General features: G+C 34.5%; 3 protein-coding genes and 1 long non-coding RNA gene across 5 annotated transcripts; 2 read left to right on the forward strand and 2 right to left on the reverse strand.

Annotated features, from left to right (window-relative positions):
• Nucleotides 1-2740: 2740 nt before the first annotated feature.
• Nucleotides 2741-112563, reverse strand: LOC132724245 (tudor domain-containing protein 6-like). The gene is made up of 34 exons (XM_060709078.1): nt 112409-112563; nt 110029-110147; nt 109389-109492; nt 108139-108242; nt 100330-100418; nt 97167-97225; nt 74409-74553; nt 73661-73741; nt 69722-69889; nt 64953-65001; nt 63754-63889; nt 59179-59250; nt 51792-51931; nt 48888-48992; nt 46113-46274; nt 44983-45136; nt 44010-44094; nt 40654-40725; nt 39877-40030; nt 39191-39303; nt 38936-39038; nt 34283-34458; nt 33265-33327; nt 29858-30027; nt 29400-29499; nt 28653-28971; nt 27613-27793; nt 23804-23954; nt 20923-21132; nt 19804-19946; nt 19245-19390; nt 17913-18082; nt 17278-17400; nt 2741-2896 (listed from the first exon to the last, which is right to left on the reverse strand). The coding sequence occupies exons 1-34, from the start codon at nt 112458-112460 to the stop codon at nt 2741-2743; spliced, it is 4374 nt and encodes a 1457-aa protein (XP_060565061.1). The 5' UTR covers nt 112461-112563.
• A 1064-nt stretch (nt 112564-113627) lies between these two features.
• Nucleotides 113628-116089, reverse strand: LOC132724240 (uncharacterized). 2 transcript variants are annotated; one of them, XR_009624880.1, is made up of 4 exons: nt 116011-116089; nt 114880-114981; nt 113882-114612; nt 113628-113800 (listed from the first exon to the last, which is right to left on the reverse strand). It is a non-coding gene; the product is annotated as an uncharacterized LOC132724240 (long non-coding RNA). The 2 variants fall into 2 exon arrangements; XR_009624879.1 differs by lacking the exon at nt 116011-116089 and having other exon boundaries at nt 114880-115960.
• Nucleotides 116090-116838: 749 nt separating this feature from the next.
• On the forward strand, nt 116839-131825 carry LOC132724241 (D-beta-hydroxybutyrate dehydrogenase, mitochondrial-like). Its single transcript, XM_060709071.1, has 6 exons — nt 116839-117112; nt 118591-118791; nt 129662-129814; nt 130202-130395; nt 130735-130968; nt 131344-131825. The coding sequence occupies exons 1-6, from the start codon at nt 116899-116901 to the stop codon at nt 131452-131454; spliced, it is 1107 nt and encodes a 368-aa protein (XP_060565054.1). The 5' UTR covers nt 116839-116898; the 3' UTR covers nt 131455-131825.
• Nucleotides 120254-121844, forward strand: LOC132724242 (gastrula zinc finger protein XlCGF8.2DB-like). The gene is made up of 2 exons (XM_060709073.1): nt 120254-120660; nt 121082-121844. Exons 1-2 carry the CDS (start codon nt 120509-120511, stop codon nt 121371-121373), a joined length of 444 nt encoding a protein of 147 aa, XP_060565056.1. The 5' UTR covers nt 120254-120508; the 3' UTR covers nt 121374-121844.
• Nucleotides 131826-144179: the final 12354 nt, after the last annotated feature.

Here is a 144179-nt window from a genome sequence, read left to right on the forward strand (position 1 = left end):
GAACGTGGAAGAATTTTTTATTTATTAATACTCCAAGGCTAGGAAATATACGCCAGAATCAAAAATGAGTATTTTCATTCAGTTCATTAGTTACCTTTCAACGAACTTAAGTTTTGCCTTGTCTGCACAAGCAGGTCTGGCGTCAGACTCTCTGTTCCATTTCCTCATACCAAACAATGAAGCCGCCTTTAATCCTCTCTCTATATTGAATAGCATTCTTGAAGAGCCTTGTTGTTACCATTCTCATTTGAGGCATAGTGCCTCAGTTCTGCCATCACTGGTCCTAAAATATAATTATCAATATCCAATAAGTAAAGACAGAAAATGAAACACAGTATATGTATACAACTCCAAAATTTTAAAATAAGAAAGAAATAAAGAAATACAACACGTCAACATCAGTGCAGGTTAAGTAATTTAATAATCTTCCAGTTTCAGTTCTTAACGAACCTTCATCAGCATAAATATTTGACAAAATTTTCAAACTTAGGTGTACAAAAACTCTAAAATTTAAATGTAAACAAGCAAATTCGTTGAATTTATATCCCCCGCCGAGTACTGGTTATTATTAACACAACAACTGAAGACATAAGGCTTTATTTATATATTAATCATGGCATAAACTGTAATATTCTTTGAACTTGAAGCCTTGTACCTTCAAACAAGAAGAAGTTTTCACTATATACATATAAAGAAAATCTATGACCCCCTGGAGTGGGGCCAATTTTGACCCAGGGCTAAATTTGGGGAACAATTTTGGTAGAGGACCTATAGGTTATATCATATACCAAATATCAAAGCTCTAGGCCTTGTACTTTAGACAAGATTTTTTAATTTTGCATTTTGAAACTCCTTTGTGACCTACTTATGCAACAAGACCGGAACCATTTGATCACTTTGGCAGGGGACCACCCTAGGATCATTCCTGTAAAGTTTGGTTGCTGTGCAGGGGCATCATTGTTTCTGAGAAGATGTTGTTTAAAGAAAATTGCTGACTAACGTGCACGACGACGGAAGGGGGGGATCACATAGCTCACCTAGTATGTTAAAAACATCTTAATCTCCAGACTTCATTGGCCATTTTCAAGGCATCAAGAGAAGGGATCTCACAATTTTCAAAATTTTTAAATGTTATTGAAAAAAATCATTTTAATTTCTTCTTTAATAAAAAAACTAGAAATGATGTCCCATAGGAACACGGGTGCCCCCCCGCGCCACTGATTTTGTCAATCTTATGACTCTAGGTCAAAATATTTTTTTGAAAAACTAAAAATCTTTTTACTAAGTAAAAGGGCAAGAACTTTACAAATACTGAATAATATTCCCCAAGCAAACCCCAAGTTGAAAATTGCAAATCTATACTTACTGTAATTCAAGGGCAAAAAACTCTAAAAAAACGGAAAAAAATCCACATGCAAAAGTCCCAGGTTCATAGCTTCACAGTGGGTGAATCATTATTCCTGTAATTTAGTGATATGATCATTATTCCTGTAAAGTTGGTCGATTCTAACTCAAGCACTCAAGGATCAAATAACAACATAATGAAACAGTTTTTTACTAAGTCAAGGGAAATAAACTCTACAAATACTGGATAAATCCGCAAGCGAACACCCCAGGAACAAACTAAATATGCTGAGCAACTTTCCCAATAAGGTTAAATGACTCTATGTCAAATCCTTTTGAGTTTACATGTGACCACTTGTTGAAATTGCAAACATTTTCTAAGTCAAGGGCAATAACTCTAAAAATACTAAAATAAATACCAGACGAAAAATACCCAGGTGCGCAACCTACACATGCTGATCAATATTCCTGTAAAGTATCATGACTTTAGGTCAAAATACTTTTTGCCAGTTACATGCGACACAAGTTGAAAATTGCAAAATTTTACTTAGTCAAGGGCACTAATAACTCTAAAAAAATAGTAAAAAATATCCGGACAAAATACCCAGGTGCACAAACTACACATACTGATCAACATTTCCTGTAAAGTTTCATTGACTTTAGGTCAAATACTTTTTGAGTTACATGCGACACAAGTTGAAAATTACAAAATTTTACTCCAGTCAAGGGCAATAAAACTCTAAAAAATACTAAAAATATCCAGACGAAAATACCCAGGTGCACAACTTCACATGCTGATCAACATTCCCATAAAGTTTCGTTGAATTCCAGCCATTAGTTGCAGAGGGAACATACTCCGGAAATTCAGACAATATTCAGACTTTCCCCCCCCCCCCCACGCGCCCCCCCCCAACGTTTTAGTCAAGGGCACAGGCAATAACTCTAAACATACTAAAAATATCCAGTGCGACGAAAATACCCAGGTGCACAACTTCACATGCTGATCAACATTCCCATAAAGTTTCGTTGAATTCCAGCCATTAGTTGCAGAGACTACTCCGGAAAACGAAAATTCGGTCACGTTTTTACTAAGTCAAGGGCAATAACTCTAAAAATACTAAAAATATCCAGACGAAAATACCCAGGTGCACAACTTCACATGCTGATCAACATTCCCATAAAGTTTCGTTGAATTCCAGCCATTAGTTGCAGAGAACTACTCCGGAAACGAAATTCGGACGGACGGATGGACGGACGGAAGGACGGACAACGCCAAAACTATATCCCCCTCCTGATTCCATCGGCGGGGGATAATTAAAGTGTCATAAAGAGTTTGAATAAAAGTAGATTTGTAAATAGTGCCTAATAGCTATATTTATTAAGAACTGAAAAATGTTTATTGGGTACTGTGACTGTGGGTACTTGGGTACTGTGACACTTCTTTCCTATCAATTCTAAAATCTTTGACTAAACTGAGAAACAAAGCAAGATACCTTTTAAAGCCACTGAAGAACAAGCACGTTGCTCCAGGCTGCTCCTCATTGCTTTGTGTCTGCAAAAGAAAAAGTCTTATTTAATGCTGTTTCTGTTATGAACTGTCATTCTCCTAACAGCTTGTTACTCTAGACTGTCTAGTTATGGTTATATATCTACTGCACCATGAAAGCTGAATTACAACAATGAAAGGAATGAAGCTTACTAATAAAAACAATTACTGTTGATCTGCTTCACACTGTGACAACACAAGGAAAATGTTTATAGCATGAAAGTTGTAGTAATAGCGTACCTGGGGTTAATTCTATAGTTTGATTTGATGGTAATATTGTACATATTAATGATATTGTTACTTACTGATTAATTTCTATAATTATTTTCTCAAACTTAAAATTTCTAACATACTGTATTTATGAAATGAAGAAGCTCTTCCTACATTCTTTACATTCCTACATTCTTTTATGTATAATGCAGGCTTTCTTTTTTTAGTCAAGTTACAAAACAAAACAAATTTAAAACTATAATTTTATTACAATACCACTTACATAGTTTTACTGTTAAAAACTTATTAATTAGTTTCTTGAAAAAATAATAATAATTGCTTATATGTAAAAGTTGCTTACCTGAAACCTTTGACTTGGAATGATTCTGCTGTTTATCTTCTTGTGTAATGTTATAATTTAGCACATTCACACTTCAGTTAAAACTTCTATTTCTATTTGCCACACTAATAAGGGACTTTGTAAGTGTATTCCTTTGGGAAATCAAAATATGCACCCTTACATTTTAATCAAAAATTAGATATCTCCAGAATTGCTACAAAACCAATTCATTTCCTTTGTGTTTGCAAGCTTAAACTGACCTCAATTCCTTTGAGATTCCAAACTTATACAACGTCAACTGGAAAGTCTCCATTATAATTTTAAAACTGTGAGGGATTATTCAAAAACCATAGCACCCATCATTTTTAATTTTTACATTCTACATTGAATTGAATTATAAACTATGTCTAATACCTAAATAGGATTTGAGTAGAAATAAGGTTTTTGAAAGATAATTTAGCATGCTATTTTAAACACAGATTCTACATATTAACATGTATAATGTGCCTCGTCCCAAAATAATCAAATGGAACAGTCTCGGTCAGCTTGAGTGAAACTATTAACCCCCATGCAGAGATTACTAGATAAGAGGGCAGTAGTTTTATCAGATCTGTGTTGTATGCCTTGTTATTAAATCTTAGAGGATGCAGTATTTACTAGCCAGCTGATTATAAGAAATTATCAAGAACATTATTAGCTATTTACTTTTCACACATTATTTTTACAATAGGATTTAAAGCCTCCGAAAGGCATACTATATTGTGTATGTATAATATAAGCAAGCACAGTGCTTCATTATCTTGAGGCTGCTATTTTTCTATCCCTACCCCTAACAAAAACAAATCAAACAGTTCCAGTCATCAACACTACCCCAAACGGCCCAACATCAAATCTGCCAAAAAAAGTATCCTTTATGTATATTTATTGAATAGCATTATGAAATATTATTGTTAACAAGTTTGATTCATGTTTGTTTCTTCTTTTAAAAATACATAACTCTCCTCCTGCAAAGTTATGGAGTTTTTTGCCCTTTGAAAGTTTTAATCTGCCAAATATAGTACAAAAAATGTTTGATACAATAATTTAAAGTTCACATAATTATAACTAAATCTCATTGATGAGAAGTACCAAGGCCTAGGAAAACCCATACTCGTCTTTATTGCATGATTTGGGGTTTATTGCCATTTTGTACCTCTCCATTTTTGTTTTGATCATTAAGCTTAAAAAGTATTGGGAGATATTAATTTGAAACTTCACAGATATAAGATCTTTGTTGAGTATGTGCTGTGTTTAAGAACCATAACCTCTTTTGCATACTTTTGGAGTTATTGCCCTTTGCATTTTTCACTTTAATTGCATTTTTCACTTTAATTATTGTAAGCATTACATGAAAAGTGTTAGTACTCACCAGATATCAGTTTAAAGTAATATTAAAGAGACCATCTTAATTACAAGAAAAGACCAAAGTCAAACTTTATTCAAGATTGACATTAAATATCATACCAGATTTTAACAACAAACTTTATGTAGAAAAATGCATTTTCTGGGCATTGAAGAACATTTCAACTATTTAATGTACAGATTGCAACTAAAAAAAGTTAAGTACACCTTTACAGCCATAATTTTATTTTACAAGCATAGAATGGAACATAGGCATTTTTGACTTTAAGTCAAATTTTACATCACTAAAGAAAAGAACTGAAAATAAGAAAGAAAAAAATGGAAATTAAAGTAACCCCATACTTTTCTAATTTTTCTTGCTCTTGATTAATTATGTGTGTTTTACGCCTGGAAAAGTGATTTTTCGTTCCAAATTTCAGTGTCTTTTCCTGCTACTTTACAGCTGGAACTATCATACCATTATGGGCAGTGACTTTGTATCAGAATGTGTTCATAGCATTCTAGTATTGCATATAAAAGATTTTTAAGAAATACGAGTTTCTGATAAATTTTCAAACTGTTAAACTTTAATTTATTTCTATTTTTTGACAAAAAAGTTCACTTGATGCTTTGATAAAACTAGAATCAATTTATTTCAGTTTTTTGGGCTTTAACTTAAATAAAATCTTATAACCCCTGCAATGCACAATCATTTCTCAAGTTTTTTCCACCAATTTTTATGCCACCCAGAAAATAGTTAAGAGTTTCCCTTTTCCGACTAAAAGTTATTCACAAAATTTTCTAAGTTTTTTTCCCACTAATGTTTGCCCACCCAGAAAATAGTTAGAGTTTTTCACTTTTCCACTAAAAGCCACTCATCTTTTCCACCTTCAAAATAAAACTAAGTTTCATTTTTCACCAATTTCCCACCTTTTTGCCACCTTGAAAAAAGTCTTGTTCAAATTTCACTCAATGCCACCTAAATGCCAAAAGGATACGTGGCGTTTGGTGGTACAGTAATTTTGCCACTACAGTGGGAAAATGGAGTGAATTTTGTCATTTTCCAGTTATTTCACCTTTTTTACACATAATGCCCACCCTTTTCAGTGGAAATAGCTGGCAAGTAGTGGAAATCTAGGGACGGGATATGCATATAGGGAAATCAATGACCCCCTGGAACGGGGACCACCCCCCACAACCCCCCCCCCCCCCCCCCCCCCCCCCCCCCCCCCCCCCCCCCCCCCCTATTTTGACCCCAAGGCTTTATTTGAACAAACTTGGTAAGACACTCATTAGAAATGTTTCATGCTAAATATCTTAGCTCTAGCTCTTTTTTGGGTTCTTTAAAAAGAAGATTTTTTTAAGTTTTTACTATATGCATATAGGGAAAATCTATGACCCCTGGGACGGGGCCAGTTTTGACCCCCAGGGCTTTTATTTTGAACAAACTTGGTAGACATCACTAGAAGATTTTCATGCCAAATATCTAAGCTCTAGCTCTTACGGGGTTTTTTAAAAGAAGATTTTTTAAGTTTTTACTATATGCATATAGGGAAAATAATGACCCCCCCGGGGCGGGGCCAATTTTGACCCAGGCTTTTATTTGAACAAACTTGGTAGACACTCACTAGAAGATAGTTTTCATGTCAAATATCTTAGCTCTAGCTCTTTGGGTTCTTTAAAAGAAGATTTTTTTTAAGTTTTTACTATATGCATATAGGGAAAATCTTATGACCCCCTGGGCAGGGCCAATTTTGACCTCAGGGCTTTTATTTGAACAAACTTGGTAGACACTCATTAGAAGATGTTTCATGCTAATATATTAGCTCTAGCTCTTTGGGTTCTTTAAAAGAAGATTTTTTAAGTTTTTACTATAGATGCATATAGGGAAAATCAATGACCCCCCTGGGGCGGGACCAAAATTTTGACCCAGGGCTTTTATTTGAACAAACTTGGGTAGACATTCACTAGAAGATTTTTCATTGCCAAATATCTAAGCTCTAGCTTTTACAGTTCTTTAAAAGAAGATTTTTTAAGTTTTTACTATATGCATAATTATAGGGAAAATCAATGACCCCCCTGGGGCGGGGCCAATTTTGACCCCAGGGCTTTTATTTAACAAACTTGGTAGACACTCACTAGAAGATGTTTTCATGCCAAATATATTAGCTCTAGCTCTTTGGGTTCTTTAAAAGAAGATTTTTAAGTTTTTTACTATATGCATATAGGGAAAATCAATGACCCCTGGGGCGGGGCCAATTTTGACCCTAGGGCTTTTTATTTGAACAAACTTGGTAGACACTCATTAGAAGATGTTTCATGCCAAAATATCTAAAGCTCTAGCTCTTACGGTTCTTTAAAAGAAGATATTTAAAGATTTTTCTTTCGGTTGCCATGGTAACCAGAGTTCTGCATGAAATGGAATTCTTTGAACAATCTTGATAGAGCTTCATACAAAGAGTATTCCTGCCAAGTTTCATTAACATTGGCCTTGCGGTATCATAGAAGATGTCCTTAGAATATTTAAAATGTGGACGGACGACAGACGACGGACGCCATTTGGTTGGCCATCCTAAAAGCTCACCTGCACTTTGTGCAAGGTGAGCTAAAAATCATCCATGAAAGACAATGTCGTTGGAAAGACAACGCCATCTATTAATCATATTATGAATACGGAAGTTCAAGTGTGACTTGATTTTTGAATGTGTCACATCGATATAATGTCAAAAATCATTTTTATTAAGTTATTTAAACAAGAGGGCCATGATGGCCCTGAGGTCGCTCACCTGTATATAGACCCCCACCACCCCCGACGTTGCAGGGCCAATTTAACCCAAGGGCTTTTATTTGCACAAACTTGGTAGACACCCATAAGAAGATGTTTCATGCTAAACATCTAAGCTCTAGCTCATTGGGCTTTTTAAAAGAGATTTTTTTTTAAGTTTTTACTATAAACACATATAGTTAAAAACAATGACACCCCTGGGGCCGGGCCAGTTTTGACCCCAGGGCTTTTAATTTGAACAAACTTTGTAGACACTTACTAGAAGATGTTTCATGCTTAATATCTAAACTCTAGCTATTTGGGTTTTTTCAAAGAAGATTTTAAGTTTTTGCTATACCATATAAAGAAAATCAATGACCCCCGGGGTGGGGGCCAATTTTGACCCCAGGTCTTTTATTTGAACAACTTTGTAGACACTCACTAAAAGATGTTTCATGCTTAATATCTTAACTCTAGCTATTTGGGTTTTTTCAAAGAAGATTTTCTAAGTTTTTGCTATACACATATAAGGAAAATCAAAGACCCCCGGGGCGGTGCCAATTTTGACCCCAGGGCTTTTATTTGAACAAACTTGGTAGACACCTATTAGAACATGTTTGATGCTAAATATCTTAGCCATAGCTCTTTGAGTTCTTTAAAAGAAGATTTTTTAAATTTTTACTATATGCATATAGGGAAAATCAAAGACCCCCCGGGGCGGGGCCAATTTTGACCCCAGGGGTTTTATTTGAACAAACTTGGTAGACACTTATTAGAACATGTTTCATGCTAAATATCTTAGCTCTAACTCTTTTGGTTCTTTAAAAGAAGATTTTTTAAGTTTTTTACTATATGCATATAGGGAAAATCAATGACCCCCTGGGGCGGGGCCAATTTTGACCCCAGGGCTTTTATTTGAACAAACTTGGTAGACACCTATTAGAACATGTTTGATGCTCAATATCTTAGCCATAGCTCTTCGAGTTCTTTAAAAGAAGATTTTTTAAGTTTTTACTATATGCATATAGGGAAAATCAATGACCCCCCGGGGCGGGGCCAATTTTGACCCAGGGCTTTTATTTGAACAAACTTGGTAGACACTCACTAGAAGATGTTTCATGCCAAATATCTAAGCTCTAGCTCTTATGGTTTTTTAAAAGAAGATATTTAAAGTTTTTTCTTTCGGTTGCCATGGCAACCAGAGTTCTGCATGGAATTAAATTCTTTGAACAATTTTTAAAGGTGACCACCAAAGGAACATTCCTGTGAAGTTTGGATGAAATTGGCTTAGTGGTTTATGAGGAGATGTCATTTAAAGTAAAAGTTTACGGACGGACGCCGCCGGACGGACGGACGCCGGACGAAAAGCGATCACAAAAGCTCATCCTGTCACTTTGTGACAGGTGAGCTAAAAATCCATCCAGGAATGACATAATTATTGACTTGACATGACCATCAGTGCACAATTTATGCAAAATATGCAAAGGTATGGACCACACTCAAAGTAAGGAATATGGAAGCACTGTACAAATAATAATTCCTCTCAATTTTTTGTAGGGGAGGGCATTAAATGCTGCTTTTATTTTAAGTATTGAAATTGACTGGTTTCTTTTGTGCAGAATGTATTAATGCATCTATACTTATATTAAATATATGTATTTAAATTGTGTTTTAAGTTTAATTGATATGATAAAGACTTAAATACCTTTCGCTATCCACTATTGCAATTTTCTATGACTGTGATTTTATTCAGTATGTTATTTGCACAACATTCATTAATAAATGCTCCTTTCATCAATGACAATAACCATTTTTCTTTTTCTTTCATGTTAGATATTATAGTAGTCAAAGTTTAATGATACCAATCAACCAAATTAAAGTTTATATTAAAATGTAATGAGATCGTATATCCATTTTACAACTTTTGCTGGAAGAACATTATCAAAAAATCTTTTCAAAAAAGTATTTATCCATACAATATTTTTGTTTTCAAAACATAAAAAATGCCATCATATAACATATATTATAGAACAATAAAAGCAAGTTGATGAACATTATATTTAATGGTTTAGGTGTTATTTTTCCCTATAGAGTTTTAAAACTCTAAGATATATGATAAGGTAACTACTTTTAATGACTTGTCAAGCTATAATCAACTGATAAAAGACAGACAACTATGAAATTATTTTATTCTAACGATATATCTAAAGGCAACAAATCTCAAAAATGTGTTTCGGTACCATTCATTTTTTGTGATAATTTTAAATTGCGATGACTTGATGTTTCTTTCTTCTTTAATGTAATACAATCTTTTATATTTCTTATCACAAAATTCAATTACATGATAAATACACTAAAATTGAAAAGTAAAGGCAAGTTTTAGAAGCTTAATAATTTGAACTTTTTTCTTCTTTTTCCTTCTCTTTCTTTCTCGGTTATTTTACCCCACCCACTTTTGAAGCTGTACTCATCTGTGATAAATGATCAGGTAATAAATTGTTAAGCTTAACTTATCAAGAAATGTTCAAATGATAAATAAAATACAACAAGATATGTTTGTAAAACATGTATGCCCCCTATCAGCAGCCAATTAGTCATGTGATAAGGTTATAATGCATGACTTCTGACCCAGTGATCAAACAATTAATAAGGGTTATAAAGTATCTACTGGTCATGACTTTGACCCCTTGACCCAAAACTCAATAGGGGTCATCTGCTGGTCACAACCAATCATCATACAAAGTTTGAAGTTCCTAGCCTAGGCGTTTTTAGTAAATTGATCAGAAACCGTTTTTTACCTACAAGGTCAATGTGACCTTGACCTTTGACCCCTTGACCCCAAAATCAATAGGGGTCATCTGCTGGTCATGACCAATCACCATGCCTAGGTTGAAGTTCCTAGGCCTAAGGGTTCTCTTATTATTGATCGGAAAACCGTTTTAACATACAAGGTCAATGTGACCTTGACCTTTGACCCCAAAATCAATAGGGGTCATCTGCTGGTCATGACCAATCACCATGCCAAGTTTGAAGTTCCTAGGACGAACGTTCTTTAGTTATTGATCAGAAACCGTTTTTACTTACAAGGTCATTGTGACCTTGACCTTTGACCCCTTAATCCCAAAATCAATATGAGTAATCTGCTGGTCATGACAAATCACCATACCAAGTTTGAAGTTCCTAGGCCTAAGTGTTTCTTGAGTTATTGATCAGAAACCGTTTTTACTTACAAGGTCAATGTGACCTTGACCTTTGACCCCTTCACCTAAAACTCAATAGGGTCATCTGCTGGTCATGACCATTCATCACACAAAGGTTGAAGTTCCTAGGCCTAAGCGTTTTTAGTAAATTGATCGGAAACCGTTTTTACCTACAAGGTCAATGTGACCTTGACCTTTGACCCCTTGACCCCAAAATCAATAGGGGTCATCTGCTGGTCATGACCAATCACCATGCCTAGGTTGAAGTTCCTAGGCCTAAGGGTTCTATTATTATTGAATAGAAACCGTTTTATCATACAAGGTCAATGTGACCTTGACCTTTGACCCCAAAATCAATAGGGGTCATCTGCTGGTCATGACCAATCACCATGCCAAGTTTGAAGTTCCTAGGACGAACGTTCTTTAGTTATTGATCAGAAACCGTTTTTACTTACAAGGTCATTGTGACCTTGACCTTTGACCCCTTAATCCCAAAATTAATATGAGTAATCTGCTGGTCATGACAAATCACCATACCAAGTTTGAAGTTCCTAGGCCTAAGTGTTCTTGAGTTATTGATCAGAAACCGTTTTTACTTACAAGGTCAATGTGACCTTGACCTTTGACCCCTTCACCTAAAACTCAATAGGGGTCATCTGCTGGTCATGACCATTCATCACACAAAGGTTGAAGTTCCTAGGCCTAAGCGTTTTTAGTAAATTGATCGGAAACCGTTTTTACCTACAAGGTCAATGTGACCTTGACTTTTGACCCCTTGACCCCAAAATCAATAGGTCATCTGCTGGTCATGACCAATCACCATACCAAGTTTGAAGTTCCTAGGCCTTAAGGTTCTTTAGTTATTGATCAGAAACCGTTTTTACCTACAAGGTCAATGTGACCTTGACCTTTGACCCCTTGACCCCAAAATCAATAGGGGTCATCTACTGAACATGACCAATCACCATACTAAGTTTGAAGTTCCTAGGCCTTAAGGTTCTTTAGTTATTGATCGGAAACTGTTTTTGCTTAAAAGGTCAATGTGACCTTGACCTTTGACCCCAAAATCAATAGGGGTCATCTTCTGGTCATGACCAATCACCATACCAAGTTTGAAGTTCCTAGGCCTTAAGGTTCTTTAGTTATTGATCGAAAACCGTTTTTGCTTTCAAGGTCAATGTGACCTTGAACTTTGACCCCTTGACCCCAAAATCAATAGGGGTCATCTACTGGTCATGACCAATCACCATACCAAGTTTGAAGTTCCTAGGCCTTAAGGTTCTTTAGTTATTGATCGGAAACCGTTTTTGCTTTCAAGGTCAATGTGACCTTGAACTTTGACCCCTTGACCCCAAAATCTATAGGGGTCATCTACTGGTCATGACCAATCACCATACCAAGTTTGAAGTTCCTAGGCCTTAAGGTTCTTTAGTTATTGATCGGAAACCGTTTTTGCTTTCAAGGTCAACGTGACCTTGAACTTTGACCCCTTGACCCCAAAATCAATAGGGGTCATCTACTGGTCATGACCAATCACCATACCAAGTTTGAAGTTCCTAGGCCTTAAGGTTCTTTAGTTATTGATCGGAAACCGTTTTTGCTTTCAAGGTCAATGTGACCTTGACCTTTGACCCCTTGACCCCAAAATCAATAGGGGTCATCTACTGGTCATGACCAATCACCATACCAAGTTTGAAGTTCCTAGGCCTTAAGGTTCTTTAGTTATTGATCGGAAACCGTTTTTGCTTACAAGGTCAATGTGACCTTGACCTTTGACCCCTTGACCCCAAAATCAATAGGGGTCATCTACTGGTCATGACCAATCACCATACCAAGTTTGAAGTTCCTAGGCCTTAAGGTTCTTTAGTTATTGATCGGAAACCGTTTTTGCTTTCAAGGTCAATGTGACCTTGACCTTTGACCCCTTGACCCCAAAATCAATAGGGGTCATCTACTGGTCATGACCAATCACCATACCAAGTTTGAAGTTCCTAGGCCTAAGGGTTCTTTAGTTATCACTCGGAAACCATTTGGTCTACGGACCGACGGACCGACAGACCGACGGACCGACAAGTGCAAAGCAATATACCCCCTTTTCTTCGAAATGGGGGCATAATTAAAACACAATTTACTATACATTAAACTGAAATTATAATGTAAAGGCATGTTTTGGGAACATTGTAATTTTAATTTTTTTCACTAATTTTACCCCACCCACTTTTGAAGATCTACTCTTACGGCATAAATGCCCAGAAAATGATTTTTTTATGCTAAACTTGTTTAACTATGTTAAATTGATAAAGTACACACACTTTAAATGCATTTTTGTTTATATTGTGTAAATACGGAAAAACGAAAGTCATCATATTGTCAAACAAGAGGGCCATGATGGCCCTGAGGTCGCTCACCTGTATATAGCCCCCCCCCCCCCCCACACACACACACACACCTATAAGAAGATGTTTCATGCTAAACATCTAAGCTCTAGCTCATTGGGTTTTTTAAAAGAAGATTTTTCAAATTTTTTACTATACACATATAGTTAAAAACAATGACACCCCTGGGTTGGGGCCAGTTTTGACCCCAGGGCTTTTATTTGAACAAACTTTGTTGACACTTACTAGAAGATGTGTCATGCTTAATATCTAAACTCTAGCTATTTGGGTTTATTCAAAGAAGATTTTAAGTTTTTGCTATACACGTATAAGGAAAATCAATGACCCCAAGGGCGGGGCCAATTTTGACCCCAGGGCTTTTATTTGAACAAACTTTGTAGACACTCACTAGAAGATGTTTCATGCTTAATATCTAAACTCTAGCTATTTGGGTTTTTTCAAAGAAGATTTTTTAAGTTTTTGCTATACACATATAAGGAAAATCAATGACCCCCGGGGCGGGGCCAATTTTGACCCCAGGGCTTTTATTTGAACAAACTTGGTAGACACCTATTAGAACATGTTTGATGCTAAATATCTTAGCTCTAGCTCTTTGAGTTCTTTAAAAAAAGATTTTTTAAGTTTTTACTATGTGCATATATAGGGAAAATCAATGACCCCCTGGGGCAGGGCCAATTTTGACCCCCAAGGCTTTTATTTGAACAAACTTGGTAGACACCCATAAGAAGATGTTTCATGCTAATTATCTAAGCTCTAGCTCATTGGGCTTTTTAAAAGAAGATTTTTTTTAAGTTTTTACTATTCACATATAGTTAAAAACAATGACACCCCTGGGGCAGGGCCAGTTTTGACCCCAGGGCTTTTATTTGAACAAACTTGGTAGACACTTACTAGAAGATGTGTCATGCTTAATATCTAAACTCTAGGTATTTGGGTTATTTCAAAGAAGATTTTTAAGTTTTTGCTATACACATATAAGGAAAATCAATGACCCCCTGGGGTGGGGCCAATTTTGACCCCAGGTCTTTTATTTGAACAAACTTTGTAGACACTCAATAGAAGATGCTTCATGCTTAATATCTTAACTCTAGCTATTTGGGTTTTTTCAAAGAAGATTTTTTAAGTTTTTGCTATACACATATAAGGAAAATCAATGACCCCCGGGGCTGGGCCAATTTTGACCCCAGGGCTTTTATTTGAACAAACTTGGTAGACACTCACTAGAACATGTTTCATGCCAAATATCTAAGCTCTAGCTCTTAGGGTTTTTTAAAGAAGATATTTAAAGTTTTTTCTTTCTGTTGCCATGGCAACCAGAGTTCTGCATGGAATTAAATTCTTTGAACAATTTTTAAAGGTGACCACCAAAGGAACATTCCTGTGAAGTTTGGATGAAATTGGCCTAGTGGTTTATGAGGAGATGTCATTTAAAGTAAAAGTTTACGGACGCCGGACGAAAAGCGATCACAAAAGCTCACCCTGTCACTTTGTGACAGGTGAGCTAAAAATGCTATTTTTTACCACTTTTTTGGTAAATTGATAGTGATAATTTAAAAGTTTGCCATATAATTGTCATTTTTGCTTGATTGAACCATAAATTAGCCATATTTTATCTGATATTGTGCAATTGAAACTACTTTGTACAAAATCCGTATGTAAAAAATCAAGAAACAAAAATTATATGGTACAGTCAACTATCGTTATCTCGACATCGCTTTTCTCGATATTTCGTTATCTCGATGAAATTTTGAAAGTCCCGATTTTCTTCCTTCTTTATCTATATTGGAAATATTTGTTTATCTCGATATTTCTATTTCGATATTTTCAGTATCTCGATGTAAAATTTCAGCCCCAACAGTTATTTTCACACTATTATCCTTTGTTTATCTCGACTTCGTCTGTTCCCTTCAGACGTGTGAAAAACACAATCTAGACGATAATTGCTCAATTAATAGCGCGTGTCATAATGACGATTATGTTTGTAACAAGTTTAGCTGTTTTTATAAAAGTTAATCTATTTAGCATGTTGATTGACTTATGTCCACAATGAGTGGATTTTACATTCTTTTTAAATATTCGAACACTGTATCAATTCATTATGACTTTAAATGTAAATGAAAAAGTGAAAGTATAGAAACGCTATCGTTGCAATATTGTTTCACAACATCACCACCAAATCAATCAGCGGTGGAACAATCTCGAGAAAGACCCGATAAATAACCCGGGAGGATATCCGGATTAACCATATCCGATATCCGATTCACTATATTGGTGTATTACTGAGTAAACCTCACTATGTGTTTTTATCACAGACACCCGTATTTCCGCTGGTAAACATCCGCTTATGTTACTTTGTTAAATATTGACTAGGCCTATGAAAACAAGACATGGGGATATTATAGTTTATTTGACATAAGGTATGCACATGTCTTTTGTAAAAATCAGTTTCGCCTTGTTCTAACCCTAATATGTTTATCTCGACATTTCGTTATCTCGATATTTTTTGGACGGTCCCAATGACTTCGAGATAACGAGAGTCGACTGTATTTTGTAATTTATGGCGGCCATATTGGCGGCCATCTTGGATTTTTGTACTTTTGCCCGGGCTGCGTAACTTAAGAAATGGGTTTTTAGAAACTACAAACAATATGCTTCATAATGGCAATGTTTCTTTTGGTGATACGGTAAATTGCAATAAAACCCCGCCATCTCTTGGACTACATGTGGTGTATGTGGTGTTATTGCTCATCTCTAACAGTCAACACCCATTCATTTTTAAAATTATTCTAATATGTGATGCAAGCATTCCAAGATTCATGTTGATACCTTTTGAAATGTATGAACAAGAAACATGGCAATGCCACGAAACCAGGTTTTCAATTATCTCCATTGTAGATAAATATGTTGTATTTGAAATACAAATACAAGCAATAAACAATGTAAAACATGAATAATGTAGGAGGAATTGCCACAGAAGAAGTGTTCACTATATATTCTGTATAAGGAAAAAATATATTCTGTATAAGGAAAACAAACAAAGGGCCATAATTAGGTCAAAACTTATCCAATCACAAACCCTCTACAATATGCGCCAGTGCACTTGATGACAAAGCTTCTGTGAAAGTTTGAACAATATCTGTTGAGAAATGTAGGACTAGTTCAGCACAGAAGAATTTGTTCACTATATATTGATAATTCTGTATAAGGAAAAAACAAAGGGCCATAATTAGGTCAAATATTATCCAATCACAAAACCCCGACAATATGTGCCAGGACACTTGATAACAAAGCTTCTGAGAAAGTTTGGTCAAAATCTGTTGAGAAATGTAGGAGGAGTTGCGCACAGAAGAAATTGTTCACTATATATTCTATATAAGGAAAAAAACAAAGGGCCATAATTAGGTCAAATATTATCCAATCGCATAACCCGGACAATATGTGCCAGGGCACTTGATGACAAAGCTTCTGTGAAAGTTTGGTCAAAATCCGTTGAGAAATGTAGGAGGAGTTGCGCTCAGAAGAAATTGTTCACTATATACATGAATTCTATATAAGGAAAAAAAAACAAAGGGCCATAATAAGGTCAAATATTATCCAATCGCAAAACCCCGACAATATGTGCCAGAGCACTTGATGACAAAGCTTCTGTGAAAGTTTGGTCAAAATCCGTTGAGAAATGTAGGAGGAGTTGCGCTCAGAAGTTGTTCACTATATATTCTATATAAGAAAAAACAACAAAGGGCCATAATTAGGTCAAATATTATCCAATGGCAAAACCCCGACAAATATGCGCCAGGGCACTTGATGACAAAGCTTCTGTGAAAGTTTGGTCAAAGTCTGTTGAGAAATGTAGGAGGAGTTGCGCACAGAAGAAATTGTTTACGCCCGCCCGCCAACATACCTCAATCTAATAACCAGTTTTTTTCCTTCGGAAAACCTGGTTAATACTGGGATACGTTTAAACCTTTTACACAACAAAGATGACACAGTGATCATAATAGCTTGACTTTTTTTCTTTGAAACAGATGAGCTTACGAAGCTTCTAAAATAATAATAAGACTTCTAGCTAATGCTGAACAAAAAACAAGTTTACTTACAGGTCTGACATCATGAAGTGTGCACAGGAAGGTTTGTTGTGGAATGTCTGTAAACTCCTGAACATCTGCACGCAAATTATCATACCCTACCCACTCAATGTTTCCATAGTCTATGAAGTGAATCTGAAAACAGATATATATGTATATTTAATTTTCTGTTTTAAGTCATCTGAAACATATACATGTACAATTCACTGATTTAATTTTTTTGCTTGAATGATTAATCTAAACTTGATTATTTTTGTAAATATAACTAGAAATTTGACTGACACCATTACTAAGCTTGTTCGGCATGTCTATTAAATTTTGTTGAGTTTAACTCTGCACCAACACTGTAATTGTCATTTTGTGGACTTTCAAGTTTAACTTTTGGAGGGAAACATCACGTGCCACTCCGTGGCGCATTATATCAGACAGGAGCAGGCACCCGAGTAGAACCACTGATGTTCTGTAAGCTGGCTGGATAGCTTCCTTACATGAATGAATTCAAACATTTAATGACCTTAACCACTCAGCCATGGACACCCTACCAGAATGTTTTGGCATGTCCAATTTAACAAGAGAGAAAAAGTGAGGGTGCAGCTATTTTTTGTACAACTATAGATACGTCAAAACTACTTTTAGCATCTATTTACCTTAGCTCTAGTGGGTTCAGTCTCTAGTACAGTGGCTCGGTGCCATTGTCCATCTTTCTCATAGAATGCAGCGCACGCTTGACCCTTCTCGTACGTCTGCTCTGGACCTGACGGCTCACTGTTAGCAAACTTCCGGTGTAAAATGTCACACATATTTTGAAATATATCATCTGGAATATGAATGAGAATATCTTTATACAATATTTCCAAGCTATATACAAACAGGCACACACACTACTCACGTAACTAAAAGTTTTATCACAGTGATATACAGGATAACATCTGTAGACCAACACCCTTTGGTGACAAAATAATTTGGTTGTTGAAGCTAACAGGTGTTGCTCTACAAAGGTAAAATATAGTGGAAATCTTTGCTTTATAGAGGTTATAATGTTATCATTTATACCAAATAGAGCCAGTTCAAAGGGAGATAACAAGAATGGTATCATGTTATATAGATTGTATACATCTTACATGTTATATACATGATTCTTGACAAAAATTAAACCCATATCATAGACAAAATCCTGTAGTAGTATTAATTAATAAATAGATCAAAATTACAACACTGTGAATATAAAATATGGACATTCTGGAATATACAAATCTTTATCTAAATGTACCCATTTCATCAAAGTATTCTACAATGTCAGTTTCAAGCTATTTGACTATATGCAGCTACATAAAAACAATGTTACTATTTTAGATTTATGATAAACTATACATTTTTTCTAACAAAAGCTGTCAATACAGCAAGCTCGTCCACTGGTAAGAACCTGGATAATGTTGAATTTTTTTTAGTTCAAAAACGGGCAAAAATACTGTCACAACCCATGTTAGTGTTATGGACCTTGAATTGTGACCTTCTGTAATGCTCTCAAGTAAGTGTGTGAAGTTTCAACTCATTCCCTTCTGTAGTTTTGAAACCATCGACTTACACACAAAAACTTAACCAAAGTGTTATGGTGACATTGATTACAATAGCTATCCTTATTCTTCTAAACGTCGAGCTAAAAACAAAACTCTTGTGGTCAAAGATTCTACCCATGTGGTATCTAAATAAAATTTCATCCACAAGGTTAATCTTGAAAGATAATAATGAATCCTCAATGCTTACCAGTGTCAGGATGATGTAGAATCCATCCTTAACCCTAAACATGCTGAGTATTTTAAATGTCAGCCAACAGTATAGAGCCTGGTCAGACTGCATGGATGTGCAGACTGGCCTGGCTCTATACTGGTGGCAAAGTCTTAACGCCTTCGGTTCCAGCACTTTAAAAGTTAACATAAATTTTTTTTATTTATTCTTACAAAATCCAACATTTAGCTTACCTCCTTCCATGGTGTAACAGTGTATTACACCTTCATAGTCAACATATACTGGCATCACTTTATCTCCCGTTTTAACTTCAGCCTCTGCCTTTTTATAGTAACATACTGGAAACACTGTCTGTTTCTCATTCACTTCACCATGTTTCCTGTGTAAACAGAACATATCATGAGAACAGTAATTTTCTTCACCAAATATGCCCTACGTTAGTTCAGTTCACCTATTAGATTTTCAGACATTTTGTACGTTTATTATTAAGTTAGATTTTCACATAAAATTGTATGTTAATTGTGTGGAAATTGACAAGGGCTGTTCATTATTTAATATAAACTTCATTTTACCCTATATTAAATCACATCACAAAAAATAAAAACTACCAAAAAATAAATTTTCAATGTTAACGATGTCACCTGTAAGCCCCAGGGCTTTTTTTCACAGGTTGGGGAAGCAGCCCTGTCCTTAATTTTGAGGAAAAATTACACAATACATTTGCAAGAGGGGAAGAAACCAATTATGTTGGATTTGTCGTGACACGGCTCATATAAACTATAATATACTTACTTTGGCACTGGTATAGCAAGGCCTTTCTCTTTAATCCTGTCAATTAAAGAATGATACGTCTTTCTGCCTGGTTCAAGAGCCGTCTCATCAATATACTCCTCAATCACGAGATCACACTGTAACTTCCCATCCATCGGATTTCCCTGTTTTTATATAAACAATCACAAATACCATGTCACAGTTTAATAACTTTACAATATTCTACTCAAACCAATGCTATAATGTCACTTTCCTCTCGTGATTCAATCCTCTACATACATATCATGTCACAGTATTATAAGTTTTCTTTCATGATACAAAGTTCTGCTCAAACAACATGTTGCAGTGTAACACAATATTCTACTCAATATCATGTCACAGTATGATTTTCCTTTCCTGATACAATATTCTACACAATATTATGTCACACCCAATATCATGTTACTGTATAACTTTCCTTTTGTGAAACAATATTCTACTCAAATATCATGGTACTGTATTACTTTCCTTTCATGATTTTCCAATTTTTATACAAGGGGTTTGAATCTTTGTTTAGGGATCAGTAAGCAATGCTGCATGCCAAAATAACTCTTTCATTTTCTGAGGACATTTAAACGGGTTTACCCCGTAAGGTACCCCCGAGTTTGGGTAATATCTGATCTCAAAATTATCTTGTGCAATGGCTAGAAATCTAATACAGTATTTAAGATGTTTGACATTCATGATGCTGTTTTTGAAAAGTATATTTTTTAAATATTTATTTTAGTCTAGAGTGACATGTTATCAACACAACATTTTTGCTATCTCTACATTAACTTTAATTTCATGTGAAACAGACAAATTTACTATCGTAATATTGCATTTTTCAAACATGTTAAAGTTCAATGTACACATGACAGTACATTTTCAAATTTTCTGAAACTCCATTGAAAGTTTCAGTATAATATATATTTTATTTGCCTTGACTTATTTATATACCTTTTACTAAATACTATCTATGGATCATTCTTAAGTGGTTATATTAAAATCTACCATATGGCTTGATGTTGTTTAACAAAATTGTAGAAAACGATAGACCGAAACATCATACAATCACAAAAACTCATTTCTAAACACTAAAATATTTTATAAATAACTTACTCTTTGATTGAGGAAAATTTTCTTGTTTACAATGTTTGATTCCATAAACTCACACGCAGTTTTTGACCATTCCTTCATGCCGCCTGCAGGAATCACCCCGGCCAGTTGACATGGGAACATGAAAGCCCGACTCTTCCTGTACTGTTTCATCACTGGACGAAGATTACTGATAGCAATTACCTCAAAAAATCCATAATCCAACATGTGAACCTACAAATATAAAACATGTGAACCTACAAATATAAAACAAGTGAACCTACAAATATAAAACATGTGAACCTACAAATATAAAACATGTGAACCTACAAATATAAAACATGTGAACCTACAAATATAAAACATGTAATCCTTCTGATATACTGCAACATGTGAACCTACAAATATAAAACATGTGAACTACAAATATAAAACAACATGTGAATCTACCAATATGATACATGTGAATCTACCAATATAAAACAACATGTGAACCTACCAATATAATACAACATGTGAATCTACCAATATAATACAACATGTGAATCTACAAATATAATACAACATGTGAATCTACCAATATAAAACAACATGTGAATCTACAAATATAAAACAACATGTGAATCTACCAATATAAAACAACATGTGAATATACCAATATAATACAACATGTGAACCTACCAATATAATACAACATGTGAACCTACAAATAAAATACATGTGAACCTACCAATATAATACAACATGTGAACCTACCAATCTAATACAGCATGTGAACCTACTACTATAATACATGTGAACCTACCGATATAATAAAATATGTGAACCTACCAATATAATACAACATGTAGACCTACCGATCTAAAACAACATGTGAACCTACCAATCTAATACAACATGTGAACCTACCAATATAATATAACATTTGAACCTACCAATATAATACAACATGTGAATCTACCAATATAATACAACATGTGAATCTACCAATATAATACAACATGTGAATCTACCAATATAATACAACAGGTGAATCTACCAACATAATACAACATGTGAATCTACCAATATAATACAACATGTGAACCTACCAATATAATACAACATGTGAACCTACCAATATAACACAGTATGTAAATCTACCAATATAATACAACATGTGAACCTACCAATATAATACAACATGTGAATATACCAATATAATACAACATGTGAATCTACCAATATAAAACATGTGAATCTACCAATATAATACAACATGTGAACCTACCAATATAATACAACATTTGAACCTACCAATCTAATACAACATGTGAATATACCAATATAATACAACATGTGAACCTACCAATCTAATACAACATGTGAACCTACCAATATAATACAACATGTGAACCTACCAATATAATACATGTGAACCTACCAATATAATACAACATGTGAACCTACCATATCATACAACATGTGAACCTACCATATCATACAACAAGTGAACCTACCAATAAAATATGTGAACCTACCAATATAATACAACATGTGAACCTACCATATCATACAACATGTGAACCTACCATATCATACAACAAGTGAACCTACCAATAAAATAAAATATGTGAACCTACCAATATAATACAACATGTGAACCTACCAATATAATACAACATGTGAACCTAGCAATATAAAACATGCAAACATTCTGATATACTGCAACATGTGAAACTTTAGAATAAATCTGGCAAATAAAAATGTAGAAGAAATATAACAAATAAAACTATAGAATAAATATAGCAAATTATATTATAGAATAAATATAGCAAATTAAACTATAGAATAAATACTACAATTTAAACTATAGAATAAGTATATGTGCGCTAAACTTGTTTTGCAACGCGGAAAATATGATAGTTCCAAAGACTCTTTGTTGGAACTGCATTGGTTACCAATTAAAGCTAGGATCAATTTTAAAATACTATGTACAATGTATAACTGTTTTATGGGCAATGCTCCGGTTTATCTAACAGAACTGTTACACAAGCCTGTCACAAAAAGACCAAATCTCAGATCTGTTGATAATATGGATTATTGTTTTGCTGTCCCCTTTAACAAAAGGAAAACATTTAACGACAGAAGTTTTAGTACCGTTGGTCCAACTCTCTGGAATAAATTGCCTCTGTATATAAGACAGTCTTCGACTTTGGACATGTTCAAGAAAAATGTCAAAACCTACTATTTTAGAGACTTTTACGCATTGTTTTAAGATTGTGATTGGGCTGTAAACTGATAAGAGATGTGGAAATGTGTTTGAAATTTTACTGAAATAACCATTAATTTTTATTTTCTTTTAAATTATTTTTTATTGTTATTTTTATAACTATTCTTTCTTTTTTTAAAGTTTTTAATACTTTATATTTTACACGGCTGATATCTTTAACATATTTTTTTGTAGTTCATTTGCCATGCATATGCAGGGTTGTCATTAACATTTTTTGCAGAAGGTTTGTTTTGAACTTGAGGCGGTCATTTCTGTCTTTATCATGCATAACAAAGAGTGTTTTCTTAGTTTTGAGGCGGCCCATAATGCATTTGAGACAGGCATTTTGGCCTCCTGCCGCCTCTTAATGACAACCCTGCATATGTGTTGTTTTTTTATCTATATGTACATACTTTTATTATCCTTTTGTACAACGCCATTGAATATGTATATAGAAATAGGCGTTTAATTAAATAGAACAGTTTCAGTTTTACAAATTAACCTATAGAATAAATATAGCAAATAAAGATATATGATAAATATAGCAAATCAAAATATAGAAACATAAAAATATATACCTGAATTCTGTGATTTCATGAAATGTTTAACAAAACCTGAACTGTTTAACAATTATGTGAAATGTTCAACAATTACCTCAACAAGAGTTTTCTGTATAACCTTGGTTATTTTTGCTCGATACCATCTACATGTTGTTGGGGAGTAGGCCACACAATAATTACCAGCTGACCAATTAGCCACAGTCACCACACTGTTACTGTATGTATCATTCAAATCTGACATCAATCTGAAAGTTATTTTAAATCAATACATGGTATCAAATCAATACTTGGTAACAAATCAATACTTGGTAACACATCAATACATAGAGGATATTTGTTTAGTTCAGTGTAAGATCGGAATATATTTCACCGAGTGAGCACCAAAAGGAATATTTCACGAGTGGCGCAGCCACGAGTGAAATATGAACTTTTGGTGTTCACAAGGTGAAATATATTTCGATCTTACACTAAACTAAACAAATTTTCTTTTTATTATATGCAAAGAAACGTTTTAAAAAGACATTTAACCTAATACTGAATGAAAAGCGCGCCAAATAATAATACAACGTGACGTCATTTACGACGTCACGTCATTAAGTTGGTACCCAGTACTGTGCACGCTGGTATTACACTGAAACAACGTAAGGGGCTTAAATTCAAAACAGTGAAATTATCAAAGTGGTAATTTCACTGTTTCAAACAGTGAAATTACCAGTTTTATATCACTGATATATTTCTATAAACCACCGAAAAGCATGTAATAAATGGTATCAAATCAATACTTGGTAACAAATTTGTACTTGGTAACAAACTGATACATGACATCAAGTCAATACTTGGAAAAATAAATAATTACTATCAGATTGATTCTTGGTAAGAAATAAATACGGGGTAACAAGCAAATTCGTTGAATTTATATCCCCCGCCGAGTACTGGTTTTTATTAACACAACAACTGAAAACATGAGGCTTTATATATATATTTATCATGGCATAAACAGTAATATTCTTTGAACTTGATAAATATTCAGGGCAATAACAGAGCCATAACTTTGTGTTAAATAGTAATATCTGGAAATGCCAATGAGATGTATGCATACAACATAACTAATCAAGGGCCATAAATCTGAGTTATAAGTATCTGACCGGAACAAGGCAACTATATGCACATCTCCTCTTAGTATCCCATAAAGTTTCATTGAATTCAAGCCAGTAGTTGCAGAGAAGTAGCGCGGTAAAGATTTTTGCTCTATATGCATACTGCATAACTAATCAAGGGCCATAACTCTGAGTTTAAGTGTCTGACCGGAACAAGGCGATGATATGCACATCTCCTCTTGGTATTGAAGGTTCCCATAAAGTTTCGTTGAATTCCAGCCAGTAGTTGCAGAGAAGTAGCGCGGAAACAATTTTTTCTCTATATGCATATTGTATAACTAATCAAGGGCCATAACTCTGTCTGACCGGAACAAGGCAACGATATGCGCATCTCCTCTTGGTATTGAAGATTCCCATAAAGTTTCATTGAATTCCAGCCAGTAGTTGCAGAGAAGTAGTGCAGAAACGATTTTTACTCTATATGCATACTACATAACTAATCAAGGGCCATAACTCTTGAGTCAAAGGGTCTGACCGGAACAAGCTGACAATATGCCCATCTCCTCTTGATATTGATGATTCCCATAAAGTTTCGTTGAATTCCAGCCAGTAGTTGCAGAGAACTACTCCGAAAACGAAATTTTACTCTATATGCATACTACATAACTAATAAAGGGCCATAACTCTGAGTTAACAGGTCTGACCGGACAAGCTGACGATATGTGCATCTCCTCTTGATATTGATGATTCCCATAAAGTTTCGTTGAATTCCAGCCAGTAGTTGCAGAGAACTACTCTGGAAACGAAATTCGGACGGATGGATGGACGGACGGACTGACAATAACAAATAAACCGATCACAGCAGTAAATGATATCAGTAGTAAGGGATATCAGCTGTAAAGGGTATCAGCAGTAAGGGATATCAGCTGTAAAGGGTATCAGCTCTAAGGGATGTCAGTTGTAAAGGGTATCAGCAGTAAGGGATGTCAGTTGTAAAGGGTATCAGCAGTAAGGGATGTCAGCTGTAAAGGGTATCAACAGTAAGGGATGTCAGCTATAAAGGGTATCAGCAGTAAGGGATGTCAGCTGTAAAGGGTATCAGCAGTAACGGATGTCAGCTGTAAAGGGTATCAGCAGTAAGGGATATCAGCTGTAAAGGGTATCAGCAGTAAAGGATGTCAGCTGTAAAGGGTATCAACAGTAAGGGATGTCAGCTGTAAAGGGTATCAGCTCTAAGGGATGTCAGCTGTAAAGGGTATCAGCAGTAAGGGATGTCAGCTGTAAAGGGTATCAGCAGTAAGGAATGTCAGATGTAAAGGGTATCAACAGTAAGGGATGTCAGATGTAAAGGGTATCAGCAGTAAGGGATGCCAGCATTAAAGTGTATCAGCAGTAAGGGATGTCAGCTGTAAAGGGTATCAGCAGTAAGGGATGTCAGATGTAAAGGGTATCAGCAGTAAGGGATGTCAGATGTAAAGGGTATCAGCTCTAAGGGATATCAGCTGTTAATGGTTTCAGGAGTAAGGGATGTCAGCTGTAAAGGGTATCAGCAGTAAGGGATGTCAGCTGTAAAGGGTATCAACAGTTAGGGATGTCAGATGTAAAGGGTATCAGCAGTTAGGGATGTCAGCAGTAAAGTGTATCAGCAGTAAGGGATGTCAGCTGTAAAGGGTATCAGCAGTAAGGGATGTCAGCTGTAAAGGGTATCAGCAGTAAGGGATGTCAGATGTAAAGGGTATCAGCAGTAAAGGATGTCAGCTGTAAAGGGTATCAGCAGTAAGGGATGTCAGCTGTAAAGGGTATCAGCTCAAAGGGATATCAGCTGTTAATGGTTTCAGGAGTAAGGGATGTCAGCTGTAAAGGGTATCAGCAGTAAGGGATGTCAGCTGTAAAGGGTATCAGCAGTAAGGGATGTCAGCTGTAAAGGGTATCAGCAGTAAGGGATGGATGTCAGCTGTTAATGGTTTCAGGAGTAAGGGATGTCAGCTGTAAAGGGTATCAGCAGTACGTAGTTGTCAACTGTAAAGGGTATCAGCAGTAAGGAATGTCAGCAGTAAGGAATATCAGCAGTAAGGGATATTTGCAGTAAGGGATATCAGCAGTAAAGGATATCAACAGTAAAGGATATCAGCAGTAAGGAATATCAACAGTGAGGGCTTTCAATATTATAATACTCTTGATATCAGCAGTAAGGGATGTCAGCTGTAAAGGGTATCAGCAGTAAGGGATGTCAGCAGTAAGAGATGTCAGCAGTAAGGGATGTTAGCTGTAAAGGGTATCAGCAGTAAGGGATGTCAGCTGTAAAGGGAATCAGCAGTAAGGGATGTCAACTGTAAAAGGTATCAGCAGTAAGGGATGTCAACTGTAAAAGGTATCAGTAGTAAGGGATATTTGCAGTAAGGGATAGCTGCAGTAAAGGATATCAACAGTAAGGAATATCAGCAGAAAGGGGTATCAGCAGTAAGGAATATTAGCAGTAAGGGATATCATCAGTAAGGGATATCAGCAGTAAGGGATATCAACAGTAAGGAATATCAGCAGTCAGGGATATCAGTAGTAAGGGATATCAACAGTAAGGAATATCAGCAGTCAGGGATATCAGCAGTAAGAGATATCAACAGTAAAGGATATCAGCAGTAAGGAATATCAGCAGTGAGGGAATTCAATATTATAATACTCTTGATATTGATACATTACATTAAATGGCATTTCAAATTTGAAGATTAGCAATTCCATTAATATACAAATTCTGCTGGGTAGGAGACAACAAATTAGAAACTTGTGACAAAAATTAATTTTTCCTTACTGATCCAGCTCATCCTTGGATTTTACAAGTTGAAGGTAGAACTCTGAAGGGGATACAAAATGGCACACTGTCACCTCAAGCTCTATCTTCTTTGCCTTTACTTTCTCGTTACTTCTTTTTCCACCAGTTTCTTTCTCTGCAACACTCTTGCTCTTCATACTAGGAGATACCTTTGGTTCAACTTCAATGAAAATGAGGATACATGTAAAATATCACTACAGACAAAATAAAATAATGTGTCTCTTTCAGTTTACGAAACAGAAATCTTAAAGGGACTCCACTGAGGTTTTCTGACATAACTAATAGTTTCTGATCATTCAATCACTCAGTTTTTCAAGAATTATTATTTTCATTGTGTAAAATTAACACAACATAACTCTTTCACTCAAACAAGGCCAAAAATCATTTAACTCTGAGTATGTCTTTATCTTTTGCAGATTTTTCCATTTTAAATCCATCACTTAATCTATAATACAAGAATATCAAATTTTATTTTTTTTGGATTTTTTTTTTACCTCAGTGCAGCTCCTTTAAATCTAACATCGTTGGAATAGGAAAATGTACATGTATGCCTCTAACATGTTTCTCTTGATTTGTTCAAACTTATTTCCACATACAAAAGTGTTGATGGACAAAAAACCAGCATATACATGTATACATGTAATTTCAGACTTTTTGTAGGATTTAAACAGTATTCCAGTCATATATCATAAGAAATCTTCTTACATAATGGCTTAACTAGAAGAAAAATAATTGTTTTTAATCAAACCTTAGTGACCTTAACAAAAATAACCTTTAAACCCCATCCAAAGTTTCAGATCACTGTAATCTATATATCAAATATTTAGACATTAAGAGTGCGTGACAAGAAACAGTAAGAAAGCGAGATGGAAGATACAACAACCACTATCTATAATTTTTGTCATGGTTACAGAGATAGAAAAGAAACCTTAGCAAAAAAAGAAAAGAAATAAAGTTACTAATTTTGCAAAACTGACCCTATTCTTTTTCAAAGTCAACTATAGAATTGTTTAACACACCTGAAACATCACTCTCTGCCTTTCTTTCCTGGCTTTCACCTGGTTTGTATGGGGAAGAGTTTGCTGATTTCTTGACAGGACTTCTTTGAGTTTCTGTTTGCCCATCTTTATGACTGGAAGAACTACTCTGTAACAATGCCTGAGCAACAGTTGATTTTTCAGACTGAAAACTTTTATCAGTTGATTTCCGTTTAGAGCTACTTTGTTTTGATGTAGCAGTACGCTCGGGTGAACTTGGGGGAGTAAGGACAATCTCCTCATACCTCCTAGATGGTCTCGTATTTCTCGACTTCCAATAAACTGGCTGATGACCAAGATCCTTAAATACAGAATATTCATCAGGAACTTTAAAATGATAAATGGTTTTTAGAAATATAAATATAGAAAATTATTTGACTTTACAAATATTTGTTGATTTTTTTTGTTTGTTTTTCAATAAAGAATAAAGAATTTTCATTGTTGTAAGCACAAGACATAATTGCACAGTATTTTGTTTAAACAATAGAGTATATAACACTGACCAATTGTACAGAAAGATAAAATTTAAAAATCCAAAAAAATACTTTAACAGTATATGTGCACCATTTTTTTCATTGAAGATAAAAAAGTAACATGAGTTGATATTGTTACTGATATCATTAATGTTCAACATTTCGTATCTTATTGATACAATCTTTTAGAAAAGACAATTTTATGGTTTTTAAAATATTGATTTAAAAATAAAATGGGAGTGACATGGATACATACACATGGTTCAGGGAACGAACCTCCTCCAGCTTGATAAGACAGTCTTGGTACAACATCACTCATCTCTTCTGCTAGCTCTGTTATGTTCTGCGGTTCTGACCTGTCGCCATAGATAAACATTCTTGTTACCACCAATATAAACATCTTCTTCCAGTTTTTCAATATATTAATTTCCATAAAATTCCATGTTCAAATATCAATGTTATGTTAGTGATAAATTTTATTCCAGGTAGCACAGTATCAAGCATATTTCAATTTGTCATATACAGTGGATTCTACGCAGTTTGGCCCCCTGTATGGCAAAATATCTTCTTTACAACAGTATCAAGTCTTCAAGACTTCATACAAATTTAACCTCCCTTAAGCAATTACTTCGCAGGAACAAACAAAATATAAATCCCTAAAAAGGTAGTGTACTGAACAACAAAAAATTATTTTTTAGATAAAATGTCACTGACCATTGACCAACACTTCTGGCTATGCCATCCTCAATGACCTTCACATTCAGAGTGTCACAATTATCTTGCGTGTCAAGGTCACGAAGCACAACACTAAGGTCAACATTTGCTTGAATGACCTTCATGAAGAATTTCTTCATAGTTACACTCTCTGACCAATAATGTAAATACTGCAATAGAAATAAAGAGAGGATATTGAATGAGTGAAAGTCAAAAACTAAATTTATTGAAAGATTTAAACAAACTCATATTATCATACAAGCCTCTGGCGAGAATAATTTTGTTTTACAAGGTCAATAAATTTAGTATTAAACATAACTTTAATATCCTATTTATCACATAACTAAAGTAAAAACAAGAGGGCCATGATGGCCCTGGATCGCTCCGCTGACCCATCAACCACATCCCAGCAATGTCATAGACAAGCATCCTGGCCAAGTTTGATGACAATTGAGTCAAAAATGTGACCTCTAGTGTGTTAAAAAGGTTTTCCATATTTGGGCAATGCGACCTAATTTTTGACTGGAGACGACCCATATTCAAACTTGACCTAGAAATTATCAAAACAACCTTTCTGACAAATTTCCTGAATATTTGGATCAATACCGGAGCCACTACAGTGTTATAAAGATTTTTCTATTTTTAGCTCCTGTGACCTAGTTTTTGACCGGAGATGACCCATCTTCGAACTTGACTTAGAAATCATTAAAACAACCTTCCTGACAAATTTCCAGAATATTTGGATCAAAACTGCAGCCAGTAGAGTGTTAACAAGCTTTTACCATTTTTAGCTCCTGTGACCTAGTTTTTGACCAGACTTGACCCATCTTCGAACTTGACCTAGAAATCATCAAACAACCTTCCTGACAAATTTCCAGAATATTTGGATCAAAACTGCAGCCACTAGAGTGTTAACAAGCTTTTTCTATTTTTAGCTCCTGTGACCTAGTTTGAGTCAAAAATGTGACCTCTAGTGTGTTAAAAAGGTTTTCCATATTTGGGCAATGCAACCTAATTTTTGACTGGAGACGACCCATATTCAAACTTGACCTAGAAATTATCAAAACAACCTTTCTGACAAATTTCCTGAATATTTGGATCAATACCGGAGCCACTACAGTGTTATAAAGATTTTTCTATTTTTAGCTCCTGTGACCTAGTTTTTGACCGGAGATGACCCATCTTCGAACTTGACTTAGAAATCATTAAAACAACCTTCCTGACAAATTTCCAGAATATTTGGATCAAAACTGCAGCCAGTAGAGTGTTAACAAGCTTTTACCATTTTTAGCTCCTGTGACCTAGTTTTTGACCAGACTTGACCCATCTTCGAACTTGACCTAGAAATCATCAAACAACCTTCCTGACAAATTTCCAGAATATTTGGATCAAAACTGCAGCCACTAGAGTGTTAACAAGCTTTTTCTATTTTTAGCTCCTGTGACCTAGTTTTTAACCGCAGATGATCCATCTTCGAACTTGACCTAGAAATCATCAAAACAACCTTCCTGTCAAATTTCCAGAATATTTGTATCAAAACTGCAGCCACTAGAGTGTTAACAAGCTTTTTCTATTTTTAGCTCCTGTGACCTAGTTTTTTACCGGATATGACCCATCTTCAAACTTGAGCTAGAATTCATCAAAACAACCTTCCTGACAAATTTCCAGAATATTTGAATTAAAACTGCAGCCAGTAGAGTGTTAACAAGCTTTATCTATTTTTAGCTCCTGTGACCTAATTTTTGACCGGAGATAACCCATCTTGGAACTTGACCTAGAAATTATCAAAACAACCTGCCTGACATATTTCCAGAATATTTGGATCAAAACTGTAGCCAGTAGAGTGTAAACAAGCCTTATCTATTTTTAGCTCCTGTGACCTAGTTCTTGACTTGAGATAACCCATCTTTAAACTTGATCTAGAAATCATCAAAACAACCTTCCTGACAAATTTCCAGAATATCTGGATCAAAACTGCAGCTACTAGAGTGTTAACAAGCTTTTTCTATTTTTAGCTCCTGTGACCTAGTTTTTGACCGGAGATAACCAATCTTCGAACTTGACCTAGAAATTATCAAAACAACCTTTCTGACTAATTTCCAGGATATTTGTAGAATGTTAACAAGCTTTTTCTATTTTTAGCTCCTGTGACCTAGTTTTTGACCGCAGATGACCCATCTTCGAACTTGACCTAGAAATCATCAAAACAACCTTCCTGACAAATTTTCAGAATATTTGAATCAAAACTGCAGCCAGTAGAGTGTTAACAAGCTTTTTCTATTTTTAGCTCCTGTGACCTAGTTTTTGACCGGAGATGACCCATCTTCGAACTTGACCTAGAAATCATTAAAACAACCTTCCTGACAAATTTCCAGGAAATTTGGATCAAAACTGCAGCCAGTAGAGTGTTAACAAGCTTTTTCTATTTTTAGCTCCTGTGACCTAGTTTTTGACCAGAGATGACCCATCTTCGAACTCGATCTGTATTTCATTGAGACAAACATTCTGACAAAGTTTGACAATGATCCAATCAAAACTGTGACTGCTAGACTGTTAACAACCCAATTGTTGACGACGAACGACGCACGACGACGGACATAGCCCCATCACTATACCTCACCTTGACCACTTCGTGGTCAGGTGAGCTAATTATCCCCGCCCACGGCCTATCTACCGCCAGACATTAACCATTCTATTACCAAGGTTTGCACTAGTCCTGTGCAACCGGCCAAAAATGGTCAAAAGTAAAGTGCCTATAGTGTAAAACTAATATTAAGGCGCCTTAATGCTATGTTTGAATAATTGTAATGTCTTCATGTTACTTTGTTATTGCACTAGTGTAATATCATATTTATAAAATGGCTTCAATAGCCTCCTGTGCCATGATTTATGTGATACATATACAATATTAAATGTCAATTTTAAGAATACATATTCATTTGAATCAGGGAATATTTCATTTTTTTTTTTTTTTTTGAAATTCTGTCAATTTGAAGTAAATATTTATGATGACCTTGCATAGATGGTTGTAAAAATTTCACTTTAAAGAAGAAAATGTTTTATCACACAATCAGTTTTTCAGGGGGAGCAGTATTTCAAAAATAGTGTGTCACATTTTTTTTTTCTTTTCTGTTTAAATTTATCGTAAAACATCAAACACTTCAACAAACAAGAGTACGGCAGGCAGTGTTAATGCTTGTCTGTTATGAAAATTAACAATACTGCTGGATGCTTACACATTGTATGTAGTTGAAGTAATGAATACAAAATTACTTTCATCAATTAATGCAGAGAGACTAGTTTGTTGCATGTGTAAAAGTTTTCAAAATAATCGTCATATGTTGTTTGTTTCTCTGAACCAAAGAACGCTCATTTTAAGGTACCCTGCCCCCTGATTTAAAACTTACCTCTGTAGTCCAACCTTCATCAATATTATGTGGCTGGACATCTTTCAAAGAACACTGAATGGCCTGAAATGAAAATACAAATATTACATGAGAAATTTTATTGTGTATTATAATCTGCCTTTCTCATCACATTTAAAATACCATCAATAAAATTTTTTTTATACAGTGTGTTGATTATGCATTTAAAATTAAAAGAAAATGAGCCTGAAATGTGAAAGAAATTCTGAAGAAATTCTAAAGAAAACAAGGGCTATCAGTGATCACATGAGTCGCCTCAAGAAAGCCAATTGCATATTGCAGCCACTGTGTAGACAGAGACACAAAAATCATTAACAGGGCAAAAAACTTTTTTATTCAAGGGCCATAACTCTACCAAAAATCGTTCAACCGGAAAACCTTTGCTATATGTGCAAGCTACAGATCAATCCTGTAAAGTTTCATTGAAACTGCATTAGTGGTATAAGTTAAAGAGGACAAATTTAAAAATAAAAATTATTAAAGGGCCATAACTCTGACAAAAGTCATTGAACCGGATAATGCAGAAGATATGCACAATTAGACTTGGTACTTATCATTCCTGTAAAGTTTAGATGACATTGCACCAGTAGTTTTTGAAGAGTAGTCCGGACAAGTTTTGTGACATACATACACAGACGACAGAGAAGTGTCCCCTATATGTCGCCACTACTTTTGTACACACAAAAAAACAAATAATTTTATTTATGAAATACAATTGTTTTACAGACATTTTGACATACTCAGTCACCATGGTTTTGTTACATAATTTTTCTGCTACATTTATAACTCTACAGTTACACATATTTTATATTTATATACATACAATGAAGCAAAATTCTTCAGAATTATCTTCTTTTTCTTTTTTTTTTGCTTAAAAAAAAAAAAAGTTGGCAATAAAATACAAATTTTTTTTACCTTCATTTTGTACTAACCATAACTTCATAAAGCTGTTAATGAAAATAGGTATTTATATTTTGATAGATATGAGAGTATTACTTACCTGTACTGGCAGAACTAGGAAAGAATCAATTATCTTCCTCAAGTTAAACACATTAACAGTCTCAGTGTTACCATAGTCAACATACTGTACAACAACCTCTTGATGGCCAGGTAAATGTACAACCTTAGCTCGGTACCACAAACCGTCTCCACTGAACCGTGACACACAAATCATTCCTACGTTAATGGAATAAAACCAAAATCTGTTACACAAAATAAAACAGGTGCTTTTAATTTGAAATATGTTCACAATGTTTTAACCTTTATCAAAGGTAAGATTGCATCTGTAAGTAAAAACTTAATATGAAAAGAGAGTATAGGAGCTGAGTGATGAATACGTTGGGCTAGTGACCTTAGGATCTCTGGGTTCAAATCCTGTATAGGGCAAGCCATTGTGTCTGTCAGCAAGCTCATTGTTCAGTTCCAGTTGGTACCAGGAACAGATTTCAGAGCTTATAGCTTCCTATACATTCAAACTACATTACACACCTCCTCTATTGTTTGTGACAGGTCTATATTTTTCGGATAGACCTGTTTAAACAAAAGAAAGTCCGTTATAAGGTCTATCTTTTGCACGTGCACAGGTCAGTTCTAGACAGACAGACCCGGTCATGAAATACACGTGAAAAAATAGACCTGCCTATGCGCAGACAAATAAAACATGAAATGCAATCAAAAATTAAAACCATTTAAACTAAGCAATTATTCCAGCACCCCTATATTAAATCTTTTCAATAAAAATAATGGATAGCATATCAGAGTTAGGACACATTTAACATTTATTTAATCGCGTAATTTTTTAAGTAATTTTAATTCTGTCATTAAGTTCATAATATAACAAAATTAACGCTTAAACTTCATATGTATGAAACTATATAGCAGAAATCACATCATACTCATGACCATTTTAAAATGTTAATAAAGTTATAGGTGATTTAACTTAAAACATTTTATGATGAACGAACATGTTTTATTCTAAAACACTTTATAATCTATAAAATATAGTTTCGGTTTATGTATCTCACACTTGCCAACAATATACATATGTAAGTATTTCGTGGTCTGCTGGGTATCCACACATTGCCCTTCGGACAGTTGCCCCCCTCGCTAGTTTGCCCCCTTTTTGCAATGGCGGTCTACTTCCCCCCCCCCCCTCATATCTTTGGAAGGGGCGGACATTTGTCCCCCCTCCCTGTTTTAAAAAATATTTTATTGTTGAATATTTGCTACCATAATTCATCGCCTATTGTGCTTAAATACACAAAAACTCTCGCGCAAATTTGTGAAAGTCAAAATAGCATCCATAAATAAACAAGATATGTTTGTAAAACATGTATGCCCCCTATCAGCAGCCAATTAGTCATGTGATAAGGTTATTATGCATGACTTCTGACCCAGTGATCAAACAATTTATAAGGGTTATAAAGTATCTACTGGTCATGACCTTGACCTTTGACCCCTTGACCCAAAACTCAATAGGGGTCATCTGCTGGTCACGACCAATCATCAAACAAAGTTTGAAGTTCCTAGGCCTAGGCGTTTTTAGTAAATTGATCAGAAACTGTTTTTACCTACAAGGTCAATGTGACCTTGACCTTTGACCCCTTGACCCCAAAATCAATAGGGGTCATCTGCTGGTCATGACCAATCACCATGCCAAGTTTGAAGTTCTTAGGCCTAAGGGTTCTCTTATTATTGATCGGAAACCGTTTTAACATACAAGGTCAATGTGACCTTGACCTTTGACCCCAAAATCAATAGGGGTCATCTGCTGGTCATGACCAATCACCATGCCAAGTTTGAAGTTTCTAGGCCGAAGCGTTCTTTAGTTATTGATCAGAAACCGTTTTTACTTACAAGGTCATTGTGACCTTGACCTTTGACCCTTGATCCCAAAATCAATAGGAGTAATCTGCTGGTCATGACAAATCACCATACCAAGTTTGAAGTTCCTAGGCCTAAGCGTTCTTGAATTATTGATCAGAAACCGTTTTTACTTAAAAGGTCAATGTGACCTTGACCTTTGACCCCTTCACCTAAAACTCAATAGGGGTCATCTGCTGGTCATGACCAATCATCACACAAAGTTTGAAGTTCCTAGGCCTAAGTGTTTTTAGTTAATTGATCGGAAACCGTTTTTACCTACAAGGTCAATGTGACCTTGACCTTTGACCCCTTGACCCCAAAATCAATAGGTCATCTGCTGGTCATGACCAATCACCATACCAAGTTTGAAGTTCCTAGGCATAAGGGTTCTTAAGTTATTGATCGGAAAGCATTTTTACGTACAAGGTCAATGTGACCTTGCCCTTTAACCCCTTAACCCCAAAATCAATAGGGGTCATCTGCTGGTCATGACCAATCACCATACCAAGTTTGAAGTTCCTAGGCCTAAGGGTTCTTTAGTTATTGATCGGAAACCGTTTTTACCTAAGAGGTCAATGTGATCTTGACCTTTGACCCCTAGACCCCAAAATCAATAGGGGTCATCTACTGATCATGACCAATCACCATCTCAAGTTTGAAGTCCCTAGGCCTAAGGGTTCTTTCATTATTGATCGGAAACCGTTTTTAATTAAAAGGTCACATTGACCTTGACCTTTGACCCCTTGACCCCAAAATCTATACGGGTCATCTACTGATCATGACCAATCACCATACCAAGTTTGAAGTTCCTAGGCCTTAAGGTTCTTTAGTTATTGATCGGAAACCGTTTTTACCTACAAGGTCAATGTGACCTTGACCTTTGACCCCTTGACCCCAATATCAATAGGGGTCATCTACTGATCATGACCAATCACCATACCAAGTTTGAAGTTCCTAGGCCTTAAGGTTCTTTAGTTATTGATCAGAAACCGTTTTTGCTTACAAGGTCAATGTGACCTTGACCTTTGACCCCTTGACCCCAAAATCAATAGGGGTCATCTACTGATCATGACCAATCACCATACCAAGTTTGAAGTTCCTAGGCCTTAAGGTTCTTTAGTTATTGATCGGAAACCGTTTTTGCTTTCAAGGTCAATGTGACCTTGACCTTTGACCCCTTGACCCCAAAATCAATAGGGGTCATCAACTGGTCATGACCAATCACCATACCAAGTTTGAAGTTCCTAGGCCTTAAGGTTCTTTAGTTATTGATCAGAAACTGTTTTTTGCTTTCAAGGTCAATGTGACCTTGACCTTTGACCCTTGACTCCAAAATCAATAGGGGTCATCTACTGGTCATGACCAATCACCATACCAAGTTTGAAGTTCCTAGGCCTTAAGGTTCTTTAGTTATTGATCGGAAACCGTTTTTGCTTTCAAGGTCAATGTGACCTTGACCTTTGACCCCTTGACCCCAAAATCAATAGGGGTCATCAACTGGTCATGACCAATCGCCATACCAAGTTTGAAGTTCCTAGGCCTTAAGGTTCTTTAGTTATTGATCAGAAACTGTTTTTGCTTTCAAGGTCAATGTGACCTTGACCTTTGACCCCTTGACTCCAAAATCAATAGGGGTCATCTACTGGTCATGACCAATCACCATACCAAGTTTGAAGTTCCTAGGCCTTAAGGTTCTTTAGTTATTGATCGGAAACCGTTTTTGCTTTCAAGGTCAATGTGACCTTGACCTTTGACCCCTTGACCCCAAAATCAATAGGGGTCATCTACTGGTCATGACCAATCACCATACCAAGTTTGAAGTTCCTAGGCCTTAAGGTTCTTTAGTTATTGATCGGAAACCGTTTTTGCTTTCAAGGTCAATGTGACCTTGACCTTTGACCCCTTGACCCCAAAATCAATAGGGGTCATCTACTGGTCATGACCAATCACCATACCAAGTTTGAAGTTCCTAGGCCTAAGGGTTCTTTAGTTATCACTCGGAAACCATTTGGTCTACGGACCGACGGACCGACAAGTGCAAAGCAATATACCCCCTTTTTTTCAAAATGGGGGCATAATAAAACTAAAATGTTTCCATTGGCAAACATAAAATCTATACACGAGCTGACAAGTCACAAGTCCCAACGGCAAGAAGGGGGCATACGTCCGCGGGGCAAATGTCCGAGGGCAAATGTCCTAGAATCTGAATTGTCGGATACGAAATACTATCAACATAATTATTCAATACTTTTTATAACAGATCTATTCACTTTATATTTGACAAATTGCACATTTCGCTTTTTTGATTTTAAAGGGGAAAGCAAAGTATATATTGTATTTAAGCAGAACTTTAATAAAAGCTTACCTGTTTTTGCGTTGTATTACAAATAATATTTGTGCATTTCAACAAATTTCAAGCCAATATAGTTTTAACGGTGTGTAAGTTGGATATCGGCCTCGTTCATCGATCTTTCTGATAAGGAAAGACCTCGTACTCGGTCGATATCCTATACATAAATTCCATATAAACTCAAGGATAAATTATTTACACAGAACCTCCTATATATTATAGTATTAACTTACAAACTGAAGGGCAGATGATAAATCAAGTACGTTTCCATGTTACAGCAACTTATCAACAAAAGGACAGATTATTTACCCAGTACCTCACATATGTTACATTAATTAATCAGCTAATAAACAGATTATTCTACAGAGTGCCTTCAATATGTTACACTAAGGACAGATTCAACTTATCCAATACCTCTCATAAATTACAGTAACTTACCAACTGAAGGACAGATTATGTGCCAGGTATCCTTCATATGTTTGTTGTAAGTATCTTGTATATGAGCCATCATTGTTGCTAGGTAACTTGTCTCATCTCCTTCCTGAAAACAAATTAATCTCTATAACCACAAAAAAAAAACATTGAAATAATTTCTTGTGGACAGTATTAAGAATTGTTGAGTAAACTATTAAAATTGCAATATGTACTTTATAATATGATTTCACAGAGTATATAAATAATATTTATCCAAACCTCTTGAACATAGAAGCAATCTGGAGTTCCAGCATACGTTACAGTAACAATATATGTCTGACCTTCTTCTTTAGGAGATGGACTCAGATAATTTCTATTTGGGGCTGGGGCTCCTGAAAATAATGTAAAAACAGCCAATAAGTTAGCTTTATATGTTATCTGCAGATTTTAGTGCTATCATTTCCTCAAAGGTCAAATTGTTTACATTTTTTTTATATAGATTTGTCTTTGTTTTAATACTTCTAGTTCAAATCTCTTTATGTGTTCCCACTCTCTTTCATGTGAGAAAACTATCCAGGTAGTTGATGATTCAACCAAGATTACTGCTAATATCAGACGTAATGTACAGATATATATATATATATATATGTAATATACTTTTTTGTTCTAACCTGTCCAACAGTTACTAACCATGTCACGTCATCATTGTTAAGGGGCTTAAAAACAATCTAGAATCTTAAATGAACCATAAGAAATGAAATTTGTATGCAAATATCTTTTCACACTGAATTTTTATTACCGGTATATCTTAATTCATCTTTGTTTGGTTTTAAGTCACAATATGAACACTGTAAAGGGCAGTTGGTGACTCGATCTCCAGCTTTTCTGGTGGAGGAAGACCTCTGGTGCCTGTCTGTACATTATTTCATGCACAAGCAGGTACCTATGTCAAACATAACTCTTACCTCCAGGTACTGGTAGACTGCTTGGAGACTCAAACCTTGCAAGATCTAAGAATACTAGGGCATCTCGTACAGATATTGGCCGATCATCTAAAATATCTTCATCTGCTGGTTTACTCAGGTCAACATAAAGTACATTACTAGTTTCACGCACAATCTGTAACAACATATACAGACAAGTGATATTGATCAATGTTGCCCTGGTTCCCTTCCGCCCCATCAACGAAGACTAAATGCTAGCATACAGAGCATCATATTAAATTCAGCAACAATTTAAGGCGGAGCCGAACTTCCACAGAGGTGGAGCAAATGAACTAAGTGACACAGTCGTTACGTCTTTCAATGGTTAAGAATGATCGACTAAAGACTGGCTCATTGGCACGTTATTTATTACGTAGATAAAATTAGATAATGATAAAAAGAATATGATATTCAAATATGGCACTATCACTTCAGTTAAACGTTTATTCTAATCCCTTAAAGCTCTGTGACATGTTGTACATCAGAAAAGCTTTTTTTATTAGAAAATTTGAAAACAGTGTGATTTTGTTTAAACAAAAAAAAGAGAAGAAAATGTTACTGGCATATTGGTGTCTTACAACCATGGAATTAGACAATTTTATTGGCATATTTTGCAGATTTATTTTGGTGTGGTTTCAGGAAGTCCACATATTTAAATTTTCTACAAAAGATATGACTTACAGCCAATCAATAAATAAATGAATTAAATGAAGTATCAATTTGTAAATGAACATAGTTGAAACAAGATAAACTACTTACAGTAAGTATCATGACTTTACTTTCAACCATTTTAGCAAATGTATTGATAGCTTCAACCGACCAGGTTCCATCCTGAAATATTGATTCACATATACCAATATCAGATATCATCCTGAAATATTTACATATACTACTATCAGATATCATGCAAACATGGCTAGATATGTTACAGTCAAGCACATTAGCAATTTTGTATCACAAAAACTTGTCTTTACATAGACTTCTATTTGCATCATTCTTACTTCTTTATCTTCATAGTTATAAATTGTATACCATACATGTTCTAATATATATTAAAAAAAAAGAAAGCCATTTTAAATATCAGTACCGTTATAGCTATTCTAAATCATTATCAACAAGTAATTATCATAGTATTACAAGCAATCCATAAGTCCCCTACCGGTAGAACCCCATCAACATTCTGAAGGGCCATTGGCCATTCACTAATGTTTCAATTTTTCTATATTTTAAGTAAATTTGTTGGAAAAGTTCTTTAAAAGTGATCACAGGAAACAGTTTTTATGAACAGACAGACAGACGGACTGAAGGACACTCTAAAGTTAATATTTGAAACATCCCTGTTACCAAAATATAACATTTTTAAAAGCAAAATTCTTAAAGAGGAGATAACTCTTGAATTAAAGATGCAATTTCATAAAAAATTTCAGCTCTTTTTGGCTAATCACAAATATTGTTATATTTGCCATGTTTTAAGCCTATTTGTTGCCAAGGCAACCAATATTTTTTCAAAATGGGTCAAAGACAGAAAAGGCCGGGTTGCATTTGTACACCAAATATCATGAGGCTGTGATGTTAAGAAAAAATTTCCATTGACCCATAAATGTCGAAATTTAATTCAGTAGGTAAACAGGTAGTGGATTAGCTACACACCTAAAATCGAATCCCACAGTATGGGACCATGTGTCAATGCTGTATGTCAAATATCAAGAGGCTGTGATTAGTAGTTTCTGAGAAAAATGTTACGAAAATTTCCTTCCATTGACCATTAATGTGAACAGGAAGTGGATGAGCTGCAGACTTGAAATCGAATCCCACAGTATGGGACCATGTGTCAATGCTGCATGCCAAATATCAAAAGGCTGTGATAAGTAGTTGCTGAGAAAACTGTTACGAAAATTTCCTACCATTGACCATTAATGTAAAAAAATCTAACTAATTTAACTAAGTGGATAAACAGGAAGTGGATGAGCGACAGACCTGAAATCAAATCCCACAGTATGGGACCATGTATCAATGCTGTATGCCAAATGTCAAGAGGCTGTGATAAGTAGTTGCTGAGAAAACTGTTACAAAAATTTCCTACCATTGACCATTAATGTCAAAAAATCTAACTAATTTAACTAAGTGGATAAACAGAAAGTGGATGAGCGACAGACCTGAAATCCAATCCCACAATATGGGACCATGTGTCAATGCTGTATGCCAAATATCAAGAGGCTGTGATAAGTAGTTGCTGAGAAAACTGTTACGAAAATTTCCTACCATTGACCATTAATGTCAAAAAATCTAACTAATTTAACTAAGTGGATAAACAGGAAGTGGATGAGCGACAGACCTGAAATCCAATCCCACAATATGGGACCATGTATCAATGCTGTATGCCAAATATCAAGAAGCTGTGATAAGTAGTTGCTGAGAAAACTGTTACGAAAATTTCCTACCATTGACCATTAATGTCAAAAAATCTAACTAATTTAACTAAGTGGATAAACAGGAAGTGGATGAGCGACAGACCTGAAATCCAATCCCACGGTATGGGACCATGTGTCAATGCTGTATGCCAAATATCAAGAGGCTGTGATAAGTAGTTGCTGAGAAAACTGTTACGAAAATTTCCTACCATTGACCATTAATGTCAAAAAATCTAACTAATTTAACTAAGTGGATAAACAGGAAGTGGATGAGCGACAGACCTGAAATCGAATCCCACGGTATGGGACCATGTGTTAATGCTGTATACCAAATATCAAGAGGCTGTGATACGTAGTTGTTGAGAAAACTGTTACAAAAATTTTTTCCCCGCCCGCCCGCCGCCCGACATTCACCATACTATAACCCGGGTTTGCACCTGTGCAACCCGGCCAAAAATAGGAAAAACAGATAAGACATGCATAATCTCAAGACTGCCATCTACCCATATGTCAAGTTTCATAAAAATATTTCCAGTACTTTTTGAGTTATCACTTGATTCAGTTTATGTGTAAAATTTGCCATATTTTCAGTCTATGTGTTGCCATAGCAACCAGAATTTTCAACATAGGAAGAAAAAAAAAAGACGCGCATAATCTCCAGACTGCCATCTAACCATATTACAAGTTTCATAAAAATATTTCTATTACTTTTTGCGTTAACACTGGATCCAGTTTATGTGTAAAATTTGCCATATTTTCAGTCTATTTGTTGCCATAGCAACCAGAATTTTCAACATAGGAAGAAAAGAAAAAGACGAGCATAATTTCCAGACTGCCATCTACCCATATTTCAAGTTTCATAAAAATATTTACAGTACTTTTTGCGTTATCACTGGATCCAGTTTATGTGTAAAATTTGCCATATTTTCAGCCTATTTGTTGACATAGCAACCAGAATTTTCAACATAGGAAGAAAAGAAAAACACGTGCATAATCTCCATACTGACATCTATCCATATATCAAGTTTCATAAAAATATTTTCAGTACTTTTCAAGTTATCGTGGGATCCAGTTTTGTGGACGGACTGACTTACGGACGGAAGTAAACCTCAAGTCCCCTCCGGTAAACTGGTAGGGGACTAATAAAAGTACTTAATGCAAACACAATTTCACATGCTGTATTTATACAGTAGAACTTCAGTAAGTCGAAGTTGAAGGGACTTGCGAAAATACTTCCTCACATCAGGGCTTTAACTAATGAATCGGTCAACAGTTAAAACAAATACGAGCAGATAACACTAACCTGTGCATGTTTTTCACAAGAGTTATAGGGGATACAGCGCATTATAAATAAACATGAAAAAAAACATGATGGCAGACAGTATGATTTTTTTTGGGTGGGGGGGGTGGGGGTGAGTAAAAAAACAAACTGTTAAGTGTTATAAAAATATTTTCCCGCTCGTCCGCCGTTCATCATACTATAACCCGGACTTGCACCTGTGCAACCCAGCCAAAACTTCAACACTCATATAGGTTAGCGTTATAAAGGGATGGCAGTATATATCATGACAATAAAATGCCTAATAGACAGCATTTATGGTAAAACAACAATTTCAATGCTAAACCATAAAACAATTTTTAACATAACAATATCTAGTTTGAGCATTTATCATATCAAAACAAGCAACATGTACACATGTATACCTTTACTTTAGATGTAACATTAAAAAGGCAACACTCTAATGAAAACTCTGGGTGCCTCATGAACTTGGCCTGCATGTTCCGCAACCTTGTAAAATAGAAAAATAATCCAATATACAGTCAAACCTTGATGTTAATGACATCCACTCATCAATAATAAAATTAATAATATATCAACTTCCAAAATCTTTTTCTGGTATTTTTTGTGTCTTTACATTAAATTGACAGTGAATATATTGCTGTGAAACAAATGCTTATCAGTGTCCAATCATCTGGAAAAAAACTTTTATGCATGTTCTGTAAAGTGAACATAACAGTGTGGCTGTCTTAATGCATGTAACTTATCAGCCTATCATGTAAAGTGTAACATGAACATATCTTATAGGAACTAATAAGTGTGCATGATATGGCCAACATAACCAATTGGCTGTCTTAATGAATGTATCTTATCGGCCTATCATGTAAAATGAATATAACCTTTAAGTGTGCGCAATATGATATGGTATGTAAAGTGATTTTTACTTTATAGTGTGTCCCACAAAGTGAACATAATATTGTGGCCAGCTATTTGAAAATAACTGATCAGCATGTCCATAGAAGGAACATAACTTGTCAACATACCATGTAAAGTGAATATAACTTAACAGTGTGTACCAATAAGTGAATATTACTTATTTGAGTGTCCAATTAAGTAGACATAATATATCAGCAATGCAGTAAACGTATGCTGTGTAAAATTAACATATTTTAATAATAATCAATGAGACTCTTCAAGATTGATCAATGAACCTTGCACATATGAGTAAGTTAAGCACTGACCAATAGGATAAACAGACAGCTATCCATTCACTGTTCAAAGTGAATATTAACATGATCTATCGAGTGAAGGTCATTTATAACAATGAGCCATCCATTCCTTATAGTGAACATGTTTATCAAAAGTTTTATCAAAATAAACAAATAAAGAGATACAAACCTTTGTACATTGACCACTTCAGTGTTCCCATAGTCTATATAAAATATTTCAACATTTGTATTCTCAAATATCCCGTCAATTGATTCCATCACATGTATGATACGCCCTCTGTACCATTGGTTATCTAATGAATACTTGGCTAACACAACATCATCTAAATTAAAATAACTTAACTTAAATGAAAGAAAAACTAATTTCCTATTTAAAGGAACAAGTCATAATATTCATTACAAAAATATAGTAACCAAAGAACTTAACAAGGGCTGTTGGTAGGACAATGTGCTAGACTTTTCTCAGTGCTTAATAGTTAATAGTGGATAATGTAGAAACTTTTAAGTCCAAAACGGGTCATAATTCTGTTAAAATCAATGTTACAGTTATAAAAAGTACTAAGTAAATGCATCTTAGTGAATGTATGTACATAACTTAGTGAATGTGTAAGCTAACACCAATCTTACAATACCATTTAGGGCTGTCATTGATGGAAAATTTGGTATCGATATATCGAGAAACATATATCAACTTTGACAGTAGGTACGAAGAAATACATTTAAACATGTGTTATAGATTGGGATCATGGTGTTATACTTGCTGGTATTAGACATTACTAATACTACAAACTAACAGAAAGTTTTTTTTCTATTATTTTTGTCACTGACATATGAAAACAGAGTTTAAAGTTCAAGTTAGCCAAGAAAACTGGAATAAGTGACTTCTCTTATTAGGCAAAATAGAGGTATATTCACTAACAGAAATAAATAAATTTTAGCTTGAATCAATATTTGTTAATGTGTACCGATATTGTATCAGATGATGAATGTCAATGATATATATCAATGTTGCGATATTCGATGATAGCCCTACAATACATCAATAAATGAGCTGGCCATGACAAAACCAACATAATGCGTTTGCAACCAGCATGGATCCAGACCAGCCTGCGCATCCGCGCAGTCTGATCAGGATCCATGCTGTTCGCTCTATAACAAGTAGAGAAACTGACAGTCAGTGAACAGCATGGATCCTTATGGGCAGGCTGGTCGGGATCCATGCTGGCCGCAAACCCATAATGTTGGTTTTGTCATGGCACGGCTCAAATAAATATATCAGAAATACAGAGAAAAACATACCAACATCAACCCCAGTGACCATATGTTGTTTAGCAGCTGGACTGTTACAGAACTGTTGTAGACCATGTGACATCACTGCAAGCTTTGAGCTATCTTTCTTTAACTGTACCATAAACTTACATGGATTTTGAATATGTGTAACTAGTACATTCTCATTCTGTCCTGAAAACATCACCAGTGTAAACTTAATATCCTTATATATACTACTGATATCAGAATACATAATATATATTTGACACGAGAACTGCCAAAGTCAAAGCACAGCTGATATGTAAAAAGGAAAAACTTAATACAAGCCATCTGCTGTACACATCTTTTTTTTCTTTTCTTTTTTTAGAAACTCCTTCCCGAGATTTCGTTCACTGAACTCGATATAAGCACATTGTATCAGACAAAAATTAATAAACATTTTATCTTAAAATTCTATCAGCTGAAGCCATTTAATCTTTGGTTAGATTTTTTTGTGAAACTTACACTGGAAAATTCACATGATTATTTAAAGATTAATTTTAATTCACAACTTCATAATATTTTGAAACACAATGTCTGGTAAATTGAGTTGTCCACATGATTTTTTTTCTCTTATAAATGCCCTACTTTAAAGACACATTTCTATGGTCAAAATTTTTAATTTTGTGTGTGATAAAGTAAGGTTTACATGTATTAAGAACCCAAAATAAATTGGGTAAAATTCCATTCTTTTTTATGGTTTAAAATAAAAGTTACAGCGAAAAAACATCATGTTTTGTCCATTAATATGTAGAATCCCAGTATGGTTTGTTCTACTTATTTACTTAGATGAAAACTTAAAATGGAATGTTCAAATAAAGCACGTCTGTAATAAATTACAAAAACAAATTGCTCTCTTAAAGCATATATCGTACTTTTTATCCGCTGAAATGAAAGAAATGTTTTACAATTCTTATATTTTACCTTGTTTTGATTATTGTTGTATTATATGGAGTACTTGTAATAAAACTGAATTTGAAAAAGTGAATAAACTGCAGAAACGCGCAGCAAAGATAATATCGTGTAAACCAGTTAAAACGCCTTCTTTACAGCTTTTCCTTAAATTAAACTGGTTGACTTTCGAAAATAGATGCACATATCATACAGCATTATTAGTATTTAAATCTATACAAGGATTGACTCCTTCCTACATTTCAGATATCATAGTGTTTTCGAAAAATCAAACGTATACACTTAGATCAACTACAAATAGAAACATAATACATGTAAGATCTAATACGAAATATGTTAAAAGAACTTTTAGAAATAATGCAATGCAAGTATGGAATAATTTACCTTTATATATTAAAGAGTCTTCGTCTCTATATGCTTTTAAAAGAAATATGAAAAAATATTTGATTGATATACAATTTAAATGAATCTGATGTATGCATGTGTCTGTCTATTTGAATGGTTGTTGTTTATGTTGATTTTAATATGTGTGTACATATTTGTGACTTTCATTATCTTGTTTAATTGAAGGCCATATTGTAAATAAGATTTGTATTTCTTAATATGTTACCTTCATGAAATAAAGTGTTTATTATTATTATTATTATTACCCTTATTGTAAGACTAGCATCTTTCAAAACTCGTATCTCTATCCTTTATATCATTGGTCATACATGCCAAGATTAATCCTGACATGAATTTGTTTTTTAATATCTGTAAACTAATTTTTTACCTCAAAATTTGAGATATATTTCAATTACAACTTTCTTCACTGATATTTAATAATTATTATAATAAATGATGTAACACCATTACTAATCTCAGTTTAAAGCAGGTTATCAGATTAATGTATGTTTTTTTAAGGTAACACCTTTTTTCTAGAGACAATGTTTGATTTAGAATTGATGCCTCAATAAAAGAGATAAGTACATGACAATAAAGTTTAAAATTTTGACTCTTGGTCTTTCATATTTCATTTCAAAAATCTTTTTTTTTTTTTTTTTTTGGGGGGGGGGGGGGTAATGTTATTTCAGTATAGGTTAAACCCCTAAAATTGCATAGAAATTCTTGTTTCATTATCTTTCTTTTCGATTTGTTGATATTTTCACTTTCACATGCTTAATTCAATTCTTATCAAAGTAGGCTGAAAACCAAAAAATACCACAGACCAATATTTTGTCTTAGAATAACCGTCTGTAGTTCCCCTATGAATAAAAACTGAAAATTGGAAACTATGTAATTGTTTGGAAATTGAAACAGGACCTTATGATACATTTGGAGGAAAGAACTAAACCAAATCATTTACTTCAATTAAACACTACAAGATTGTGGTTTAAACCAAGATTTTTTTAATGATATGATGTACTATGTGATGAACTAACTAGCACTTTAAGTAATAATATCTTTATACTACTTGAATACGCCATATGCCATGTACAAAAGTAAAAAATCATCCTACTGCTTTTAATCTTGAATAATCTACTGAAATAATAGAATACATTTAACTCTTTAACTGACACGACTTTTTTGTTTAACATTTGTTTCTTACCAACATAATCATGCCTTTTTGCTGGGTCACTATCGGTCAGATTATCACATCTATTCCTTTTGGCAAATATAGCTATTTTTTCTAATTGTTACAATGCAAAATTTCCCAAACTGGACTAGGGCCCCCCATACCATGAGTGAAAACAAAAAAGCCTGTTCATAATTAAATTAAAAATGTAATCTTGCCTTACATGTAATTACAGATTAGATTGTTAGGCATAGCAACCCTCGATAGTTTTTTTTTTATAATGAAATCTTGAAGAATACCTTTTACTTTTCTCTTTTGAGGCAGAGATTTTTTCACAGGTTTTGACGTTTTAACAGACTCAACAATCTTGTCCCCTGCTCCGTCTAACAAAATCTCTTGCTCTTCTGTTATACATGTATGAAACAAAACAATAATTCATTAGCACACTAAAAGGGAAGATAAAGAAATAAGGGAACAAGTGGATTTCCGATAAAATCTATGATAAATGCATTTAAAGTTTACATACATGAAACATTAATTTTTATTTTCCTCTAAACTCTTAAAAAGAAACTTGAAAACTAAAACAAGTAAAAGTTACATCTAAAACAGAAACAAAACCAAGTTTATATTACCAATGTTTCATTTCCTTAAACAAGTAAGAGGATTGTCAGTCAAATGCTGCTCACAATAACAAATATCTAGTTTGAATGAAAATTTACAAGAATTCAAGGGACAATCTTATGCTGGTAAAGGCATTGTCTTCTGAAGAATTAATTATTAATCAAAAAGTGTTAATTTTAGGAGACATGTCAAATTTGTTTGATCAACCAAAAGAGGACTGTCTTATGATCCCCCTGTGATGTAGTCTGACAAAACTTTACCTTCAATGATTACATCATTCCCCTTGTGATGTATTCTGACAAAACTTTACCTTCAATGATTACATCATTCCCCTTGTGATGTAGTCTGACAAAACTTTACCTTCAATGATTACATCATTCCCCTTGTGATGAAGTCTAACAAAACTTTACCTTCAATGATTACATCATTCCCTTGTGATGTAGTCTAACAAAACTTTACCTTCAATGATAACATCATTCCCCTTGTGATGTAGTCTTACAAAACTTTACCTTCAATGATTACATCATCCCCTTGTGATGTAGTCTAACAAAACTTTACCTTCAATGATTACATCATCCCCTTGTGATGTAGTCTGACAAAACTTTACCTTCAATGATTACATCATTCCCCTTGTGATGTAGTCTAACAAAACTTTACCTTCAATGATTACATCATCCCCTTGTGAATGTAAGCCTTACAAAAACTTTACCTTCAATGATTACATCATTCCCTTGTGATGTAGTCTTACAAAACTTTACCTTCAATGATTACATCATCCCCTGTGATGTAGTCTTACAAAACTTTACCTTCAATGATTACATCATCCCCTTGTGATGTAGCCTGACAAAACTTTACCTTCAATGATTACATAATCCCCTTGTGATGTATTCTGACAAAACTTTACCCTCAATGATTACATAATCCCCTTGTGATGTAGTCTAACAAAACTTTACCTTCAATGATAACATCATTCCCCTTGTGATGTAGCCTGACAAAACTTTACCTTCAATGATTACATCATCCCCTTGTGATGTAGCCTTACAAAACTTTGCCTTCAATGATTACATCATTCCCCCTGTGATGTAGTCTGACAAAACTTTACCTTCAATGATTACATCATCCCCTTGTGATGTAGTCTAACAAAACTTTACCTTCAATGATTACATCACCCCCTTGTGATGTAGTCTGACAAAACTTTACCTTCAATGATTACATCATTCCCCTTGTGATGTAGTCTTACAAAACTTTACCTTCAATGATTACATCATTCCCTTGTGATGTAGTCTTACAAAACTTTACCTTCAATGATTACATCATCCCCTTGTGATGTAGCCTGACAAAACTTTACCTTCAATGATTACATAATCCCCTTGTGATGTATTCTGACAAAATTTTACCCTCAATGATTACATAATCCCCTTGTGATGTAGTCTAACAAAACTTTACCTTCAATGATAACATCATTCCCCTTGTGATGTAGCCTGACAAAACTTTACCTTCAATGATTACATCATCCCCTTGTGATGTAGTCTTACAAAACTTTACCTTCAATGATTACATCATTCCCCCTGTTATGTAGTCTGACAAAACTTTACCTTCAATGATTACATCATCCCCTAGTGAATAGTCTAACAAAACTTTACCTTCAATGATTTCATCATTCCCTTGTGATGTAGCCTGACAAAACATTACCTTCAATGATTACATCATTCCCCTTGTGATGTATTCTGACAAAACTTTACCTTCAATGATTACATCATCCCCTTGTGATGTAGTCTGACAAAACTTTACCTTCAATGATTACATCATCCCCTTGTGATGTAGCCTTACAAAACTTTACCTTCAATGATTACATCATCCCCTTGTGATGTAGTCTGACAAAACTTTACCTTCAATGATTACATCATTCCCCTTGTGATGTAGTCTTACAAAACTTTACCTTCAATGATTACATCATTCCCCTTGTGAAGTAGCCTTACAAAACTTTACCTTCAATGATTACATCATTCCCCTTGTGAAGTAGTCTTTCAAAACTTTACCTTCAATGATTACATCATCCCCTTGTGATGTAGTCTTACAAAACGTTACCTTCAATGATTACATCATTCTCCTTGTGATGTAGTCTAACAAAACTTTACCTTCAATGATTACATCATTCCCCTTGTGAAGTAGTCTTACAAAACTTTACCTTCAATGATTACATCATTCCCCTTGTGAAGTAGTCTTTCAAAACTTTACCTTCAATGATTACATCATCCCCTTGTGATGTAGTCTAACAAAACATTACCTCCAATGATTACATCACCCCCTTATGTGGATAGTCTGACAAAACCAAACCTTCAATGATTACATCATTCCCGTGTGAATAGTCTTTCAAAACTTTACCTTCAATGATTACATCACCCCCTTGTGATGTAGTCGAACAAAACTTTACCTTAAATGATTACATCATTCCCCTTGTGAAGTAGCCTGACAAAACTTTACCTTCAATGATTACATCATCCCCTTGTGAAGTAGCCTGACAAAACTTTACCTTCAATGATTACATCACCCCCTTGTAAAGTAGTATTACAAAACTTTACCTTCAATGATTACATCATCCCCTTGTGATGTAGTCTCTGATGTGACACTGTTATAATCTGAATTTGCAGGAGTGGTCACACGACTTTCTGTATCCTCAGAGAATTTTTCTGGTTGTTCTCGTAGTGTATGCATTGCAAACCTAAATATTTGTCAATTTAGTTAGAAGCCAAGTAAAACAAGAGCTGTCGGTAGGACAGCAAGCGCAACTATTCTAAGTACTTTTTAGTAAAAGAGCTTTGATAATGTTAAATTTTCTGTTAGTAAAAGAGCTTTGATAATGTAAAATTTTCTAAGTTAACAAAAGGGCCAAATTTTTCTTTAAATCCATGTTACAGTTTGAGGCCTTGGAGAGAGTCCTATTATGCTCTCAAAGATGGGTATACAATTTCAACTTGTTTCAAAGCCAGATGTCAATGGAATATGAAAGTATCTGAAGTGGTATGCAACTTTAATGTAAATTCTAAGTAAAAAAAGAGGGATAATTCTGTCAAAATGCTTGAAAGAGTTACCTCCTCCAGTCTAAAGGTTGGAGTCATGATGGTGAAAAAGTATGCAAAGCTTAAAACCAGATGTCAATGGACTTTGAAAACATTTGAGATGTTACAAAAATTTTTACATAATTGTTTACGCCGACGCCCACACTAGGGTGACTAGGATAGCTCTACTTTTCCTTATCCAATAGTCGAGCTAACAATAAATAAAATTTGTAACAAACCAAACAAGAACAAAAAAAACCAGCTCTTAAGGGCTTTAAAATTACATAACTGCAAATCGGCTCTTACTCGGCAGTAATTAGTGTAGCCGCTTTTTCATGAAGAAACCAGTGCTGATAGTGAAAATTGTAATTGGCATATTTTAATTAGCCAGGTCAGGTGTTTCTAACTAGAACTGCCACTGTCATGGCGTGAATACCCCCGCATACCACTTTGTCAGAATCAACAGTGGCCATTTAGAGCTCAAGGACAATGTCCCTGCCAGATCTGAGGTTACTTAGCCAGTGCTATGTATTCTACAGGCTTCAAATGTGAAAATGTCAAAATCAATAAACTGCGGACAGGCATTCTTAAGCAATTGAGGGGAAAAGCTTTTTTTAGTATACCTTTGACCCAGTGACCCTCAAAATCAATAGGGGTCACCTGATAGTCATGTTCAACCTCCATGCCAAATATGAAGACTGTGGGTCAAAGGAATATTAAGTTAATGGGTGGACAATCTTTTTGAAGTCAAAGTCCATGTGACCTTGATCTTTGACCCAGTGACCTTAAAATAAATAAGGGTCACCTACTAATCATGACTAACCTCCATGTCAAATATGAAGACTGTGGGTCAAAGGAATCTTAAGTTATTGAGCGGACAAGCTTTTTTAGTCAAGGCCCCTGTGACCTTGACCTTTGACCCAGTGTAATAAAAATAAATAGGGGTCATCTACTTATCATGACTAACCTCCATGCCAAATATGAAGACTGTGGGTCAAAAGTTTCTTAAGTTATTGGGCCGACAAACTATTTGAAATCAAGGCCCCTGTGACCTTGACCTTTGACCCAGTGACCTCAAAATCAAAAGGAATCATCTACTAATCATGACTCACCTCCATGCGAAATATGAAGACTGTGGGTCACAAGAATCTCAAGTTATTGGGCAGACAAGCTTTTTATAGTCAAGGCCCCTGTGACCTTGACCTTTGATCCAGTCAACTTAAAATCAATAGGGATTATCTACTAATCATGACTAACCTCCATGCCAAATATGTACTGTGGATCAAAGGTTTCTTAATTTATTGGGCGGACAAACTTTTTAAAATCAAAGTCCCTGTGACCTTGACCTTTACCCGGTGACCTCAAAATCAAAAGGGGTCATCTACTAATCATGACTAACCTTCATGCCAAATATGAAGACTGTGGGTCCAAGGAATCCTAAGTTATTGGAAGGACAATCTTTTTGAAGTCAAAGGCCCTGTGACCTTGACCTTTGACCTGGTGACCTCAAAATCAGTAGGGGTCATCTACTCGTCATGACTAACGTCCATGCCAAATATGAAGACTGTGGGTCAAAGGAATCTAAAGTTATTGGGCGAACAAGCTTTTTGAAGTCAAGGCCCCTGTGACCTTGACCTTTGACCCGGTGACCTCAAAATCAATAGGGGTCATTTACTTGTCATGACTAACCTCCATGCCAAATATGAAGACTGTGGGTCAAAGGAATCTTAAGTTATTGGGCAGACAAGCTTTTTGAAGTAAAGGCCATTGTGACCTTGACCTTTGATCTCAAAATCAATAGGGGTCATCTACTCGTCATGACTAACCTCCATGCCAAATATGAAGACTGTGGGTCAAAGGAATCTTAAGTTATTGGGCGGACAAGCTTTTTGAAGTCAAGGCCCCTGTGACCTTGACCTTTGACCCGGTAACCTCAAAATCTATAGGGGTTATCTACTCGTCATGACTAACCTCCATGCCAAATATGAAGACTGTGGATCAAAGGAATTTTAAGTTATTGGGCGGACAAGAAACAAGAGGGCCATGATGGCCCTGAGGTCGCTCACCTGTATATAGGCCTCCCCCCCCCACGCTCCACCCCCCCTCCCGCTCCCCCCCCCCCCCCCCCCGGCAGGGTCAATTTTAGTCCAAGGCTTTTATTTGAACAAACTTGGTAGACAATTATAAGATAATGTTTCATGCTAAACATCTAAGCTCTGAGCTCATTGGGTTTTTTCAAAGAAGATTTTTTAAAGTTTTTACTATACACATATAGTTAAAAACAATGACACCACTAGGGCGATGCCAGTTTTGACACCAGGGCTTTTATTTGAACAAACTTTGTAGACACTAACTAGAAGTTGTTTCATGCTTAATATGTTAACTCTAGCTATTTCGGTTTTTTCACAGAAGAGTTTTAAGTTTTTGCTATACACATATAAGGAAAATCAATGACCCCCGGGGCGGGGGCAATTTTAACCTAAGGGCTTTTATTTAAACAAACTTTGTAGACACTCACTAGAACATGTTTCATGCTCAATATCTAAACTGTAGCTATTTGGGTTTTTTCAAAGAAGATTTTTTTAGTTTTTGCTATATACATATAAGGAAAATCAATGACCCCCTGGGGCGGGGCCAATTTTGACCCCAGGGCTTTTATTTGAACGAACTTGGTAGACACCCATTAGAACATGTTTCATGCTTAATATCTTAGCTCTAGCTCTTTGAGTTCTTTAAAAGAAGATTTTTCTAAGTTTTAACTATGTGCATATAGGGAAAATCAATGACCCCCTGGGGCGGGGCCAATTTTGACCCAAGGGCTTTTATTTGAACAAACTTGGTAAACACTCACTAGAAGATGTTTCATGCCAAATATCTAAAGCTCTAAGCTCTTAGTGTTTTTTTAAAGAAGATATTTAAAGTTTTTTCTTTCGGTTGCCATGGCAACCAGAGTTCTGCATGGAATTAAATTCTTTGAACAATTTTTAAAGGTGACCACCAAAGGAACATTCCTGTGAAGTTTGGATGAAATTGGCTTAGTGGTTTATGAGGAGATGTCATTTAACGTAAAAGTTTACGGACGGACGGACGATGGACGGACGCCAGACGATAAGCGATCACAAAAGCTCACCCTGTCACTTTGTGACAGGTGAGCTAAAAACCGACGGACGGCCGGACGACAAGCTGATTCCAGTATACCCCCCTTACAACTTTGTTGTGCGGGGGTATAAAAAGGCTGATAACACTAGCAATGTCAGGATACATTCAAATTTATTACATAGATAATGCACGTGGAGCTCAGCCCGCAGAGACAAATGAGAACATAGTAACTTTTGATATCCTTTTAATCTTAGAAAAATGTTAATTATTAATTGCTGAATGTTTATATTTTCTAGAAAAAGTAAGCAAAACATTATTTTGTTTCATATGACAGGAATGAATTGCATTAACAATCCTAGGTATTGTTGAAAACTCATTGGTTTACATGCCAGATTAAGTAATTGGACCCATCCTTGTTTGTACCTGACTGCTGGGGAAAATAATGTTATGCTTAATAAAGAGGTGACACTTTTTATATTTTTATCTGATATTGAGTTGTAAGAGCCGTTTTGCAGTTATATGGGTAAGAGTTCGATAAGACTCCCTACGGTCGTCTTAATACGAACTCTTACCCATACTTATTAAAAGTAAATGTAAACTACGCTTTAAAAAAGTACAAAATCAATTCATTTCAACAATCTGTTTCAACAATCTTCACAAAGTTCTCTCAATGATTCAGAGATTGGTAATGATCCATAAATAGTTCTTATAGGAAGATTTTGTTCAAAGGTTTGTCTTATTTTTTCAACTCTGTGGGTCTCAGAAAAAAAGTTTAAACAATGCCAAAAAAAAAACAAGAATGTCGAACGACAACATATACCCCCCTTTCTAGCCATTGACTCACATAATTGGTAATTTTGTTACAGAAACTTGCCAAAAATGGTACATGGAAGTGTTCAATTATGGAAAAAAAAGAAAAATAATGAAAACTTGTGATGAATAGTTTTCAAGATAATGAGATATTTAACGCCCCTGTGACCTAGAACTTTGAACTAGTGACCCAAAATCGATAGGGGTCATCTAATAGGTATTACCAATCAATACTACAAATATGCAGACTTTGTGATAAATAGTTTTCAAGATAATAAAGCCATACTTGTAATACTTCTGAAATAAAGTGGGGTGGTACGAAAAACTTAACCAAGGTGTGACGCCAACGCCGACGCTAACGCTAACGCCGACGCCGGGGCGAGTAGGATAGCTCCCCTTTTCATAGAAAAGTCGAGCTAAAAACCGACGGAGGGCTGGACAGCCGGACGGACAAGCTGATTCCAGTATACCCCCCTTACAACTTTGTTGTGCGGGGGTATAAAAAGGCTGATAACACTAGCAATGTCAGGATACATTCAAATTTATTACATAGATAATGCACGTGGAGCTCAGCTCGCAGAGACAAATGAGAACATAGTAACTTTTTGATATCCTTTTAACTCTTAGAAAAATGTTAATTATTAATTGCTGAATGTTTATATTTTCTAGAAAAAGTAAGCAAAACATTATTTTGTTTCATATGACAGGAATGAATTGCATTAACAATCCTAGGTATTGTTGAAAACTCATTGGTTTACATGCCAGATTAAGTAATTGGACCCATCCTTGTTTGTACCTGACTGCTGGGGAAAATAATGTTATGCTTAATAAAAGAGGTGACACTTTTTATATTTTTATCTGATATTGAGTTGTAAGAGCCGTTTTGCAGTTATATGGGTAAGAGTTCGATAAGACTCCCTACGGTCGTCTTAATACGAACTCTTACCCATACTTATTTAAAAGTAAATGTAAACTACGCTTTTAAAAAGTACAAAATCAATTCATTTCAACAATCTGTTTCAACAATCTTCACAAAAGTTCTCTCAATGATTCAGAGATTGGTAATGATCCATAAATAGTTCTATAGGAAGATTTTGTTCAAAGGTTTGTCTTATTTTTTCAACTCTGTGGGTCTCAGAAAAAAAGTTAAACAATGCCAAAAAAAAACAAGAATGTCGAACGACACATATACCCCCCTTTCTAGCCATTGACTCACATAATTGGTAATTTTGTTACAGAAACTTGCCAAAAATGGGTACATGGAAGTGTTCAATTATGGAAAAAAGAAAAATAATGAAAACTTTGTGATGAATAGTTTTCAAGATAATGAGATATTTAACGCCCCTGTGACCTAGAACTTTGAACTAGTGACCCAAAATCGATAGGGGTCATCTAATAGGTATTACCAATCAATACTACAAATATGCAGACTTTGTGATAAATAGTTTTCAAGATAATAAGCAGAAACCAAACTGACATTCATGAACCCTGTGAACTTTATCTTTGACTTACTCACCCCAAAATCAATAGGTACACTTACTTGTGATAAAAAATCTTCAAGATAATATGCGGAAACCATTTTGACACTTAAGGCCCCTATGACCTTGACCTTTGATTTAGTGACCCCAAAAGCAATATGGATCATCTGTTGGTTATGACCAACCACTTTGTGAAATATGTAGACTTTGTGATAAATAGTAACCAGGATAATCATATTACCATTAAAGGATTCTGTGACTTTGACGTTTAACCTAGTGACCCCAAAATCAATAGGGGTCATCTACTAGTTATGACCAATAACTATGTGAAATATGAAGACTTTGTGATGAATACTTTTCAAGATAATCAGCGGAAACCATTTTGACATTTAAGGCCCCTGTGACCTTGACCTTTGACCTAGTGACCCAAAAATCAATAGGGGTCATCTACAAGTTATGACCAATCACTTTGTGAAATATGAAGACTTTGTGATAAATACTTTTCAAGATAATCAGCAGAAACAATTTTGACATTTAAGGCCCCTGTGACCTTGACCTTTGACCTAGTGACCCCAAAATCAATAGGGGTCATCTACTAGTTATGACCAATAACTATGTGAAATATGAAGACTTTGTGATGAATACTTTTCAGGATAATCAGCGGAAACCATTTTGACATTTAAGGGCCCTGTGACCTTGACCTTTGACCTAGTGACCCCAAAATCAATAGGGGTCAGCTACTAGTAATGACCAATCATTATGTGAAATATGAAGACTTTGTGATGAATACTTTTCAGGATAATCAGCGGAAACCATTTTGACATTTAAAGCCCCTGTGACCTTGACCTTTGACCTAGTGACCCCAAAATCAATAGGAGTCATCTACTAGTTATGACCAACCACTATGTGAAATATGAAGACTTTGTTATAAATACTTTTCAAGATAATCAGCGGAAACCATGTGGTCTACCGACTGACAGACCGACAGACAGACCGACATTAGCAAAACAATATAAGAAGGGGGGTATAAAAAAAAAAAAAAAGACAAGAAAAACGAAGTGCGCAAATTATCTGAAATTTTGCATAAGATCATAAGATTAGTGGTCTAAACCTTCCTCAAATGGTACATTTATCTGGAAAAAATATTTTCAGTCCCTTCACATCAAAAAACCTCAGTGGAGTCCCTTTAAAAAGTAAATGTAATTAACAACGCTCTTAAAAAGTACCAAATCAATTTATTTCAACAATCTTCACAAAAGTTCTTTCAATGATTAAGTGATTGGTAAAGATCCATCAGTAGTTCTATAGGAAGTTGTTCAAAGGTCTATTTTATTTTATATGGGTCTCTGAAAACAACTTAAACAAATGCCAAAAAAAAAGAAAAACAAGAACAAACTACATATTAATTTTATGATTTTAAAGTAATTGTGTTCAGTGCTTACTGAGAAATATAAGATAATATTATGATATCTATCTTAAAAGGCTAAACCATCCACAAAATAAATCAGTCGCAAAGTGACTACCTTTGTGGCACAGACCCAATCACTGCTCCATAATCCTGAAGTATTTTATCTATTGAAGGCCCTGCCACAAACCTGAAAGTTAAAACAATTTTATATGCTTAAGAAATACAAAATTTGTGTTTATGTTTGCTGTTTGGTTTCAGGACATATCAGCATTGTTCAAGTGTCCTTTGTTTGATGGCCTTAGACACATAGAGTCCCTCCATGCATTATTTCAGGCACAAGCTGATACCTGGGCAGATACATTGAAATTCTGTATGCAGCTGGGTAAAAGTCCTCACAAGAAAACATTTAACATTTTACAAAATATGAAACCAAATCTGATAAAGTTCCCAGTCAGAAAGCTTTAATACTTGACAATGGCCACAGGCATTGTTACCATTCCCTCTACGTAGCCCTATGACATTTCAAAAATTGACTGAAGATTTAAACAAGAAACGTCAAACGACACATATGCCCCCTTTTCTAGCCCTTGACTCACATTTGTAATTTTGATATAGAAACTTGCCATAAATGGTAGTGTTTAGTTATGGAAAAAAGAAAATAATGACCTACTAGTTATATCCAATCAATATGTAAAGACCTTGATCTTTGAACTAGTGACCCCATTATGACTAATAAATATGTGAAATATGAAGACTTTGTGATTAAAAGTTTTCAAGGTAATAAGCGGAAACCATATTTATGTTTATGGCCCCTGTGGCCTTTATCTTTGAACTAGTGATCCCAAAATCAATAGGGGTCATCTCCTACATATAGCTATTCCATATTTTGTGATAAATAGTTTTCATGATAATGAGCAAAAACCGTTCTGACATTTAAGGCCCCTGTGACCTTGACCTTTGACATAGTGATCTCAATATTAATAGGAAACATCTACTATATATGACCAATCAATATGTAAAATATGAAGACTGCGATAAATAGCTTTCAAGATAAGTGGAAACCATACTACAATTCAAGGCCCCTGTGACCTTGACCTTTGACCTAGTTATCAAAATCAATAGGGGTCACCTACTATTATGACCAATCAGTATGTCAAATATGTAGACTTAGAGATAAACAGCTTTCAAGATAATAAGCGGAAACCATTCTAATATTTTAAGCCCCTTTGCCCTTGACCTTTCACCCAGTGACCCCAAAATCAACAGGGATCAGCTACATGTTATCGTCAATCAGTATATAAAATATGAAGACTGAGATAAACAGTTTCCAAGATAATAAGCGGTTACCATTTTGACATTTAAGGCCCCTGTGACCTTGACCTTTGACCTAGTGATCCCAAAATCAAGACGGGTCATCTACTGGTTATGACCAATAACTATGTGAAATATGAAGACTTTGTGATAAATACCTTTCAAGATAATGAGTAGCAACCATTCAGACCTTAAGGTTCCCTGTGACCTTGACCATTGGCCTAGTGACCCCAAAATCAATAGGGGTCATCTACTAGTTGTGACCAATCACTATGTGAAATATGAAGACTTTGTGATAAATACCTTTCAAGACAAGCAATGTCAAAAAACACATATGCCCCTTTTCTAGCCCTTGACTCACATTATTGGTTATTTTGTTATAGAAACTTGCCATAAATGGGAACATGGAAGTGTTCAGATATGGAAAAAAAATGAAGACTTTGAGATAGTTTTCAAGATAATGAGCGGAAACCATTCTGACATTTTAGGCCCCTGTGACCTTGACCTTTAAACTAGTGACTAAAAATCAATAGGGGTCATCTAATAGTTATGACCAATCAATATTAGAAATATAAAGACTTTGTGATAAATAGCTTTCAAGATAATGAGCATAAACCATACTACCATTCAAGGATCCTGTGACCATAACCTTTGACCTAGTGACCCCAAATTCAATAGGGGTCACTAACTAGTTATGACCAACAGTATGTGAAATATGAAGACTGTGATAAATCGTTTTCAAGACAATAAGCAGAAACCATTCTGACATTTATGGTCCCTGTGAACTTGACCTTTGAACTAGTGACCCGAAAGCAATAGGGGTTATCTACTAGTTATGACCAATCACTGTGAAATATGAAGACTTTGTGATTATCAACTTTCAAGATAATGAGCTGAAATCAATTATCATACTACCATTCAAGGCCCTATGCCCTTGACCCCCAAAATCTATAGGGGTTATTTACTAGTTATGACCAATCAATATGTGAACTATGAAGACTTTGTGATGAATAGTAACCAAGATAATGAGTGGAAAGCATTCTAACATTTATGGCCCATGTAACCTTGACCTTTGACCTGGTGACCCAAAAATCATTAGGGATCATTTGCTAGTTATAACCACTTGATATGTGAAATATAAAGACATTGTGATAAATAGTAACCAAGATAATCAGCAGAAATCATACTACCACTCACGGCCCTTGTGACCTTGACCTTTGACCTAGTGACCCCAACATCAAAAGGGGCCATCTTCTAGTTATGACCAATCGATATATGAAATATGAAGACTTTGTGATAACAAGAGCTGTCGGTAGGACAGCAACGCTCGACTATTCTTAGTGCTTGATAGTAAAAAAAATGCTTGATAGAGTTACCTCCTCCTGTTTACAGGTTGGGGTCATGATGGTGAACAAGTGTGCAAAGTTTCAAAGCCATATGTCAATGGACTTTGAAAATATTTGAACTATTACAAAAACTTTAACGTAAATTCTAAGTCGAAAAAGGGGCATAATTCTGTCAAAATGCTTGAAAGAGTTACCTTCTCCTATTTACAGGTTGGGGTCATGATGGTGAACAAGTGTGCAAAGTTTCAAAGCCATATGTCAATGGACTTTGAAAATATTTGAACTATTACAAAAACTTTAACGTAAATTCTAAGTCGAAAAAGGGGCATAATTCTGTCAAAATGCTTGATAGAGTTACCTCCTCCTGTCTACAGGTTGGGGTCATGATGGTGAACAAGTGTGCAAAGTTTCAAAGCCATATGTCTATGGACTTTGAAAATATTTGAACTATTACAAAAACTTTAACATAAGTGGTTACGCCGACGCCGACGCTCGGGTGACTGCAATAGCTCTACTTATTCTTATCGAATAGTCGAGCTAAAAAGTAACCAAGATAATGAGCGATAACCATTCTGACATTTAAGGACACTGTGACCTTGACCTTTGACCTAGTGACCCCAAAATCAATTGAGGTCATCTAAAATCATACTACCACTCAAGGTCCCTGGGACCTTTGACCCCAAAATCAATAATGGTCGTCTACTAGTTATGACCAATCAATATGTGAAATATGAAGACTGTTATCAATAGTAAGCAAGATAATGAGCAGGAAACCATTCTGACATTTAAGACCCCTGTGAACTTGACCTTTGACCTCATGACCCCAAAATTAAAAGGGGTCATCTACTAGTTATGACCAATCACTATGTTAGATATCAAGACTTTGTGATAGTTTTCAGAATAATCGATGGAAACCATTCTGACATTTAAGGCCCGTGACCTTGACCTTTGACCTCAAAATCAATAGGGGTCATCTAATGGTCATGGCCAACCTCCATGCCAAATATGAAGACTGTGGGTCAAAGGAATCGTAAGTTATTGAGCCGACAAGCTTTTTTTAATTCAATGCCCCTGTGACCTTGATGATTGACCTCAGAATCAATAGGGATCATCTACTAATCATGACCAATCTAAATACCAAATATGAAGACTGTGGGTCAAAGGAATCTTAAGTTACTGGGCTGACAAGGAAAACTGACGGACACTGGATGGGGTGACGCACTACTGAATAGGGACAGGGGGCCATCTAACTGTTAACAGGACAAAAGAGAACAATAGGTCATTCCATAACAATAGAATAATGGGCCATTGGCCCTCTATTAAACAATATAAAATAACAAAAGAAATGGCCCCTTATACCATTTCGGCCGGATTCCAGTATTTCCCACTTACAACTTCATTGTGCGGGGGTATAAAAAGGGTGCTACAGGATCATAGTTAGTACAGATCATAAACATACACATGCAGGGACAACTAGAAGGGGTTTTTAATTACAAAAACATGTGTCTCCCCCGATATGTACTCTAAGGAACTGTACAGTTGCATGTAAACCCTGCCAACAGTTTGACCTGTGAAACCTGGACAAGAAATTTTTATCTTTAGCTCTGGTGGCCATTTTGTCAAGGGAAGCAGAACATGCCAGCAATATGCACATGTTGGGTTGATACTGACCACTACTGCAAAGTTTGGTTGAAATCCAGCCAGCAGGTGGCCTGTGAAAGCAAGGTTTCCTATTTCAAGCTCTGGTGACTATTTTGTGTAGGAAAGCAGAACATGTCAGCAGTGCACCACTAAGATTAGTACTGATCACTCCTGTGAAATTTGGTGGAAATCCTGGTCAGTTTGAATTCATAATTTCTCATTATTTGAGTAAAATATACAGAAATGGAAGCAGATCTATCTCATCTCAAGAACTTGATTAAAGAACAAGTGTATAAACTCTTTACACTTGATTAAAGGTAATTCCACATTATATACCTCCCAAAGCTCTCCTTTGATAAAGCTAGTTTTATATATACCCTAGAATTACTTACCCAATTTTTTCTGAAGATTCTGTTTGTTCACACAGTTCTATAATACAGGGGATATCTTTAGAGTGTGACAGTTTGTCCAGTATCTCCTTAGCATTGACTATAATCTCGTCATTATTGTTCATTATACGGTGTGCAGCTGTAACAAAAATATAAATAACAAGTTTAAACTGGAATCTTCCCATTTCCTATGTATACAAAGTGTCATATATGAATGTATATGAAGTATAGCAGAATAATTCAATTTTAAAAGGTCATTTGGTAATGAAAACTGATGGCTAAAGTGATTACAGATTTGGGTCAAAATTGGCCCTGTCCAAGGGGTTATTGATCGGTAGCAAAGCATCAGTCTACTTTATAGGAATAAATCTTGCATGCCTTTTATATAAAGTCTTAAGTCAGAAATCAGTCTTAAGACCAAAACTGTGACAATTTTGCCTTTCTAAGAAAATGTCTTAACCTAGGACTCCTACGTCATGGCTCCTTTAATTTCTCAACTAGATTCATTACAAAGTCTAGGAATTTCTTTAGGAATAATTAAGTATGTCATATTGTATGGAAGTGACAAAACATCATGATCAAATGACCCCAGGGCCAAAATTTTGACAGACAATTGACCTGGGGAGTGTATTTATAAAGCTCCTGAGGGAAAAATTTCCCTTAGTTTTTAAGATCTCCCTTAAAATAATTAAGATTTTCCTTCTTAAAAGATGACCCTTATTAACTATGCAAAGAGAACTTAAGACGATATCAATCTAAATCATTTGTCTCAGGTAAATGCATGTAGCCTTAGGATTGACTTTTCTTGAAGTGCCATTAAAGTGAATTGGTCTATGGAGAGGAGGTTTATAATACAATAAATAATGAAATCAATAATGTTTAATATCAGACATAACAAACCACGAAAGAATTTCAGCCCCTACATGATCAGTTAGTACATAATTTATATTTATATAGCAAATAATAAATTGTTCTAGAATAAATGTTTAGACTAAGTCAAAAAAAAAATTCTGTCAACAATTTTTTTTTCAAGTTATAATTTATAAGAATTTCAAAATGATACATTTCTGTTGTTTTTTATTTTTTGTATGTGTGTGTATATGTGTGTGTTTTTGTTTTAATATTTGAAATAATTATGGTAAATGTGCCCATTGTAGACCAATCCACTTTAATGCCTACACAAAAAACATTATGGGAATTACCTTTTATTGTCCGATCCAGCTCTTTACATTCATTATGTAAATCCTCTCTCTAAAATTCAACAAACAATAGCAACTTTATACATACTGGATGTTCATATAAATCAATAAACTATTCTTATCAAATAAATCATGAAGAAAGGATAATTTAAAAAGTTAATTATCAATTCTCCTTCAATTCTGTCTTTCCCTTACATTGTTTAATACCTCTTTTGGCAACACACAATATATTAACTCACTGTAATCTGTACCAAATGAAAACATGCATAATGCACCTGCATTGCTTTCACTTTAACAGTTCATGAGTAGTTTTAGATATTATATTTTGATATTTACAATACAAAACATACATTATATCGAAGAAAACAAGATTGCATTTGAGAAAAATGCTATGCCACCGCATGGTTCAAATTTCATAGCTGTACATCAAAGGACAAGAAAGTAGGTCACATCATCAAAATCTAGGTCACCTGATATCAAAGTTCAATTTTACAACTAAAACTGTGCACATGGTCAAAATGTCATTGCTGTACATTAAAGAACAAGAAAGTAGGTCACTGTCCCCTTGGGCAAGGCATAATTTTGACCCAAGGGTTTAATTCAAAACAATTTTGATACAGGTCCACCGAACAACATTTTAAGTCAAATATCTAAGCTAAAGCTTCCTCCCATTCAGAAAACATTTGTTTTATTTTCCGTTTTTACTATGTGTACATAATGACAATCACTGCCCCCGGGCAGGGCCAATTTTGACACCAGGGGAAAAAATTGAACAACTTTGGTAGAGGACCTATAAATGATATAATATATCAAACATCAAAGCTCTATGCCTTGTACCTTCAGACAAAAATATTTTTTATTTTTTCACTATATGTACATAATGAAAATCAATGACCCCCAGGGCGGAACCAATTTTGACCCCAGGGCTATAATTTGAACAATCTTGCAAGAGGTTCACTACACAATGTTTCATGCAAAATATCTTAACCAGGGTTCGACACTAACTGTTTTTACCAGGGATCCCATAGGAATCCCTGAGATTTAATTCAGGGATTCCTCCTAAATGTCAGGGATTCCTCAGATCAAAATAGTAAAATATGAAGGCGAAGAATAGCAAGGGAGTGCAGCAATTCGATTTCAAATTCTTTTTATTTTTGAGACTACATACAGGATATATTGTCTTGTTTCAGATGCAGAAAATGAAGTTTATGAGCCTTTTGGAAATATTGCTGTTTAAATATTTAAAAGCGTTTCAAAGTGTTAACTTTACCAGTATATATATATTTGGACTGCTAAGATAAATTAAAACATAATATATTTTTACATGAACATGGAAACAGAATAACATTAAGCTCACTGAACAAGAGTTGGATTTGAAAATAGCTATTTTGCTAAAACCTGTTTTCTCCCTGGAGTTGATAATTGTGAACCAGTTTCTGTATCTAAATGAAGGTATAATGCAAGTGACTTGACAAGGGACTTGTGGTTTGAATTTTTGAAGTTAAGTAGGAACTGGGGAAACATTTTCCCAGATAGCATAGGGTTCACTGAAATAGAGCCCACTTATCATCTGTAGATCTTTAAAAAATTACAGGTAATGATTAGGCTCCATATTCCAGAAAGGTCTGGTATGGATAACTTTTGAAAATTATTTACTTTCATGTCATTTTTAAAGAAATTCTTAATTATGATCACTTTAAAAAAATATTTGATTTCATCTTACATTTTTGTGTTTAAAAGGAAAAATCCCATAGATTGTTGTAAATTAAATATTTTGATAATTTTTTACTTAAGCTAATAAAAATATCAAGAAAAAGTTTGGTTTGCATTACAAGTACGGTACCTTTAAATGATTTCATTTTTGAAAATAATAAGTTGCGCCAAGTCCATGACAGTATGTGCAATATCCAAATTTATTGTTCTCAATTTTTACACTGAAATGTCCGATCCCTTTCCTCCCTGTGTATTGATATTTTTTTTTGAAAGTTTTGACACCTGTCACATCAAAGGCACTCACCGCATACAGCAGTCATGTAGTTCACAACACTGATTGGCTCAAAGCACTGTCAGATGAAATATACGTCATTTGCTGTATATTTCGTCATTTGGTGTATGTTTTACCTAAGGATTTTTCTATTTCTTGTCGGTAAATAATGCGTAACCTTGTTAGACAATTTTTTTTTAGCATTGAAGGCTGTGAGTTTCAAAAAGGATTTTAAACTTAAAAGTATGGATTCTTTTTATTTTGTTTATTAATTATACTTTTGCTGTAGTTTACGAATGTCAGACATAATCCCCTTCGGACAAAATCCCCTTCGCCTACCTGGACAAAATCCCCTTCATGGGTGGACATAATCCCCTTCATTTTTTGCAAGGCCGGACAAAATCCCCTTCACTGCCCGGACAAAATCCCCTTGTTTCATAGGTTTCTAATGTATTATTATGCTCCATAAAAATTGATGAATAATGTATTATTATACTCCCTAAAAATTGATGAATATTGAACTTTTGTTTTTTTATTTATCATTATGTATCAATAGTTAACCTTTATTTAGCTTAGATGTTTTCATTAAAATTATGGTAAATTATCAACTGCATAACACATTTTTGATTAGGCAATTTCTTTAATTGTTTTAAATTGATTAGTACGAAAAACATTTTTATTAGCCAATAATTGTTTCATTGATTGTATAAGTTGATAATTTTAATTGATATATACTATCCATTGTTACAAATTCTATCGATGAAAGAGTGATAATTTAATCAAACCAAGATCACTGCACTACTTGATTGATTGTTATGAATGCTTTATTGCCTTTAATAAAGTAATTTTAATGTGATTAAAATGTGCTAATTAAATGTGCTTTTCTGCTGAAATATTTTCTACTTTTTTTATACATTAAGATATTTACCAAATGCAGTATGTCGCTCTCATACCCACTTTATAAACCAAAAATTCCTCCGAGGGGGACTTTGTCCTAGGTAGCAATTTTATGAAGGGGATTTTGTCCACTTCAAAATTTCACACATGAAGGGGATTATGTCCACCCATGGAGGGGATTATGTCCAGATATACAAAAATACATGAAGGGGATTTTGTCGAACCGTAGTTTACTGTAGGGAAAAAAAATACACCAGTTATCTTTTTTTCACAATTTTGACGAAAATTTACAATGATCACAAATGCCGAATTTTGGCAATAAAAAAAACAAACAACAAACACTGGATAACTTTGTAGCACCGCCGGCATTGCCGATCAACACAAATTTGAAGTACACATCGCTTGTGTAATAATTATACGATAATTACATTTCTTTTTTGAATTTTCACAATTCTATTTTACGAAGTCAATGCATGATATAAAATTATTCAAGAATGTTTCTTTTGCCAAAACAATTTTTTCATTAATATATATGGCAAATGAGTTGATAGCAGTCACTGCACAAAGAAAAACTAGCGTACATAATTCAAGAGTGTAATTTTTACCGGCGGGGTTTTTCTTTTCTTTCTTGAACCACTTTTCTTGAATATTTGTGATTCAATGATATTAATTCAGAAAATTTCAAAAATTTACACAGCAATTTTTCAGGGATCCCAACGGAATCCCCAGCTAGGAATCACAGGGATTCCTCCCGACTTTTTGGGATCCTCGGAATCCCGGGACCCCGTTAATGTCGAACCCTGTTAACTCTAGCCTTTGTAAATTTAGAGAAGATGACTTTTTTAAGTTTTTACTATATACATATAAGGAAAACCTAGGGCCCCCGGGGGCGGGGCTAATGTTGACACAAGAGGCAACATTTGAATAACTTTTGTAGAGTACCTTTAGATGATATTATTTAACAAATATTAAAGCTCTAAGCCTTGTACCTTCAGACAATAAGATTTTTTTTTTTTACTATATGTATATATTGAAATCAATGACCCCCAGGGCGGGGGCAATTTTGACCCCAGGGATATAATTTGAACAATCTTGCTAGAGGTTTACTACACAATGTTTCTTGCAAAATATCTAACCTCTAGCATTTGTCAATTGCTAGAAGAATTTTTTTGAAGTTTTTACTATAAGTTTTTACTATATACATATAAGGACATACAATGACCCCGGGGCAGGGCCGATTTTGACCCCAGGGCTATAATTTGAACAATCTGGGTAGAGGTCTACCAGACAATGCCTTATGCAAAGTATCTAAGCTCTAGGCCTTTTGGGTCTTTACAAGAAGATTTTTTAAATTTATTCTTATAATTCCTTTTGGTTGCCATGGCAACCAGATTTCTGTATGGAATGAAATTCTTTGAACAAATTTGGAAGTTCTTCACCCAAGGAACAATCCTGCCAAGTTTTGTTGAAATTGGACTAGTGGATTTTCAAAAGAAGATTTTTTAAGTTCACTATATAATCTATATAACACACACACAAACACACACACAAACACACGCACACACACACAGGTGAATCGCTATATGCCACCGCATCGCAGATGCTGCGGTGGCATAAAAATATTATTAAAATTGAGCTTCGAGAGAATCTAATCTGACTGCAACAATGTGTACACTGGCATGACTCTTGTATAAGCAAACCATTAGTGTCACAAGCATTAAAAGTGTTACATGTCATATTTCATGTTTCAAGCTCTCTGTAACCAAGTTTAGTAAATATTTCTAGATTACTCAATATAAAGCTAACTGAAACAAATCCTTTTTTTTCTGGTAAAAAAAAAGCAGATTGAAGTTTTATAATCATTACAATAAATGCATGTTAACAATCATACCAATTTCTCTAGTGGTTTGAGCCCATCTCTGACCACATGTAGAACCTGTTGCTCTAGTATGTGTTCCCGGACTTGTAAAACACCATGAAGATGCTGGAAATGAGCTTGAATATCCTCCATCACGCTGAACATGTCTTTCTTGTAGTCAGGCACAAGCAATGGTAGTTCCTTTTAATTAAATTGATTAAATTTGAATTTCAGTTGCCATAAAATTTCAGAGAATAAATATGTAACTCCAATCTGTGGTGAGAGATCATTATTTTTATTCATAAAATGAGCGGCGTCACGACAAAACCAACATAGTGCGTTTGCGACCAGCATGGATCCAGACCACCCTGTGCATCCGCGCAGTCTGATCAGGATCCATGCTGTTCGCTTACCAACCCTTTTACAAGTAGAGAAAATAATAGTGAACAGTATGCATCCTGATCAGACTGTGCGGATGCGCAGGCTGGTCTGGATCCATGCTTGTCGTAAACGCACTATGTTGGTTTTGTCATGACGCGGCTCAAATAAAAACAGTGTTCTAGAATAAACAAGAGGGCCATGATGGCCCTGAGGTCGCTCACCTGTATATAGGCCCCCCACCCCCGGGCCAATTTTTACCCAAGGGCTTTTATTTGTTTATTTGAACAGACTTGGTAGACACCCATAAGAAGATGTTTCATGCTAAACATCTAAGTTCTAGCTCATTGGCATTTTTAAAAGAAGATTTTTAAAGTTTTTACTATACACATATAGTTAAAAACAATGTCACCCCTGGGGCAGGGCCAGTTTTGACCCCCGGGCGTTTATTTTAACAAACTTTGTAGATATTTACTTAAAGATGTTTCATGCTTAATATCTGAACTCTAGCTATTTGGGTTTTTCCAAAGAAGATTTTTAAGTTTTTGCTATACACATATAAGGAAAATCAATGACCCCCCCCCCCCCCGGCGGGGCCAGTTTTGACCCCAGGGCTTTTATTTGAACATACTTGGTAGACACCCATTAGAACATGTTTCATGCTAAATATCTTAGCTCTAGCTCTTTGAGTTCTTTAAAAGAAGATTTTTTAAGTTTTTACTATATGCATATAGGGAAAATCAATGACCCCCTGGGGCGGGGCCAATTTTGACCCCAGGGCTTTAATTTGAACAAACTTGGTAGACACTCACTAGAAGATGTTTCATGCTTAATATCTTAGCTCTAGCTCTTTGGGTTCTTTAAAAGAAGATTTTTTAAGTTTTTACTATATGCATATAGGGAAAATCAATGACCCCCCTGGGTCGGGGCCAATTTTGACCCCAGGGCTTTTATTTGAACAAACTTGGTAGACATTCACTAGAAGATGTTTCATGCCAAATATCTAAGCTCTAGCTCTTACAGTTCTTTAAAAGAAGATTTTTTAAGTTTTTACTATATGCATATAGGGAAAATCAATGACCCCCAGGGGCGGGGCCAATTTTGACCCCAGGGCTTATATTTGAACAAACTTGGTAGACACTCACTAGAAGATGTTTCATGCCAAATATCTAAGCTCTAGCTCTTATGGTTTTTTAAAAGAAGATATTTAAAGTTTTTTTCTTTTGGTTGCCATGGCAACCAGAGTTCTGCATGGAATTAAATTCTTTGAACAATTTTTAAAGGTGACCACCAAAGGAACATTCCTGTGAAGTTTGGATGAAATTGGCTCAGTGGTTTATGAGGAGATGTCATTTAAAGCAAAAGTTTACGGACGGACGGACGCCGGACGAAAAGCGATCACAAAAGCTCACCCTGTCACTTTGTGACAGGTGAGCTAAAAATGTTGATGGCTTTAAAAAATTCTTTTTTTCTTATGGAAAGCAGTTTAAACAAATTTGTCAGTAACCTTCTAAAGTTTGTATGCCAGAAAGAAGTTTATAATAATTATATAAACAAGAGGGCCATGATGGCCCTGAAATCCCTCAGCTGTATATAAAATCTCTCCATGAATAGGAACAAGTAATATTGTAAACTATGAACAATGGGGTGGGGCCAATTTTGACCCTAGGACTTTTATTTGAACAATTTGGTAGACACTCATTAGAAAATGTTTCATGCTAAACATCTAAGCTCTAGCTCTTTGGGATTTTTTAAAAGATTTTTTTTTAAAGTTTTTTACTGTATACACATATAAGGAAAATTAATAACCCTCTTGGTTGGGGCCAATTTGGTAGACACTCACTAGAAGATGTTTCATGCCAAATATCTAAGCTCTTGCTCTTTGGCTTTTGTAAAAGAAGATGTTTTAAAGTTTTTTCTTTTGGTTACCCTGGCAACAACAGATCTGCATGGAATTAATCTTTGAACAATTTTCAAAGGTGATCTAGTTTGGATGAAATTGGCTCAGCGGTTTACGAGGAGATATTGTTAAAAGTAAAAGTTTACAGATGGATGGATGCCGGACATATTGTGATCACAAAAGCTTACAAAATCCAAACAGAGGTATGCACATACACAAACTATATGCCAAAAGTGGCAAGCGGGCTCTACAAAAATGAATAAAGCAGTCTGCAAAATCAGGCAAATGCCTAATTTTGCAGAGGCGTGTAAGATCCCATGGGGCCTGCAAAAATTCAAAGATTATCAGCCCAACAAGCCTTTGAATTCAGAATTTGTTTTCATACAAAAAAAGTTTCAGATTCGATTCTTCCGAAATTGTTGTGTAATATGTCATCAGGTCATCATCAGTCTATGTACATCCAGTGACATTTGCGTACTATGTCATGCTGTTATGCATAAACTATATTTATCGTCATAAGCGGTTGGTAAGCGTAAATTCACGGACAATGCTCACGTATAATCATAAATGTTTGCTAGCTTATTAAAGAACAAATTTTTGTAAATTTCCATTTACATACTTTCTTTTTTAGATAAGATTCACCTGTTCAGATTTGTGAACAACAAACATGAATCAGCTACATTAATACACGTCTTAAACGAAACCTGGAGTTAAACTGTGTGGTTGGGTTTTAATTGGGGAATGAGTTCATTGAATGCAACGCTTCATTTGTGGATTTTTTTCCCCATTTTTTAAGAAAATTAAGTACAAAGCACTAGATCCAAGAGTAAGGTTACAAAGAGAATTTATTAAATCTTAAAAAAGTGGTCAATTGATTTTCCATGATTTTGTGCCTAAATTGAACCTGGTTAATGTGAACAAACAAACAATTTGTTGTCTTTATTGTGCACAATAAATGTTTTGTGCCTGTGATAAACAATACATGTTTTGGCCTCTGATAATTTGTCCGGGCCTATACTTTTGCCAAGTTTGAAGGCCAATATGGCCTATGATCTAAATATTTTTGCAGGCTTACAAAGGGCAATAACTCCAAAATAAGGAAAACCAGAGTTATGGTTCTTTTGCACTGCACATCTACCCAATGAGATCTATCTAAGGTCTAGACTAAATTGAGCTCACATCAAGCGGGCTTGACAAAAATAAACAAAGGACAATAACTCCAAAATTAGGCAAGGCAGAGTTATAATTCTTTGCACTGCACATCTTCCTAATGAGATCTATCTACCTCCAAAGTTTCTTGTTGATATCTTTTATAATTTCAGAGTAATGTCTTGTACAAGTTCAAAGTGTCAAAATAAGCAAAGGGCAATTAATCCACAAATAGGCATGGCAGAGCTACGGTTCTGCACTTATACTCAATGAGATCTAACTACCTACAAAGTCTCATGTTGATACCATTTGTAGTTTCAGAGTTATATCCCGGGCAAGAAAAGGGGAAGAACGAATGGACATCTGGATAGACAGACAAAGCAGCGACTATATACTCTCTCTTCTGGGAGCATAAAAAAAGAAATGTCTAATAAAACAAGTCTTAACAAGTTAAGTATAAGAAATTGATTCTCACTAACAAATAAGATAAAAGAATAAGTATGATAAGAGACAAGTTACAAAAGAAGTAACAAATTCTCAAATACCTTGTCCACTTTCTTCAGTCTTTTTAGAACATGGTTGGCAGCTTCCAAGTTTGGTTCCATCTCATTCACTATACTCCGGTTCTAAAAGAAAACACTCAATGTTATTTTTCTTTATGCCATTAACTAATGAGATCCAGCCATCTCAGTCAAAACTGAGATATCCCTTTACTACTCATATTATGATAAGAATTGTCCATAGTTTTCAACTTTGGCAGACTTTGCAATAGGAGGACAACGATATGCTATTATTGCAATATATTGTCCTATTATGATAAAGAATTTTTTTTAGAAAACTAAAGCTATTTTTCTATTTTAGAAATTTTGAAAGCTCTATAAATTATTAAATGTTTTTATATGCAAAATATCTAAGCTCAAGCTGAAATTTTTAATTTTTTGAAGAAGTACTATATACATATTAGGAAAATCAATCACCCCCCTGGAGCAGGGCCAATTTTGACCCCAGGGCTTTTATTTGGACAAACTTTGTAGACATCCACTTGACGATGTTTCATGCTATAGCTCTTTTGGAGTTTTACAAGAAATTCTTTTATCATACATGTATATGCAGAAGTTATCGACCAGACTAAAAGTATTCAGATTCTCACACAGATACAAACAAGCAGACAAAGGTGACACTAAAATAAAATCTTCCCCTATCCCAATGTTATGCCAACGGCATATTAAGAAAGCAAACTTTAAAGCTTACATTAGACCCGACCTTTGAACCTTATGACAAGTAATGACTTACCTTATCCTCTATAGATGAAATATTATGTCCTTTATGATTACCAACAATGACACATCGTGAGCAGATAATCATATCATCATCATCACAGTAATATTCTATTGGTCTATTTTCATGTTCCTTACACATATGAGAAACTTCTAACTGCCTGTAAAGTACAAGAGGACAAAATTAACAACTTTCTGCTTCTAACCAAGTTAATTTCTAACAATCTAGAACATATTTTTCAACAATCTAAAACTAGTAAAAACACACATCTATTGCTAGAATATTTTTGTAAACCAACAACGATAAAAAAATAAGCAGCAAGATCACAGTATACAGAGTAAGCGTTCATCTGTTCTAAGTTACAAAGGGTCATAACTGGAAAATTATTGCTTTCAGAATTATGCACCCTGTCTTGCAACTGCACATTGTCCTGAAAAGCATTAATGTTGATATCTTAAAAAATATTTGAAAAATAGGTAACATTAAAGTTTTTGCATGACAAACAACAACAGCAATGCTGCAATCATATAATTAGCTCAACTTGTTCTACTAACTGGCAAACTAAAAAATGCAGATTTACTTAGATTTTACCTGTTTATCCTTGTAAAACAAAGACACAATATGAACAAAATATTGTTGTCGTTTTCAGGAAAAGACAATATTGCTATTGTTTCAGGACAGGACAATATTGCTTTTGTTTTAAGGACATGACAATATTGCTGTTGTTTTAAGGACATGACAATATTGCTGTTGTTTTAAGGACAAGACAATATTTCTGTTGTTTTAAGGACATGACAATATTGCTGTTGTTTTAAGGACAGGACAATATTGCTGTTGTTTCAGGACAAGACATTAGTGCTGTTGTTTTAAGGACAGGACAATGTTGCTGTTGTTTTAAGGACATGACAATATTGCTGTTGTTTTAAGGACATGACAATATTGCTGTTTATTTAAGGACAGGACAATATTGCTGTTGTTTTAAGGACATGACAATATTGCTGTTGTTTTAAGGACAAGACAATATTGCTGTTGTTTCAGGACAAGACATTAGTGCTGTTCATTAGTGCTGTTGTTTTAAGGACAGGACAATGTTGCTGTTGTTTTAAGGACAGGACTACATTGCTGTTGTTTTAAGGACAGGATAATATTGCTGTTGTTTCAGGCCAATACAATAAAGCTGTTGTTTTCAAGACAGGATAATTTTGTTGTCATTTTTGGTAAAAGACATTATTGCTCTTGTTTTCAGGACATGATAATTTTACTGTTTTTTTCAGGACATGATAATTTGGCTGTTATTTTTCACGACAGGATAATATTGTTGTCATTTTCAGGAAGACATTATTGCTCTTGTTTTCAGGACATGATAATATTACTGCTTTTTCAGGACAGGATAATTTGGCTGTTATTTTTCAGGACAGGATAATATTGTCATCATTTTCAGGCCAAGACAATATTGCTGTTGTTTTCAGGACATGATAATATTATTGTTTTTTCAGGACAGGATAATTAGGCTGTTGTTTTTTTCAGGACAGGATAATATTGTGGTCATTTTCAAGCCAAGACAATATTGCTGTTGTTTTCAGGACATGACAATATTTGCTGTTGTTTCAGGACAAGACAATATTGCTCTTGTTTTTAGGACACCACATTACTGTTGTTTTCTTGACAGGAAAATAAAGCCTTTTGTTTTCAGGAACAGATAGTATTGCTGATCTTTTCACCACAGGTCAATAGTACTATTTTTTTCTCGACAGGAAAATAAAGCCTTTTGTTTTCAGGAACAGATATTAAAGCTGATGTTTTCACCACAGGTCAATAGTACTATTGTTTTCTCGACAGGAAAATAAAGCCTTTTGTTTTCAGGAACAGATATTATTGCTGATATTTCCCCACAAGTCAAAAGTAATATTGTTTTCTCGACAGGAAAATAAAGCCTTTTGTTTTCAGGAACAAATATTAAAGCTGATGTTGTCACCACAGGTCAATAGTACTATTTTTTTTCTCTACAGGAAAATAAAGCCTTTTGTTTTCAGGAGATGACTGTTCAACAATATTTCTGTTATTTTGCACTCTGGTTTTATGACAGGATATTTTTGCTTTTGGTTTTTATGACAGGAAAATACAGCTCTTAGTTATAAGACATGATAATATATTCTTGGTTTCAGGATATTTGTTATGTTCAAAACAACAAACATAAAAGAGGAGCAGTGGCCTTGTGGTCAGGGTGTCTGCCTCTCAACCCAAAGATCATGGGTTCGAAACATACTCGGGTCACAACCATGTTTCTTCATATGACACCAGTGCTGGTTGGTTCCAGAAAGCCCATTTGGAAGTGATTAATATAAGTTGCAAGAACTTGTTTCTCAATCAAGCTTAAATAAATATGTTTAAACCAATAAAACGTAACCCATAACTTCATATACACTAGATTGCAACAGCAATGTAAAGGTCTTAAGGCAACTATTCAGCTTTAAGGGGGTGAATGAAGACCTTTGATGTCCCTCCATGCATTTTTTCAGACACTAACATGCTCCTGAGTAAAACCACCATCGTTCCCAAAATTAGCTTCCTCATATGTAAGAATCCAAGTCCTTTGCAGGACTTAAACCCACAGCAAAGGGAGGGGGGCTGTACTTTGAAGTCTACAACCTTAACCACATGGGCATGGACACACCAATTTGTTAAGGAGTTGTTGTTTTAAGAAATTGTGTATAACAACAAACGACTAGACTCACTGCCATCACAAAAGCTCCCATCTAAGCATACTGAATCTAAAATAACCACATATTCTTTTTCATTTAATTTAAGTCATATTGAAATGAATTTAAATTTCCTCAACTGTATAACTGGTCTAAGCAAAGGCAAATATTTCATCAGTATTTCTAGTTTACAGTCATCATTAAGGAAGATTTTCTGTATAAGTTAAAGAAAAAACTTCCTCTTAAATCAACTGTAACTGAGGAAATTAATAAGCACTTTACAAGATTATAGATTCTTGGAACAGGAAATAGAAACGGCAACCAAAACTAAAATCTATAAATAAATGAAAATTTTGCATATTTATAGTTTATAAGCATCACTGAGTTAATGATGAAATAATCAGTTTTAACTTGATTTCACTATACTGATCTATGCGTAAAAAGGTTTGTCAATTTTTCAATTATAAATATTCATTTTAATACTTATTTACCAAATGAGTTTGTTTTCAGAATCTGCACTGATTTGAAATTTAACCAGTCTTTTCATTTCAAAAAGCAAGAATTAATTTTAATTTTAAACAATGAATTATTGATAATGAATAATGAATAAACTGGATTAAAACAGGACTGGTTTTCAGTTAACAATATTATGCAAATGCCTTTAAACTATAAAAAACCAAAAACAACAAGAGCTGTTGGTATGACAGTTTGCTCGACTATTCTCAGTCTTCAATAGTGTATCAAAAGCCTAGATAATGTTGAATTTTTTTAAGTTCAAAAAATGGCAATTATTTTGTCAAAACAATCTTAAGAGTTATGTGCCTTGCTCAGTGACCTCTTATCATACTCTAAAATATGTGTGAAACGTTTCAACTAATTCCCTTCAGCAATTTAGGAGATACCAACTTGCATCCAAAAAATTTAATAAAATTGTTATGCTAACACTGGCGACTGGGTGAGTACTATAGCCCTTCCTCTTCTTTAAAAAGTCAAGCTACCATTTAGAAATATCTGTAACAACATTATTAATGAGCAAAACATTTATTTTTCAGAATGTATCAGACACCACAATACACACCGTCTGTATCATTAAAGTTGTCGGAAGTACTGGCTGATGTTGGAGTAAATGAGAGAATGATATTAAAGTGGAGAAGATCACATCTACTGAGGGAATCTCTGGTCAGCTTCATGTATGAGGCAAATGATGTGAATGGTCAGATTTACTTTTTTGGCAGTAGGTCTGAAGGTACAACAACTTTAGGTATTTGCTCCGACCTTGATGTACTTCACTGTTTTAATGGCCTTGTCGTGATACAAGATTTGGGTGACTGGACACCTGGCATACCGAATCTATTGATGGTTCAAGATAATTCAGTTACTCCTGGATATTGCTTACTTCAAGCCTTGAGATTAGATGCACCCCTACCTGACACAGGTGAATCTGATCAATGCTATGTCAAAGACAGAACAGGAAAAGTTCTTCTTAAAAGTTCTGCAGATTTAAAATTTTCCCAAGAGGATGAAAGTAGACATGGGCCTGCAAGTTCATTAAAAGGAAAACCTGGGTACTATGATACTGACCATGTGTTTTCTTTTCATTGTAAAACTTGGCCACAACAAGCAAGACAATGGTTGGATCAACAAGGTGAAGGTCAATGGCCCTCTCCTGAAATGAAGCAATACTGCAGCAGAACTGGATGCCTTGTTGTTCCTGTTGGAAGTAGAGGAAGTGACAATGAGGAACTAGAATGGAGAATATCGACATCTTTAGCTGAAAGGTGTCTTATGTTCAATTTAAATATAACACAGCTTAGATGTTATGTCTTGATGAAAATGATTGTAAAAACATTCATAGATCCGCAGTATAAAGATGTGATTTCCAGCTACATGTGTAAAACTGTACTCTTCCACTGTGTTGCTAATTCTCTTTGGAATATCTGGAGAGAAAATAACTTACTTTCTTGTCTATCATTGTGTTTACAGCGCTTGCACGCCAGTGTCAGTAATGAAAATTGTCCACATTTTATTATACCAGGGAACAATTTGATGAGGGGGAAGATTTCACCAGCAGTCAAACCTTTAATCTTGGAACAACTCAACCAGATTATCAGCTGGGAAGGAATGGCACTGCTTGGGATTAAATGTGATGGTCTTGGTAACAGGCTCTACCTAAAGTTTTATAACTTAAGTCTAGGCCCCTGCAACAAGACATGTGACATTATTTCAGGACAAATACTGATAAATTTTGCTACTACTTTAGCCACCATTCCAATTGGCAAATACAGAACCCCTGAAGAAACTGTACAAAGATTAAAGAGCACTATTTTAAGGATACTCAGAATTCAACATGAAGGACAGGAATATAAGCCTTTTCTTTATTTGGTAAAATGTTTGTGCACAGCACTTGGATCTGTCCTGGCTTCCATTAACATAAATAAAAACAACACTGTATCATTAGATGCTCTCAAAATCATCTTATTTGGACTGAATACCGAGGTTGCATCCAGTAAACTGAAACTGGCTTCAATCTTATATTGTGTACAAGAAATACAAATAGCTGATCTGGTTCTATGTGAAATTGAAAGAGGTTATGATCCACAAATTGTTGAGCCTGTCTGTATGTGCTTTAAACATGATGTGACACCACTGAGACCAGGTTTCAATGCTATTTCAGCCAATCATGATGAAGATGCCATACAGTATGCAACAGCATCATGTGTTAGATTTCAGTCATGTGAAATGCATTGTGTACCAAATGAACTTAAATATGAAATGTTCAGATCTACACAAGAGGACAATGTATTCCGTACAGCAATAGACAAAGACTGGATGGATGATGCAGCAGTGGATTCCCTCCCTTACCTCTACTTCCTGCAATACAAGGTAAACAATCATCTTGGGAGACATGGAGACAAACATGATGCCCTCCTCAAACTTCTTAGAACCATTATCAAGGAACCAAACCTTGGACACCGGGAAACAGCTTTAAATCTTCTTGGGAAGTGCATGGAACAAGAAGGCAGAGCAATTACAGCTTTACAGTGCTATTCACTGTCACTAAGAGAAAGAGGGAGAAACAATGCTGCAAAGATTCATATTTGTACACTACTATCTGAATTAGTAAATGCAAGGGCAAAGAAATAATTAATCATTATTAATTTTAGTATTGTTTCAATAAAAGTTTACACCAAAAATACAAGAAATATGTAGTTTTTGTTCCCAACCAAATTAGTTAGTGATACCATTATAATCCAGTACAGAAGCATTGGTGCAATACACTTTAAGCTTTTACATGTCATTAAAAGTGACTCAATACCTCTACATTAGTAGCTTAGTTATTTGGTCTTGACAAATGGCATTACTTTGAAATGGTACACAAACTTTATTTCTTAACTTATAATCAATGGTCTTGTTTATTATTATGTAATGGCATAATTTTTCATGCAGTCCACTAGGTCAAGGACCATCAATCGGACACTTTTTGAACATTTTTCCTTTTTTCCTTACAATTATCAAAATTCAAAGCTACAGATCAGAAAATTTGACACAGCACAGTCAGGTTCTTCTCCTAACTTACAAACTAGTTTGTTTAGTTCTGATTATCATAACACTTATGTCTAAGAACCGGCAAGGAGGGTATCTAAATTACCTAAATTGAACATAGTACAGTACCATGAGTCACAACAGATATGTAATGACCCTGATTTAATTCAGATAAAAGCTTGGGTGTTTAAATTCTAAATTTGTAACATGATACACAATATTTCAGCAGCAAATGCTTAAGTTTTGAATATTCTATTGTTTACTCTGCAAATGAGCCGCGTCACGACAAAACCAACATAATGGGCAGATGCGCAGGCTGGTCTGGATCCATGCTGGTCGCAAACCCATTATGTTAGTTTTGTCGTGACGCAGCTCAGATGATTATAGCTAGTATAAGAGGTCATTCATAGCACTCTTGATGTCCAAATTTCGAAAGTCAACATTCTTGAAATAGACATTATAATATTACCATTGACAAAAGCTGAAATAAATTTAATTACTTAATGATAGAAAAAACATGCATTTATTGTTGATAACAAGCAAATTCGTTGAATTTATATCCCCCGCCGAGTACTGGTTTTTATTAACACAACAACTGAAAACATGAGGCTTTATTTATATATCTATCATGGCATAAACAGTAATATTCTTTGAACTTGATAAATATTCAGGGCAATAACAGAGCCATAACTTTGTGTTAAATAGTAATATCTGGAAATGCCAATGAGATGTATGCATACTACATAACTAATCAAGGGCCATAAATCTGAGTTATAAGTATCTGACCGGAACAAGGCGACTATATGCACATCTCCTCTTAGTATCCCATAAAGTTTCATTGAATTCCAGCCAGTAGCATGGACACGATTATTGCTCTGGTTGTATACTGCCTAAGTTATCAAGGGTCATAACTCTAAGTTAAAATGTCTGACCCGAACAAGGCGACAATATGCGTATCTCCTCTTGGTATTGAAGGTTCCAATAAAGTTTCATTGAATTCCAGCCAGTAGTTGCAGAGAAGTAGCGAGGAAACTAATATTTTTCTATATGGATACTGCATAACTAATCAAGGGCCATAACTCTGAGTTAAAGTGTCTGACCCCAACAAGGCAATGATATGCGCATCATCTCTTGGTATTAAAGGTTCCAATAAAGTTTCGTTGAATTCCAGCCAGTAGTTCCAGAGAAGTAGCGCCGTAAAGATTTTTGCTCTATATGCATACTGCATAACTAATCAAGGGCCATAACTCTGAGTTAAAGTGTCTGACCGGAACAAGGCGACGATATGCGCATCTCCTCTTGGTATTGAAGATTCCCATAAAGTTTCATTGAATTCCAGCCAGAAGTTGCAGAGAACTAGCACGGAAATGATTTTTACTCCATATGCATACTGCATAACTAATCAAGGGCCATAACTCTGAGTTAAAGTGTCTGACCGGAACAAGCTGACGATATGCGCATCTCCTCTTGGTATTGAAGGTTCCCATAAAGTTTCGTTGAATTCCAGCCAGTAGTTGCAGAGAACTACTCCGGAAACGAAATTTTACTCTATATGCATACTGCGTAACTAATCAAGGGCCATAACTCTGAGTTAAAGGGTCTGACCGGAACAAGCTGACGATATGCGCATCTCCTCTTGATATTGATGATTCCCATAAAGTTTCGTTGAATTCCAGCCAGTAGTTGCAGAGAACTACTCCGGAAACGAAATTCGGACGACGGATGGACAACGCCAAAACTATATCCCCCGCCGATGGAAAACTAGAACTCCGCGAGTCCGATGTGTCGCCTTGTGAACAATATAGTTTAGGAGAAATGGCCAGGACAAAAATGAAATTTGAAAATCAACAAAGGGCAATAACTCAAAAAATAAGAAATGCAGAGCAGCAGTTTCTGTGCACTGCACTTCTTATCAATAAGATCTATCATCCTATGAAGTTTCAAGTCTAAAGCTTTTATAATTTATGAGAAATGGCCTGGACAAAAATAAAGTATGAAAATTAACAAAGGGCAATAACTCAAAAAATAAGAAATGCAGAGTACCAGTTCTTAAGCACTGCACTTCTTCTTAATGAGATCTATCATCCTATGAAGTTTCATGTCCATAGCTTTTATACTTTAGGAGAAATGGCCTGGACAAAAATAAAGTATGACAATTAACAAAGGGCAATAACTCAAAAAACAAGCATTTGATAGTATTGCGGGCAATACAGTAGTCCCCTACCGGTCCCTCAAAAAGTTCTTTAATTGTCATACACTCCTGTGTATTGCCATTTATAATGAATTTGAGGATGAAGTCTGTATTTGAAAATATCAACCACAAAACATAATAAAATAAGTTTGTCTATATCACAGTAATGTGTTAAGTTTCAATGCTTAGTAAGGAAATTATGTTTATACAACCTTGTCATATTATTACGATGTGGGATTTTAAAGTAAATCCTATAAGGAATGAAGAAGTTGGAGTGAAAATACCAGTTTCTCGAAAAAAATCTAAGTTAAAGGGGGACATAATTCTGGAAATAGTCTTGCTAGAGTATTTAACCTTCTCAAAAATGTCGAGTGATAATAAGAAACATATATATGAAGTTTGAAGTAGATACATTAGGAAATAAAGAAGTTATTTAAAAAAGACAACATTTTTTCCCCTAAAAAATCTAAGTTCAAGGGAGGTAATACTGATATTTTTTGTGCTAGAGTTATAAACCTTGTCACATATGATGTGGTTGATGACCAGAAACTTATATTTAAAGTTTGAAGTAAACACCTTAAGAAATAAAGAACATATAGTGAAAAAGCTGAAAAATTTAAATCAGAAATCTTGAAATTCAGGCTATTTGTTGCCATAGCAACCAGAATTTTCAACATAGGAAGAAAAGAAAAAGATGTGCATAATCTCCAGACTGCCATCTACCCATATTTCAAGTTTCATAAAAATATTTTCAGTACTTTTTGAGTTATCACTGGATCCAGTTTATGTGTTAAATTTGCCATATTTTCAGACTATTTGTTGCCATAGCAACCAGAATTTTCAACATAGGAAGAAAAAAAAAAGACGTGCATAATCTCCATACTGCCATCTATCCATATATCAAGTTTCATAAAAATATTTTCAGTACTTTTTGCGTTATCGCGGGATCCAGTTTTGTGGACGGACGGACTGACGGACTGCCATAGCAACCAGAATTTTCAACATAGGAAGAAAAAAAAAAGACGTGCATAATCTCCATACTGCCATCTATCCATATATCAAGTTTCATAAAAATATTTTCAGTACTTTTTGCGTTATCGCGGGATCCAGTTTTGTAGACGGACGGACTGACAGACTGACAGACAGACGGACAGACAGACAGACGGACAGACGGACGGAGGGTAAACCTAAAGTCCCCTCCGGTTAAACCGGTAGGGGACTAATAAGAAATGTAGAGTACCAGTTATTGTGCACTGCACTTCTTATCAATAAGATCTATCATCCTATGAAGTTTCAAGTCCATAGCTTTTAAACTTTAGGAGAAATGGCCTGGACAAAAATAAAGTATGAAAATTAACAAAGGGCAATAACTCAAAAAATAAGAAATGCAGAGTACCAGTTCTTGTGCACTGCACTTCTTCTTAATGAGATCTATCATCCTATGAAGTTTCAAGTCCATAGCTTTTATACTTTAGGAGAAATGGCCTGGACAAAAATAAAGTATGAAAATTAACAAAGGGCAATAACTCAAAAAATAAGAAATGTAGAGTATCAGTTCTTGTGCACTGCACTTCTTCTTAATGAGATCTATCATCCTATGAAGTTTCAAGTCCATAGCTTTTATACTTTAGGAGAAATGTCCTGGACAAAAATAAAGTATGAAAATTAACAAAGGGCAATAACTCAAAAAATAAGAAATGCAGAGTACCAGTTCTTGTGCACTGCACTTCTTCTTAATGAGATCTATCATCCTATGAAGTTTCAAGTCCATAGCTTTTATACTGTAGGAGAAATGGCCCGGACAAAAATAGAGTATGAAAATTAACAAAGGGCAATAACTCAAAAAATAAGAAATGTAGAGTACCAGTTCTTGTGCACTGCACTTCGGGTCATTATAAGAAGCATGCATACCAAGTTTGAAGTCAATCCAACACATAATGACTGACTTATGCTCTGGACAAGCTTAAGGGGACGCCGACACCGACAACGACGCCGACGACAAAAGTAATCCCTATATGTCACCTTTTTCAAGGCAACACAAAAAAGTGACTGATAGATCAACAACAACTGAAAAAAAGAAAACTACTAATTCAGGCATTTTTGGGGCTGTCTGGGTTTGGTGGTTGTCCGGTTTTGGCGGTCCCTAACCAGTAACACTTAAATTACTGGAACTGGCAGTGATTTGCCTTTGCCAATAGAGTAAAGCCAGACCAGTTAGCACTATCTGCAGTCAAACCTGGCTCTATACTGATCAGGGTTTTTTACAGCACCTGTACAGCAATTGTGAGGCGTCTTTACAGTGCTTATACTGCATGTGCACAGTGCTTATACTGCATGTGCATGGTACTTTTATGGAGCTTTACGATTTCAGCATAGTGCGAGCACCGTGTGAGCACAGTAAAAGAGCAGTGGAAGCACAAAGAACGCTGTATAATTGCAGTCTGAACTTAGACAATCGCCAATTAAAATGCCGTGGAAGCTCTGTAGCATCACCAAGATCGCCGTGAAGAAGCAGTGAAGTCTCCATGTCATCAAAAATATCACATTTTTATTGCGATCTCGTGGCTCTTTGTTAAATCTAACAATGCCGTGCAAACACAGTCTAGTGTGACAGGGCCTTAATAAATACAATATCAAACACTTAGCACAGTTAGAATTTACCACAGTGTTCTGCCAAGGCCGCAAATCCACGACATTCTCGCTAAAAAATTGCAAATGTCACACATAAAAATGCAGTGGTGCAAAATATTGTCGCGTATGAAATTTCTGAGTACGAATCCGACAAAAGTGCTGGCAATTCTCACGGCATTAAAATTATTACACAGTAACCAAAGCAAAGTGCGCGTAAGTCATCTTACATTGATTCTGATTGGTTTATAATTATAGAACAGCCAATGAAAACATATTTTATTTTTACTGTTGTTCATAATGGCGACCCCAGAGAAAAAACCAAAAACAATACTCAATTTTTTTTCAAAAGAAAAGCCCAATTCCCAATGACAATGAAAAGTCAGACAAAAACAATAATGCATTGGACCAGTCCACATCGTCTGAGCCTCCCTCAACCCTGAAGCCTTCAGAAAACAATGACATCAAACGAAAATCTATTGTATGTTCATTCAAAACAAGAGCTGTCGGAAGGACAGCACGCTCGACTATTCTAAGTGCTTGATAGTAAAAGAGCCTTAATAATGTTAAATTTTTTAAGTTCACAAAAGGGCTAATTTTTTTTATAAATTCATGTTATAGGCCTTAGAGAGAGTCTAATTATACAGTATTGGCTTGACTATTCGGAAGGTAATGTTACAAGGGTGTTTTATTGAGTATAATAATACTAATTACCTATGAATACATCAATTTGACAGAAAAGGTACAAAGGCTTGTTATTAAGATGTTTTATCAAGCAAATCACTGCTTTATTATTATGAATGCATAAAATTGTCCCAAAAAAGGCACAAACCCTTCAGTAGTTATTGAGATAACAGCTTACAAGCAAAACTTTACCATGAATTTCTAAGTTGAAAAAGGGGAGAAAAATCATCCTAAATGCAAGATAGAATTATGGATTTTTGTCAGTGACCTACAATTATGACCCTAAATGTGAAGTTTTAAATAAATATCTTTAATAGTTATTGAGATATGTAAAATTGTTCCTATAAAAAAAGTATTTTAAATTTCAAGTGAATATCTCAAGCAATAATTGAGATATTTGACTTTACAAAAAAACTTTAACCAAAATTTCTAAGTTCTCAAGGGGCATAATTCTGTCATTATTGTAGGCAGAGTTATCCAACTTGTCAATCTGATGTACCTTGTTACTATTAATAAGTATTGTAAGTTTCAATTTAATATCTCAAGTAATAATTGAGATATTTGACTTTACAAAAAACTTTAACCAAAATATCTAAGTTAAAAAGGGGCATAACTCTGTCAATATTGTAGGCAGAGTTATCCAACTTGTCAATCTGATGTACCTTGTTACTATTAATAAGTATTGTAAGTTTCAATTTAATATCTCAAGTAATAATTGAGATATTTGACTTTACAAAAAACTTTAACCAAAATATCTAAGTTAAAAAGGGGCATAACTCTGTCAATATTGTAGGCAGAGTTATCAAACTTGTCAATGTGATGTACCTTGTTACTATAAATAAGTATTGTAAGTTTCAATTGAATATCTCAAGCAATAATTGAGATATTTGACTTTACAAAAAACTTTAACCAAAATTTCTAAGTTAAAAAGGGGCATAATTCTGTCAATATTGTAGGCAGAGTTATCCAACTTGTCAATGTGATGTATCTTGTAACTATAAATAAGTATTGTAAGTTTCAATTGAATATCTCAAGTAATAATTGAGATATTTGACTTTACAAAAAACTTTAACCAAAATTTCTAAGTTAAAAAGGGGCATAATTCTGTCAATATTGTAGACAGAGTTATCCAACTTGTCAATCTGATGTACCTTGTTACTATTAATAAGTATTGTAAGTTTCAATTGAATATCTCAAGTAATAATTGAGATATTTGACTTTACAAAAAACTTTAACCAACGCAGACGCCGACGCGGACGCGGACGCCGACGCCGGGGCGACTACAATAGCTCTCATATTCTTCGAATAGTCGAGCTAAAAACTAGAACTCCGCGAGTCGGATGTGTCGCCTTGTGAACAATGTAGTTTAGGGGAAATGGCCAGGACAAAAATGAAATATGAAAAATAACAAAGGGCAATAACTAAAAAAAATAATAAGTGCAGAGCAGCAGTTTCTGTACACTGCACTTCTTATCAATAAGATCTATCATTCTATGATGTTTCAAGTCCATAGCTTTCATACTTGAGGAGAAATGACCAGGACAAAAATAAAGTAAGAAAATCAACAAAGGGCAATAAATCAAAAATAAGAAATGCAGAGTATCAGTTCTTATGCACTGCACTTCTTTTTAATGAGATCTATCATCCTATGAAGTTTCAAGTCCATAACTTTTATACTTTCGGAGAAATGGCCTGGACAAAAATTAAGTATGAAAATTAACAAAGGGCCATTACTCAGAAATTAAGAAATGCAGAGTACCGATTCTTGTGCACTGCACTTCTTAATAATGAGATCTATCATCCTATGAAGTTTCAAGTCCATAGCTTTTATACTTCAGGAGAAATGGCCCGGACAAAATTAAAGTATGAAAATAAACAAAGGGAAATAACTCAAAAAATAAGAAATGCAGAGTACCAGTTCTTGTGCACTGCACTTCTTCTTAATGAGACCAATCATCCTATGAAGTTTCAAGTCCATGGCTTTTATACATTAGGAGAAATGGCCCGGACAAAAATAAAGTATGAAAATTAACAAAGGGCAATAACTCAAAAATTAGGAAGTGCAGAGTACTGGTTCTTGTGCACTGCACTTCTTAATAATGAGATCTATCATCCTATGAAGTTTCAAGTCCATAGCTTTTTTAGTTGAAGAGAAATGGCCCGGACAAAATTAAAGTATGAAAATTAACAAAGGGCAATAACTCAAAAAATAAGAACTGCAGAGTACCGGTCCTTGTGCACTGCACTTCGGGTTATTGAAAGAAGCATGCATACCAAGTTTGAAGTCAATCAGACTTATAGTGACTGAGTTATGCTCCGGACAAGCTTTAGGGGACGCCGACAACGACGCCGACAATGACAACGACACAGACGCCGCCGACAAAAGTAACCCCTATATGTCACCTTTTCAAGGCGACACAAAAATGGTTAAATGATAACACGTGGCTTAGTTACTCAACGGATAATTATATGACCTGTAAATTGTGCAATGAACATAATAAGACTAATGCTTTCATGTCCAAAAATACTAATTTCAAAACAACAACACTGATTCAGCATGCTGAATCAGCTGATCACAGGGCTGCTGTCATGGCAGAATCCATGCAGAGTGACCTACTAAACTAGAAATGTGTCCATAGGACACTGATGCCCCCACATGCCACTGTTCTGTCAATCTTATGACTCTAGGTCAAATATTTTTTGGACTACATGTGCCACAAGTTGAAAACTAAAAATCAACAAACGGCCATAATTCTGTTAAATTTGGTCGCAGCAAAATATCCTTCCTTTACTACGATCTACACATTAAGGTTGTTAATCCCTGGAAGTTGAATCAAAATCTGCCATCCGGTTTAAGAGGAGTTGCGTTCACAAAATTTCTACATAGTATAAAGTGAAAAAATCAACAAAGGGCCATAATTCTGTAAAATTTGGTCGCAGCAAAAATTCCTTCCTTTACTACCATCTACACCTTAAGGTTGTTCATCCCTGTAAGTTTAAGCAAATCTGCCATCCGGTCGGTTTAAGAGGAGTTGCGTTCACAAAATTTCTACATAGTATATAGTGAAAAAATCAACAAAGGGCCATAATTCTGTAAAATTTGGTCGCAGCGAAAATTCCTTCCTTTACTGCCATCTACACATTAAGGTTGTTCATCCCTGTAAGATTAAGCAAAATCTGCCATCCGGTTTAAGAGGAGTTGCGTTCACAAAATTTCTACATAGTATCTAGTGAAAAAATCAACAAAGGGCCATAATTCTGTAAAATTTGGTCGCAGCAAAAATTCCTTCCTTTACTACCATCTACACATTAAGGTTGTTCATCCCTGTAAGTTTAAGCAAAATCTGCCATCCGGTTTAAGAGGAGTTGCGTTCACAAAATTTCTACATAGTATCTAGTGAAAAAATCAACAAAGGGCCATAATTCTGTTAAATTTGGTCGCAGCAAAAATTCCTTCCTTTACTACCATCTACACATTAAGGTTGTTCATCCCTGTAAGTTTAAGCAAAATCTGCCATCCGGTTTAAGAGGAGTTGCGTTCACAAGATTTCGGGACGTACGGACGGACTGACTGACGGACGGACGGACTGACGGACGGACGGACGGACAAGTGCAACGCTATATGCTCCCACATTGTGGGGGCATAAAAATGTTGTTGATAGAGTTTTGACTGTGAAGGAATCTGCTGCCATAGTTGCATTAAAGTCTACTTTCTGGATAGTTCAGGAAAATATAGCTTTAACTAAACATGAAAGCCTGCTGACTCTTCTTTCAGAATTGAATTGCCCTCATGTTGATGACCTAAATACTGCTAAAAATGTTAACTACTCATCTGATAAAGCAGCTGTTGATATGTTGAAGTAACTAGCTTATGTTGCCAAGGAAAAGGTTGATGCATTGAAACTTCACCTTACATTAGCCTCCTTTGTGATGAGAGTCCAGATATCAGTGTTCAGAAAAAGCTAGTTGTATATGCTCGAGTACTTGATATAAATACTTTTAAACCATGTACTATGTTTGTTACCAATTTGAAGGTTGATTCTGCTACTGGGGAGGCTATATACAAAGAACTGAAGTCATTGACCAGCATGAAAGGGATTGCTTCTTCAAAGATAATGGGCTTAGGAACTGATGGGGCCAAAGTGATGACTGGTGTAGGAAAGGTGGTGACAGGATTTATGTTAAGAGATAATCCTATGATGCTAAACTTTCACTGCCTAGCTCACAAAGTAGCCTTAGTCACATCCCAAGCTGCAAATGAAGTTCCTTATTTAGTTGAATATCAGACAATATTGACAGGGCTCTTCTACTTTTTCAAAGCATCTGCTAAGAGGTGTCATCAGTTGACTGAAGTTCAGAAACTTCTTGAGGAGCCATCATTGAAAGTTAAGGAAGTTCATGAGGTGAGATGGTTAAGTAATTATATTGCAGTTAAAACGGTATATACTGTATTGGATTCTCTCATCACTTACTTCACAGAGGACAAAGATGCCAAGACAAAGGGTTATGGAAAAAAGCTTTCTACCCAAGACTTTTTTGCCAGTACCTATCTTTTGATGGATGTTTTACCCATTGTATCACAAATGTGTTTGGTTTTCCAAAAGCTAGAATTAATGAAGTTAAAGTCTGGTGAAGCAAATGCAGAACATGGGTCATATCTACAGCAGCTGCAGAATGGACATTTAAGTGTGAGTGGTGGGAAGCTTATCTTCAAAGGAAATCAAATCTTTAAAGGAAATCATGTGGTGCATGGCATGCAGAACATAGATTCCTTTAAAACAAAATTCATAGATAAAATTGATAGTGCAATTTTATATTCACATAAAGATCCAGATGTTATTTGTAATGTTTTGGATAAGGAACTAGAAAATTGTAGTAAATGGCTTGTTGATAATAAGCTATCATTACATCTTGGTAAAACAGAATGTATTGTTTTTAGTTCTAAGAGGAAATTGTCAAAACTAGAGCAGTTTAAAATACACTGTAATAATCACACCATACAATCTCAGCCATAAGTAAAGTATCTCGGTTCTATCTTGGATAATGATCTCTCAGCCACTTCTATTGTTGATAATATAGTACAAAAAGTAAACTCTCGATTAAAATTTTTGTACAGACAAGGCAACAGTTTGAATATGGAGCTAAGAAAACTATTATGTAACTCTTTAATACAGTGTCACTTCGATTATGCCAGCTCATCTTGGTATAGTGGCCTTACTAAACAACTTAAACATAAACTTCAAGTAGCACAAAACAAAGTTGTTCGTTATATTCATGGTTATTCCTCTAGAAAATCATTGAAAGTTATTGATTTTAGCAGTATTGGGTGGCTTAATATAGAAAATAGAGTCATGCAGTTAAGACTTAATCATGTACACAAAATATTTAATAAAAAGTGTCCATCTTATATGTATGATAACTTTTCTTTAAAGTCTGATGTTCATTGTTATAATAGTAGAAACAGTGTCGGGAACTTTCATATACCCCATGTTAATAGTTTTACAAAAAGTACATTTTTTTACCAGGGTATTAGGGATTGGAACATGCTCCCACTTGATATTAAAAAGGAAAGTAACTTTTTTAACTTTAAAAAGAAAGTAAAAGCTGAACTAAGCAAAAATATGAAACAATTTGAACAAGCTGATTTTATTTTTTATTAGTTTTAGAGATAATTGTTTTAATCAATATAGTATGTTTTATATGTATCTTGTGATTGGTTTTGTGATATACGAGGGTTGTCCCAATATTCTGTGACAAGATTGATTAAAAGCTAAATAAAACAGGTACGAATTTGATATTTTAATATGTAATAAACCCATATAATTTAAACATTTTCACAAATTTTCATAGATAAATATCAACAAACAACAAAAATATGCCACAAACACCATGGCAACTAACTGAATCGCGGCGCACGTCCAACGTCAAAGACGGCGTTAAATCTATATAAGGCGCCTTTCTCAAATACTCTCAATGGCTTTCAACGCAATAATGGTACCCATAAATCGTCAATTTCTGACTTAAATCATGTGGTTGTTAATGTCTGTTGAATGTTTGGATGGCATACATTAATTTTTGCTATACGCAAACTTCCGGTCTCGTTACTCCTGTTTTTAGCTGTAGGAAATAGGCGACGAAGATCGGTCTTCCTATCCGTGTTTTCCTTATTTTCGCTTTTTGTAGCGCAAAACTCTGGTTCCGTTCATGCCTTTTGTACACAAATGCTCAGAATATGTTGCTAAACTGTTATATTTGGTATATTTGTTGAAAATCGTTACATGTGTCATCTCGAAATAGTCATGAAACCTGAGTGACATGTTCACTGCGCCGCAAATTCTTCGAACGTCGCCATTTTAACTTTCCTATTTTATATGAGATATTTTCATTTATTCGTATCTTTTTCGTTTTTTAAGTTATTTAACTAAAATTTTCAGAGATGATTTAAACATAGCAGCAGAGGAAGTCAACGTGACATTGTGCAGACACATCATCAGATATTTGAAATATACGTAATTAATTTCAGCCTATTCATAACAAAATGTAAATTATTTGACGTGCGCCGGCAACTCAAACCAATGTCGTTAATACTGAAAATTTCTAAGTAACTAGGGTAATTTTTTTGTAAATGATTTGTTGTTATGTTAAATAATAAACTTAACGGTTATATGTGTGAATTATTTTCTATTGGCGTTAAAAATGAACCGGCTATAAAATTTGTCACGGACTTTTGGGACAACCCTCGTATATAAATAGATATCTTTCATTGGTGTGTTAACTAGTCATATTCATAGTATTATTCCTGCAAATATGTGATATATGTAATTAACATAATGTGCAATAGAAATTAATATTATTTGATCTTAGAAATTTAACATCAGTCCAGTATATCATCTCTAAGTATGGACCTGAATGCCAGTTCTCAAGAAAATATAATCTTTACCATCAAAGGACCCCATTGGAAATAAGTTCTCTATTTTATATTGAACTTTCATGGGTTATCCTGTGTTGTATATATTGTCTTGAAGTCAACAAGATCTTTGATTTAATTATGAATGTAAAGTTATTATTTTTCAATTAATTACTGTGTTAAAAACAATGTGATAGATATAACTGTGATAAATTGTCTTAATTTGTTTTTTTGTAATATGACATATATATATACACAAATAAATCAATCAATCAATTCTTGAGAAGCTGAATGACAGGTTCCCAGATGATGATACAAATGTTACTGTAACCCAATTTATATTCGCGAATACAAATTTTCGCGTTTTGCCAAGGTCGGACATATTCGCGAATATTAATTTCCGCGTTTTCTTGATTTCCGAAAAAAAAATTCGCGGATTGGAAAGTCTGATGGGGCCGTAAAATCCATTAGCCGACTATTTATCTTCAATAATTGAGGTAATTATTGGTGTCTTAAATGGGATTAACAATACGCTAGCCTTATATTGTATTGGTAAGTGAATTGTGATCACAATTCAGCAAAACATTTTCTCTATATATGTACATGTACGCATTGTTCGTCTTCATTTCTAAACGTGGATGTTTATTTTGATTGCTATATTGACATACAGACTTCCCGAAAGTTAAAAAAAAGTGTCAGACATTCGGTCTGACAAACCATGAAAAATCTGTCGGACGGAAACAAAATCTGTCAGACCGAATAAAATTAATCAAAACCAAAGGACAACCTGTGTTTGTATTCCTAAGACACTTTTAGGTTTTAATTTTTTCGCCGTAAAAATCGGCATAGTCCGTACAACTCATTTTCATCTCCTCCCTGTCATACACCAACGATTCACGGTCCTGCTTCCATTTTTCATTAAATTTTGTCTCAGATCTATTCTTTTCATCCTTTTACTGCTGTACTGCGCGCTCCGCTGACGTAGATTTTCGTTTTTTCCCACGTTTGGCACCTTTAGCGACGCCATTTTGTATACATGCGACTTGGATAAAAGCCGGACAGTCGGACCGATCCGGAATAAAAAATTGTCGGACCTAATCAAAATTTATCGGACATGTCCGTCGGACCGACGTATTTCGGGAAGTCTGGACATAGAGTTCTTTTGATATTTATAAAATAGTAGTAGTTACTTAGTGTTTTCATTGCTTTATGGCAATATTCATAACAATTCATTACTTCCTAACAGGTGCCCGTATAATTCGAATAATTATATCCGGTCAAGTAGCTTTGCATGATAAAAATTTCTCTCCAATTTATTCGCGAAATCTAGCGGACTTATTCGCGCAAACAAATATTCGCGCTTCGTGGCCATCCGCCAATATTAATTGGTCGCGAATATTCGTTGGGTTACAGTACTTATGCATTTGCAATTCTAGGAATGAGACCCATCACATTCTTATCTAGTAAAGACAGAATGGATTGGGGAAATGACAAAATTGACATATTAATTAAACAGTATGGAGAAGAGAAAACATCAGTTCTAACAGAAGAACAGCCCCAGGTTACCCAAACACCTATCATTAATCCAAGTCAAACAAGAGTTGAATGGTCTAAGGTGAAAGAGACAGTAGTCCAGGAAGGTTACCCTAGGGACAAGATGGCTGTTTTACAGAATCTTATCAATAAACACCACAAGGAGGACTATCTAAAAACCTTCTGAAATTAGCTTCTTTGGCATTGACTGCTCCCATTCATACATCTGATTGTGAAAGGGGGTTTAGTGCACAAAACCAAACTAAAACTCCATCTAGAAATAGACTTCTTCCAGAGACTGTTAATGATGTCATGACTGTGAAACTTGAAGGTTTGTTTGTTTGTTTGTTTCGTTTTACGCCTTTTCCCAACAGTATTTCAGTCATATAGGCGGGTAGTTTCTTAACCATGGTTCCTGGAGTTACACCAGTACTAGACTACCTTCCTCCGAGCTAAACTACCAAAGCATCTCTTGGGGATCGAACCCACGCCAGAGAGGTAACTGGATTAGAAGTCATCGACTCTAACCCCTCGACCACGGAGGCGGTTGAAACTTGAAGTTGGTGCAATCAAAGACTTTGACTTTTAAGGGCATTGGAAGTGTGGAGGAGTGTTTTGTTTTGGGTTTTACGTCACATCGACACAGTATAGGTCATATCGCTACATTCCAGCTTTACTGGTGGAGGAAGACCTCAGGTGCCCTTCCGTGCATTATTTCAGGCACGAACGGGCACCTGAGTAGAACCACCGACGTTCCGTAAGCTAGCTGGATAGCTTCCTCACATGAAAGAATCCAAAGTCCCTGTAGGGATTCGAACCCACAGCGGTGAGGGGCAAGTGGTTTGAAGTAAACGACCTTAACCACTCGGCCACGGACGCCCCGTGGAGGAATGAGAACATGAGAAAGTTATTCATATAATCTAATAATAATGATAAACCTTCCAGTTATTCACAAGTTACAGTTTGTTGAACTGTTGAATTTAGATAAACTCTATGTTTTGGTCAGTTTTCCACAAGCAGTGGTGATGTACATATGTAAAAACTGTTCATAACATCATAAAAAGATTAACATCAAAATAAAATCAGGTAATCTTTTCTTTAAAATTTTGATGTCTTATTGATATTCAAAATGTCCCCAATATTTTTTTTTTTATTTAAGGAGACATTTGTTTGATTTTATTTTAACCTTGGCAGGACACTGTTACCACTATGCATTTGCCAGAAAATAAACAAAACAGTTTACTGAAATGAAGTAAGGGTCATCAAATATATGTATACTTCAATATCTGCTATTCTTTGCTGAAATCATTGGCTTATGACAAAGTTCCAATTGGTTTGCCAGTGATAATGACAGCAACTTACCACTGGTAAATTTGGAATATGCCCGCAGTGGTAAATTTGGAATATGCCCGCAGAGGTAAATTTGGAATATGCCCTCAGTGGTAAATTTGGAATATGCCCTCAGTGGTAAAATTTGGAATATGCCCTCAGTGGTAAATTTGGAATATGCCCGCAAAGGTAAATTTGGAATATGCCCTCAGTGGTAAATTTGGAATATGCCCTCAGTGGTAAATTTGGAATATGCCTGCAGTGGTAAATTTAGAATATGCCCTCAGTGGTCAATTTGGAATATGCCCGCAGTGGTAAATTTGGAATATGCCCTCAGTGGTAAATTTGGAATAAGCCCTCAACAAGTATGTTATGGCATATTGACAACAAGGATGGCAGGGGTTTTTTTTAGGAAAAGGGGAAGACGCTGGACGCTGGTAGGGAGGGGAAAAAATATACGAAAAAAGTCAATTTGGGGAAACTTTATTATGATGTTATTTATACTATATACTTAACTACATAGTAGAGAGTTACAACTATATCTTTTTCCCCTTAAAAACTTTATCATCATGCAAAATATTCTTTGCAGTATAACATATTTTCTTAATATGTATGGTGGTGAATGGTTTTTATACTTCTATTTTTATATGAAAGTTAATACAGTATAGGTATAATAGTGTATATGTGACACACTTTGGCTCCATATAAGTCATTTTCATAATAAGAAGTACAAAATATATTACTTTACTAAAAATAACCAAGAAAATGACAATATTTTGATAGCAACTGATTTCCAGAAATAGTACCGTTCAGTACGGGATATAGCCAAGAAAAAAAATGGCTGCCTCTATGTTGAGACCTGTTGAGACAGTACTTGCAGTTTCCTGCAATGTTTTTGGTTATTTTGGACAACAATTGGTGGTTTATCCTGCATAAAATGAAGAAAAATAATATTTTAAACCATGTAATTATTAAATCTGATCCAGTTTAAAGGAAAATAGAATTTTTTTTGGGAAAAAACTTGGCTATTTACCGAGGGGAAGACGCCGACTATCGGTGTCAATTTGTTAGTAAAAAAAACCCCTGGATGGTAGTGATAAAAAAGATAAATATGGTAAATAAACATTATTCTTATCTAGCTGCTCAAACAGAGATGCACAGACACACAAATCAATTACTATGCATGAATGTCTCTCTTCAAGGTGTTAACCCCCCCCCCCCTCCCAAAAAAAATACACAAGATCAAATCAAGTACATACCCTTCTTCAGTTAAAGGTATTGGAGTGTGTAGCTGTAAACTCCGTGACAGACTGTGCACCTGAAAATAAATATGTTGAAAAATAAAACTCTTACAAAAAAGGGTGAGAAAAATGTGCAGCCTGACCGGGACTTGAACCAGGGACCCTCGGACCTAGCATCGTACACAGGTATGACAGATCATTAAAAATTCGGCGACTTCAAAATCGCTTTGAAGTTTGTTTTAGGCAAAGTCGCTCATCAGAAGGCGACTTCTTCACCCAAGTCGCCCCCTAGCTCAAGCCCTGTACAGTACTGCGCCTCTACCGACTGAGCTATCCGGCCCCTTACACATCTTCTCCCCTAAATCGTGAACAGTTCTGAACCGTGACATACTCCCCTGCTTTATTGAAATTCATCCTCGAATTTCACAGAGTTACAGAGCAATGTGAACTGAACTGTCACAGCCCCACCTTGAGCGCCAAATGTCACAGGTGAGAGAAATGTGCAGCCTGACCGGGACTAGAAATAGGGACCCTCGGAATACCGTACTGCAGCTCTTCGACTGAGCTATCTGGCCGCTTACACATCTTCTCCCCTAAATAGTGAACAGTTCTGAACCGTGATATGTATATATTGTTACTTTTTTCTACTTCACATGTATTTATATCTATTGATATTTATTTCCATTACAGTGACATTATTGGTAACGTTCAGTTTATAACAAGAGCTGTCTGTAGGACAGCACGCTCGACTATTCTAAGTGCTTGATAGTAAAAGAGCCTTGATAATGTTAAATTTTTTAAGTTCACAAAAGGGCTAATTTTTTGTTATAAATTCATGTTATAGGCCTTAGAGAGAGTCTAATTATACAGTATTGGCTTGACTATTTGGAAGGTAATGTCACAAGGGTGTTTTATTGAGTATAATAATACTAATTACCTATGAATACATAAATTTGACAGAAAAGATACAAAGGCTTGTTATTAAGATGTTTTCTCAAGTAAATCACTGCTTTATTATTATGAATGCATAAAATTGTCCCAAAAAAGGCACAAACCCTTCAGTAGTTATTGAGATAACAGCTTACAAGCAAAATTTTACCATGAATTTCTAAGTTGAAAAAGGGGAGAAAAATCAGCCTAAATGCAAGATAGAATTATGGATCTTTGTCAGTGACCTACAATTATGACCCTAAATGCATATGTGAAGTTTTAAATTAATACCTTTAATAGTTATTGGGATATGTAAAACTTGCATGTAAACATTAACCAAGAGACTAAGTAGAAAAGGGGATATGAATCAGCCTTAATGCAAGACAGAGTTATGGAACTTGGTCAGTGACGAAGGGAGCGTACATACAATTATGTGTAAAGTTTCAAGTAAATATCTTTGGAAGACCTTTAACCTTTAACCAAAATTTCAAAGGGGCAAGTAATTCTGCAAATATTGCAGGCAGAGTTATGCAATTTTGCAAACTGATGTACATTATTACTATAAAAAAGTATTTTAAATTTCAATTGAATATCTCAAGCAATAATTGAGATATTTCACTTTACAAAAAACTTTAACCAAAACTTTTAAGTAACAAAGGGGCATAATTCTGTCAACATTGTAGGCAGAGTTATCCAACTTGTCAATCTGATGTACCTTGTTACTATAAAAAAGAATTGTAAGTTTCAATTGAATATCTCAAGCAATAATTGAGATATTTGACTTTACAAAAAACTTTAACCAAAACTTTTAAGTTAAAAAGGGGCATAATTCTGTCAATATTGTAGGCAGAGTTATCCAACTTGTCAATCTGATGTACCTTGTTACTATAAATAAGTATTGTAAGTTTCAATTGAATATCTCAAGTAATAATTGAGATATTTGACTTTACAAAAAACTTTAACCAACGCAGACGCCGACGCGGACGCGGACGCCGGGGCGACTACAATAGCTCTCATATTCTTCGAATAGTCGAGCTAAAAAAGAGAGTGTCAATCTCTTAATATTTTATGTTGTTTTTATATTTCATCCTTAACATTTGTGCTTATCAAATATTGTTCAATCGCCATTAAAAATAATTCAAAATAGTCAATCTTTTGACATTTACCACTAATTCATCTCAGCTTGATACTCAAAAATATGAACATAATGTCACTCACTTCCCACTCCTTACTTACTTATACAAATAATTATCAGTATAGGGACTTATACACCTAGGTATTTTGACACAAATTCATTGGAGACTGACAGAGTTATGCACCATGATAAAGACAGCATTTTTAGACTTTCTAAATACACATAACTGAATTAGCCATGAAACTATCTGAGAACTATCCTGACAATTATTCTTAGACTATTTAATGACTCATGTAGTTTATATTAACTTTCACATACAATTCAAAGCTAACATACAATACAAAACTATGTAAGGACAGTGTGACACACTGACAAGGGAATTCTATAGGGCAAACCTAAGTGGTCAGGGCAGAGATTTACCAGATACAGAATCCTGCATCAATATACCCCCAAAAAGTCCATTTTGACGCACAATTTTTAACCTTGTGCATCCAAGGGGATACATGAAAATATAAAACTTGCTTATTAGATTTTGCTTAAAATCATAATAAAACCTTGCAATACACTTAGTGTTTCCTACATTTAAGATATGATCAGTAAATAATTGAGTATAATAAGGAAATTGACAGCTTAAATAAGAATTTGAAAACCTTGAATTAGTGGATAGACCCCTTAAATTAATGGTTGGACCCCTATTATTACTGTGTCTGGATCCACTGGACCCCTGAAATATGTAAATCCCTGGGTCAGGGTATCAAAATACTGATACAAAACATATGTTTAAGATTTCAAATACTGATGACCTCCAAATTCTTTTAGCTACATACCATACAATAATTATCAATAACTGTATACCATTTACATTAGATAAAGAATGCACTACATGTGAAATACCAGTGACTGTTTAATCACTAAACAATAACCACACATGTGTCTTTATGTATTTCTTGTTTTGTCACAACTTTTGGTTGCAGCATATATCCCAAATAACAGTTACCCTGCTGCAACCAAAAATGATAAATCTATGACACAAGTATTCAACCAGGCCACTTAAAACAGGCCATTTCTTTGACATGTCTATTTGAAAACTTGCAACCGGTTGAAAATTAAACATACCCTTTGAAAGCAGACTGCACACATGTTGCAATCACATTTAGCACAGTGACTTGTTTCATTTCTTTTGTTGCACTCCTTGCATAATTTACCTGAAAATTAGTAAAAATTGGTAAAGATTTTATTAGATAAGACAGAAAAACTGTTTAGCTATTGTCAATGCTTTTTAAGTAAAAACAACAGTAAGCTTCACAGGAACAAGATAACCCTTAATCACTCACCTGAGTAGATGGTTCAAATGAACGGGATTGCATTATTAATACATTGGTAGAAATATAAATTTTACAAATTTTAGTGTGTCCCTAAAGGTTGGGGACTAAAAGAAAATAATTTGTTGAACAGATACCTATTATATTATAATAACATAATGGACTCTACACAAAGTATACTTACAATGAACAAAACTTTTTATGGTCACTACTAATTCTTTGCAGAGTGATATTCTTCAAACAATTTTTGAAGAGAACATTACCCACGGAAAGTCTTAAATGATATGAGCTGCATCACGACAAAACCAACATAATGGGTTTGCGACCAGCATGGATCCAGACCAGCCTGCGCATCCGCGCAGTCTGATCAGGATCCATGCTGTTCTCTATCAGTTTTCTACTTGTAATAGAGTTGGTAAGCGAACAGTATGGATCCTGATCAGACTGCGCGGATGGGCAGGCTGGTCTGGATCCATGCTGGTCGCAAACCCATTATAATGGTTTTGTCGTGACACGGCTCAAATATTGTTGTATTCTAAGTCGTCTTTAGTCTTGTTTGTCTAAGGATAACAGATGAATGTTAAATGAACTAATGTAACCAACGAGGAAAGGGGGAATGAATGACTGGTAGACATTTTATTTTTGTACAAGAAAAGTGGTTTTATAAATATGACATGACGTACAAGTCATTTTTATGTATATAAAAACAAACTAGAACTGCCACTATCTTGGCGTGAATACCCCCGCATACCACTTTGTCAGAATCAACAGTGGCCATTTAGAGCGCAAGGACAACCTCCCTGCCAAATCTGAGGTTACTAAGCCAGTGCATTGCTAAGTTATGTATTCTACATGCTTCAAATGTGAAAATGTCAAAATCAATACATTGCAGACAGGACATTCTTTAGCAATTGAGAAGAAAAGCTTTTTTTTGTCAAGGTCCCTGTGACCTTGAACTTTGACCCAGTGACCTCAAAATCAATAGGGGTCACCTTATAGTCATGATCAACATCCATGCCAAATATGAAGACTGTGGGTCAAAGGAATCTTAAGTTAATGGGTGGACAAACCTTTTGAAGTCAAAGTCCCTATGACCTTGACCTTTGATCCAGTGACCTCAAAATCAAAAGTGGTTATCTACTAATCAAGACTAACCTCCATTCCAAATATGAAGACTGTGGGTCAAAGGAATCTTAAGTTATTGGGCGGACAAACTTTTTGAAGTCAAAGTCCCTGTGACCTTGACCTTTGACCTGGTGACCTCAAAATCAATAGGGGTCATCTACTTATCATGACTCACCTCCATGCCAAATATGACGACTGTAGATCAAAGGAAGCTCAAGTTATTGGGCGGACAAGCTTTTTGAAGTCAAGGCCCCTGTGACCTTGACCTTTGACCTGGTGACCTCAAAATCAATAGGGGTCATCTACTAATCATGACTAACCTCCATGCCAAATATGACGACTGTAGGTCAAAGGAATCTTAAGTTATTGGGCGGACAAGCTTTTTGAAGTCAAGGCCCCTGTGACCTTGACCTTTGACCTGGTGACCTCAAATCAATAGGGGTCATCTACTAATCATGACTAACCTCCATGCAAAATATGACGACTGTAGGTCAAAGGAATCTTAAGTTATTGGGCGGACAAGCTTTTTGAAGTCAAGGCCCCTGTGACCTTGACCTTTGACCTGGTGACCTCAAAATCAATAGGGGTCATTTACTAATCATGACTAACCTCCATGCCAAATATGACGACTGTAGGTCAAAGGAATCTTAAGTTATTGGGCGGACAAGCTTTTTGAAGTCAAGGCCCCTGTGACCTTGACCTTTTGACCCTAGTGACCTCAAAAATCAATAGGGGTCATCTACTAATCATGACTAACCTCCATGCCAAATATGACGACTGTAGGTCAAAGGAATCTTAAGTTATTGGGCGGAGCAAGCTTTTTGAAGTCAAGGCCCCTGTGACCTTGACCTTTGACCTAGTGACCTCAAAATCAATAGGGGTCATCTACTAATCATGACTAACCTCCATGCCAAATATGATGACTGTAGGTCAAAGGAATCTTAAGTTATTGGGCGGACAAGCTTTTTGAAGTCAAGGCCCCTGGTGACCTGACCTTTGACCTAGTGACCTCAAAAATCAATAGGGGTCATCTACTAATCATGACTAACCTCCATGCCAAATATGAAAGACTAAGGGTCAAAGGAATCTTAAGTTATTGGGCGGACAAGAAAAAACCGACGGACGGCCGGACGGCCGGACGGACGGACGGCCGGACGGACGGACGGACGGACAAGCTGATTCCAGTATACCCCCCTTACAACTTTGTTGTGCGGGGGTATAAAAAGTTATTGTTTTAAGGATTTTCTTTTTTTGCTCTGGTGGTAATCTTGTTCAGCAGACCAAAACTATTTGAGCCGCGTCACAACAAAACCAACATAGTGCGTTTGCAACCAGCATAGATCCAGACCAGCCTGCGCATCCGCACAGTCTGATCAGGATCCATGCTGTTTGCTATCAGTTTCTCTACTTGTAATAGAGTTGGTAAGCGAACAGCATGGATCCTGATCAGACTGCGTGCTTGGGCAGGCTGGTCTGGATCCATGCTTGTCGCAAACCCATCATGTTGGTTTTGTCATGGTGCGGCTCATTTGAGCAATGTTTTATGGAAAACTATCCAAGGATCATTCTTGTAGTTTTATTAAAATTTACCAAATGATAAGGAGAAGTCCTCATTTAAAGGTTTTCCTAATTTTAGCTACTTAAACACTTTTTTTCTATTTTTAGCACTGGCAGCCATCTTGTTCAACAGACCAGAACTATTTGAGCAGTTTTTATAAAGATCATTCCAGTATAGTTTCATCAAAATCTTCTAAACAGTTAAGAATGAGATGTCCTTTAAAAAGTGTCTAATTTTAAAGGGGCCATCCAAGGATCATTCCTGTATAGTCTCATCACTATAGGTGAAGGGGTTTAAGTAGAGATGTTGTTTATTTAAAAATGTGAACAACGAATGACAAACATGCATTTGATGTTACAAATATACAAATAAATCATTGTACAAGTAAACAAATGAAAATTATGCATGCAAGAACAGAATATTAAACAAGAAAAGATCATAAATATGTATAACAGTGTTTAAAACAAGCAGTTAGCAAAAGTTTGAATGACAACAAGTTACTGGTATATTATGTGCTTTAACAAATGTATGATCATTAATATCTGTTTAAAAAAACTCATAATTAAATAATTGGTAAAAGGTTAATGCAAATGTTTAGTTCAACAAAATAACTGAAATGTAAAACCATTAGAAATTGAAATTTGTCAAAATTTAATGTTATAAAAATAAATCTTAAAATTATCCATCTGAAAATTAGTTTTAACAAGAATTTGTAACAGAGTTACCAACGTCCCCCGCCCTGGGAGTTTTATATGAAGCATAAAATTGTGCTATTTCAAAAGATTGAGGTATGGATCTCAGGACATTCAGTCCAAAATTATGATCAATGCTAGATCTGCAAATGTAACAATAAATTTGTTAAAAAAATAAAATGAAACACGGAATTTAAAAATCTATCATGTTAAGCTTTGACCTCTAAGTGTGACCTTGACCTTGGAGGTAGGGGAGCAGGTGTTGTGCATGACATAACGTCTCATTATTGTGACTATTTGTGCCAAGTTATTTCAAAATCCCTTGAACTATGAAGAAGTTCTAGATTCAACACAAAATATACCCTATAACAGACTATGTTAATTTTTGACCTGTAAGTGTGACCTTGACCTTGGAGGTAGGGATGCAGGTGTTGCGCATGACACATCCTCTTATTATAGTGACTATTTGTGCGAAGTATTTTCACAATCCTTTGATCTATGAAAAAATTATAGACCTGACACAAAATATACCCTGTAACAGACTATGTAAGTATTTGACCTCCAAGTGTGACCTTGACCTAGGAGGTAGGTGACCGGTTTTTGCGCATGACACATCATCTGATTATTGTTAACAATTATGGCAAGTATTTACAAAAGTCCTTCATAGATAAGAAAGTTATGGACTGGACACGACATATACCCTCAAATAGACAATGTTGACCTTGAATGAACAAGTACGACCTTGACCCTGAAGGTACGGGTCTGGTTGTTGCGCATGACACATCGTCTTATTATAACAAACATTTGTGCCAAGTTATCTCAAATTCCTTTGATAAATGACAAAGTTATGGACCGGACACGAAATATACCCTGTAACAGACTATGTTAATATTTGACCTCCAAGTGTGATCTTGACGTTGAAGGTAGGCAACTGGTTTTTGCGCATGACACATCGTCTAATTATTATGAACAATTATGGCAAGTATTTACAAAAACCCTTCATAGATAAGAAAGTTATGGACCGGACACGAAATATACCCTGTAACAGACTATGTTAATATTTGACCTCCAAGTGTGACCTTGACCTTGAAGGTAGGTGACTGCTTTTTCCGCATGACACATCGTCTGATAATTGTGAACAATTATGGCAAGTATTTACAAAATCCCTTCATAGATAAGAAAGTTATGGACCGGACACGAAATATACCCTGTAACAGACTATGTTAATATTTGACCTCCAAGTGTGACCTTGACCTTGAAGGTAGGTGACTGGTTTTTGCGCATGACACATCGTCTGATTATTGTGAACAATTATGGCAAGTATTTACAAAATCCCTTCATAGATAAGAAAGTAATGGACCGGACACGACATATACCCTCAAATAGGCAATTTTGACCTTGAATGAGCAAGTGTGACCTTGACCCTGGAGGTAGGGGTCTGGTTGTTGCACATGACACATCGTCTTATTATAATAAACATTTGTGCCAAGTTATTTCAAATTCCTTTCATAAATGACAAAGTTATGGACCGGACACGAAAGTGTGACGGACGGACAGACGGACGGACAGACGGACGGAGCCTATTTCTATATCCCCCTTTTTTCTTCGAAAAGGCGGGGGACAAAAATTAAATGAAAGGATAATTTTTTTCTTGAAAAAGTTCTTAAATGTATCTATTATCTGTTACGACTCACTAATAATTTTCCATCCTAAAAAAAACTAGTATTTTAATTTGCTATTTTTTGTTGTTCATTGGCAAGAAATTTAAAACAATCGACCCACAAAAATAACAGTTCTAGTAACAGCCACAATCATGTTATTTAAAGATTAAATGTCCTACAACTTGAGCTTATAAGGCCAACTTTTCAGAATATATAAATTTCATTTGTTAAAGTATGGAAGTTGTTAAATTAAACTTGCTTTAATAATAAATAAGTTTTAATCAACCTTTATTCTGCTGGAATTAAAAGTGATAAGCTTTTGCCACCAGTATAGAGCAAAGTCAGCCTGCTCTTTAGCACATTCTAGGACTAGGACCTACACTGATGGTAGCTCAATTTTTGTACTTTGTTATTGCAATCTCTTTAACTTTGAATGGACTGTTCCAGATTCAAAGCTGGTTAAATTTGTTACACAAAATTAGCAGGATAAAGGTTAGATAACATACATTAATCTGATAAAATCTTATAGGGAAACATGTTATATACACTTAGAGCGGCCTTCAGCTCTTATTTTTTGTTGGAAAAACAATTATGTGCTGTTTCAAACTTTATTATTTCAGTAATTTTATCTTGGAAAGGTGCATCATATCATCCAAGAGCTATTTATAGCGTGTCAGTGACGTTCGATTCTAATAATAGAAGATCGGGAAACAAATTGTCTGCTTACTTATTTAAATAACTAGAGAACGGACCAGTAGTTTAGGGGTATCGAGGGGTTTCCTTATTGTTTATGTATCTAATCAACAGCAAATTATATTTTCCACCATCATTCTTTTGATTTGACAATTATATGAAACAATTTATCTAAAAAATCTTTATCTAACAAAGCTAAAGGCCACTTTTAGACAGAAAAGCAATGTCCAGGTGAATAATTTAAAGATAACAGCTGGTTATTCTGCATCAAAATTTTGTTAGATATACCCTTTACAGAAATACTATATTCAAGTTCTTTCCTGATCATAATTTTGAAAAACGTAGCAAACAAAAAGATTGCATATCAAATGTGTGCACTCTTCATCATTCATTAAAGCTAAAGGGCCTTATAAATAAATGTAAAATAAAATGAATAAATGTTGAACTTAAACTAAAAATGGATGCCCCAACATTCCACAGTTTTGTAAGCACAAAGTCCTGTAAAGTTTCATGACTCTAGATCAAACACTTTTGAGTAATGCAAGTTGAAAATCTCAAACTTTTTTAAAAAGTCAAGGGCAGAAACTCTACAAATGCTGAATAAATCCACAAGCAAAGGCCCTAGGTGCAAAACCAAACATACAGACAAACATTCCTGTAAAGTTTCATGACTCCAGGTCAAATACATTTTTTAGCTACTTAGGACACAAGTTGAAAATTGTAAATTTATACTAAGTCAAGGGCAATTACTCTAACAAACTAAATTGATCCACATGTAAAACGCCAGATGCACAACTTCAAATGCTAATTAACAATCATGTATAGTTTGTTGATTCTAGCTCAAGCATTTTTAAAGGTACACATGGCACAACATTTTTAAACAGTTTTTACTCAGTCAAGGGCAGTTACTGTACAAATACAGGTAACTTTTTATAAAGTAAGGACAATAACTCTACAAATACTAAATAAATTCACAAACAAACCCCCAGGTGCACAACATCACATGCTGACCAACATTTCTGTAAAGTTTCATGACTCTAGGTCAAACACGCGACACAAGTTGCAAATTTTTTTCGAAGTCAAGGGCAATAACTTTATCCAAAGTATATACATACACACAGACATGAGCAAATCTAAATGCCTAAAATAAATGTAGCCATGATGTAGCAAAGGCAATCTGTTTGTTCATCACCTTTAACTACCATAGAGATCTAAAATGTATTTGCTAAGGTGGCTTCAGTAAATTTTATTTCCCAACTTTGGATGTGGCACTTACATTGATACTAATACCTGGTATAATACAGGATGTCATATACATGTAATACAGGATGTGATATAGAGCATGAACTTAATTTGGACACCGCTTTTCCATTCAAAAATGCGTTTCTGTGCTAAATTGACTTAATAAGAACTTTTAGTTCTACCCTGAACAAATGTTTCTGAGCAGGTGCCATACCGTTACAACATATTTTTTTTTTCGTAAAAGTTTAATACTCTTGGTAGGGAACACAAACAAAGCAATGCATGCAGAAGATACTATACTGGGTCACTAGTTCCCTTATTTCTTTTATAAAGATGGTCACACATAAATTACCATGACACCCTGCTCTGCACATGACCTTACTCCCTATGACCACACAGTTATCAATCCACTAATGTTATATAAAATATCCCCAAGTTTTTTTCTATTAAATCATCTATAAAGAGAAATGGCAGTTATAGAGAATATCTTTAGCAACTCTTATGACAATGTGCTTTGTCGCAAAGCTAAACAGTTACATAACCAGCAACTGCTGAAAAAGCAAGGTAAAATTTTAACATTTGCAGTATTTCTATAAAAGGAGCCTTATGTGTTAAACTTGAACATGAACTACCTGGATCAACTTCATTGAACAAAAGTGAACTATCTGAACAACCTGCTGACAAATGTCGTCTTGTCCCTGCTATCTCACTGGCTTCTTTCAGTTTCATCAATTCTCTGTAAATATATATATATGAGCCGTGTCACGACCAAACCAACATAATGGGTTTTGGACCAGCACGGATCCAGACCAGCCTGCGCATCCACCCAGTCTGATCAGGATCCATGCTGTTCGCTTACCAAGTCTATTACAAGTAGAGAAACTGATAGCAAACAGCATGGATCCTGATCAGACTGCGCGGATGCGCAGGCTGGTCTGGATCCATGTTGGTTGCAAACACATTATGTTGGTTTTGTCGTGACGCGGCTCAATTATATTGGCATGCTTGCAGTTCCTGTACAAAAATCATGGTTACTTAAAAAAAAATTTATTACGCTCACTCACCAAATAATTGATTGTTACCCATATATTCTGTTTCAACTCATCAAATAAATAATGGAAATTCAATTATGTTCTAAACATAGAATATTTTCAGCCTGTATATTAAAGTATCACCCTTGACCCTTGGCAAAATGGGTTGTTTTCTTTGGGGCATCTGTTGCCTAAGATAAAAATGAAAACCCTGGGTACCATTTTTATCCAATATTTGGTATGAAGAGAAGTAGCGAAAAAATTGGAACCCAAAAGTGTCATAGAAATACAAACACAAGTTTTCCTTTGATTTTGATTAATTTTATTCGGTCTGACAGATTTCGTTTCGGTCCGACAGATTTTCATGGTTTGTCAGACCGAATGTCTGACACTTTTTTTTAACTTTCGGGAAGGTTTGAAGGGTGGCGTTCAATGCACCTGAGATATGACTAAAAAGTCCAAATCAAGAGTAAAATCCAGATTAACAACCAGATTTCCTTATTTTCCCGACTTTATCACCAGAAACATCTTCACCAGTTCCCTCAACTTAAGTTTTTACTTACTCAGATAATTAAAATTACATCTTTAACAGGTGCTTAGGAAAAATGTTTTTCTTGCATACGATATCAGACTGGTGTTTCCGATAGTTTTACCCATGCTGGAAATTTCATAGGGCATTAGGGGTGCCAGATGAGTCCCATGCTATACACATGGCAAATTTAGGAATGAAACAGATATTCCAATCCGAGATGCAACATATGACAAATATTTTCAATCTTGATATGCCTCTTTATTGATTGGTTAAAACATGCCTAAAATATTGCTACATATATGCAATGTAGTTTACTTACTGCTGTAGTATCATCTTCTGACTGTGTATTACTGTACCCATAATATATCTGTCAGGACATAATAGCTTCACGCTACTCTCCCCTGATGCCAGGCCAGTTTCTTCCTGTCAATAACAAAACATTCACTTGTAGTATATTTTAATTTAGGCGAAAATAAAATTGTTCAGTATCTAGGTAGCCAATCATGGAGACTGAATTTGATAAAAGTCTAAAACTTTTACTAAAGATGTAAATATTTGTTGACACAGTCTTAAGTTAGTCCTATAGTTTTCATAAGTCCTAGGACTTAGGTTACAATTAGAACTTTCTTTGAAACGCAGCCCTGGTCTTTTACACTTAAAGAGAGTAAGTTGGGAGGAATTTTTTTTTTTTTTTTTTTTTTATAATTTTCATAGTGAATATTTTACTGTAATGGTTGTGACAAAGTTTAATTCAAAGTATGATGAAATACCATGTACAGAACCATACAGTATGGCATTTTCCTACTCAAAATAAACGGTCTTGAAACATACAGTCTGGTTGGTAACTAAGCAATTTTGACACACAAATTGGCAAGTTTATTTAGCAAATGTTAAGATCTACTGAAAATCTACATATGAACATTTCCCATAAAGTTAAAAAAATACCCTGTATAATTTACCTTGCATGCTGGACAGGTAATGCTAGTTTTTTTCTCCCTGGCTAGCTGAAGCAGACATGACTCGCAATATGTATGTCCACAATTCAATACCAAAGGCCTCTTGTGCAACCTACCACTGTCTGAAATATATCAAAATAGAGCTGCCTTTAGTTTGAAAGAAAAAGCAGTTTGAAAGAAAAAGCAATCTGTAAAAAGAATTATCTTATTATACATGATAATACTTCAACTTTGATTGGCTTAAAGACGTTTTCAGGAGTTTTCATATAGACATTTAGGCAAAATTAAAACTGTTCAATAGAATTTCTATAAACTTGGCATGTTGTTAGAATATGATAACAGAAACATTTTAAGCGAAAAAAAATTGGGGTCACCGATCTTGTTTTTGAGTTATCTGCCCTTGAATTGGAATTTTTTTTGTTAAATTCAAGGGCAGATAATTTACAATGTAGGGAAATAATACAATTTTTTTTCTTCTTTTCATGAAGATTACCTTCGTTTTAGTTGATACACAAAATTTCAAGAACAAATTTAGAGTGGGTAGTTTTTATTCCCACTTCTTCTTTTAACCTGTGAATTTTTTCTTAAAAAATGGCCTATTTTTTAAGAATTTAAAGTACCTTTATTTTCATTGAAAAAAAATAACAGAAACGATGTAAGGAATTGCATGTTATTATGTATTGTACTCAACAATAAAAAGAAAACCATAATCCAGAAGTAAAAACAAGAATTAATTTAAAAATGTATAAGTTATCTGCCCTTGAAATGACCTCACATAAGTAGAAAAGTCTGAATTCAGGGGCAGATAACTCAAAAACGAGGACGGTGACCCCAAATTTTTTTACGCTTAAAATGTTTCTGTTATCATATTCTAACAACATGCCAAGTTTAAAGACATTCTATTGAACAGTTTTAATTTTGCCTATATGTCTATATGAAAACTCCCGAAAACGTCCTTAATATGACTCCCCTATTTAAATGCACATGCACGTAGGGTACCTCACTTTTTTTCTCTCCCATAAACTGTAAAATGGTGTCAAGTGCCAAATTCAATTTCAGGAGTGCTGATTTGTTTGGCAGATGAAATTAACATTAACAATTTAGCGCTTAAAAGTTTGGGAGAGAGAGAGAAAGAGCAAGCTTCCCTGCATGCATGCGCATTTCAATTATTGAATCGAATAACAGTTCAGTTAATATATTCTGACGTCGTCAGATCCGTTACTTGAGAAGATGGTCAGAGAAATACCTTGTAGTAATTTATATTCGAAGTAGATATATCTTTTAAAAAAAAAATGTTTTGTCACTAGTTTTTATATTGATCTGATAAGTGTGCATGGTTAAGGATAAAAATTTATATAAATCATGGCAGGTAGATGGTTGACATCAAAATAAAACATTTGTTATCAAGCGCATATTTTAACCTACATGTGTAAGTGAAAACTTATGTAGGTATTTTCTCACAGTTTCCTTTTACAGACTAAGAAATGCTTCTTATTCTTTAATTGATGTTAATTATTAATAGCGAGCTCAAAGAGCTGGCCCGAAAGGCCTCCTTGCAAAGTGAGCTTTAAGGTAACATGAGTTCCTGCTAAATAGTGATGGTTTTGAAAACTTTTGTTGCAAGTACTGAATTGACACATTGCAACTTTTCGAATTACAAGATAACGATTGAAGCCAAGTAATTCTGAATGGATGCAAAGACTGGTGACCTGGGCGCTTTATACTAGGAACCATAATAGGACAGGAAAACAGAAAACAGAATAAATGGAAGCAGTATATAAAATACCAAATGACAGTTTTAAAAAGGAAAATGTAAAATAAAAATGAACGATTATTTTATACTATTTCACAGTAAAATTAAATCTAACTCGCTTTGAGGCTTTGAATTTTCATAATAATTATGAAGTTAGGCAAAGCCTATGAATGTGGAAGTTGGTTAAAAAAAAAATAATTCATTTTTCCATTTTAAAGGTGTCATTTGGTACTTCATGCATTTCGCTTTTCACTCTGACCACTTAAAGAATATTATTAATCTGAAAGGTTGCGAATGTTCTGTTATCTAAATACTGCATCTATTATCATTGACTTACATTGAAAATGGCAGTGCCTGACTAGAACTTAACACAGAAATTTTCATAATTTGATAGGTGTAGATTTTAATTGAATTCTGTATATATTCTTTTTAATCTCATTTCCTCTTAAATAAACACGCTTAGAGGTCACAGCATTTGACATCCACGTATAACAATACACCTGACTATTACGCATATTAATACAGCAGTAGACTAGTAAATTAACCGTATTTCATGTTATCCGAAATCCATTACATTCTCAAAGTAATTTTACATTCAAAATTTGATGTGCCATTGACAGCAAATAATACCTTTCGCAATAAATTGTCCAGAACATTTAGGACAAGTTGGACACTTTTGCATCTTCGCTTTTTGTAATTTTAATGCCAAAAGTAAATTATTTGGCGCGGAAATGCCAAACTCGGCCGTGTGATCTAAAACATAAACGCTTATTATTTTTATTTTAGAAAAGCGTTTTTATGATATGAGACCGTATTAACCCAAAGATATTTATCTAAAAGGTGTTAAAAAAAACACAACAAAAAACAACACTTTTATTCAGTTGTTATTGCTCCACAGGAGCTGTTTTAACGAGATTATATTGCTGAGTAAATTTAATTTCAATGCAAAGCCAGAGATGTAGATGTTATCTATCTGCTGTATCGCTATTTAGATGGGGTTTTTTTCAACATGGCAAGATGATACAATGTACCACAGACACTTAAAATTGGGGTGTGAAGTTTAAAATCCAAATAAAATGTATATTTGTCAATCCCAGCACATGTACTGATTATATATATATATAAACTTAATTAAAGCCGTTTTGAAAAAAAAATCATATTTCAACGTCTGTATTAATACTCTTATAGATGTTGAAATATGAATTTTTTTCAAAACGGCTTAAATCCTGATCCTAATCTTTTCTTTGTGAACACGGCGCCCGGGGAAACTCAAACAGGAAAGGAATAACACTGCATATCAAAAGTGGCTTCACATCTGGGGATGTTTCTAAATTCAAAATTTCAACATGTTTAATCTGATTAAGCCGGTGCTAGGGGGCGTGGACGGTAACTTGCATTTCCCAGTACTGTCCATGAACAGGCACAATCAAACCGAGCCTGCAACATTTTCAATTTTGCCGTTTTGGACTTTCTTTAGGGATTCTTATTTTCCCTATTAGTATTATATCGCCACATCAGTGTTGTTTATGTGCCGTGTGGAGGCCGTAAAATGTCGCCCGTAAATTCAATCAGAGATGTTTTATCACCGATCCTTAAAGATTTTTCAGCACATTATTGTTGTGTTTGTGGTATTTTTATTTCTTACTATTTGGCCTTTTAATTCTAATTGGGTGGTTCCATTATTCCTATTTGAATAATGTTGAATCACCTTTAGGATATATATTGCCTACCTTTTAACCTTGTCATTTAACGTCTTATATCTGTGATATGCAGGCTTCAAAATCAAAATCTCTGATCCCAATTCATTTAGTTACACCCATTTATTTTCTCGTTTATGTGCATGACGCAAACCCAGCAAACAAAAGACGTTGTACCAACGTTGTACTGACGTTAGACCCTGACGTTGGGTAAACGTTGGCAGAAGGTTGGATTTGAAAGTTTTTTAGACGTCAGAAACCGACGTCTATACAACGTCATAAAATGACCTTTATCCAACCTTTTCTGACCATAATCCAACCTTTTCTGACTATTATCTGACCATAATCCAACCTTTTCTGACCATTATTTGGACATAATCCAACCTTTTTCTGACCATAATCCAACCTTTTCTGACCATTATCTGACCATATGCCAACCTTATCTGACCATTATTTGGACATAATCCAACCTTTTTCTGACCATAATCCAACCTTTTCTGACCATTATCTGACCATATGCCAACCTTATCTGACCAAATTTTCTGACCATGATTTAACCTCATTCAAAACTTTTGGAATATGATTTTTTTCATTTTGAAGCTCTTTAATAGGGTTAATAAATAAGCATTCTTATGATTTTAGCAATTTATTTTATACTCGGAATCACAAGTACAAAACAAGAAATGTGGTACTATAACAAATGCAAGATTTACATAATATTTTTTGAAAATATTAAACTTGACGGTATGTACTTTAATAACGCTTCATGTATTAATTAAGCATGTTTTAGAAATAAGATAAACAAAATCCTTCTTGAATATTAACACCGCGTTTTATATAGCAAACATCCATGCATGTGTTTTTTCTTATATCACCACTGAACTAATCACTCTGACTTTGGGATTTTTCAATCATCTATCCAACTCACTGATTGTATATTTGTCTTTGTATTTTATAACTGAATCTAGATCTGAATGTTAAATGGAACAATATTCTGAATATTTTGTTATAACTATAAATAGCAATGTTCATGTATCTTCATTAGTATTCTAGCTTCTTTCGTCCTCCTACACTATGTCGATCTGGGGCATACTATAAGCGTATTACCGTCTCCAACCTGAGATCTCATCACACTTTCTGAAATTAAAAAAAATAAAATAATCAGTTACAAGTGCAAGAAATAAATCACTTATACATATTATAATTAAACGAAATTCTAACAAAACTCTCCAACTACTTAAAAAGATACTTATTATTTTTAATTTAGTTTAAACCATGTAGTTTTGTGTACCTACTGTATAAATTATTATATCTATTAATTTTGATAAAAATGGCTACGTGAATTTCATTATAAAATCAAGGGTAATAAGATCACTGTATTTTCTATAATATTTTGAAATATACCTGTCACAAAATCTTGGTAGGTTTTCATTTTTTTTCCCTCTAAATATTTTCATCTTCCTCCTGAACTTTTGACACATGTTGAATTATCATAATTTTCACAATCTGAAAGACGAAATATAATCGTTTTAGAATTTAACCATGTGGTGGAAGGATGTTTGTCTAATACAATAGGCAAAATCCAATTACTATTAATCTTAGTTAACTCATAAGCGCATGAAAAACTGATATAACAAATACCAAAATGAAATTAATTCTACTCCCGCAAAAATGTATACTGTTATTTTTTTTTATATTCAATGTACTTTGTACAAATGCTCATACAACATCAAAGAAATTCACATGTTACTGTCATTTTTATAGATATTATCTCTGCCCAGCATGATCCGATCTGCTAAGTGTATATAGGACAGACTGGCTTAGTGTAAAAACTTTTTATGATACGAGCATACAACTTGTTGATAAGCAGGCTAATTAACAAACTATTACTTTTATTGATTTATAACTATGATAATGTGTTTTCTGATTGATAATATGTTGTTTGATTACATTAATAAAAAGATAGCTAGTCGAATACAATGTGCTTTCAGATATATCTTACCAAAGTCGTATCATTTACATGTATCAAATGCCATGAATCATTATCATAATATAAGAAACACATGGTATGCTAACAGTATGGGTAAAGTACTTCAATTAACAACGAGTAGTTTAACAACTACACAGATATCAAAATCAAACTGCATCTGATACATGTGTAAATGACTGGCCCCTCATATAAGGGAAATTCATGTTGATAAGAAATAAGAGGAAATTTTATTTACCAGCATTTGAATAATAAGAGTCTTACGTACTGCATTTAACTTTTTATTGATTTCAATTGCTAGGATATTTCCTACCATTGATTGTGCATTTATTTGGCATGGCGATATAGTGTGGGAAAAATGATCCGATTATACAGACTGTTCTATAGCAAATGATAAAGTGTTCTTACGTGGAAACAAAAATATTTATCTCGCGAAATCACGTTACATTAAGTTTTACCAGTCAAACATTTCAATGATCAAATAACCATCGATTACATGCAAACATGCGGTAAATTAGCATTGAAAACATTATATAATGTTTGCCTACCTTTTTCTTTTGTTTGGAATATACAACTTTGTCTGTCAACCCGTCGTTTTTTTGTCCGCCAAAACAATTGAATTTCAAATCCTATAAGTCGCAAATTCGAATTTACTAAATTATTTTCCACTATAAAATGAAGCCCTCAAAAATGATAACACTTCATTGTAAATTATATAAACACTTCTTAGACTAATTCGAGGAGATAAGATATTGTTTAAACGAAAATAGAGCAAATATATTTCATACTGATCTGCGACTATCCGTTTACAGAGCGCCACCTATCGAATATCGTACGTTAGCCACCCACGTGATACTGTTGTTTTGATGGAGAAAATAAATATAAAATGTTCCCTTTCTAAACTTAAACTTAAAATTCTCGCTGTTTATGCTTTCATTTATATATATATATTGGTTTCATAAATTAAATTCACCTATTGTCAGATTACCGACCAAAATCCGACGTCGAGTCGACGTCAAAATGAAACGTCTGTTAGACGTCGGGGATTCAACGTCGATTCGACGTTGTATGAAGGTCACCGACGTCGCGACAAAAATTCAACGTTGATCCAACGTTGGGTCAACGTCGGGTGTTTGCTGGGAATGTCTCCAACTTAATTTCAATAAGTTTATTTGACTGTACATAATCCAGAGCTTAAAAACTGCACTTACAAAATCATTCAAATTATATAGTAAGTGTAATCATGCGTAAAATTTAAGCTCGTTTTTTGATATACATGGGAACATTTTTCACTGTGGTGTATGAAAAATGCGCGCTCCATATAACTGTGAAACAGAATGAGTTTATCCTATTGCGATCAGTGACCCTGTAATGCGTTATCTTTAGCCAAGTACATTTACTTTTCTTACTGGATTCGTCAGCTAGTCTTTGACATTATGGCTGGTTTGGATTTAATTGATCTTAAACTTGTTGAATTTACATATTTTATAACATTCTGTGTTGTAATCTATTCTGTGGTTAGTGCATCGATTTATGCATACTTGATATCAGTGTTTACACTTTATGTTTGTTTGAAAGTTATTCGTAAAAAATCTACAGGGACAATAGAGATTAAACACCAAGGTGTTTTTATCACTGGCTGTGATACAGGTATATTTTGTACTACTATATAACTCAACATGTTTAGAAATAAATAAATAAATAAAAAATAGAAAACCTCACGCTTAATTATATTGTTTAAAGTTATCTAATGTAGGCTCGAATTAATGGAGTTTCTACATAATTTAATCCTGAATACATTGCTGTTGTGGTTGTTTTTCGCTAAATACAAAAGATGTTTACTAGTGCACGATGTAATACGGACTATTAGATTATAATATTTTACCGTACATTAACATTTGTACTACATGTATATTCAGGTCACGTTAAAGTCTCTTATCTTGCTTATCTATACAATAACCTACTTTTCTACATCTTTACAGTTGACAGATGGTACAACTATTTCAACATGTTTAGATGCAATTCAATTTTTAAACGCATTAAACGCCTGGGTTAAAACATTTTGACGCGTGTCTTTTAAGTTTTTAACTTCTGTTAATCAATGTACTCTACCGGCAAGATAAATCGTATCAAGATATAAATATTCAAGTAACGTGTTAAAAATCAATGCTCAGAAGGCGCTGAATTTGTGTCAGAAAGGTGAAGGTTGTAAGATTATAAACCAATTTGTTTGTATAGTGTCACCAATGCTGTTTCCAGTGTTATAACTATAATAAATTGGCTATAAGGCTATAAGACTAATTGCAAAACTGATATTCAATTCAATGTTCATTTGGCTTAAACAATTTATATATAAAAAAACAAAAAAACAAAACAACCTTGAGTTGCCTGAAATGGCATTTGAACTCTAGACCTCTCGCTTCCAAAGCGAGCGTGTTAACCCCTCGCCCATGGGGAGCTATAAGATAACAGCCTGAAGAATACCATATTATTCTAAATTAGAGTTTGTAACCCTTATTAATTTCGATATATTTTGTTCACGGTAAACCTGTTGTTTAACAGTTACACTGAAGTAAATAATCATGGAGCTGAATATAAGCATGTATATCTATAAGAATAACACAATATAAGAAATCTTCGAATCGGGAACTATTTTTTCGTTACGAAAATTAATGCGCCTGTCATTTGACAATCTTTTCGCAGTGAACACGCCTTAATTTTTCGGCGTTAATGCACATATGAAGCGAAGTAACCGCTTCGAGGAGTTTGGACATCTTTCGGTATTTGCAAATAAGAACATCAGGGTCTGAAATTTCGCTACCATTATTTGTTTGGTCTGACGTCCCAAACAAAAAATGAACACTCAAGTAAAAATGCTCTTTATGCACTCTTGCAGTACAAAATAAGTACAGAAGCATATTTAAAGTTATGCAGATTGATTGCAATAACGGGTAAAACTAGAATTATTAATGATAATTAATTTCAGTTCTGATATATGTCTTGGTACTGTATCTCATGGTATTGAACCATTAGAAAAGCGTGGCAAATAAAAGGGGGCATGAGAGAGCACACATCCAAAGCAAAACATCGCCAGTGGGACGCATAGTGTTCTTTTATTGTCTTTACAGGGTTTGGACATGATCTGGCTAGAAGACTGGACAGTCTACAGTTTACAGTTTTTGCCGGGTGTCTTCATCCAGAAGGTGACGGAGCTAAGAAGTTAAAATCAGCGTCATCCAAACGCCTGCATGTTGTTCCCCTAGATGTTGGATCAGATGAAAGTGTACAGGAAGCGCATGACTATGTTGTAAAACATCTACCAAATAGTGGTCGGTTTGCTTTACTCGAAGCATAAGCTGTTTCTGCAAAGCTTTCTTTATGATGGATATACTGATCTCAAATTTAATACAAGTAATTGCACATTTTAGGGACATAATTACATTACATCAACATACACATCTTTATGTTTTATTTAAGAAATAATATATCCCAAACTGTGATTTTATCGCTCAATAACATCACTGTTTGGAGTTCGGATGCGAGGAATTATATCACGAGGGCGTAGCCCGAGTGATATAATGATGCGCATCCGAACGACAAACAGTGATGTTATCCAGCGATAAAATAACCGATTTGGATATATTATTTCGATTCTAACACGACATAAACAAAAAAAATGCTGCCGTACCTGCTATTAAGCAAAATTGCACCTGATTTGTTTCCGTACTTATTGTCAGCGCGTCGGATTTTATAGTGGTTATGTCACATGTATAATGATTACGTCACATGCCTAAATATAGAACGTCAAACAGTGACTCTATTGCATAATAACACACACTTTCGGTTCTTCTATGTTCAGTGTGGCCATACCACGTGACCGTGACGTCATTTTTGGCATCATTTCCAAGAGAAAAACCGCTCGCTTCAAACAAGAAAATAGCCGTAAGTATTTTATTTCTGCACCAATTTCTATGGGAAATGCACCAGTCTACGGGAAAAAATATTAGCTTTCCGCGGAATATTAGATCTCAATCAGTAGATGAGCCATTTTATCAAACACTTTGCATAACCTTAGAAGTTGTTTGTATACGAGCGGACTGCAGTTGCAAGCAACTTTGTTTTTTGCATTACCTGATCTATACGATGATTTAAAGACCACATTAACATCAACCGGGAATATCGAAGGCAAAGTCCTGCCTAAATATTTCTATTTTGTTACAATTTATTGCGTAAATTTTACATTTTCTTCAATTTTCAATTCTGGCACCAGTTCCAAGCCAAAATAAAGGGACTACAGTTTAAAGCAGTTTTCAGAATTGACTGAAAATACGAAGCAGCGTGCATACTTTCTCTTCCTTTTATAATTTTAACCACCGAAACCAATTTTTATTAACCAAACGATGTTTATTCTCAAAAGCGTATGTGTTTCTCTTTTTAAAATTTTACTTGCCGCGCTTTATCTAACTTTGATGGTCGTTAAATTGGCCACTGTTCAATGAAATGTATTTGCTCATTCGTAATTACACAGGCATGATTGTGCAAGCTATACCAGTTACTTGTTTCGCACTCATGAATGGAGTCAAATCAAACAAATTTAGGGCTCCCATATACATATATAGAGGATATTGAATGAGTGTAAGTTAAATTCTGAATTTATTGCACCAGTTGAATAAAATTATATTATGCGAGCCTTTGGTGAGCATAATATCATTTTATTCAACGAGTTCAATAAATTCAGTAATGAACTTGAATTTAATATTCTATTTATGACACACCCAAAATAAAGACCGTTTAAAGTGAAATAGAGTCATTTTTCACTGGCGCGCCTATATAGTATAACGCTGACATTTAGCGCGTCTTTACACTATGTTTGTATAACGCTAATGACGTCACGTCAAAATATATGCACGGCCGTGCAATAACATTTTTACGGAGTCGCAAAATATGCATGGGTGTGTGATAAATTTAAATATTTAGGCACAGTTTGAAGTTGTTTAAATCAAATTCTTATCTTATGCAATATATCGTGTTTTCTCCTATTTCAGAATGGCTGACAACACATTTGTATGCTCTCAGTGCGGGAAAGGTTTCAAGTACAAGAGAAATCTAAGAACTCATGAACGCGGACATTCTGGGACGCTACCTTTCACATGCTGTGGAAAGGGATTTGCTTCATCGCGAGAGTTGGAAAGCCACAGGTAATTCTTTCAGTGTTATTTTTGTAAAGAGTTACTTTAACCTTCAATTATACATATACTAGGAAAAACTGCAACAGTGCTTTTGTACGTTAGATTCAAGTTTTTTTATAACGTTTATGTTGTTAATTAAGATTAATATTATGGAAGTTTCATGTCATGAAGTGGATAAAATCTCATTCCGCCAGAATATCGTGAATATTTACATGAGTACATACTGCTATAAAATGGAATTAACACAATATTTTTTGTTTAGAAACTGCCATAATTAATAGTGTTTCAGAAACTAAACTTGATTGTTTCCCACTTATTATCAGAGTGTGTATATGTAGCACTTCAATTGTAAAGGTAAATACATTATCATGGTCAAATTTTCCGGGTTTTTTTTCTCTTCAGTTGTACACATATAAATTTTATTTTATAGATGCTCTGTTCATGGTGAAACCAAAAAGTTCGTCTGCAAGACATGTGGAAGGGATTTTGCCAGGGCCCAGACACTTGCTTTACACGAAGCTAGGGAAGCAAGAAATGAAATGTGTACGTGTGATGTGTGTGGTCACAAGGCAGTAACCAAAGATGACCTTAAGGTTCATCTGGCCACACACAGTGAAGACAGAAGACACGGATGTCATGTGTGCGGAAAGAGATATAAACACAGTAGTTCTGTGTATAAACATGTAAAGAAGACGCATAATACTGATCAAAATAACAATTAGCTCTCGAAACAATGTCAACAGTATTAGGATTGTTTAATTGAATAAATTGTTGACTTGTTAAGTCGTACAGTAAGTTGCTTGGTAATAATGTAACCGTAATTTTCTATAATAATAAGTTAGCTATAATTTCTGCAAATAAATTTGGACAATGAGGGTATCATTTTAATATCTATACTATTCTACTTCACCATTAAATCATTTTCAAAAATGTTATTGTCGATAATCATTTTTATTTTCATTTTCAAGTTTTATTTCAAAAAATTAGACTGTGATAATTGAGTGTATGTTTGTCAAATCATTATGCTATTTACTTTTTTGTTCACTTCTCATGACGTCCGTGGGCCTCTTTTCATATATGCTAAATAAACATAGAGTCATGAGTAATGCAGTATATTTCATGTTTTAATGTTCGTGTCTTTTGTAAGTATAGAATTACTCAATCATTGTAATCATTATTTTATTTGTGTATTGTTTTTTTTCCCATATTTTTCAAGAAATTTGACTGTGATAATTGAATTTACTGTGATTTTAAAGTACTTATGTTATTTATGTTGTTTATTAATTACAATGTATGTAAATAAACATATCAAAGTACTAAAGCTGGCTGGTTTCATATTACTAAAGTATCAGGTATACGAGACACAAATTTCAACAAGAAGATTCTGATGATATTGAAAAATAAAATTGTTCTACACAAAGAATAAAACCTTAATGATAATGAAAGTCCATAGTGATCAATTAAAATCACAATGTAATATCATTTGGATCTACTCATTCAAATCAGACCAAAAATATGGCTGCGAGAGTTTATGATATTTTTGTATACGGTTCATACAAGGATAGCCCAATTAAGTGCATAATGACTCGATATATACACAACATAACGAATCATACGTTATGCCGTAAAAAAGTATGACATGTAAACTTTCAATGCTTGCGCAACATGTGACGTCAATAAATCAAATGAAGCCAGGGAAATCTCTTCTATACTCAATGTAGTTCAACATATCTTTTATCATTTTTATAATGTCAGACTTATCGATCAAATGCTTGTAATTTATCACTCGGGCATATAGGCCTTGATTATATTCCTGTTTATTTGACATTTAAACGTGAATAATTCTACATCAATGCACTCAAAATTCGTTTATATTTCCCAAATAAGCATAAAATGTTAACATTACGTTCCTGGCTGAGCATGTAACAATTAACGCCATGTCAAATTTTGATATAACATTTTATTTACAACTTATATTAAAATATAAATCTAAAACAATATGCACGTTCTGTAAAGAATCAACAAGCAATCATTTTAACATACTTCAACTCATCTTTGTGTGCATGTTTGGTATATCACGACTCTGTTATCAGTTATTTCTTAATCAAAATATTAATTATACCATCTTCACTATCCCAAAGTCTCTACTGTCTTGAATTTCTTTCAAAGAAAAAAAACAGAATATTTTGATTATATCTTTAAAATGAAGTATGGTGCACTATATCCGTTGAACAAGGCACTTATTTTGTAACTTGAATGTTAATTCGTATAACATGTCTTTTTTAAGCTTAATGTTGTTTTGACAAGTGTTCATGTTATATCGTTCATGTCGAGTCCGAGCCTAAAAGTTGGCAGCAATTTGCTTTCGTTTCGCCTTGCATTCTCAAATCGGACAGGTAATGTCCCTCTCGCAACCGCATTTCGGTTCCCATCCTGCCTTGCCTCTTTTACTTTTGATTTTAACCTCCGCCTTCCAGGGTCATCAAATTGGTGATCTCTGAAAAAAAGCAACAACACAGAAAACAGTTAATATAATAAATCTAATATGTTTTGAAATTTTATGGTAACGTCGGAAAATTTATTGATGCTGTCAAGGTTTGCTGAAAATGTCGTCTGCCTAATACTTAGATTATAAGATTATAAGATTTCTCAAAATCAGAAAAAGTAATTTCTGTTGGTCAAATGTATATCCATTGTACTGGCTTTTCATAGTTCATTGTAATGCTGAAACACCTTAAATAAAATTATTGTTAATTATTACCGCACTTTAGAAGCTTTGCTGTCAGCATTGACATCGTCCGAGTTCATTTCAAGTGATTGCTCTGAATTATACTGTCCTACTAGTTGGTATACATTTTTTCTTGAAGTCCGGTACGAGAACGTTCTGAAAGAAGAGAATGGGGAATTCATGACCCAAGAATTCATTAGGACGACGCTATCTATTCATTGAGTATATATGTATGTATGTATGTATGTATGTATGTATGTATGTATGTATGTACGTACGTACGTACGTACGTACGTACGTACGTACGTACGCACGCACGCACGCACGCACGCACGCACGCACGCACGCACGTACGTACGTGTGTGTGTGTGTGTGTGTGTGCGTGCGTGCGTGCGTGCGTGCGTGCGTGTGTGCGTGCGTGCGTGCGTGTATGTATGTATGTATGTTTGTATGTTTGTATGAATGTATGTATGAATGTATGTATGTATGTATGTATGTATGTATGTATGTATGTATGTATGTATGTATGTATGTATATATGTATGTATGAGAAAATAACTGAGAAAATTAAAACAATATAGATTTTAAAGATTGAATGAACCTTTAAGTTGCCATACCTCTTTGGATCCAATCGCATGTGCAGCTTCTCAATCGTCATGTCCCTGAATTTTTCCAATTCTCGCATGTGATGTGCCCTGTCCCCTTCGGCAGAAAAAAATTTTTAGAAAAGAAAGTTTCTCCCATCATGCTGGAGAAGGCTCGTACATGGTACGTTTTACTTCTGACAATGTTGTACAAAGTTCTCTTTGCATCAATACTAGCGATAATGGCCTCCCATAGTTGTGTTGGCCAACCTTGGACATACATACCAGGTGGTGGAAATGAAGAAAAATCTATATGTCCAATTAATCTCGATCGTAAAGCTGAACGGAGGCTTATTCGATTTTCGGCTGAAATACCCGGTTCATCTTCCGCTCGCCACCAGTTTCTAATGTCCCGACAAAGCCTTGCTTCACTTACGTCTCCATTTTTAAGCATTTCGTTTTCAACAGCTTCGCTAAAATGCGTATTAGCCACAGATACTGTCATGGGTTCAGTAATACAATCCACCATGCCAATAGATAACAACGTCTTCTTCGATTTTGCTACTTTTCGCCAAGCCTGATTGCTGAATCCATCAAGACCCCCTTTTGCACTTTTTCTTCTCGTTCTGGTAAGTAAATGGGATGAATCGATACAACTAACCTCCAGCTGACATCTACTTCTGCTAAAAGATGGGTAATAGAACTGTTCATCTATGTCTTTGTCTGCAACCGGAAATTGCCGTTTTGGCTCATTTCGTTGTTGTTGCCATTGCTTATAATCGTCTTCCCAGATATATTCTGCGTAAATAATGTTCAAATCTTTCTTAGTTAAGGATTTATTAAGTTGCTTAAGAGCAAGTTCTGATAATCGTTTAGGTTGATAATGTGTTTTTGTTTTTGTCATTCTTGTTTTATCTGATAGTTTGTAATGTAAACCTAACAACTTGCATATTTGTCCGACTTTCGCCTCTTTCCTGTCGCTATCTTTCAATTTTAGTTTATGTGTTCTATTGATGTACCGTACTATGATACGTAATTCGCAGTCACGCAGCTTTCTAAGAGATTTATCATCAACGAAATACGAGGAAATGTCTCTGGATGATAAATTATCCCATGATTGTTTTGCGTTCACAAGTTTATCGACTCGAAATAATGCCAACAATGAAGTATTGTCTGCTTCATTCCAATGAATAATTTTTTCTTCAGTTGACGATTGAATTGGTACTTCTTTCTCAAATTCAATATGAGTCACTTCTGAATCATCTTTGTCGTCTATTTCGTCTGCATTTATTTCCGTGTCTTCTCCTATAAGTACCGGATTCAGTACATTTGACATGCTATCAGATGTTGTTCGTTTCTGTGCATTTTCTTTTCTTCTTTGTGCTGCCACACTGACTGAAATCTTAGGTAAACGCACTCCATTATTAGTACATATAATTGATTTTGATTCCGACTGATCCTCTGCGTGAACTTCATTTAGGCGTATAACTACTTTGTTCAGGTCACAAAACTCAGTAATTATATCACGCTTTGACTTCTTTTCAACCTTATTCCAAACATCCTTTTGAAGTTGTAATGTCGTCAGTGGGGCTTCGTTTTCATCTCTTATTGCAATACAATGCCATTGGCCATCGAACGATAACGCAGGTACATACAAACCTTTTTCTTTACAACTGTTCATAACACATTCGACAATTTTTCTCATTGTACTTGTATCGAGTGATCCACCTTTAGGAAACCAACAGACAGGCACACTATGAGCCCTGTCTTCTTCCCACTTTCTATCTAGGTCACAGCAAAGGAACACGACTGCCTCTGTTGCTGGTATTCGTTGCAATTCATAGAAATCGTCATAACACTTTATCAGCTGATTTAACAGAACCTCACATCTTTGAACCGAGTATATCCCATTGTCATAGCTGTTTTCCGTATCTGGTTGATGTTTTAAAGATTGGAACACACCAATAAACTCCACCATATCTTCTGAACTACAAGCCTTATGAATTTCAGCAGAGAGGCAGTCTGCTTTCTTCCGACAGCTTCGTTTTGGTCTTCTAGGCTTATCTACATCATACAACTCCACAGCCGCCTTAAATGCCCTTTGGAATAGAGTAGGGTTTCTTTTAATTCTAAAGCATGTTGAAATGTCCGGACGCCAGCTTAAATAGAGAAGTTCTGGTACATTCAATGCCTCAATTTCACTTAAGCATTGTAACAAATACCTTCGTGGGAAAACTTGTGTGGACATCGTAAATTGGACATTTCAATTCAATACCACACGTAGTACAATCTTCTCTCTCTGTTGTTCTAACGCTGCCGTCTGGAGAAATTATCATAAATGGTTTTGTGCGTACAGAATCTAGTTCGATGTACCCTTCTTCGTACATTTTTAGACCTGGACACATCATGGGTAAGACTTTACCGACCATGGTAGCAGCGGCGTTGATCTCGTTTTCAGTTCCGTGTAACATTGCAGAGCTGCATTTTGTTGATCTTTCCTTCTCAGGAAGTCCAACCACTTTAACGTCAAAGTGTTCTTTTTGACTAGTTAAACCATCTAAGCCTAGTGCATTGTACATCGAGCTTCCAGTAATTTTAACTTGTTTTCTTCGATCAAACCACTGTTCAGATCTTTGTTTTATTTGACGAGTTGTTGGATTTTCTGATTGTTGTTTTATGTCCGTTTCACAATAGTGTTCACTTTTATGCAAGTCTATATCCGTCTTTGTTACCACATTAGGTGATTTTCTAAGGCTGCTAATGAAAATAAGCAGTTCATTAATTAACGCCATACTCTCTCTTATGAATGTGTCTATATCATATATGAATGCTATCGTTGCACTTATTGCATATACAAACTTGCCATTTTTCCAATCATCCTTTCCTCCCTTTTCAATAAGTTTCTCTTTGGCGTATTCTTTTTTCTTCTTCAAATCTCTAGATGCGCATATGTTTAAGGACACTATTTTATATTGACTTGATAAAGTGTCAGAAATTTCTTTTCGTTCATCATCCGTTAATTCTGTGCATATGTTATCAACTGTGTTCATTTCAGAGAATTTGCACAACAACCTATTTACTGGCATTTTCCTCTCTTCCAAAATACATTTTCGTTCGCTTAGCGACAGATCCTGCTCAAATCCAAGTAAATCAACGTCGCCTGACGTTTCCTTTAATCCTCTTTTAAGCTTCTTGCCATCAAATGTTAGACAGTATGAAGCATTTGAATTCGAGGCTGCAAGGCTTTCCAACATATCTGTAAATATTCCAGGCTGTCTGCCGTAACTGTCTGTTGAAATGTCATATGGAGTGTAAGATGTTAGAATGTCCTTCCCCGGCACAGCAAAGTTAATCTCTGAAGTCGTAGGACTATAAATGCCTCTCTCGGCTTGGCCTGTCAACACAGAATTCCTGTTTTTTAATCCTGACATAAAGTATACAAACTGACCACCAAATAACCGGTATCCAAGTTTCCAAAACTTTTTGGTATTTTCAGAATATCTCATTTCAGTCGTACTATCACTAGCAAACCATTTAACCACTTCTAGCCATAACTGTAAGGCAATATTTTTCATAGGAAATTTGTTTTTGTTTACTAGTTGAAAGAACTTAAGGAACTCTTTATCATATCCTTCCGCACGCATTGATTCAATCACAGACGGTATCAGCTTTATAATTTCTTCAACAAGAGGAATGTCAATTTTGTCTGTGTTGATAACACCGTCACATAGTTCTTTCTCAAGCTGTTCGAGTTTCAAGTCATCTTCACCAAAATAATCTCTATTAATTTGATCATTCAAACCAATTTTTTTTGCCGGAATATTTGCAACCGATGTATATAATGTTCTCCTAGTTCTTTTTGGAAAAGGTGATTTAGACGGCGTTATCTCTGATTCAGATCGTGATTTGGACGATATTCTTTTCACACTTGACCTCTTTGGCGTCGAGAATTTAACATTTGATGGCGATCGAACAGATGTAAAGGTTTTCGTTGCCGTTCGGGGTGTTTTGGGGGAATACAACTTGTTGACACATGAGGAAAATTTGACTCTATTATATATCTCATCTTCTGTGCAGATCCACTGGCGTGGAAATTTGATCTTTCTGGTTTCAGTTTTGAAACGATTTCGCCTGCACCGCTTGCCAAGCGTGAGTTTTGACTTCGGTTTTGTCATCACATGTTAGTAAAGGCATTTACTGCAGCATACTGAAATATAAAATATTGTACTGTAAATATTGTATATCTAGCCATAAACTAACTTTAAAAGAAACAAGTCGTATATAAAACTTTTGTAGACAGACATACTTTAAGATCCAATACGCCCCAAAATACATACGTTCATTTTTATTTCTCAAACGCCTTTTATTGTTTCTAAAACTTTATAACTTAAAAACTTACTGAAGTATATATTGCTTCTGTTTATTTTTCGTTATTAGTACAGCATACATGTAGTAATATAATAGTTTGTATGGAAGTCTAAATACTTCTTCTTTACATTTGGCTGCCTTTATTATGAATGATCTCAAATGCAAATCTATTTTAATAAGAAAACGTATCTGACATGTTTCACACTATTATTTTCACGATTTAAATTGCTTCACCTCCCTTTCTTAAGAAGATAAATGTTTAATTCTCTTTAATTTGATGAAATTCTTTACTGTTTCAGATTTTTCTATATGATATATTGTTATAAATTATTTTTATAATTTACTGAAAAGAAATATAAACATTGCGAAAAATTGAAATGACTTGTGCAATAATAGATTTTGCTTCAATACACAAATAGATTTTTTTCTATAATTTGTACTATCACAAAAGAGCAAATGTAATCTTTGTATAGAACTTTCAAAGTTAGTTAAAGCGCGGCAAGTAAAATTTTAAAAAGAGAAACGCATACGCTTTTGAGAATAAACATCTCTTGGTTAATAAAAATTGGTTTCGGTGGTTAACATAATAAAAGGAAGAGACAGTATGCACGCTGCTTCGTATTTTCAGTCAATTCTGAAAACTGCTTTAAACTGTAGTCCGTTTATTTTGGCTTGGAACTGGTGCCAGAATTGAAAATTGAAGAAAATGTAAAATTTACGCAATAAATTGTAACAAAATAGAAATATTTAGGCAGGACTTTGCCTTCGATATTCCCGGTTGATGTTAATGTGGTCTTTAAATCATCGTATAGATCAGGTAATGCAAAAAACAAAGTTGCTTGCAACTGCAGTCCGCTCGTATACAAACAACTTCTAAGGTTATGCAAAGTGTTTGATAAAATGGCTCATCTACTGATTGAGATCTAATATTCCGCGGAAAGCTAATATTTTTTCCCGTAGACTGGTGCATTTCCCATAGAAATTGGTGCAGAAATAAAATACTTACGGCTATTTTCTTGTTTGAAGCGAGCGGTTTTTCTCTTGGAAATGATGCCAAAAATGACGTCACGGTCACGTGGTATGGCCACACTGAATAGGAAAAAATGCGGGTCGTGTTAGAATCAAGAATAAAGTTCTACCTGTATACATAACACACTGAACATTTCTTATTCCCTTTTCTCTATGGATTATTGACGAAGTGGGAAGAAAAATTACATTCCACTGTTATATCAAAATTTACGCCAGCTTTCTAATGATATCCATGCATACCCTGCAAGAACCATACAGTCAGAGCTCGCAAATATTAACAATTTCCATATTATTTATAAAGGTATGTGGGCGATTGTAAGTAACGCCGGATTCAACGTCATGGGCGATGTAGAATTGTGTACCATCGATTTGTACAAGAAGGCCATGAATGTCAACTATTTTGGTGCTATACGTACAATCAGAAATTTTCTTTATATGGTCCGTAAAAATAAAGGTGAGATGATGGCACGTTTTGTGACTAGTCCAATAACACTCGCATTTATGGCAAATAAAACACGTCGTATGTTGTGAGCCTAAATTTAAAGAAAATAGTTAATCAATATAATTACATTGAAAATTGAAGTTTCTGTTTTAAATACATCAATTTTTTCCCTCTTATTTTTATTTGATGAACCAAACGTTCATGGTTGAAATGTAAATTGTAATTATGGACTTAAGCGTCGTGATTAATAGAACACCAGGATCAATAGACATTAAAAAAATGCCAAGTCCTAATACATTTCCATACTACTTAATTGGAGCCATAAGTTTTTTTTCCAAAGTTTTTAATTAATGTGATCAGCTGATATGTTACCGTCTAATTGTTTCCCTTTTATTTCAGGAAGAGTTGTGATTGTATCAAGCGTAAAGGGACGGTTTCCATTTCCGGCTGATTCAGCATATCACGTGACAAAGCATGGACTGGAAACGATGGGAGATAGTCTCCGACTAGAGATGCTCAAGTTTGGCGTTCAGGTTTCAATTATTGAACCTGGCGCTTATGCTAGTGCCACTTCATGTCAAAATAAACATGTTGTAAGATCTTTTTAATTGTAATTGCTACTTTCTTCTAGAATTGAAATAGTTTAACTAGCATAGTCATTTGCTCATTATACTAGTGTTAAACTGTCAATTTTAAAGTTATTTGGAACCGCATGTTCTTATTCATCAGAGGTTTTATTTAATATAAAACTATGTTATTCAGCGTCCTTTAAAGGTACACTTATTCAATAAGAAAAGTACAGTGTTTCTTGAATATATAATAAACATTGCTCTCCATGCTTGACAGACTTATGAAGTTCGCTGATTTTTTGTTTTGAAGTCATCTATTGCATACACCAATGAGGCATACACATATTGTTTTTGAAACTTCAGTTTGACCGATACAGGGAAGAGGCGGATGAGATGTGGAAAACAGCGACGGAGGATGTACGCAAGACATATGGTAGAAAATACGTTGACGCGGAAATTGCCAAACAGGAAAATGCCATAACAGGAAGTGCCTTAACCTCTAAACCAGTCATAGACGCTTTGGAAGACGCTATCGTCAGTGAACGTCCACATACACGATATTTGGTCGGTGGCGGAATCTGGTTTGACCCTCATGCAGTATGTTTATATACTATTAGCTAGTACTATTAACACAAGTCGCACTTTTCATGATGCAATTTTCACTACAAATTTTCACAAATAAAACATATCGCTACTTGCACTGTCGGTAAAGGATATTGTTTATCTTTACCGAAAACTGCCTGGTAATAAACTGACTGAAATCTTGTCAGTTTCATAGTCACGTTCTGGTCACACACTTGATTTCACACTTAATAAAAACATATTTGTAAATCAGGTTGTTTTATTATCTTTGGGTTTTCAAGGATATTCATTTTACATACGAAAATGTTGATTTGTCTTTAAGTGAGCATTAAATGCAGACTTCGACGTTTTGTTGATCTTAGATTATATTTTATATTTTTGAATTTTCAGACCATGGCCCGGTACTACGACTATCTTCCAACTTGGCTGACAGACTGGATCATTATAAAATGGTCTGGTTGTGATAAGTTCCCGGACTACAAGAAACTGAAACTTGAATGATACATTCAGTATATGATGTAATTATTAACTAAAAGAACTCAGGAAATTTGACAACTTATTGTTTCTTTCCCTTTGAAGTCGCTTTAAATTAGTGAAATTAATAAATATAGGTAAAGATTTATACTTTGAAATGCATTTAGGATTCTTCTAACCCATCTAAGTCATGATTTCACCAATAAATGTGTTTAGTCGTCTGTTTATTTCATTCAAAACCATTTGATTTTATTATCCTGTTGACTTGTTTCTTGAAGAATATATACGCAAGGGAATACTAACCATCGTGTTATTTTTGAAATAGAAACATTGAAGTGCTAAATCGTATATCCAACCATGTAGAAATGTTCCTAGTAAATAAAAGGTGGGAAACCCTATTTGAGACCCTGATCTGTTATATGTGTATATACATGCAAGTAACACTAAATAAAGCTTACTTACATAAAAACGTTGAATAAACTAATGAAATGACAACCTTGATGATAGCCTAGCTCATTTTCCACCCATCACAAAGAACAAGCTACACATAGCGTCTTATTTTACTTGAAAGAAAAAAAACTTGAAAGAAAAGAAAAAGATTTATGATATCATTCGGGTACATTTCTTTTTTTAAGTCAGGAACAGAATACATCCATTAATAAAAAATATGTAAGACAAGATCAACAAGAATGTCATTTTGCACTCGACAGTATTTAATGAAAGCATATACACTTGATAAACATTTACTACGGATAATGTAACAATTTGGTGCATTGCAATTAAGGCATATTTCCTTAATAATATACCGAAAAGCTGCTTTTGTGCCATTTTAACATTTATATTAGTGCGACTAGATAAAATCATGCGAGGACCCTTCTACTTTGTTGAATTTTAGTTTCGTACACCATAAGAATTCCTGGAACTCGTTCTCGAGGTTCCCTTGTTATCTAATTGGCTACAAATAGTTGATCTATTTTACATGTAAAAGTATAAATTCTAAATATAAAAGCAAAGAACCCCCATTATGCATATAAAGTTACATATATAGTAAGACATATTAACAACGGACAGTGTAAATATGAAAAAAGAGCCCAATTTAAATTAGGACGTTTTGGCACACACGAACAGTTTGATTCTCTAATGTTTACACAAAACAACGATTGTTTTTCCTGAATGCACGTATGGCGTATGGTGATACATTTACGTCACATCACATGTAACCGAAAGAAATATATGCAGGTGAAAAAAAATCATACCAGATCGCTAAATACGGCATAAGTGTTGCAGGACATATGCATGCTCATATATGACAGTGTTAAATTGAATCTACTGTCAACGCCCCTAAGCAACGGCTTCAAAACCGAATTCAACGCTGTAATTAGAATAAGATGCGAGAAAAACTTTAAGAACAACTGCGTGATGGCAGTGCACATGTTAAAATCATCTTGTCATACAGTATGAAACGCAAAACAGATAATATCCGAGCCATACAATATCGCAATATCTAAACACAATTTGTTCTAGGTTCAGCATTCTGGTTCTAATTGTAAGCAAGTTAACTATATACCGATCCAATATATTCTGAATTCAGCATGACCTGATTTATCTAATTAATTAATAGAAAACCGAAATACGTATATATTAATTATTTAAAATAGATCGTGACATGTTAATATTAGAAACACTCTGATGTAGAGATTACACTTTTGTTATACGTACATTGTATTTATATTTTCGCTTTACATGAAATGTTAACGTTATATCGTGAGCTATTTTCAATAAGATCTCAAGGTCACACTGATGGTTTATCTAAGAACACTTCTTAAAACGGTATTGGTTAGTGAAATGTTTCTGCATAACATACAAACGCAATTGCCTAACAAGCAACGTATGTAAACAGAATTTAAAATCATAAATGTTAATGAAAGTATAAAAATGTATTCACAAACACTTGAAACAGGTAAGAATAACAGTAGGCAATATACTTGTATACAGTGTCATTTATATAGAAGGTACAAAACACAAGATTAAAAACATAAACGGATATAGAAAGCTCTGAGCAAATAAATTTAAGCATAATTTTAGCATCAGCATAAAAATAAGGCATAATGTAAATTTTATATATACAATTAAACCATGTACATGTAGTGACATTTAAACAATCAGTATTCATTTAGCCGAGGTAGATGGCCAAGAATTGGATATTTTGATAAGTTTAACAAAGACAATTAAAATTATAAAGAGCGTTAAAGCAGAGTTAAAATCAAAACTAGATCAGATGAAAACAAAGATGGACCAACACCTGGAAAATTCACAAGAACAAATTGAAAAAAATAAATTAATGGCCCAGGAAGCAAATAAAAGAGCTAATTATAATGAGCAATATAGCAGATAAAATAATGTTAAAATCTTAAATGTGCCAGTAAAAACAAATGAAACCGAGGATGTCTTGATAACATCTGTACAAAATATACTCGGGAAACATGAGATCACCCTAGAGAAAGAACAAATCATAGCAATTCACAGAATACCAGGAAAAACAGGTGATATTAAACCAGTGCTAATGAAATTGAAAAATAATAATGCAAAAATTGAAATAATGAGAAAACGCAGACCCCTGAAAGATGATGGCCACAGGCTAATTGATGATGTAACACAACTTAACCAGGGTTTAATCAACAGGTTGTCACTTCATCCAGATATTAGAAGTGCCTGGTTTTTTAATGGCAGTGTCTATGGTGCTACAGCAACAGGAAAAAGATACAAATTTGACATTTATGACAACATAAACTCTATAATTAATTGAAAAACAGAACTATAAAATAGAACATAAAACATGTGTACAAGAACTCTCATGTTTATAACAAAAGGAGTTTATAGTAATTATCTTGATACTGACTTGGAAATAAACTTTTCTTGCGTTCAAATGCATTGAATCCCAAGCTGTTTTTACAACTACAGATCTCATATAAAACGCTGTTAAGTTATATAATGTTTTATTGGCGTACTTTGACTTGAAATAGTATAAATGTTATCCATGAATGTATATTAGTAAAATGTTGGATTGCATGTGTATAAGTTGAAGATATATATACTACATGTGAAAGATGATGTTAATCATGCGGTGAATGGTTGTGTGTGGATCGTTGGCTTGGGGCATTGGTGGGTCAATTCCCTTTAAATTTAATCATAGTTGGCCCGTTGCTGCGCTGGACTGAATGATACGTGCTATACTGCCATGTGTATATATTATAGGTACACTATACTTTCATGTGTACATGTACTATATAATCATGTATTTATGTGCTATACAATAATTTGTATATGTATATTTGGAACTGTATAATCTTTTATGTTTAAGTTGTATACTCATTTATATATGTACTATAAAATCATTTACATGTGATATATAATCATATAATACATTATTGCTTATGGACTGTACACAGTAACCTTTTTTTTCACACAATCTCAAATAAAAATTGTGATTATATATTAAAGTATACAAAAAATGCTTGGTTCAGGATACAACTATATTATAACCAGTCATCTGCTTATCACACTTATATTATGGAACAACTACAAAATTAGAATTTGATGATATTTATTTAAAAGATGTCTGTGTTGCACATAATATCATACTGTAGAAGGCAATTCTTCGCAATTCTAGTTGCAACATCATTAACTATATAACATTTCTTTTTCTTCTTTTTTTCTCTTTGGTTTTAAATTCATTGTTTTAAAGACATTTTAAAATTTTCTTTTAATCACTGATTAAAGTCATGTTCATATCAATTTTGGTTCAAAAATTAAAAGGTGTCATAAATAAATAACAAAAAAAAGCCTAACTTATATACTCTAACATAATTAACACATGAAATAAATTATCATTGACTTTCTTAAAGCTTATTTCATTTTCTTGTATGTAAAGATTTTTTCTTTATTTTTTCCCCTTTTTGTATGAGAACTTGTCTTCTGTTCTTTTTTCCATATGTAATTTTTTGCATAATGGATGTTGTTGCAAGTTCCTTTTTTCTTTCTTTATTTTTTCTTAGTTTATTCATGCTAAACTATATTTTTACTTTATTGAGGCCATATTATTTAGCGTTGTTTCACTGGGATTATGTATTAATTTCAGTCAAGTGTAGTTATTTTGTACAATGGATATATAATGATGAATGTATAAAAATAACAATTGTCAATGAGTAATCTTAAGATTTTCTCTTATAATTGCCGAGGTTTGAATGATAGCATTAAGAGGCGTGATATTTTTAACTTATTCCATACCAAAAAAGCTGATATACTCTGTCTACAAGAAACTCATTTTATTAAAGAAATTGAAAAAAAAGTTTACTCCGATTGGGGTGGATTATGTTTTTTTAGTCATGGAAGGTCAAATGCTAAGGGTGTAGCCATTTTATGTAGGAAAAATTTAGGTATTAAGATAAATTCAGTTAAAACTGATGACTCTGGAAATTTTATAATTTTACAAGTATCAGTTGATTCAATAAATTTTCTACTAGTTAATGTATATGCTCCAAACATTGATAGTCCTAATTTCTTTAAAAATATTTTTGATGTTTTAGATTCTTATAGTGATAATGATTCATTAATTTTCTGTGGAGACTTTAATCTTGTTCAGAATCCAGACTTAGATTACCATAATTATAAATCAAAGTTTCATAATATTAAGGCTAGAAATTTTTTATTAGAAGCTATTGAAGATAAAGACCTAATAGACCCTTTTAGAGAATTACATGGTGATGTCAGAAAATATACATGGAGACGAACTAACCCTATACAACAAGGCAGATTAGATTTTTTTCTTGTAACAAGTAATCTGTATCAGTTTGTACGTAAATGTGACATAGATGTTAGTTATAGATCTGATCATTCAATTATATATTTAGATTTTTGTTTTGTTCCTGTTAGTCATGGAAAAGGTTTATGGAAATTTAACAATGCTCTTTTACATGACATTGGTTTAAACATATTTTATTCTTTCTCACATAAGCATATTTACATACATGATATTTACAATCAAAACAAGAAAAGGATTAGACTGGAAGCAATCTAATGCTTATTGAAGTCTTTTCCCAATGTACAATAAATATATGTGCGAAATAAGGCGAAATAAATTGTCGTTTGTTGACTTAGAAGGCTGATGTGTTACAACTTGCATTGAAAATGAATAAATAAATATAAGATATATCAATTATTTAAAGAAAAGCAAAATAAGACTAATAATGATAATAGTTTGATAAGTTCAGATAGAAAGAAGAATGAGATAGAAAAAGAAGGAGAAAAAAAACAACAACAGAAAAAATGACCTGTGATTTAACCCTTAATGATAGTTGAAAATTATTGGAGAGTCAAAGCGATTCGATTTTTCAATATATTTATGAACTGCAAGGAATATTTTCTCATTATCTGAGTCTGTAAGTGTCGTGTTACCAAACAGGATGGTTTTTAGTGAAACATGACAGTATGTGCTTATACAGTTTATCACTGAGGTCTTATGTTTTTATAAAGAGGACAGTCGAGAAAAAAAAATGACGAGTTGTTTCCCTTTGTCCACAGACGCAAAGAGGCGAAGGTATGATATTCTTAGAAAAAAGGTCTTCAGCCAAAGAGCTACAGTTGGTCCTCAGACGTGTGTGGAAAATCTGGAGTTTTCTTTTGCCATTTAGTAAAAATATTTCGGTGGCTTTTGAATGTTAGGAGATATACTCTTTTTTAAATGACGATAATGTTGGAGAGTTTGCGAACGTCACTTTGAAGACTGTTAAAGGCCTCGAGTTGTGCGATGGCAAGAAGGGAATTATAATATAGCGTGGTACGAGCTCTAGGAGCCCTGTAATAGTTTTGATTTCGTAAGTTATATTGATTGTTCATTGGTTGGAAACTTGATAGCATTTCAGAAAGATAAGGAGGGCAAGATTTTTGGTCATTTTATAAAAAAGGAACAAGTTTGTGGTTGTTACGACGAGATTCAAGGGATTCCCACCCTACCTCGGACATAAGTTTGGAAATTGAGACAAGTTTGGTTTGCACCCGTTACAATACGAGCTGCCTCGTACTGAACCTTTTCGATTGTTTCCTTCTCTTGAGATGTACAGTTATCAAAGTTAATATCACCGTATTCTAAAAGAGGACGAATGAAAGTCATATAAATTTTTTCCAGTGAATGACGATCAAGGATAAATTTCAACTTTCGCGCATTACATTGATACGCTTGTAGGCTTTTCTCCAATTATATAGTTTATATGAATATTCCATCTGAGATCAGAAGAGAAAAAATACACCAAGATGTTTATGATGAGTAACTTCTTGAATAGTCTCACCATTCATCTCTAAGGGGCGGATGGACTTGGTTGCCAGTTTTGCGAGTCAGATAAGAGATTCTGTTTTTTTTCGGGTTGAACTTTACCAACCAGGTTTTTGGCCCAGTCGGAGATAGTAGAGAGATCAGAGTTAAGAGTGGTAGCAGCAGAGGTAGGATCATCTACAATTAGATATAGACTCGTGTCATCAGCAAATAGCGCGAATATTAGCTTGTATATCGATAACAATGTCGTTTATATACGTTAAGAACAAAAGAGGTCCCAAAATAGATCCTTGAGGTACTCCTGCTCTAACAGTGCTCCATTTAGAATGTGCGCCAGGTATAACAACGCATTGCCTGCGGCCATGGAGATAGGATGAGAACCATGAAAGCAAGTTTCCATTTTGATGCCCATTACATTTTAAGTTTAAACAAATAGGCCTTTATGCCACACCCTGTCGAAATGCTTTACTAACATCACAGAATACGGCACGAACTTCCTTTCCTGCGTCAATTGCTTCAGTAAAGAAATTGTACAGATATGTTAGCTGGTTTGTTGTTGAGTCACCAGGTATGAAGCCTGACTGCAAAGGTGTTAGAATGTTGTTGGAGTGGAGGTAGTTGAAGGTGTGTTACATGACATTGAGTTCCTTGATATAATAAATAAGAAAATAGATGAAATAAAATTACAATATTGTTTACCAGTTTATGAAATAGATTATATTTTAGATATACAAAATACAGAAATAGATTTTGTTATTCATGCTGAACTTTTTTTGGAGACACTTTTAATGGAAATCAGAGGTAAAACTATTTCTTATAGCTCGTTTAAGGCAAAGGAAAGAAATGTTTATGAAAAACAACTAATGGAAGAAATTATTCATATTGAACAAAATTTAACAATTGAAAATAAAGACAAACTTTTACATTTACAAAATGAATTAAATGAACTTAGATGCAATAAAATTAAAGGTGCTATGATCAGGTCTAGGTCACAGTGAATTGAATTAGGAGAAAAAACCTTTTTTCTAACTATTTTTTGAATTTTAGAAAAAAATCACATTGTTTAGCTAAAAACAATTCCTTTCCTAGAACTTGATGACGGAACTTTATATATATGATCAAAAAGATATACTTACAGAAACTTGTTCTTATTATGAAAATTTGTATAAAAATGTTGTTTTGACTGATGACTCTGATATTGATAAAGAATTAGAGAATTGTGATATTACTATGTTGTCTCAGGATCAATCAGCAAAACTAGAAGGTCTCCTTTCGTACGATGAAGTCTCTTTTACATTAAAAAATATGAAAAATGATAAAAGTCCTGGATGTGATGGATTTACTTGTGTCATATTAAATGGTTTTTTATCCAATTTTTTTATAGTTAGACGAGGTTGTAGGCAAGGCGATCCAATTTCACCGTATATTTTCATTTTATGTGCAGAGATATTAGCAGTAAAAATAAGACACTGTAAGGATGTTAAAGGCATAATTATAGATGGGGAAGAATATAAAATTAATCAATTTGCAGATGATACATCACTTCTACTAGATGGTTCAGAAAAATCTCTAAATACTGCTTTAAAGTTATTAAGTAAGTTTACAGAAATTTCTGGATTAAAGATAAATTTTGACAAAACTAAGGTTATTTGGATAGGCTCTCTTAAATATAGTACTAGGTCAATTAAGACAAGATGGAAATTAACTTGGGGTGATACTCAGTTCAAATTGTTAGGTTTAGTATTTGATGTTGATTTAGAAAAAATGATGGACTTAAATTTTAATGAAAAACTTCAAAAAGTAAAAAATACTATCATTCACTGGAAAAAGAGAATATTAACTCCAATAGGAATCAAAGCACTGAATGTACTGATGGGGAGGCTATGACAGAATGTTTCAGACTTATAGTTTCTTTTCTTTTTGCTTAAAATGTGCTGTTATTTCAATTATTACCAAAATAAGAAGATATGCACATTGTGTCATTTTAATCCATACTGTTTGTTCAACATCATATATATGGTTAAATATGGTTGACTATTCATTTTGTTAATATTTCCAGAACATTTCATTGAGGTTCTACATTCGGACTGCTAATCCTGCAAATTTTGGAAAAAAAACCTAAAACTGTCAATAATAAATGACATTACCAGAAAGTATGACGGGACTGCTTTCATTATAAAGATATAACAATAACATTTTACAAACTGACTGTTCCTTATCAAAATATTCTAGGACTGTTCATCATAAATACTTAATGTCATTTTAATATCATTGAATGATAATAACAACTGCAAGTTATGCAACATTTTTATTGAACATAAAAATTATACATATTTTACATGTCATGTACCATAATTGAGATCAATTAAGATACTGTCTTGTGATGAGTATTAATATCCATGCTCTACGGACAGAAAGATGTTTCTTCCGAAGGCAAATCTGGAATAAAATCACGTTTCAGAAAATTATTTCCCCATTTCATTACTCGTCGCTGACTGACGGCTTCGGATATTTTTTAAAACTAAATATTTTCTTGAAAAAATACATATCTGCAAAGCTTATTTCAAAGTTGAATCAACCTAAAGTGAAAATTGATCAGGAAGTTATATCTTCTTTTTTTTTTACCGCCAACACTCAACCAACTTATGGTAGTTAATAGATAGATTACATGTATTTTTTAAACCTCACTTTAGCTAGAAATATAACTTGCGGAAAATCTATTGTTAACAGGGTGTGCGGTTATTACGTAGTGTTTTCCCTGGTCGAACCATTTCCCGCAAATTAGATGAGAACACCGAAGCGTCAGTGCTATGAATGGTGTTATAATTTATAAATAGCGTGTTTTGGAAGTTTTTTTGTTGAAACTTCTCCAAATCCCTCCAGAGGGCGCTGCACGTCGCCGGTGAATGCACACGGCAGGTCAAGGTCAAGTCATCTCAAGTACCAGAGGTGATTGCGGTTGTCCTTTTTTCGTGACTTACTCTTGGAGGTTTGGCGCTAATGAATGCCGTTTTTTGTTGTCGTCAGTCAGGAAGTTGAATGCCTTGCCAGTATTGTCGTCTCCTTTACCACAACGAACGAAGAATGGGCTACCAGGAAGATTCGGCTTGAAAAAGACGTCCTCGATTCTATAATCTCGGACATATGGTTATTCCGGCCCCGAGTATAAATAAACTTAAAACACACACACTTTTGTTGAAAACAAAACAAAAAAACAACAACACATTTTCTGGAGACACTTTTAATGGAAATCAGAGGTAAAACTATTTCTTATAGCTCGTTTAAGGCAAAGGAAAGAAATGTTTATGAAAAACAACTAATGGAAGAAATTATTCATATTGAACAAAATTTAACAATTGAAAATAAAGACAAACTTTTACATTTTACAAAATGAATTAAATGAACTTAGATGCAAATAAAAATTAAAGGTTGCTATTGATTCAGGTCTAGGTTCACAGTGAAAATTTTTTGGAAATTTTTTTTAGGGACGGGAAAGGGAAAAAAAAAAAAACCCCTTTTTTTTCTAAACTTATTTTTTTTTTGAAATTTTAGAAAAATCCACATTGTTTAGCTTAAAACCAATTCCTTTCCTAGAATACTTGATGACGGAACCTTTTATATATGATCAAAAAGATATACTTTAGAAAACTTGTTCTTATATGAAAATTTGTTATAAAAATGTTGTTTTGACTGATGACTCTGATATTGATAAAGAATTAGGGAGAATTGTGAATTACTAAATGTTTCTCAGGGATTCAAGTCAGCAAAACTAGAAGGTCTGCCTTTTCGTACGATGAAGTCTCTTTTTACATAAAAAATATTGAAAAATTGAATAAAAGTCCTGGATGTTTGATGGATTTACAGTTAACTTTTTTTTAAAACCTTTGGAATAGAATTGGACATTGTTGTGATTTGAAAGCTCATATAATTTATTGCATATTTAATGCTTCATTCATTTTCTAGAAATCAGAAAATTAGGGGAACCATAACATGTTATTCCGAAGAAAAGAAAACAGGGCCAAAAACAATTTTCTAAAAAATTTGGGAGACCAATTACCTTATTACATGTAGTATATAAATTAGCTTCAGGTAGTATAGCAAATAGGATTAAAAAACTGTTTTTAGATATTTTAGTGTCAAAAGATCAAACTGGATTGTTAAAGAATAGATATATTGGTTGAAAATACTAGATTATTTATATGATATAAATGAAATTTTACTGAAGATAATAATATGGCCAGGTTTAATTTGATGATAGATTTTTGAAAAAAGCCTTTGATACTCTGTCTTTTACATTTATGAGAAATGCTTTCGTTATTCTGTGGTTTTGGTCCTATGTTAGGAAGTGGATATCTCTTGTTTTTATATAATACTGAAACTTGTGTCATATTTAAATGGTTTTTTATCCAAATTTTTTTTATAGTTTAGACAGAGAGTTGTAGGCAAGGCATCCAATTTCACCGTATAATTTTCAATTTTATGTGCAGAGATTTTAGCAGTAAAAATAAGACACTGTAAGGATGTTAACAGGCATAATTATAGATGGGGAAGAATATAAAATATAATTCAATTTGCCAGATGATACATCACTTCTACATAGATGGGTTCAGAAAAAATTCTCTAAATACTGCTTTTAAAGTTTATTTAAGTTAAGTTTACATAAAATTTCTGGATTAAAGATAAATTTTGACAAAACTTAAGGTTATTTGGATAGGCTCTCTTAAATATAGTATAGGTCAATTTAAGACAAGATGGAAATTAACTTGGGGTGATACTCAGTTCAAATTGTTAGGTTTAGTTTTTTGATGTTGATTTTAGAAAAAATGATGGACTTAAATTTTAAATGAAAAACTTCAAAAAGTAAAAAATACTATCATTCACTGGAAAAAGAGAATATTAACTCAATAGGAATTCCAAAGCACTGAATGTACTTTGATGGGCGAGGCTATTGACAGAATGTTTTCAGACTTTATAGTTTCTTTTTTCTTTTTGCCTTAAAATGTTGCTGTTATTTCAATTATTACCAAAATAAGAAGATATGCACATATGTGTCATTTATCCATACTGTTGTGTTCAACCATTCATATATTATGGTTAATATGGTTGACTATTCATTTTGTTAATATTCCAAAACATTTCATTGAGGTCTACATTCGGACTGCTAATCCTGCAAATTTTTGAAAAAACCTAAACTGTCAATAATAAATGACATACCAGAAAGTTATGACGACTGTTCATTATAAGATATAACAATAACATTTTACAATGACTGTTCCTTTATCAAAATATTCTAGGACTGTCATCATAAATACTTAATTGTCATTTTTAATATCATGAATGATAATAACAACTCAAGTTATGCAACATTTTTATTTGACATAAAAAATTATACATATTTACATGTCATGGTACCATAATGAAGATAATAAGATACTGTCTTGTGATTGAGTATTAATATCATGCTCTACGGGACAGAAAATGTCTTCTTTCCGAAGCAAAATCTGGAATAAAATCACGTCAGAAAATTATTCCCCATTTCATTTTACCATCGTCGCTGACTGACGGCTTTCGGGATATTTATTAAAACTAAATATTTTCTTGAAAAAATAAAATATCTGCAAAAGCTTATTCAAAGTTGAATCAACCTAAGTGAAAATATGATCAGGAAGTTTATATCTTCTTTTTTTTACCGCCAACACTCAACCAAACTTATGGTAGTTAATAGAAGATTCTACATGTATTTTTTAAACCTTCACTACTGAAATATAACTGCGGAAATCTATTGTTAAAGGCGTGTGCGGTTATTACGTTAGTGTTTTCCCTGTCCGACCCATTCCGGCAAATAGATGAGAACACCCGAAGACGGTCAGTGCTTATGATGGTGTTATAATGTTATAAATAGCGTGTTTTTGGAAGTTTTTTTGTTGAAACTTCTTCCAAATCCCTCCAGAGGCCGTGCACGTCGCCGGTGAATGCACACGGCAGGTCAAGGTCAGTTACATCTCAAGTACCAGAGCGTGATTGGTTGTCCTTTCGTGACTTACTCTGGAGGTTGGCGCTAATGATGCTTTGTTGTCGTCAGTCAGGAAGTTGATGCCCTTGCCAGTATGGTCGTCTCCTTTACCACCAACGAACGAGAATGGGCTAACCAGTTAAGATTCGGGCTTTGGAAAAACGTCCTCGATTCATAATCTCGGTACATATTGGTTATTCCGGCCCCGGATATAAATAAACTTAAAAACAACACACACTTTTTGTTTGGAAAACAAAACAAAAAAAAAACAACACATTTTTCTGTAGTATATACGAAATTCCCTTCTTATGCCGCGGATTATTTAGAACATAACATATAAGGTTTTTTTTATGGATTTTATTCAAATAACATTATCACTTCAGCGCCCCCGCAAATTATTCGTTTTTTCCA

The sequence above is a fragment of the Ruditapes philippinarum genome, unplaced genomic scaffold (genome assembly GCF_026571515.1).
Source record: "Ruditapes philippinarum isolate M1 unplaced genomic scaffold, ASM2657151v2 ctg2035_1_1_1_1, whole genome shotgun sequence".
Classification (NCBI taxonomy): domain Eukaryota; kingdom Metazoa; phylum Mollusca; class Bivalvia; order Venerida; family Veneridae; genus Ruditapes; species Ruditapes philippinarum.

Coding starts and splice junctions, on each gene's coding strand:
- LOC132724245 (XM_060709078.1), bottom strand. CDS start 112,460: ATGCAAAAGTGTCCAACTTGTCCTAAATGTTCTGGACAATTTATTGCG. Junction 48,993..51,791: donor GGATGATGTAATCATTGAAG/GTAAAGTTTTGT, acceptor CATGTATAACAG/AAGAGCAAGAGATTTTGTTA. Junction 33,328..34,282: donor TCCTAGTTCTGCCAGTACAG/GTAAGTAATACT, acceptor TTTTCATTTCAG/GCCATTCAGTGTTCTTTGAA.
- LOC132724241 (XM_060709071.1), top strand. CDS start 116,899: ATGGCTGGTTTGGATTTAATTGATCTTAAACTTGTTGAATTTACATAT. Junction 117,113..118,590: donor TATCACTGGCTGTGATACAG/GTATATTTTGTA, acceptor TTGTCTTTACAG/GGTTTGGACATGATCTGGCT. Junction 118,792..129,661: donor AAAACATCTACCAAATAGTG/GTCGGTTTGCTT, acceptor TTATTTATAAAG/GTATGTGGGCGATTGTAAGT.
- LOC132724242 (XM_060709073.1), top strand. CDS start 120,509: ATGGCTGACAACACATTTGTATGCTCTCAGTGCGGGAAAGGTTTCAAG. Junction 120,661..121,081: donor CGAGAGTTGGAAAGCCACAG/GTAATTCTTTCA, acceptor TTTATTTTATAG/ATGCTCTGTTCATGGTGAAA.